This window comes from Doryrhamphus excisus, chromosome 5 (assembly GCF_030265055.1).
Source record: "Doryrhamphus excisus isolate RoL2022-K1 chromosome 5, RoL_Dexc_1.0, whole genome shotgun sequence".
NCBI lineage: Eukaryota > Metazoa > Chordata > Actinopteri > Syngnathiformes > Syngnathidae > Doryrhamphus > Doryrhamphus excisus.
In genome coordinates, this window is record NC_080470.1 from 7,518,273 (window position 1) to 7,662,451 (window position 144,179).

General features: G+C 38.6%; 1 protein-coding gene and 1 long non-coding RNA gene across 2 annotated transcripts; both read left to right on the forward strand.

Moving 5' to 3' along the window:
- Positions 1 to 1,607: 1,607 nt before the first annotated feature.
- LOC131129795 (BMP/retinoic acid-inducible neural-specific protein 3-like) lies at positions 1,608 to 47,617 on the forward strand. The gene is made up of 9 exons (XM_058073662.1): positions 1,608 to 2,221; positions 16,566 to 16,913; positions 25,288 to 25,478; positions 29,067 to 29,257; positions 38,386 to 38,491; positions 40,358 to 40,594; positions 41,653 to 41,875; positions 43,086 to 43,428; positions 44,849 to 47,617. Exons 2-9 carry the CDS (start codon positions 16,699 to 16,701, stop codon positions 45,617 to 45,619), a joined length of 2,277 nt encoding a protein of 758 aa, XP_057929645.1. The 5' UTR covers positions 1,608 to 2,221; positions 16,566 to 16,698; the 3' UTR covers positions 45,620 to 47,617.
- Positions 47,618 to 60,320: 12,703 nt separating this feature from the next.
- On the forward strand, positions 60,321 to 67,538 carry LOC131130107 (uncharacterized). Its single transcript, XR_009129955.1, has 3 exons — positions 60,321 to 60,389; positions 66,949 to 67,008; positions 67,244 to 67,538. It is a non-coding gene; the product is annotated as an uncharacterized LOC131130107 (long non-coding RNA).
- Positions 67,539 to 144,179: the final 76,641 nt, after the last annotated feature.

Below are 144,179 nucleotides of genomic sequence, written 5' to 3' on the forward strand. Positions count from 1 at the left end.
GTACTCATACCTACCTTTTGCCCACACTTGCAAGTACAGCGGGTTGGGACCAGGGCTTTATAGCCGATGCCTGACGTATGATCAAATCACAAGCCTCAAATTCACCGCACCCTGCCTAGTGCTTGCCCCCAAATTGCGCACCAATCTAAAGCTTTTTACAATGCTTCTATCACTCTCACAAAGACAGGAAGTCCCACACTCGGCAGACATGGTTGTTCTGAATGCAGCAGCGGGGGTGGAACTGATTAGCATTTTCAAGCAAGTATCGGCCGATATCAATACCCTATTTTTTCAGTGATCCACATGCCGATACTGATCAACCACTCCCAGGACCTAAAGGTATTGGGATGCCTTTGACAGTAGCAGCAGTACCTATAGAATGTGAGGAATTCTGGGCCCCATGAAAAGAAAATCACATTGGGGCCCCATTTTATATTTGTTTAATTATTACTGATAGTATTCTTCGGGCTCCTTCCTGTCAGTCAGGGTGTCCTAACGGCATCCTATCTGAGGGACAACTTCGACAAATGCGGCTCTGGCGCAGAACATGAATTTAGCTTAACTGCAGCACACAACTTTCCGTGGGAGTCTAGAGCAGAAGACAGCTGCTGATTTTGTGGCGGAGCTGTCAATATAACTGTGTCTTACATGAATCTCAAGCGTTAGGTACATTTTCCATAATTACGTTGTTTGGTTTCAGTCAGTTTTTCTCACTATGTCGACCTCTACTCAAATTCTGATTCAGCACATAAATATGTTAATATTGGAAGTTCTGTGTAGAAGCATGAGTGGTCATGTAAACCAAGGAGTCTAAAGTAAAAACAAGAGTGCTGATTGGCATTCACTTACGTTTTATACCCTGCACAGGTTTGGCCACCCTGTAATTGCTGTAATGGATGGTCCAAGACTCTTGGATGGGGTGACCTCTGGCCACCCCACTTGCCATCTAGACAATTCAGATATGAACTTATTGCCACCCCTAGGTGAGTAATGGTCTCACCCTATATGAAACATTTCTGTCTCTGTCACTGTGCAAGTATGCATAGCGTGTAGCTATAACTCAGGCCCTTTTTTTAATATGCCACAAAAAAAACACATCCGTCTTCCTGACAAATTCAAATGTAGCTCATGCAGCAACACATTTTGATCGGTGCATTCTGAAACAAAACAAGGTTCGCTGCACAGTTCTGAAGGGTTCATTCCTGTTTGTATAATTTGTGCTGTTGTAGTCATTATAAAATTGCCTCCATTCATTTACTTCCTGGTTTATGGTCTGCTGCCTGGACATTTGGGCAGTCCCCACCCCTAGTACAGTGCTAATATATGTGTATGTTTCACACCCTCCACTTAATATGCCTCATAAGGACATTAATGTTCACGTCCTTCTGGATGCTATATTAAAAAAAAAGAGATGTTCAATTATAAATAACGGCGGAATTATCGGGGCATACATTTTATGACAACAGTGTCACTTGACTTTTTGCGCGCCAGTGCGTTTCATTTGAAGGAAGGGTTGTGTTGACAAAAAGCTTGCTATCATTCTGCCCACGTCTCCTACGCCCGAATCTCCTCTGGCACCTCTTACAGAAGGCTACTTGTGTGTTAACATGTGACTCAAAGTGAGAGAGGGGCACAGGGGGAAGCTGTGATTTGCACCGGGGCGCGTTCCACTCTCTCGGCATCTGTCTGATTCCTTCCTCCACATTCGTATGGAGTAAGCGGACCAATTAGGCATAACGACATCGGGTTGGAATTAAGACCGGAGATTTCTACGTCATTTTTTTATTATTTTTTTTTGAGGGAGTGTGTCCGCGTTGTCGAATACTACAACATCTGTCCGACTCTGGCTGCTCTTACTAACCTCACCCCTCTTTTCGTGCTCCTTGGGTCGCTCCCTCCTCCTCATCCTCCACTTTGCTCTTCTCTTGACTACATCGCCGTCTGGATGATATCATTTTGTGAAGTCATTATAGAAATGTCAACGCCTGTGCTTCTAGGGACTGTGAATAAGTCGACTTTCTCCACCAGCGAATTCCGTCTGCTTTCTCAAAGTTTCTCATTGGTGTAGAGCAGCAGAACAACGAGACGGAACACCGGAGTGGTTACCGGTTTGGCGTCTTAAAACTGAGCCCTGGTACAGTGAAATGAGTTTCGACGGTTGAATGACCAACATCCAGCAGAATAATGGAAAATGTAAACTTACCTGCTACTCATAACGATGGTGAGTATACATGACCATGATGAAATGATTGTCTTTTATGACTATTGTCTTTTATGAATTAGTGCAAACCATAACAATGTATGGATAATGTTATATATACAGTTATATGTTTGACCTAATGTGAAGTAAATGCTTTTTGAGGTTTTCACATGGGGGGCAGATGCTCACCCACCCATTCAACTACACACACACAGCATTTTAGAACAAAGCAAAGTGTATACTTAACACATACAGTATGCACACAATTGCATGCTATTTCTTTTCTTTATATCATTTCAGTTTGTACTGTAGATCATCACAGTCCTGTTGTATATTTGACTTAGTTAGTATTGGCAGCTTTTTTTTCTATGTATAGGATCAAGTCTGTCCATTACAATGATTTTTAAGTCCCACTAATGTCATACTTATACATTTCACCCTCAGGCTTCACCTGAGAACAACATATGAGTCATAAAACAGTGAGGCATGACTGCTAATGAGGCAAAGACTCTCAAATCAGGCAATAATGTTTTAAATACAATCCTCCGGGGCAGACAGTAGTGGCTATAATGTGCAAAATTGAACTTTGAATTAAAGCATCACTCCAGGTGAAGAGAGAGTAGGATGGTTTTGGAGCAGTTTTCTAGTGAAAAACACTCAATCACAGCTGTAATTTTCACTGCCACTTGCCAGTGTTAGACTGAAGTGCCAAAGCATCAGACTGTTTATTGGGCCACAACAGTGCCACTGTTCAGCTGTGTCCTCATCTATCCTGGGAGACTGGTGAACCTGACCATATCCGAGCCTGCAAGGCACACTGCCTCCTCATATGAAAAGAGATATAGCTCACCTTCTATCAGCCCCTGCCCCCACCTACAAATTGCCATGTACCCATTTCTCAATAATATCCACACATCTTGTATCCATGGATGCATATGGCCTTGCACAGCCATTTCTTAGGGCAGCTGAACTGTAAAAAACAGTGTTATATAGCTATGGATGAAAAGCCATCCACTGTCTCACAGTGCCACTAGGAGAAATGCCATGCCTGAGAGGGCATCTTGTTCTTACAGTTTAATGCTTTGTGTTTGGCTGTGAGAGACTAAGTGAGGGTAAGGGAACAAACGAATCACTGCCACATCCCTCCCACAACTCCTTTAAAAACAGCACTGAGAAAATGGAGAGGGAAACATTGCAAGTCCACACACACACACGCAGTGTTAACATGACCATCACTAACACACAATCAATGTCGCTAGAATGACTGACGTCTGACAGCCCATTTATATTAAATGTTTATGTCTTTAAACAAGTGACCTCACACCAGATTTCAGAAAGATCCCTGGTGAACCACCAAAGACCAAAAGCTTATTACCACATATGCAGAGTTACTCCCCAAGATCTGTAAACAAACTTTGATGTGTAAAATTGAGCCCATGCTGTGTGAGATACCATTGCCGAATACTGTAATGTCATTTGCTGGGACGTGGGAGTCATAATAAGCCTGACATAAGAAGATAAAGAACGAGGAAAATAACATGAGAATAGGGATGAAAAGAGAAGAAAGACTGCAGGATTGGTGATATTTCACACATCTGCTCATTATTCACAGCTTATTATATTATGATCATGACAAAACTGAAAAGTTTGGCTCTAATCTATAAAACGTTGGGAAACAGGCTTTGTGTAAGCGGTGGGAAGCGGAAGAATGTGGTAGATGAGAGGTTGAGAATAAAGTAAAAATGATAAAAGTAAAATCGTCATTGAGGGATTTGGGATTGACTCGTGCAATAAAATAGTGTCTCTTTGATGAAGACAGAGTGGGGAATTAGACTGAAATACAGAATCTCGCTTAGGTAATTGAATGTTGGATCTGAACGTATTCTGTAAAAGCACACATTCACAAGTTGTTTGCCAACACTCACAAATATTCTGTTTTCATTCATTCATTAATTTTCTGCCGCTTATCCTCACGAGGGTCACGGGGGGTGCTGGAGCCTATCCCAGCTGTTTTCGGGCGAGAGGCAGGGTACAACCTGGACTGGTCGTCAGCCAATCACAGGGCACATATAGACAAACAACCATTCACACTCACATTCATAGCGATGGACAATTTGGAGTCTTGGAGTTTCTTAACTTAGCGTACATGTTTTTGGAATGTGTGAGGAATCCAGAGTCCCCGGAGAAAACCCACACATGCACAGGGAGAACGTGCAAACTCCACACAAAGGAATCAAACTCGGGTCTTCTAGCTGTGTGGCCTGTGCGCTAACCACTCGACCGCCGTGCAGCCGATCTCACAATTATATTTGTTCAAGTAGACAGGTGTCAGACATAAAGCAGGTCTTAAAAGGCGCTGTCCCTCTTTGGCTCCAAACTACACATTGCCGTTCATGGCTTTCACTCACCACTTTCTGGTATTCACCAGGGATTTAAATGTCTTTGTGTTAGACGATTCAAACGCATCTAGATACATGGATTAGGATATGATTTAAAAAAGACATATTTTAAAAACAGAACAATTTGATACTGTGTGCAGTATTTTCAAATGTCTAAAAGAGCACATAATCTCCCTAAGCATGCTGTCAGGTAAGGGTCCCCAACCACTGGGGAGCAGCAAATGCAATCATTTAAAGAAAAAAAAAAAAAAAACATATGTTTTGCTGATGTGTTGGCAATCTTTCCTGGTGACTAGCTAGTGCGCTGCTAATGCTATTTCGATCCATTCTCATCTTCAGCCATGGTAAGCTACGCAGCATGCGCGACAGTCCTTTTACTGGCAGCCCAGGCTCTTGCTTTGTTTAAGAGACTGACCCGGTACATGTCTCTCCCATCGATTAATCTCAGTATTTATGGCTGATTCTTATCGATCCAAGAGGCTTCTACCGATGCAGCCGTATTTCTTGCTTCTCATGTCATGTCCGTGGCGTGTGTACATACACAACAGCAGTGACTGGTGATTGGCTTCAATAACTTTAATAGCTTCAATAATAAGTTTTAGTAGGCTTCAAAACAGCTCCACGGTAGTAGTTAAACTTTGCCAAATCTTATTAGCTGACAACAAAAATACTTACTACGGTTAATGAGTGGTTAGAAGTTAAAGAAGCCAGTGCCATTGTTCTGGAGTTATCGACCAAATTATTTGTTATGATTCATATGCTCGGACATTAAACAGACGTGTTGTCATATAAAAGTACATGTGTGAAAACTGTGCAAGTGCCTTGAGACAAGCAGGGGTGTCAAATGATTACATTTTTAATCAGAATAATCACAGTTTTAAAGGCAATTAATCATGGTTAATCAGCATTTACCACTATGTCTGAAACATGCCAGTTTTTTTATGTATTTATTAATAACAAACAGGTACTTAATAAATAATAATAAATAAATGCTGATAAGAATATCCACTTATTGTTTCTATTTGTCTTTAGATCAGTTGTAGATCAGCAGATCATTTGTAAGAAGATGACACTTGTTAAAAATCACATCACACTGTAAACGTTTAAAAAATATCAAAACGTTGTATTGAAACCACACATATACACATAATAAAGACATTGTTGTGATGTTTGAGGCTAGGCATGAGGAAGTTATAGGTGGTCTACTGAAGTACTGTAGTAGGGCAGCAGTGGGGCAGGAGGTAGAACTGGTTGTCAGGAAAGGTTGGGGGTAGGCGGTACGGATGAGCGAGTACAGGTATCTGTATCAGTTCATCTATCTAAATCTTGATCGGTATCTATACTCAGAGTGGGCGGGGCATAAAACAGAAGATGCTGTGGTTTAAATGGAAATATGTGGGGCTTACATCAGTGCATTATTTTAAGTCTAAGATTGACATGGATTGATGAGATGTTGCTATATTTATTATTATTACACACTATATGTACTGTGTATATGTGCAAGTGATCTCTAACACTTATTATTTAATTATTTTTTTAATTATTTGAAGTTGGTAATTCATGTAAACATGCATTGATGGAAAATAAGGAAGTCATTTGTCAGCCTTGTTCAGGCTGACAAATTTTGGCTGTATTTTTCTAAAAAAATACAGCGTTCAGTACTTATAGCAAAGTTTTCCAAGTGACTTTATCCCACCAGCCAAAGAGAGCAGCCAGAAAAAAAAGCACCGGCAGTGACACAACGAGCCATATACAGCTTTCTTGTGGAATCCATCGCTTAAGAAACAAGCTTACGAATGCAACGTGCATACTACAACATATTGAGAAAGGTCTGATATTTGACCATAGTCATACAAGAGTATTTGATGTTACCTAATGTTTTGGCAATGAACGAAATTGTTATACTGTGGGATACTCGTATCTGGCAAAAATGCATTAGCCGTAACGGATACTCGTTTAAAACAAGTATGGGGCTCATCCCTAGTTGGCGGTCACTGTCATGTTTGGTGGTGAGAGGCTGTAGGCATGAATTGGCAGTCAGATTTAACTCATGACTACCCCAGCGCAGCTTTGGATACAGATTACCAACACCTGTGTGTGAGTGAGGAGTGAATGAATAATGGGTTGACTGTCTTGAAAAATGTAAAATGTAATCCATTATTATTAATATTCTGTTCTGAGAATTGCATTCGGGTCAGATACACAGATTGTGTGACTCTGTGGGGAAGCTACACTTGCCTCTTTGTGTTGTCATAACAGAAACGTGTGGTTTGCCATGATGCACATGTTTTAATTACACTAAATAATTAAACATAATTAATTAAATGAATTAGCAACAACCGTTAACGTGTTATTTTTGACAACCCTAATGATAAGCCAACAGTATTTCACATATAATGGGGAAACGTCAGTCTACAGAAGGAAAATAAGTTCTTTTATCAATGTAGGAGAAACATTTGTCATATTCAAGGCCACATGCACAAGAGGTTTTATTTTGATGAAACGATGCATGACACTATCTTCTCACTCACTCGTAGATATGCTGCTCCAAATCCATTTTCCACAGGAACCACCATTTTACATTTACTGCAATCCTTTTGAAGATTGTGAAACATAAACTGACACCCCACATGTGCAAATTAAACCACTCTTGGAGATCAGTAGAGCTGAATCTCCCTGAATGATGAATGCACAATTTTGGACACACAAACACACTACTGTATATTAATGAAACTGAGACGAAAAATACTTTTGGATGCTTGTAAGGTATTTTTTCCAAGTGTTAACTAACAAATATGAGTACTCATTTGGATGTTTTAAGGCTATGGTCTCCAAACGTTTGATCCGCTGATGCACAGCCCGTTTGAGTTCAAATGCAGATTTCAATAAATGAACCTTAACTTTTTTTTTTTTTTACAATTCGATTCCCTGCTTAAAATCTTAAAATTCCTGACTATGAACTGATCACACTTACCTAATATTGTGGATATATGAGTTGATAATAAATTAATAAAGTCTTTGGATAGCTAATTAAAATGTGTTTTCGGAGCTACTGGCTGTTGAGACCTGTTGAGGGTGGGCGAAGCACAGCTTGGCGGAGGGCAGAGCGTTTATACAGTATATAAGAAAGTCGGCCCCTTTGTGAAGCCAGTTTGCGCCAGTTTCAAGCACGGCGCAAACGCTCACTTGTCGCGAATCACACATCAGCCGTCATACGACGCAAACCCGCACACAACGAAAGTTCCTCCTGCACTGAAAGTGCTACATAGTGCCTGCATGCTCCCAAATCCATACAGAGGCGGTACTCATCCCTATATTTTGTCCACACTTGCAAGACCACACCGCTGCCTCACAAGCCTCAAACTCACCACACCCTGCCAAGTTTTCGCCCCCAAATGGCACACCAACCTATGCTTTTCAATGCGCTACCCTTTTGAGACATTTTTGAGGCACGCATGGCAGATGTGCTTGTTCTGCTTGATTAGTGGAGGGGATCTGCATTTTTTTCAGCCAATACTGATTATGGCCGATCAATTGTAGCACCACCCCTAATATTTATCGAAACCCAGATTCTATCTTGCATGTGTGAGAACTGCGAAAACATATTTACCAGATTTGTCCAAATTGTCATAGTCCACCCGTTCATGGTTCAGGGTCACAATGAGCTGGTGACCATCCCAGCAGACTTCAGGCATATGGCAAACTAGACTCTGGACTGGTCTTCAGTAAGTCACAAGGCACACAATTGTCATGAGGCACAATCAATATGTAAATATATAGTAAATATATTGGTAGACACATTTAATCTGGATTGGGACAGTTTTTGTCCATCTTCATGAATAATTATTTACCTGACAGTAGTCCCCAGGACAACACAGCAGTTAGCCTTGGAAAACCATTCCATAAACAAATTACTCTTTCCCCCCCTCAAAGATGGATTTTTTCAGATCTCTCCATGTTTATTCATGAATGTTCATGTGCCTACACAGTGACATTTTTGTCTTTGATGTCTTTCTCCCGGGACAATATGGGAGCTCCTTTTTGTTTGTGAGACAGCCGGATGAATGCAACTGGCAGCCACACTACAACTCAACAAAGGCTGTGTTTTACCCTGGGCACTGGTATGAGAGGTATTGTCAACAGTTGTAGGCGGAAATATAACTGGGTTAATTAGGGCCAAAAAACTCATTAGTCAGCACAGAGGGGAAGATGTAAAGTTTATCAGTTCCTGTTTTCCTACTTTGACAATGGATTGGGGGTTTGCTCGCAGTCAACTTACAAAGTGGATCCGGTTGAAGGAATTCTAAAGAAATGTTTTAATCATGTCTGCAATACCCCAAAGGGGAATGGGTTATACTACTCCTTCTATTATTGCCTGAACATAGAGTTATGGAGGTGATCTAATCTATTATAGCAATGCTCAACAGGAAAGAGCACACATTTTCCTTTATTACTTACAAACACTCATACTCTCCAGTCTGTTCGGAATTAGTTTGTTTTCTCTCTTTGTGCAATTTGTTTGATCAGGTGTGAACTGGAGGTTGACACAGGTGTGTATTTTCACTCCTGTCCTGTCCCACTCCCACAGAAAAAAAAGTCTTGTCTCACCCCAGTGTGCGGTCCCACTCCCAGTAAGATGACTCCAACGTGCTCCTGTACCGCTTCCATTTTTTTTCTCTTTGGGCATGTTGCATTTGATTTGGTCTTCTCCTCATTCTTTGTGTGCTGCTGTTGTTTTTCCTAAAGATATGGTAACAGGAACAGGTCATCTGTGGTAATATAAGGATGCATTGCATTGCCTTAATTCAAACCAAAAAAACCTTCACAAAAGGGCACAAAACATAAATAATGCATGGACTATTCTTTTTTTTTGGAGGTCAGTTACATTAAAAAAGAAACAAAAAAATCAGTACATGGGTCACGCCATCTCTACCCATGTCGAAAAAACCCAAATATAACATGAAATTGCATTTATTTATGAACTTATTTAACTTATTTTTCAACAAGAACAACATGGACAGAGAACATTGCAAAACTGTTAATTGAATGGCAAAGCTGCAGAGAGCACTGCCATATTTGCCACATTTCCACTTAGTGTGCTCATTTGTTATTAAATACATGTGTTTGAATAAGACACTTATAAAAATACTAAGATTGGAAGCAAATATTCTCTGGTGAACTACTCAAGATCAGCTGGTGTGCTACCTGTCGGAGCTTCACAGTCTACAGCTGTACATACTACAGTGCTTATGTTGCACAGCTTCGACAGACGACTAATGTTTTGAAGACAAGCCATAAGTATTATAATGATAAGAGAACGAGATTGTTAAGTGACACTTTAAAAACTAAGTTGTTATGATGATCGTAGCTTGCCTGTGACCCAAATGAAACGAGTTCGCTAAATGCCGCCAGCCAGGCATGTAAACAAAAAAGCCAGAAAGTGGAATGAGATTGAAACGTGAGCGATCACATGCACTGGCATGGATAGGCTTAGTATGTGACAAGCTGTCATCAATTTACTACACATTTTATGGGCTATTCATTCTCCCGATAATAAAAAGCAAAGTGAAAATAAACATCATACGTATTGCAAACCTTGTGTATCTGGTCACACATGAGGGAAGTGCCAGGAAGGCAGACAGGCGATTCTGGTGCCTGCTTATCAAAACGAAGCGCAGTGAAACATTTATTAGGACATTTTTAATCATTTTCAAACTAATTGTGGTCAATATTTGCATAAATAATAAGCTATATATGTATATCTGTATTTGGGATGTTCCGACCAGGATCCATACCAATCACATACTGTGTATGCAGTGTAAATATTTAAATGCACTACTGTCTATATTAGGGGTCACAAAGGTTTTTTCTTGTGAGAGCTACTTTTAGAAAACTGAAAATGGCCAAGGGCTACTCATTTTTTGACATTTATTTTCTTAGCTTATTTCAAGCCAAACAAAGCCAGTATGCTTGTTTTACCAGAACATTAACAACATTTTGGTATCCACAACTCACCTTTTGTATACATTTATTTCTAGTCTTCTCACATTATTAATTGAAAGCCTGAATGAAAAGCAGGTGTCCACTGTCTTCTGAAGCGCAGATGCAGCCGACTCTGTCTTCGGAGCCCGGACAAGAGGAAATATCAATGTGATATCAGTGTGCACAAGCGTGGCGCCAACGCTCACTCGTCACGTGTCACACTCATCGCGCATCACACATCTTCCGGAGTCCGACGCAGCCTTGCACACACAAGTTTCTCCTGCACTAAAAGTGCTACATATTGTCTACATGCTCCCAAATCTGTACTGAGGTGGCACTAATGCCCAAATTCTGTCTACACTTCCAAGTACACCGGGTTGGAACCGGGGCTTTATATCTGCTGCTTGACAGAGCAAGTATCGGCGGATGACGATACCGTCTTTTTTCTACTGATATCGGCCAAATACACGCCGCCACGATGAATTGCATGTAGCGGAAACCCTGCACATGACTGAAAATTTTACCTAACACTAACTTCTACAATAATTTATTCTACGGGCAATTTATATAATGGTTAGCACAACATTTGAATCACACTTAGCCTTGCTATTATGACCAATGATGGATTGCGTTCTAACACTGGCAAGCTGACCAAGACCTACCTATCAAGTAATCTAGGTCCACTAGGGGTTTGGATGAGAGTGTTCATACTTGACCAAACAAACCACAAATACACCAGCGTTCATTTGAAATGACCCAAATGTGAACACATCCTTACATAATGAGTGCATAATATGTACATTGTGTGCTGTTAGAAGGTCATCATTTATTTTGGAATTCTGAGGGTTTAAAACAAATCCCATATGGTTCTCCAAAATATTTAAGCTTGAGGTCTTAATTTCTTGCAGGTATATCCCTGATATGGGAGGAAAACACAAACACACGCTCACACACCATTTAGGAAGGCGACAGCTCTACCTTGGCATCCTACAAAAAGAGCAACAGCTGTTTAGAGACTGAATGTTTTGATTTGTCCTGGTCTCCAATGAACGGCTGTGCCAACTCTTAAGAAAGATTAGGCCTGGGAGTTCCCACATCTCATCAAGTGCACTGTGTCCTTTAAAAGGTGACAGTCAAACTCCAACAGTGCAGTAGGCCACCAAAATCTTTGGAGGCGACATGGAGATTGATTTCGGAAGTGCTGCATTTCATCCCCAAAACAATTAGACATTTTAAAACGGTAGATAAATCACTGGATTGGTTGGTATTTGTGATATAAATATTACCATATTTAAGCCTTAAATTTTCTCAAAAATCGACAAGGCGCCTATAATCCGTTGCGCCTTATGTGTGTACTGAGTTCAAAAATCTGTAAATATTTTGTTACGGTACTTCGGGAAGCGCTCCGCTCGATTTGAGTGTTAGACCATATCCCGCTGACACAGGGACATAATACGACGCTGGCAGCGTTAAACCAATCAAAGGACAGGAAGTACATCATGTACGCTTAACGTCTGACACACCTCCGGGGCTGCAAGACAACACTGCAAAACAACATTTAACAAAAATACTGCCATACTGTCGACATTACTCCTAGTCTGTGCTATTATTAACATGTTAGCATATGGTGATCACATGGGCTTTATCCGGGCACTGCTTGATAGAATTGCTGGGGAACAGTCTGGAATTGACTGTTTGTATTTGAGTGCCAATATCAGAGATTTTAGATGAATGCTGATATAATCCAGTACTGATATTGGCTTGGTACACCCCTAACCCCTTTGTTTGTAAACAAATACTGGTACAGTTTGGATCGTGGATCATTGCTAAAATCACCAAATGAAATAAGTTGGATTAAATATATTCACTACTTTATAAAATACAAAAACACCATATCTGCATGAATAAGCATGATCCGCTGATCAGTGTCATTTCCAAAATTACTTTTTTCACTGCTGGTATCCAAGTGACATATTAGTTTTCAGCACAAATGTGTTGAACAGATTATGGTTCCCTGCTTTACTGACTGCTTTACTGAAGAACGATTTTATGCCACGTGCCAAGGCTGAAGCCATCAAGTACACTGGCACAAACTGTCAAATTCATAATCCAGAACCATTACAGGAATATCCAAAAGGCACAAAAAGTTGAGCCCAGCTTTCAATTTATGGTATAACTGAAATGTGTTTGTCAAGAGGAGGATACAACTTATTACCATCCATTACTTCTGAATTGATGGATGTAGAATCTACAATGCCATACTTCTTCCACCATTATTGACTTTTTCTGTGTATGCATGTTCTCATTACATTCTTATGTAAGAAAATCTGCTTCTTTCCTCATTCGTACCCTACACACAATTTTATTTAGATGGTCTCACGGAAACAAAGAGAGAGTTAATTTCTGAAGACATTCCAAACAGCCCTGGGTTAGTTCTTTGCCACACTGCGAAAAATCCTACTTGAATGAATTCACTAGAGCTCGGTGCCTGCTTGTGACTTATTGAATTGAAAATGTCTTCCCATTGTATCACACGTTTTTTGATTTGTTGTTTTTGGACTATGTGAGCGCTTCTCAAGCGGGGATATTTCAGATATTATTTGATGAAAAGCATGCTGCATGTAATTTAAATTATGACACATTGTGTCCCTGTAAACTGGGAATGCTGTGTATCTTGTATCATTCAGGCATCTGACAACAAAGGCTCAGCGGATGGCTTTGTTGGACGATAATGTGATTATGAAGCTGGCATGGACCTGTCTGAGAATGATGAATGTTTGCAGACAGGACTGCCATAGCAAGTGTGTACAAAAAACATGCAGAATATGAGTCAAAAGGAGGATTTAGAGATATTCCAGAATCCAGAGGAGGAAGCAAGTGGGTGGTTTGACGAAGGATAAACAGAAGAAACAAAGTCAAAGGTGTTTGCAGGGAAGGAAAAGACAGCAAGTGAACAATACAGAGCAAAGAGCCGAATGTTTACCCTCCACAATCTTCTGCATCAGCTTTTTGGACAGTTGCCTGCTAGATTATAGGATCAGAGAGTCCTTTTATTATGACTGCTGTGTTCTGTTCATTAACATGCTACACCCAGGGCACTGAGCTGGGTTACTCTTGACACTACATGGACCCCTTTTCACCTGTAACATATAGGCGGCAGTCAGGATGCATGCCAATACTTGTTTACACATACATCTCCTTCCATAATTAACAGTTAATACCAAAGTGACACCCCCCCACTTGCTGTCCAGATCAGATAGAAAAGGGCCATGCTTGAGCTAAGAAAAAGTGTGGCTCATAAAATGCATAAGACTGAGATATATGTTTTGCCTTTTTATAAGTGAATTAACGACTGAATGCTGTCAAAATGAGAACGGGAATTGCTAAAGGATGTCTGCACAGATTAGCACCACTGGCACTAAGAAAGGGAGCGAAATATATATATATATATTTTCAATTCATGTTTTTCTTTCTATTCATTTTAATGCTAGTAGTGTTGCTGTGACAAATTGTATTACTTGGATGTAAGGACATTGCTTATTACACAAGTGTAAACAGCAGTGAACCCTTGAGGCGAAAGCAATGGAAAAAAAGATACAGTATATCAAATTTTACACTGAAGCAAAAACTAAATTAGTTCCAACTTTAATCATTCATCTGCATTGGCAAGCTCATCAAAATGCTATCATTCTCAGTTGTTTGCTGCCTGCTTTTGAAAGAACAAAATTAAAGATTTAATTTACATAAATTATGACTCCAGAACTGACATGAACATAGTTGCTCCAAAGACTTTACCGATGGAAGAGTTTATAGTAACCTCATGGTACTTAAAAAAAATGTTAATATGTTCGTGGTGATGCAGGGGCCATATGCTTACATTTTAAATTAATTATTGTTATTATTGTCTTGTTATGTTTAAGGAAGCTTCCAGTGGTCTTTCTGCCATTCTCCATAGTTGACACAGGACTTTAATAGATATGAAGAAAAAAAGACTGAAAATAATCCATAAAGTCAAAAAACAACATGCTCACTCTCTTGACAGTACATTCATGCACATAATAAAAACAAGTCAAAATAGTCAGTTAACTAATGAAATGAGTCATATAAAAATTTACATCACATGACGTCTATTGTTTTAAATCCTGTGTTTTTGTTATTTCACTGAAGTAAAGACCTCTTCAGATGTTTGAGGTGTCACTAATACAAAAAATATGGACACCAGTCACCATTCTGCTTGAAAAAGCAAATTTTCTCTGTTTTATGGTCAAAATCGCGTGTTACCGCTAAAACCACCCTATGTTCTACTGCTGATTTACACACCCCAAAGGGCTAGAAATCTCTTTTTTCTGATGAAATAAGAGGGTACAAAGTTTTTTTTTCATACTTTCAATGTTTATGTAGTCCTAAAAGTCAATATTATGTGGGTCATGAAAGTTCCGCAAAAATGCCCCAAAACTGGCAGTAAAAAACTCTTCTCTGAAAATGGCTGGCAGTGAATGAGTTAATAACGGTGCCAGATTCAGACCCAAGCCAACACAATTTAACTGTACACAACAAAAAAATCGCTGTACAAAATAACCCCTTAAAGAAGCATAAGACAGTCAAAAGTGATCATTTTAACTACAGCAAAGCATGCCCGGAAATGCGTTATGTTCCTATTGCACAGCTTCGCATCTGTCAAAGTATGATGTGTTTGTGTTGATATAAAATACTATATTTTTCTGGACGTTGAGGGACTGATGATCTTTCTCTTGGATTTGGATTTTCGGAAAGTACAAATGTCAAACAGGAATGAATGGACGCAAAAAATATATATAAACATAAAAACACATTGAACATGTGCATTGTGTCCCAACCTGAAAACGCGACCACAAAGGTGCATTATTTTGTATGTTGCAATCCCGGCCGGCACTGCATGTGTGGGAAACCGTGACAGGTGTGTGAAGGTGTGCAGGCTGCTTACTTATCTATTCGTAAGTGCAAATGAGACATTTTCTCAAAATCTGACCATATTAACTATTCTTTCTTTATCCTAGATTACTGGGGTATGTCTTGTCATGTTGGGAAATTCAAACGAGCATCGCTGTGTGTGTGTGTATGTGCGCAATGATAATGTACATGAGTGTGCTGCATTCACCAATTATGTTGGTTAAAAGGACAAGGAGGTTGTAATGTTTGTCATACTTTCAATAGGCACAAATAAATAGTGTTAAAATATCAGGATAAATAATATGAAATATATAAAGCTGTCAGTTGGATTTAATTTGACACCCCTGTTCTACATTAATGCAAAAAATCCTAGTACTTGATTGTTCCCTAATTTTACACAAGATGCCAAAGGTACATATAAAGTTTAAGCTGTCTTTGCTTAAGTAAACAGTAAACCGAGCCCAAAAGGTCAAACTTTTAAATGTTTTTCCTCACAGCTAATCGATGGATACCACACAGGACAGTACTGGCTAAACCATTACTTAACTCAGTTTTATCTTCTCTCCGAACCTCCGCTGTTCTGTGGTATTTCCTTGATGCCTTTGGTGTTATTTTTGAAGGGTAATGACATTTGGAGTGCATGTGTAACGGTCAAATGCCTGAGTTAGCTTGACAGATTTTCATCTGAATACTTCAGTATAATGGGGCTCAGCCCCTCCTTCAGTACAACTTGCAATTTACGGTGCGATGTGTCAGGGAAGGAAAAATAGCTAAAAGGTTGGAGTAGCTGGTGGAAACAAATGAGAGACACGAGTCCGACTGGCAGGCGGTCTGAAACAATGTACAAATTTAACTTCACACTTGACCATGTCTTTTTCACCTTCGGATAATCTTTGACAACATTGAATAAGTCTGCCATACTCTAAACCATTTATGGAATATTCTATACAATTCAGTAGATACATCCTGTTGACTTGAGGCTATGAAAGTTAGATATAATCATAATATTTCTTTCTGAATGCTTTTAACTTTACCTCTATATGCTTTTCTTTCAGGTGCCTGGGGGGCTTTAAAGTGATGCAGGTCTTTCTGCAATCCAAGTGGAGGAGACATCTTGCAACAAGTGGTTTTGGTCTTTGAATACCCCCCCCGCCAGCAGCCCCATCTAGTACTTGCTCCTAATCTCTGATGGCTCTATGGCCCATCTTCACCCTCAGCCTTCTTTGCTGGGAGTGTTTAAGGCCTATGGAAGCAGTTGCTGGCGCAACTCTGCCAAATGACAAACCCAGGGGCCCCTTGGACTGGCTCCTGTCTGACAAGGGGCCCTTCCACCACTCACCAGAGTACATTGACTTTGCAGACAAAAACAGACAAGGCTTCTCTACCAGATACAAGATATACAGGCGAGTCACACTAACACTAATAATTTGCAACTGCAGTCAAACCTCGATTCCTCAGATCAAAAGGAACATATTGTCATTTCGGAACTACATTAGTTGCCTTTCTTGACAAGCGAGAGGAAATGATCAATACTTCTTTCATGTCATCAACATCGAAGACACTGCCAGCAGTCAATTAGCTTTGATTGGCATCGAGGCTGGATGTAGGAAATAGTTCTCCTGAATAAGAAGCAAGAAACATCTCTGCAGCTCATCAGTTTTGGATTTAGCATTTGTTTGTGATAAAAAAACAATGGTATAAATTAATCAATACATTTTGGGTGGAAAGTCTTCTCTACCTATATTGCATTGCAGTTTATATAGTTAAAGATGATAATGACATTATTATAAGTCATTAACCATGCCAAGGTTCTTGTAGGCCATATTGAAATGAGATTCTAGTGAATTGTTGTTGAAAGAAGTGCTGTTAAGTGTCAAAGAAGAGGAGGAAAAAAAATGAAACTATATGAAGTTACTTTCAACACATGCAGTGATCCAGACAACTACCTCGCATGGTGCCCAAAAAACACAAGTCAACAAAAATGTGAAAAACAATTCAACCTAAGTACTGCACTTTCTGGGAAGTAATAAAGGAGGGACGTTCACATAGTCTTCAATAGACAATATTGTATTATTGTATAGTTCATAGTTCATATTGAATATCACACATCCTTTATTCATGTACATTCCAGGTGTCTTATTCTGTTAAAAAAAAGCCCTGTAAAATTATATTTCGTTTTGATGGTCTGATCTTTAAAGTGCTCCTGAAAAAAGGGACACAAGGCACATATTGACAGAGATAAAATAAGACAAATAACTCCAGGTGGAATGCGTAAAAAAAATCGTAAACTTGTTAACTGATTAATTTGGTTAACTCAATGCAGCCCGCGAGTCAATAAGTTTGCCCTTGAGTTGTGGAATCCTTTAGAGCAGTGATTTTCAACCTTGTTTGAGCCACGGCACGTTTTTTACATTGGAAAAATCTTGTGGCACACCACTAACCAAAAATGTTACAAAATGTCACCACGACCTCACACGTGCACGACACTCGACAGCAGCCAGGTTTTTACATGACCAGTTTTTCTCTTTCCGAATGACCTTTCGGGAAACAATGGTATCCATAGAAAGGAATATTCTGATCTCTTGTCTACATGCACCATAAAAATCAAATAGAATAGTCAATAGGGCATGCCCAGTAAAACGTAAACATCAACATCACGTGATACCGGCTTCCCCAAGTTTTTCTTTCACTTGTTGGAATAACTCTGTATTACCAGTTTTTCGTCTGTCCAGTCTTGAAATTTAGTTTGAATCAAAAACAAACTTTGCTTAGTCCAGTGCCGATTGCTGGCCTCCATTTTTAAAAGTGAAGAACGTCTGGATCTGCGTGTTACGTCATATCTGAGCATGCGCTGAAAGAACGCACCCGGGATCAATTTAAACAGAAAAGATAAAATTCAATCTTGCTAATATTTTATAATTAAACTCAGGACATGTTTTATATAGATATATATTTTCTTTTTTAATAAAACTGCACTTGTGAATGGCGTATAGAAGGGTTTAGATTCTGTTTCACAGATGGCGGTAATGCACACCAAAGCTGCTTGCCAACCGCCAATAAACAACAGAAGAAGAAAAACACCACGAAGAAGAACGCACCGTGACAACTTTCCGTTTGAGCGGGTACAAGATACCTCAATCGGATTGGGGAAAGGAATATTCCATCCCTGAAAATCACTGCTTTAGAGCATCTACACCCACACAGAAACCTTTCTAGAATCTTCCAGAATCTGCACATATTCCAGCTGTATTTCCTTGGATTTCCAAAACGGTCTGTTTTAATTTATTTCACCCATTGACCGCCTCTAGGCACACCCACTCCGTTATGATTGGTCCCACTCCTAGGTGCTAGGTGCCTATAGCTTGTACCATCACCGATGGTGATAACCATCACTGGATTGAAAACTTGTGGAGGCAAGCTATGACTAGAAGTGTGTCCTGTAGCTTTACATAGTTTTGCGAGATATTGCTCTTGCAAAAATTCATCATCACCTTTGGGGACTATGTACAAAGTGACAGTTGAAGCACAAGTTTATCACAGACTTTGCAGGCCCATTAAATCTAGCAACCAAAGTGATACTATTGTTCAGGGAAAAAGGTAAAACTGCCACTTCATTAAAATAAGAAATTCTGATTGTTACGATTAGTTATGCGCTGTCAAAGACATAGTGAACCATGTTAAAACTGTCAGGGTATTGTTATAATAGCCATATACTTATTTTCTGTGCCAACAACATGAAGTACATATGAAACCGCAACACACTATATACTTTTTTTTTTTAATACAGCATACAGTGGGGAATGTATGCCACGTTATTATTAGCTCTTGTCAAACTGAAAAGCTTTACCACCGTCACAATATGATTACTTCTAGTAAGAGGCATGATAGATTACTTCTAGTAAGACATCAGCTGACTCTGTTTTCCGAAGCCTGAGAGAATCACCTTATGAAATGGCCAACTCAAATGTGTGTTTTGTATGGGGGGAAAATAGGGTGATATGTCAAATTAGTGACAACTGTACCAAGAATCATATCCGTCACTATATGGAAAGATGGCACCCAGGATTCTGGAAATAGAAATACATGGTCCCACATAACTACAGTGTGTCTCAGCTGACAGATGTTTTATGGCCTTGTTGATGGGGTGCCACATTAGGGCTGTTTAATATTTCCTTCCCTGGCAAAAGGTAGTTGTCCACTGAAGCTGAGCAGCATGGGCGGCAAGATTAATAGTCTTATCATGTGGGCATGTGATTAGAGAGCTCTTAGTACTTATTACTCCACATTATCACAGAATCCCTTGAGAGGATTCTGTCAGCTGCACGGTTGTGTTTGAGGCCCTCAAGATTACCACAATGTGGCATTGATTAATAGTGATGATATTACAAGGAAAAATGAACCTAAAACGTAAATAGCCTGTGAATCTTTCTTAATTAAATTCACTAGCATTCTGTCCCACTCAATTTCAGAGACCATTCTGGCAAAAATGAGGGGATGGGGCTGTGAAAACATTGTGTTATTCTGTTTTAGCAAATGTGAGTGGTGAGAAGAAACGTGTGGGTGATTTTGGGAGCTCTCACCCAGAGATGGTTCATAAAAAATTCAACAAGTTATTTTATCAAAAGAGAGTGGGACACACTGTGGTGTAATATCCTGGCGCTCAGTCTTCAAACCATGCTCGTGTTGTATAATAGAGGACCTTATGCTTCTAAATGGAGCGTTTTGACTTCACTTAAAGATTTGAATGAATTTGTTGTAACCTGTGATTGAATAACACTCGAACACAGTTTTTTACATTTGCAATTTAATTTTAATAACAGTACCAGGAGGACGTTATCGTGCATTTTCACCCTTTTCCTTATTAAATTAAGGAAAAATTTTGCCCATCACCCACAATCCCTATGTGAGACAAGAACGCAGATCTTTCCCTTGTCTGTGTGTTCTAGATGGCCGCCCCATGCTGGCAGAAGGAGCATAATTAGGATACACCTATTCCACTTATAAACCTCCCTAAAAGTCAGAAAGCCCTTGTCAGGTGGCTTTTGCAAAAGCTTGGACAGCAGTTAAAGCAGATATCCTAGCCCAAGCATCCACAACCCATTCACATAAGGTGGTGTAACTCGTCCGGCGCTGCCTCCGTGTTGACTGTCTTTTATCCATCACTCTTCACTTTGAACGCCCTGTTTACACCTATGTCCAGCCGTGAGGATTCTTTTGTTAATCCTCCTGGAATGATGGCAAGCTCCGAATTAATTTGCTTCACTTGGTTTTTACACAGTAAAAGAGTACCGTTAGTACACCTACCGGAGGCGTGACGGACGTTAAACGTACGTGCTGTACATATTACGTAATCTTCTCTGATTGACTTATCGCTCCGAGTGTACGTATTATATACCTGTGTCAGTGGAGTATGGTCCGACAGTCAATCAAGCGGAGCGCTGACCAAAAGCACAACATTTTTACAGATTTTGGAACTCAGTGCACACATAAGGCGCGCCGGATTATAGGGTACTGTCCATTTTTGAGAAATTGACAGGCTTATAGTGTAAAAACACAAAAACACAAAACGTTCAATTAATAATTAAAACAAAAAAACATTATCAGAACTACACACGCACACATACGCTTGGTTTATTTTGTGTGTAATGTGCTGATTTGACCCATCCTTCCTCAAGGATCTTGGAACAGAGACAATTATGATATAATGTAAAATATAAAGATAATTAACCAACACATCAACACATATAAGTTCCAATGATGCAAACATTTTTCATTCATTTAAGCAAATTGACACACACCTGCAAATGGGCAGTATGTAATTTTATGTAACTCGTGTATGTAACAGTATGTAACTCTTGGTTAATTGTACCATAAATATTCATGCACTTAGATAAATAAATGGTGTGTATAATAAATAAATATGTGAAAGTGGCCACACAATACATATCACATTTTTATTTTGCATCTTGCTTTGTACTTCATATGAAGGGCAGTCAAGAAGTAGAGCAGAACAGGTAAAGGTTGCAGAGAACAAATTACTGGATGGTGGACAGAACAAATGTGTCAGACTGTTCAGTTGAACGGTGACATAAATTCTAGTATTAGTTTTTTTCTTAAGTACAGCCCATGAGACATTCCTACTAATTAAGTTGTTACTCTATCAAAATAGCAGCTCACTGCTAGATATAATAGCTCTTCAAGTACAATGAGCATTAGCACATTAGTTAAACCACAGGGGAGCATGCAGGTGCTCTGAAACGGGGTTAGGTGAGTATATTACAGCTGACTCCTCCGGTGCTGCTTCTCAAGTCTATGAATATTTTTATTGATGTTCTCGGTCGTTTGTACTCTGAATTTTTCCTCAGAGGTTTGAGCAAACACTATTGAGCTAATTCTTAAACATGTCTCCTCCTTACTTCAAGTAACCATGTACAGATATGGTATTTTATTTAAGAGCAGAAAATGATTTCCATGATTGAAGTTTAAAGATTTAAGATTAAGATAATACATACATACAGCTTTCAATCAGTAATTATTTCTGCATTTTGTCTTACTGAAGGCAACTTGTCTGATGCTGTATCTCCCATCTGTGATAAAACAATTAAAAGGTAGTAGGCATCTTCAGAATCACGGAGAAAGTAATTGGATGGATACTCTGCAAGTACAGTATAGGCCAGTCAGAAAATCATATCATTATATGTAGGAATATGGATGCAATAATAGTCCACATGTCCAGGATAGAGGTGGCAGATAAGCAGACCATTCAGAAGAGGGAACCAGACAGACAGGGAACAAGCAAGGGGCAGGCACAAAATGATGTCAGAAGCAGAAGGTTTTTGCATTTCATAGGGCAAGGAGGAGGGAGATCAGTCAGTTATTGTTATTACATCATCATCACATAACACAAAAACGGTATGCATGACATCTCTGTCTCAAAAATGTCCCCAGTGTTTCAATTGTTTGGAATTATTTGCCAACTTTGCCAACGATTCCCTTCTCTATTCCAATGGGCATAAATGATCTCAACACATGTGCAATGCAATGTGTGTGGTGACGTCATTCACCATTGCAGCCAGCAGGACATATGGTGCACAGATGTTTGAATGTTTGGTAACATTTAAGGAGAAAGGGTGAAAACATGATAAATTGCAATACTTTTGAAGTGGATGTTCCATCAAATGGAGGAAATGTTACCAATGTGCAGAAACATTTGCACACACAGCATGCAATAACTGAATGAATGTCATGTTTTCGATCCGTGTGTGCAGGTGTCCTCCACCTCGCCTGAGAGAGTGTTCTCCACAGCTGGAGACACCATAGGTTGAGAAAGCAGATATGCTTATTTTTCAGGAAATAATTGACAATTCTTCATAGTTGATAGTTGCAGAATTGCACAGTGCACAGTTCCATTGGAGTTGATTTGATTTTATTTGTCACCTGTTTTTTTAGTGCCCAGCTCATGTAGAATTAGAGAATTTATATTTTAAATGTTGAACATGTTACTGGACATTCTTGTGTAATTGCCATAAAATAATTGTGTTTTGTTGAAACATAATATATATATATATTTTTTCAAAATCTCCTGGCAACCCATCAGTGAGCCTTCGGCTGTGGGCCTCTTATATCCTCACTATTGGTTTTGTAAGGTCATGTTACTTCTTTTCCACACAAAAATCAATAAGAGAATTGCTCAGAATAAATAGCAAATGGTTAAGCAGAATCAAAAATTGAATAGTCTTTGTTTTAATATTCTCAATTCCGTTCCTGCATTGGTTTAATTGTTCTCAAGTTCTTAATCGGTAATAGAAAAGGAAACCCATGACCTTGGATTAAATGTATCAAATTGAACAAGTTGTACTGAACAACTTTGCTGGTGACACCAAACGTAGAAAAGGATCAAAGTGATGTTGGTGCAATGAAAATGATAATAATGACTTAGCTGTTTGTAAATCAGCTTTGGTAAAACCCATTTAATTTCCCTTTCTACCTGCAGGACAAACCATTTGGCCTATTGGTGCTATGAGATAAGACAGTGCTAGCTTATCAAAGTCAATGATAACTGAAGAAAACGGACGACAGTGGGGATTTGGGGATTTGTGAATTCTCTTTCTATACCTGTTCTCTCTTCTCTCACACTCTTCTGTTCACGCCCTCTCGGCGTATTCGTCTTGTTGCACAGGACGTGCTGTGGCTTTGAATAGTGCTTTCACGCTGCAGTGTGTAACTCAAGAGACACAGTGTCCCTTTTGAAGAGGTCATTTTACGTTGTACGGCATGAAACCTGGGGAAGATCAATCACGTCACTAGACATATGTGAGCAAGATATTACTCTAAGACTGATTACACTATTAGAAAAAAGGTCAACATGTAACATATATTTATTTACTATTACTACTGTATGTACGTATATGTACAGCTACAAATATGTTTATCATTGCTTAGAGATTACTCGGTATCATCTTCTGCAAAATTATATTTCTGAAAATTTAAGTGACAGATTGGTAGATTTCCCCTATTACCCTTGCACTTTAATTTCTGTGCACTGTTTTATACCCTATTGGATTTACAATTTCTTTCATTTTAACATATGGGTGGTTGAGTTTTCTTCATCACTCCTGGTTTAATGTGAGCTACACCCTTTCAAAAGGCCACACTTGTACCATCGATCATCACTAGCCAAGGCACAGCATCCTGTTACTGATTACAATTGAGTAACAGGATTAGAGTAGAGACGAAGTATCAGTTTACAGAACTACATTTTACACTTTTGATTGCGTTATTTCCCACCAAAAAATGAAGTAAAAAATAATATAATAATATCAAATATTACCCTGGAATTATAACAGAAGTGTGTAGTACAGTGCATTGTTCAGAATTGTGTACATAAGGCATTTTAAAGTGATCATAACCATCTACTGTGACTGCATATGTATTGTTTCTACTGAAGACAAACTAACACATATTCAATGATTCCAGAGTATGCAAAATTACATAATGCAGTCCAATACTGTCCAATGTCATAAGAACATTGCATTTTACAGTTTAAGGCCATGAATCAAGTGTCATGAATTTGTAATGTATGTCCAAACCATTGTTACGGATTCCCTCAACATAACAGAAATCCCAACCGATACACAATTCTGCATTTGAAGTTTGTAAATCACTAATAGAGTATGTTGGCCAGATGTGGCACCACAGTAAAATTTACTCTCCAAGCCTGGAAATACAAAAATAAACATATTTATTTGTCATAGGCGGAAAACAGTGTTTCCTGTCACTGCAAAATACACTCTCAATCTAACCAGTGTGTAATGTATTGTGCATACAGTAGGTCTGCCAATACGGGGCTATAGGGAAACATCTGTCAGCTTTGTATTAGGACAATACATTTGTCTCGTGGCATATGACATTTCATATAATTCAGATAATTCAGATATAATTCATGTTGTAATCCCCCCTTTTTAGCTGTAAATGCAGTGTCACAATAGATTATGCTCTTTTTGTCACACTTTTCTCATCATTAATGTCACTTACTGAGCAAATAATTTAGTGATAAAGTACCATTGTATAGAAGGGATGCAAATGCAAATTTGCTTTGTTATACTACTTTAATGACACCAACTCTTACATTTCAGGACACTGGCCTTTTCTGCATTCATTCACTATAAAACCTTGGCTAGTACTTCAATGAAGTGAGAAGTCAAGCTAATGTTTGCTTCTAGAAAATCTGTTCGATCAATACTGTGAAATTTGATGTCGATTTGTGTTTATGTTCAGGGAGTTTGGGAGATGGAAGGTAAACAATTTGGCTGCGGAAAGAAGAGATTTCTCAGAGTCTCCATTACCTTTAACATCCGAGTTCATCAGGAATATTCGACTCCTCGGCCGCAGGCCCACCACCCAGATGATCACTGACAACCTGATTAGGAAGTATGGTACTCACTTCCTGTTATCAGCTACACTTGGAGGTAAACATATGTTGAAAAATGTTTATCTTTTGCAGTAATTAAATTTCTTCCGTGGTATACAGTATAGGTGGTTGTTGAGTTACAAACTAATTCTGTTCCTATGATGCATTGTAAGTCGAAATTTAGTAGGTCGTAAATCACACCTAAATTAACACAAAGCGCTCATGACACCAAAAATGTTTGAAAACAGCAATACAAATTAAATGTATTCACTAAATAAAACATTTTTTTTGATACAACTGTGAACCATAGTTATAAAAGAGTGCCAGACTTTGTGAATGTGTGAGGATGCTCCACGATGCTTCCGTCTGCTGTCATGACAGAGAGGCGTGTTTGCTCTGGTACGCATGCATTAATCACACTAAAAAGATTAATTTAATGATTCATTCATTTTCTATTGCTTATCCTCACAAGGGTTGTGTGGGGTGCTGGAGCCTATCCCAACTGTCTTCGGGCAAGAGGCGGGGTACACCCTGGACTGATCACCAGCCAATCACAGGGCACATATAGACAAACAACCATTCACACTCACATTCATACCTATGGACAATTGGAGTCACCAATTAACCTAGCATGTTTTTGGAATGTGGGTGGAAACCGGAGTCCCCAGAGAAAACCCATGCATGTACGGGGAGAACATGCAAACTCCACACAGAGATGACCAAGGTTTTCCCGATCTACTGACATCATGCAAACCACTCGGCCACATCACCATACTAATGCTGTGTTCCCACATACATGTATACATTAGTTTGTCAACATTTAGAGAATGGCTGGCACTACATCAGTTTAAAAAGCCAGAGCTGCCTCTGCTTGTTGACAAAACAGTTCATTGAGAATATGATATAACACACATAAAAAATCAACCACAACTGGTTTGTTTTTTGACTGGCAGCGATTGACACTGAAACATCTCTGCAAAGACTACAAGATACAAGACAAGTGATAGCGGCCCCTGTTCAGCTGAGCTTTAAATTTGTTGTGAAAACACATATTAATCCGTAAAATATATCCGATTTACTCAGTGCCACCTCGGCGCAATTCGCCACAAACTTCATATATTGTGCTTTCACTCGCAGATCCCAGTCTGAGTCGAGGAAAGATAGTCCAGACAGCTGATGGTAGAAGCATCCTCCCGTAATACACATTCAGTCCCAAACTTTCCTTTATATGAGGCACATGATGTGCCGGATATATACAGAAGATGCACCATTCATGCAGTAGAATGAAATGTAAACAAGCTAACTTTATCTGCTCAAGTGCTCCAGCATAGCCTGCCATACAATGAAAGAATACAGACAATCAACAAGATGAAAGCAATGTATGCCATACGTACAGTTAAGGTCAAAAGTTTACATACACTTGTAAAGAACATAATGTCATGCAACATATTGCTGGGCAGTAGCATGATTTTTTTTTCCCTCCAGAAGGTCTTTTCTTTGTCCATGTGATCAGCAGCAAACTTTTGTCAAGCCTTAAGGTGCCGCTTTGGGGGCAAGGGCTTCCTTCTTGCACAGCAGCCTCTTAGTCCATGGCGATGCAAAACACGCTTGACTGTGGACACTGACACTTGTGTTCCAGCAGCTTCTCATTCTTGGCAGATCTGCTTTTTAGTAATACTTGGTTGACTCTTCACCTTTCGGATCAATTTGATCTCAGCAGCAAATGATGGCTTGCATTTTCTTCCTGATCGTGGCAGTGACAAATATATATACTTATAAATATACTTACAAACAACTGTTTGCACTGTTGCTCTTGGGACCTGCAGCTGCTTTGAAAGGGCTCCAAGTGACTTTCCTGACTTGTTCAAGTCAATGATTCGCTTTTTCAGGTCCGTAATCACTCACAAGAAGTTAAGAGACCATGCTATGAAAGTTATTTTTGTACACAACTTTCTAAGACATCAACATTGCTACTTCATGTTGCTGTATGTATATTTCTGACCCAGCAGATTTGGTCACTTTTTCTGTTAACCTATGATAAAGTCATAAAAGAACCAAATTTCATGAATGCTGTTTGTGCCAAAGAAGTATCTGTTCCAACTTTATCAGAGAAAAATGAGAGTTGTAGAAATAACTGGAAACTCAAGAGAGCCTTGACATTATGTTCTTTATAAGTGTATGTAAACTTTTGACCACGGCTGTAGTTCCGAGAGGGAGGGTTCCTAAAGTCATATCACTTCCTCCTTCTTCTCCAGTCTTTGACAGGGTTGTTTTTCAGTGGCAAAAATGTTTTAAAAAGGGTCAACACAGGAAATATGCCTACTGTTATTTTTGCTGTGCAAAATAACAAGATGTGTTTTGGTGTCATGACCACTTTAAGTCACTCATGCTGTACACAGAACACACGAATGACATCAACTGTAGTAATAAAAACACTAAATAAAAAAATTGATTGAAACAGTAACACTGCTTTTTGAACCTTAAGGTTATGCAAATTAGCAAACACCTTCGGCCAATATTGTTGGGAGTTTCTCCTCTTTCTTAGCTTTTTATGATGTTCATTTTCACTTTCATGGTTATGACTTTTCTTTGGCACATTGCCACCAGAAGAGCCTGCTTTATGCTTGTAAGATATTATCAAGTGCAAAAACTTAACAAATAAGCTTATAATAATAATAATAATATAATAAGTTATTTTTGCTCAGCTGCGTGTGAGGCACATACTGTATTCTTCCGTCATGTGCTAGTTCGAGAGTGACTCTGGACTATTTCTGGGCTATATTTACATTTTTCATTAATTTATGGGCATGCGTTCGTAACAACAAAACTTTAGAGCACAAAACCTCATAAAACAAGGGATACCTTTTTGCTGAATGTCTATGTGGTGCTTACCAAACCCCAAATCTTTGCCATGTCACATTGTTTTTGCTCATTTTTTTTCTGGACTTGCAGTTGAAAATGCAAAAGAGGCTCAGGAAGCTTTTGCAAAGTAGAAACACTTGTCAATTATTTTAGACCTCACTCTTGGCTTGAACATGGTTACCATTGTTTGTCACTGCATATGTAATGCAACTGCTAGCCGCCTGAGCTCTTTGGCCCTCAGCCAATACATAGTGGTATGATAGGAAAGTGAGGAGTTTGTATTGGATTGCTGCCAGATATACAGTATGTCTGCATGCTGCTCAGTGGATAGTATCTGCATTCCAAAAACAGATGGACACATTAAATTAATAAATGAATTGTGATATTAAGTAGGTGCCCTTCAACGATAGAGTCAGAATTGTGGGGGGGTAACCGAAGCATTAACACAGCATTATGATGTGGACACTGCATTATAATGTGCAGGGGCTTGAGGGCACACAAAGTAAAGAGAATACTGCAGGTACTGCATTCTGAGATCAATGGCTATCCAAGTCCGTGACATAGGGAGAAATATGCTGTACTTATCCAGGCTTTTTTAAATTTTTTGTCATTACTGGCTACTCTTCTGCTTTTATCTAGTATTTATGTTCATGTATCTGCCTTCACTGGAATTCAGTAGATGGTGGTTGTTAAAGTTATATTGAATGTTAAAATGAAGGAGTTTAAAGAAAACAACAGCGACTAAAGTGTTTACCAATTTACATTTGTTTTTCTTTTTGTCCAGGAGAAGAAGCCTTGACAATATTTGTTGACAAGCGAAAACTCAGCAAAAAAGGAGAGGTGAGCGATTACTCAAGTAATTCATCCACTGTCACTCTTGAGGCTCTACACCAGCTGGCTGCCTCGTACTTCATCGACAGGGAGAGCACCCTGCGAAAACTGCATCATGTCCAGATCGCCTCAACTGCCATCAAGGTAAGACTATTTTACTCCAGACACAAGCAATAATTATGGGGCTGTGATTTATTAAGAAAGTCAGCATACGCTCATCACACAAACACATTTGGCCAAGCTCTGACCTTGTGGAGCTGCGTCTTTAGAGTTTTCATTTCATGTTTCATGGCGATTGATCAATATTTGACACAATGCCACTCCCATAAAACCTCAAAAAGGTCAACAATTCAGATTTGTCCAGTATAACAACGTTCAAATTTGATAATAATAGAGTGAATTCCAAGGAAGAGCTCATTCAGGTACAAGTCCTGGGAATTTTAAAATGTCGAAAAATTTCTACTTCAAACTAATATCACCCTCATTCTGTGCACATTCGGCATGGGTTCTTGAGATGTTTTGTAGGTCTTCTCATGCGAGACATGCCTAACACACATATTGTTTTTTGAACAATTTTTTGAACCATTTTTTAATAGTTTTGAGAAACCCACCGTATTATTCAGGTTTGGAATCTAACTTGCTGTAAAAGGTTTGGGGGAGATCTGATCATGATCTTATGACCTTCTTTGCCACAATACTCCATAGCTTTGCCTTTACAGTTTGTTTTACATTAATAGAGCCATTGCAGATGCCCTCTTGAAATTGCTTCTTTTCTTTTTATATTTCTTTTTTTTTAGTCTTAGTCCAAATGAATGGCCAAATGCTTGACTAAATACCTTGTGGGTGAGGATGAAGACACTCGTTGATATGTCAGTTTTGTTTAGTCACAACCCCACAGTGGTGACAGGAAATGAAAAACAAAAAATTACAGATGGCATACAAAAACCGTGTTCTCCTGGGGGGGAATTACTGGATTTGTGCAAAATCCATACTAGATAATACACTCAACAAAAATATAAATGCAACAAACACTTTTTTTTGCTCACATTTTTCAAGAGCTGAACTCAACGATTTGTACACAACAGGCTTATCTCTCTCAAATATTGTTCAGAAGTATGTGTTAGTGAACATTCATAATTCATCCAGGGAACAGGTGTGCCTTAGGTTGGCCACAATAAAAGGCTACTCGGAAATTTGGAGCTCAACTGTACAGAGGGATATCCACTATGATCACCATTTGCATCAAAAGTGGATGAATAGCACAACAATGGGCACAACATGCCTCGTCATGATATACGTATGTGTGCATTCAACATGCAATCAATAAAATACACCTTTGTGAGGCCCATGTGGGGGTGAGGCTAATTATGGGCAGCCATATGTTATGGGCAACAAACACAGGTGTATTTTCTTGATGGTATTTTCAATGCACACAGATACTGTGATGAGATCCTGTGGCTGATTGTTCTGACATTCCTTTACGACCATCAGCTTACTGTGCAGCGTGGTAATGCACGACCCCATGTTCTGCAATACATGGCCCCAAGGATCTGTACACAATTCCTCAAAGTTGAAAACATCCCAGTTTTTGGCATACTCAACAGACATGTCACCCATTTAGTCTTTAAAAATATAAATGAAAAACAAAAATAAAAGGGCCTCAGGATTCCCTTCACATATGCACTCATCTCATTTTGCATAGCATTTCTGACACTTTAGGATGCTTTTTTCAAAACACTTTAAGCATTTAGCAAACATTTATAAATGTTTTGTCGTCATTCAAGTTTGGTGTGAAAGCCAACTATATAAATATAATGTTGACAGTTTTTTGAAAACAAAATATGTACTCTTTTTTTTATTGTCGGTTTAATTACCACGTGCCTAAATCACATAATGCTATTAAGTCCATGAGCCCAGGATTTTGAAAATATTTAAACATGATTACAGCGTGTCATTACACCCCTTGGAAGTGTTGTTTTAAAATCGCACTCTTCTTTAAAAAAATAGCATATTGAACATATTACTGAAGTAGAAAAAATTTGGTTGTATTGTCATATTAGCCAATCTTCACCAATGTGAAAGAACAAGAATAGCAATGGCATAGGCTTGGTGCATCTCTATTCAATGAACGATAAGGACTGTCTTGAATTGAAAGCATTTACAGAATACATAATTCTGGTAATTTAAGATCACAGAAGCATCCTACTGTCATCTGGAGTTACATGGAAACTACTCACAGAAATGTCTCACGTAAACACACGTTGCTAGGTTGACAAATGACATAATGTGTCTTGCTATATCCTATCCTCATGCTACTGATGTTGACATCATCTGTTAACAAGGGAATCGATGTTCAGTGGTTGTCCGTGATTGACTCTGGGATTTGAGAGAGACAAAGATGAGCAGTGAAAGAAGCATGCTGGTTTTTGGAATGATGTTTCTGAACAGTTACTTTAATGGCAACTTTAAGAATGACAGGATGAAGATGGTGCTTTTTATCAGTGTGCTCATGATAAGATTTAATCTCCAGCAGCCCACTGAGTCAGCAGGAAGCACTGATGAGCACATATGGTGAAGGGAAGATAAATGCATTTTGTGAAACAGTGCCGGTGACAGGTTACTGCCACCGGTTGTCACCTTCAGGTAGCACAGCGCAATTAGGGTGACAGAGGAGAGGGTGACCCTCCTTTCTGCCTGTTTCATTCCTCAGAACACAGCCACATTCAGCGTGTGATGTGTTGGCTGCTGTAGTGGAACCTGATTCAGCCTTCTTGTAGAATGTATATCAGTGCTGTGTCTGTACTTTGTTAGAGAAGGTCGGATCTCACACACTGCTTGCTTGGTGGGCACATCTGAGGAGCAGAAAATGATGCATGGTCTAGAATGTATTCATTTTTGTAGCTACAAACAGGAATGGATAGAGAAATGGAGAAATAATTTGTCTTCACGCTTTTCAAGCAGGGATGTCAAACTCGTGCTCTGGAGGGCCATGACTGTGCAAGTTTTCTTTATAGCCAGTCACTAAAGCAGATTAGTTTAATGATCAACACCTCCTTCTATTTGAGGGAATGAGCTCATCAATTAAATCACCTGCTGCAGAAACTGGTCAAAGAGAAAACCTCCATTGTGTCGGCCCTCCATTGACACATGTGCTTTAAAGGCAGTCATCTGCCGTAACTGACAGCCGTGGAGTGCAAAGAGCATATGAGACAGCGATTCACCTCCATCGCTTTTAGAAACGAGTGAAAAGGGAATAATTCCCTCACTCTTGTGTGTCATTTCCACGGGGCAATGACCCACACAGTAGCAGAACATATCCCTCTAAGCGTTCTCTGCATACATTTAAAATCAAAGAGGAGGAAGGATGGAGAGTGGCAATGCACAGCAAAGGTGAAATTGAAGCTCATTTTGCAAGGAATGCCCATTACTGATACGGCGCACTGAAAGATGACTGTGGAAATCTGGGATCTTGAAAAGAAGACACGTGGCTGAATAGAGACCTTTTTCCAGTAGAAAAACAACTTCAGATGTTTATTATTGATGTCTAGTATTGAGTCTCAGTTGTACCATCTGCTGATGGCAAAGAAATACACATTACAAGACATCACTTCTGCGATTTAGAGATTGCTGTCTAGACTATAACAGCAGGTAGACAATTTTGATACAAACTTTATTTTCCTGTGCATGAGTGGAAACACAACTGTCTTATGGGGAGAATATATTTCAGACAAAACAAACATTCATGAAGATAGTATTTTGTCCCAGCATTGTTTGACTATGATACTAAAATGTGTCTAACAATAGGAATTTGCTTTCTCTGGCCATCGCCTAAATCTGTTAACCATTAACCCAAAAACTGAAGAGTAAAACTGAACAGTCTGTAAAACTGAACAGTCTGTCATCCAAATCAGATCCTACAGACTAGATGAAACTAACAACAATGATACAGGAAAAAATGTAGTCCAAAAGCAAAAAAATGGCAACAGACTACAAGCAATAGAGCTCAACCATATAATGACAGGCAAAGCTACACGGCAGGTAGCCAGACAGCAATAATTACATAGAGCATCGTGGTGTGAAGAAGGGCTCCAGGGAACATCAGAACCAGCAGAGACATGAGGAAACACTCGACAAGCAAGACCGATCCAACATCTTCCTGTCGCAGTCTCCCAAACTGAATAGGGTGCTGATTAATGATGGGCAGCAGGTGCGACTCGTGGCATTGCGTGACACCAGAAACAGGGGTTACTAAAAGGAAACAAAAAAACTGGTAGAAAGGGAAAACAGAAAATAAAAGACATCATAGAAACGCTGAACCTTGGACCCTGAGGAAAAACAGTCACACAAAAATGAATACAGTCATCCCTTGTTTATTGTGGTTGAAGACCTGATCCGCAAAGTAGGATTACTTATTTATAATTCAAATATTTTTATAGTTAAAGCATAGAATACCAGTTTACGACACGGGCAGTTTTTATTATTATTGGAGACCTCTCAACATACAATAACACCCCTTCAATCATCTTTAAAGTGAGTGTTCAGAGCAATCTCAAACTCCTTTCACAGCTCACTTCCAAATGCGCAAATCTCATTATCATAAACAACATCTATAGGTCAGAAAAGTGGAAAAAGGATAATGGGTCCCCTTTAATGTAAGGAACGTGTTTATTTTTGAACACAGCTCATCTTAACTGTAAACAGTCATTCCCCACACACACTGAACACACTGTGACCGTCCAGCAGAATATAAGTGCCGTTTACCCCACGTTTGTGTAAACAAAAGAAGTGTGTCATAAAAAAATTGTTCATATGCAGTTGGAATTGCATCTGTGACTAATGTTGCTTAATCAAACCACGGGTATGTTGTGTGCAGAGGCTGACATGCCATTGGAAAAGTTAGCAGGCAGGCTACATCTATTGGCTACATCTATTTCTCAATTACCAGGCAACAATGTTCATTAATGTATTACATAAATAAATATAAGGATTTTTTTTTTCATTTTTCATTTAATTCAATTTTATTCACTAACCCCAAAACGGATTTCATCGGGCCCCAGTGTGACTAGTGACAATTCCCACCATCATAGACTACAGTTCATCAACATCCTTTATTCATTCATTCATTTTTTATACTGCTTATCCTCACAAGGTTCGCGGGCGTGCTGGGCCCTATCCCTGCTGTCCTCAGGTGATTGGCCTGGTCGACAGCCAATCACAGGGCACATATAGACAAACAACCATTGACACCACACTGACGTTCATACCTATGGACAATTTGGAGTCCCCAATTAACCTAACATGCATGTTTTTGGAATGCGGGAGGAAACTGGAGTATCCAGAGAAAACAAACACATGCCCGGGGAGAACATGCAAACTCCACACAGAGATGCCTAAGGGTGGAATCGAACTCAGGTCTTGTAGCTGTGTGGCCTGCGCGTTAACCACTTGTTTAAAGTGTAGGCCAAGATCCTTTAATTCATTCAAATGCAATTTATTTAAATTCATTTAGGCATGCCTATGCTTGAAAATGCTTAATTCAGGTCAGCATTTTTATTTTATTCAAATTAAGCAAATTTGCTTAATATGCATATTTTATTAATTAATAACAGGCTGGTCAACAGGGGCCATCTATTAATTAACTTTTGAAAAAACACAAAGGCATGAGGGCGTAATGTTCAAACCACAAAGTGTAGAGGAACGACTCTACAGCTTAAATTAAAGGTGATAGTGCTCTGGCTGTCTACAAAAATACAAAATAATAACAAAATATATGAAACATCAGTATGTCACATAATCCACATAGATGGGCTCAAGGAAATATGAATGAATTGCTTAAATTAACATCATACAGTTAATTGAGCGTCAAACCATAGAGTGATCAAAACAGGATATATTGTGTTTTCTTTACTAATGTTTTGCCGTTTTTGTAGTCCATTAAAAAGTGCCTTAACAGTATGTTGAGCACTGTTAAAATGAATGTGATTTCATGGTTGTTTCTGCATGGTGATACACGATACAAGAGTACATGTGATGAAACCGACTCCCTATTTATCTGAGATCTTGGCTCGTAATCATCAGTCAATTGTTTGACCTTTTCTCCAGTAAACATAACTGGAGTGCTCTTCGAGTTAGATCCATACCTCTTGAACAAATGTGAAGTGTTGAGAGGCAAATTTAATATTCAATTCAGTGGAGTACAAAGAGCTCATATAAACAGATCATAATCAAAATCAGAATTTGTAATAACTGAATACAATATATTTTTAAATGTTTTAACATTGAGTAAATCACATATCCATAATCTAGCTATTTGGCTTGTGCATATAATTTGCCAGTTATAGATATAGTGACTAGTTACTTTCTCAAAAATGTAATTGCTAATTCCTACCTATATATAATTTTTGTAATTATTATGTTACCAGTTTGAAGAACATTTGAATATCTGAGTTGTGTTATGTGTTGATTTTTTAAGTCCCAATGTCCATGCATATGATTGGTGGAGAATGAGGAAGTGATGTGCGGGTGTGGAGAGGATAAAGAGACAATGTGGAAGTTGTGGCTATATTGAAGAACACACCGCGCAATTGGTAACTGTGTTGTAGCTTTTGGAATAGGAGTTAATTAGATTACCCATTACTGGAATTTTGGAATAATATTTTTTTTGATGATTACATTTGTCTTACTGCACAGTTCTTCTTCTTTGCAAATGTTCAGACTGCTTTAAAGGTGAAATTGCCCATCATCTACAATCTTTATGTGAACGTTGTAAAGAGCAAATAACAGCACTCATGAGGCAGCTAAAAAGCTAAAAATTTGGGGAGTCACCTATTTTGCCTATAAAGCCTTCTAAAAAAACTCCAGTGTATCACTTACATAAAGTGTTCTGCATATTTACTATAGCTGTATCTGCCTAGCACACAGCAGCGTTATTCTTTTCCTGGGGGAGTAAAAGTAATGAAGTTGGTTGGCGGTGGCTCTCACAAAGTCTGCCATGATTCGTGGTCACAAACACACTGTTGCGCTTGACAGAAGTAGCGCTCTGTGAGCCCTGGAAAGAAGTTATGTTATGCTTAAAATGGTAATGCTTAAAATGATGAAATACAGAAAAGTACTGTAAGTGTTTTCATGAATTTGCCTGTTACTACATAGTCACAGCATGTACATATATAAATAGCATGTTGTGGGAGGTTGTTTTAATAGATGGCTTTATAGTTGGAATAGGTGAATCCCCTGTACATGTATTATTGGCTGCCTTATGCAAGCAACTTATTAATATTTAGGATGCACAGAAAAGAGAAAGACGTGTCCATGTCTCACATCAGGATTGTTAATGATGGGAAAAATTCCCCAAAAGTTTTCCTTTAAGCAAGGTATCATTTTGATGATCAAATTTAGCCATGTGCTGATCAACATTTGGCTTGTCCATTTCATTATTCAAATTTTCACTGCCTTTTGGAAATTACACAACCTCGGTACCTCAGTTTTCGTCATTAATTCCTTTCGAATACCACATGTTCAAAAACCAAGACAATTTTCCCATAGTAAATAATGTAAATCCAATTAATTTGTTTATCAACAACATTTATAGTTTTACTTGCAGAAAACAATGCAAAATAATTATAAATGCTGACTGTATGGTATATATTGTTGTTGCAGGCTTTGAGATCAGATTCAATAGTGTTTTTTACCTTCTTTATTAAATTGCTGGTACTCAAAAGTTTGGCACCATTTTGGGTTATTTATCAGAAACGTGTATAATGATTCATTTGGGTGTTCATTTCACGGACCATTTCACGGTTTGTTTAGTGCATTATTTTAGGAAAACCAGGAAAGCATACAAAAAGCAACACAAAACTGAAAAACTCGACTGAAAACTGAATCATATAAAAATTGTAGCATACAAAAACTCAGGGATAATTGTACGTTATAGTCAGTATGTTATTTGTTCCCTTTTTGAATTACTACAATATTTTCATTCCAGCGCTTTAAATAAATATTCACACTACTTTAAGCACGGTAGAACTTTAATGATCTAATTCAACCATTTGCTGGGCGACATTTGCCCAATAATGTCACAGCATGCATTATTAATCCCTTATTTGTATTATAAAAGAGGCTGCTTTGCAAACCGGAAATTGAACGCTCCAGTCATTAGTCAGTGTTTTGCCATACGGTGTAGCGTATAGTTTACTTTTTCTATTTCCAATATCCACATGTTGTCAGTGCCTTTGTTGTATCTCATTTCCTGACATTCATGACAGCATTCATGACGGGCGCATGAAGGGCGCAGGGGATTTATGATTTGATTGAAATATTATTGGAAAAGAATTACAATCAAATGACAGTTTTCTCACACATCCTATCCCTGATCTTGTGTATTTGTTTTTAACAATTTTAGACCATTCCTTGATGATTAGGAGATCCTATTCAGTGCTATTTTTTCTCTGCAACTAATTTGAGTTCTAAAGCCCTTCCACAATTTATGATTGTTACAGATCGGCTGACCGTCATTGTTTTACCTCATCCATCTGTCATTTTACACCAACTGGGCCCCGACAAGCATGATCAGGACAAGTGGCTGAACATAGTGTGCTGTCTCGCAACCACAAAGAAAGAAAAATGAGAATCAGTTAAAGGTGCTGCACACCATGTCACAAGCAAGACAAAAAAAACAAAGCTCTCCTGTTGTAAATGAAGTCAAAGAGGCTGCTGGGCTGAAGTGGCACTGCGCCAAAGTTCAACTGAAACATCCTCAATGAGAGATTAAGACAAAAACGATGTGCATTATTATTACCATATGCATTAACTTTAAAAAAATAACAGCAGCACACCACGCATTCGTACATTTTGCAGAGTAAACCATCTTGTCCACATTTATACTTTACATAAATCATATTATAACGGAAACTCAACACACAATGGGGAGATACTGTATTTGTGTCACACAGAATTATTCCTCACCGTGAGATTCCCTAAAGTCACATTTTATAAATGATACATCTGCATTGATGTGTAGTTTGTCTGTTAACAAGATGAATGTCTTGATGCAAGACTCCAACCTCTAATTCCAGGCGTTTATGTTTGGCAGAGAAGCCTTCCTCAGGCAAAGAAACTCATTGTAGGAAACACACATTTTTACATAATTGCTCATATATTCTGTTGCCAATGTTTCTTCCTTGTAGAAAAGATTGAAATCAGTGTGTAACTTGTTTGTTAATAGAATAGAAAGCTGGGTAAACTTAGTGTTGACGTTTTTGTTTTTTGTTTCCCAGGTGACAGAAACCCGCACAGGTCCCCTTGGATGCAGTAACTATGACAACCTTGACTCTGTTAGCTCTGTACTGGTTCAGAGCCCTGAAAACAAGGTCCAGCTGCAAGGTTAATTTTTTCAATTTTTTTATGAAATGTGTATTTATATGTATATATACTGTATATTAGGGGTGCAACAATACATGTTCTCGTATTGAACGGTATATGGATTGATACAGGGGTCACGGATTGGTACACGTGTATCAAACAAACCGTAACACAGTGGCACACTTCCAGTTGCCACCTTGGCGTGGCCGCATGATTGTGTAGGTAGGTGTGGGTGAATGATATCTATATGAAGAAAGATGCTCACAATTGAAGAGTCAAGACAAATGCTTTTTTTGTGATGCCACTTCCTTTGTGGCTGGACTGAAAGAAGTTCCACACCAATCTCCAATGTTTTGAACTATTTTAGTCAAATTTAGGGGGACTAGGATTAAATATAAGCTCTGCCGCTTAAGACTCCTGCATATGTGACCGTGAGATGTTCCTTCATGTAGCTTCTTATGCATGTCTGAACCAAATACACATACCATACCTGGGGATTCCTCAGGAAAATGGTATAAAGCGGCAGCTCATAGGTCAGTTACAGCCAACTAATACCTACAGAGGGGGTTGCAGATACTGAAGAGTCAGCTGAACAGCAAGAATAAGATCTAGGCCATTAACACCTATGTCATACCAGTAATCAGATAATTGAAGAGTTGGCTGACATTGGAAAAAAAAAATACCGTGGCTGGAAAAGGCTGCTCTGAAAGATAACAGGGACGCACTAATCATGGCAGCACAAGAACAGGCTCAAAACACAAGATCAATAAAAGCCGGCCTCTACCACACCAGACATGACCCGAGTTGCAGGCTGTGGTTTGAAGCCCCAGAGACAGGGTGAAAGATGCTGGCAGGAAAGGCATGCATGGAGTTGTATAACCAGGTAGCAGGCTCATTGTACTGGAACATCTGTAATGAATAGCTATGGAGTCAAGATGACAGACGTGGAAGGTTGTTGAGAACCATCAGGCCAACATCCTATGAGACTTCCTGGTTGTCAAAGTGGTGGTGGATAAACATCAGCAGATGAAATAACAAGAAATAACACCCCTATAGTTGCTTTCACACTTGTATTACCCAATATGGTAAAATAAGCCATTTTAGACATATGTAAATAAGATAAGTGGACGTTAGTAGAGCACTGTACTTGATGGCTACTGTCTCATCAATGTTACACCTACAGACTAGTGTAAAATACTACACTAGCGCCACCGATTATGGTGAAGAGACTCCCAATTCACTTCAGTCGCTTTATTAACAAGTAATAAACACATGCAGTGAACATTCACACAGGAGCTGCTGTCGGCCACTCTACACTGCGAACCTGCTGCTAGCACTCAGCTAACAGTCAACTCTATCCAGCTGACGCAAACAAGTCACAGAAATTGCATTACACTTCATATTGCATGTTTTGAATGCCTTATACTTGTGTTTTTGTTTATTTAGCCATTTTCTTGCTTGGAAATGCTTAATTTAGGCCTGGAATAAGTGGTCAAAGTGTGGTCTGTAGATGTGTTTTTTTCATACAGTATAATTTGGACAGCAGTAATTTGATGGCCAATGGGAGACAAGAGGTCACTTTTGAGGTCACTTTTGAGTTTTTCTTTTTTTTCATACCAAAAATGCAGGTTTAATTAATTGGTTGAATTGTACGACTTTAGATCTTCCACTGTAATTGTATGGTAACTACGGATGATTGAACCATTTTACAGATCCTTCAGTCTCAGTCAAAACTATACTGCCCCCAGCCCTCAGTGTCCATTCATCCATTTTCAATAACGCTGTGGACTGTGAAAGAAAGCCGTGGTATACAGAGAGAACTCACAGAAGTATTGAGTGACTTTCAATGTCATTGAGCACTGCACTAAACCAAGGTTGGTTTCACAGGTTTGCAAGTAATCCTTCCAGGCTACTTGAGAGAAGGTTTTGTGCAAGCTGCTCTGAGCTACATAGCCTGTAATGGTGAAGGGGAATTTGTCTGCAAGGATAATGACTGCTGGTGTAGCTGTGACGCCAAGTTCCCAGAATGCAACTGCCCATATATGGACATTCAAGCCATGGAAGAGAGTTTGGAGAGAATCACAGACACATGGGGGCAGCTTTACAAAGATTTTGAGGAATCAGGTAAGAATATCCCCATGAGGATAATCAATTCTTACTTCCTCATGCAATTTAGCCTTCATATTCATGCCTTGCCGTGAACACTTGCAGGGAAATCAAACTTTCACCGTATAAATTATTCATATGAAAGGGACTGAATATGAATTGATAAGTGTTTTACCCTCAGTGTCATATTTTTCATCTTATGTTCGTCCCTGTTTTGCAACAAAGGTGAACTAGAAGTGGTTGTGAATCTTTCTTCCTGTTGAAAATTTATGCATAACCAAATTCTAAACACGACAGAAGCAGACTAAAAACAAAACAAAATCCACAGCTTTCGCCTCAAGTAGTTTACAGTATGTTAGGAGGAGATTAATCATCCATAAAACCCATTTATTGCTTGTCTGAATGTTAATATTGCTGTGGAAACATTGTTTGAATGGAGGCTCTTAGAATAATGTTTGGTTATTATTGCTGTGCTCGGTCATCCAGCCAAGGTGATTATTACTCAGGCAAAATCAAATGGATGTCATTTTTGTCACCCCTCATCTGAAATATCGCTAAGTGCAATTACTTTCAAAGTTTATGTTGTAATAGTTGGGAGTAAAGAGAGGTCAGGCGCATGCCCAGAAGATACACATCCAAGGTGTCATTATATGTCATGCTGCAAGGATCTCAGTGATTTCCATATTGCCATCTAATCACTTGAAAAACCTCAGGCAGTGTTCTTGTCATTGACAATGGTTGAGAATGGAAACAATGCCTGCATCCCTACACCTAAATTGATTTAAAAATTCACTTTGATGGAAGGCTTTGTAATCATGTATTACAAGTAACCATTAAACATAGAGGTATGGTTGAATTTTTGCATTGTTAATGATCATCAAAAGATTTTAAAAGATAAATACATAGAATTTGCTTGACGAGTATCCAGTTTGTCGTTTTCAGGGTCAGTCCTAAGAGACATTGCTTTGTATGCTGTACCAAATTTACAGGAGACTCCCTTTGGCAACAGAAAATGCACATTTTTCATTCAAAGTGAAATGTCCTTAGATCCGCACTGTGCTGTTTTGTTCTTGCAGATGAATTCAAGGCATTTCATGCAAGGCTGCCCCAAACCCATTTCCTGAACATGTCCATGATCCAACACTTGTGGTCACTTGACAACTTGTTCCACGGGAGATACGAGCAGCTGGAGAACAGCATGCGGGTCCTTGCCAAGCACGCGGAGAGAGTCATCTTCAAGCTTTTTAGTTTAAGTAAACGATGCCACCAACAGCCACAAGTGCGCCTACCGAGACAAAAGTGAGAAAACTCTTTGAGGACATACTTTATTTTCCCCATGATTCTCGCTTCAATATGTTTTCTTAAGCAGCCTTAAGTCGTTTTATGAAGGCAAATATGTTGTTATTGTTTTGGTTTGTACTTTTTTCTATTTATTACTGAAAAACAGTTGTAATGTGCAAGTATTTATAGCCACAGCTACAGTATCGAGTCGCAACTGACATGTCTTCATGAATCATTTGACTCGGTAAGGTGTGAGTGTTCAAACCCCGTATTAATACTTAATCATATTTGATATCGTAAACATTTGGTTACTTACTTAATTATTTGTGTGGACACATGTCAAAATGTGTTTTGTGTGAGTTAGAATTTATGCTCGCCGACTGATTTCATTACTCTACTAAGGCCCAAAACGCCTACAAAAATGCAGTGGAACATCGGTTAGCGTCATTAGTCCATTCCAGAAGGGCCTACTCAAACCAAAACATACTCTAACCAAATATTTTTTTCCCCATAAGAAGTAGTGCATATACAATTAATCCATTACGAAGATCCGAAAAATGTTAACACAAAACACTATTATAAAAGCATATATTACATAACACAATATACTCTCATCTCACCATCAAAGAAAAAACGCTTTTATTGAGTTGCTAAACATCCTGTCTTTAGTAAACAGGGAGGATACGAGGCATGAAGGAAGCAGAGTAAAGAAAGTGTGACAAACAGAAATCAAGATGCAGAGTCACCCTATAGTTACCCAATATTCATGTCACAAACTGCTCAAACAAACAACTATTGTTACCCTGTTATCATCTATGATAATCTTATAAAATTGATCATTTGGGGGGAATGCTGATACTTTTGTCATCATAGGTGTTGATGAATAATTGGAAAATTATGATTCATATGCAGGTAAATGAAAATGGTACATATAAATGTTATATTTTATGTTATTATTAAGAGCACCTTCAAACATCTTTTTGACGCATTTAATGCATGGTAATTATGAGCCGGAATATTTAAAACATTCTTTGGTAGTCTGCCTTGCCAGCTCATTATATCAGCTTTAGAGCTGAGTGGCTGTTATTCTGAGCATTCATCCAAAGCTTGTGAATATGTTAATGTTGTTTCGATCACGTGACAGCTAGGGAACTGGAATGATAAAGTAACCATTCTTGCAATGTCTTCCTCATGTTCTTTGTCTCTTCCCCTTCCTTCCCTCTTGCAGGTCTCAGTCCTACTGGCTGAGACATTTCCAGTCCATCTTGTATTGTTCAGAGAACAATCAGCTTGGTGCATTCTCTGAGGAACTCCACAGCTGCAGCTGTCGATATGAACACATCCCCTGTCAGCTCCCTCCACCCTGCTCTGTTGGCGAAGGCTCTGCTTGTGCAGAGTGTGCGGCAGACAACCACACCCGATGTGGGAGCTGTAACCAAGGCTTCGCTCTGCTACAAGGAGCCTGTAAACCAATGGTGGCAGACTCCACAGAAAACTACCTAGGATTTGAAACAGACCTCCAAGATTTGGAACTAGGCTACCTTCTTCAGAGAGCTGATCGTAGACTTGAGGTATTTTTCTTTTTGGAACGTGAAAAACCTGCATTCATATACTTTGAAGTCAAAAGGACAAAAACCAAACATAAATGGACATAAAATACGATATTTGAAGGTAAACAATAAAATCAAATTGAATTGCAGTTTTGACCACTTTAATTGTATTCAATCCTAATCTCCTTGCAGGTTAATTACATTCATGAGAACAAGTAATCTTTAACAATTATTTTGCAGAATCTTGGACTATTATATAATACATGTGGGTGGCTGAACCAGTCAGGGTCTTTTCATGAGAATAGGTGAAGCTGAATACAGGTTAAGCAGACACAATTACAGGCGGGAAGTCAAAGCAGTTCATTCACCAAAATAATAATAAGAACTTTAAAAAGCAGGGGCTGGAAAAAAGAAAGACAAAGAACAAAAGCTAACATTAACAAATGAGAAAAGTAAGACCTTACTAGTGAGACACTGACTTTTTTAAAATCGTTTTGTTTCATGTTAATACAGGTTGCACAAGAGGATAATATGGAAATTAAGAGAATAATTCACTTCTGTTAGAAATGTTTCTTTCCTTAACTGAAACTTAGCCCCGTGCGGTAGCCTCGTTGTATGTATCATACTAAATTATCTAGTTTTAGCATTTTGAAAATGTTCAATATTTGGAATCAGTGAAAATACATTTCGAATACTGTTGGTTAGGACCCGGACAAGAGTCAACAGAAGCAGATAATTAAACTATTGAGGAGCCAAGCGAAGGCTGGGGTAGACACAGTGGTCTTTTACTAAATCGTGATGCCCAATGTTCTGCCTTTCACAGGTGCACTATTGGTAAATATGGTATACTATTGAATTATGTTTGTTTTCAAAATGTAAAAACTACAAATAGATGATCAATTTAAAACAATATTTTGACTGTTTTTCTAATTTAAAAAAATATAATGTACAATGAGGTTTGTCTCCAAATCTTGCGCATCAGTGTTGTAGAAAGTAAAGTGTAAACATAGAGTAATGGGGGTGGAAAGGCGACTATAAGGATGTTATTTCATGTCTAAAGGGCTCTAACAATGGTAAGAATCATATTTAAAAGGTCGTAAACAGGTTTTCTATGCTGTCATTATAAAGATATACCTTTTATTATACCGAATAGGACTTCGTGGAAATTCGATTCCGCGGTCGGGTCTGAATCCAATTAACTGCGATAAGCAAGACACAATAACTATAACTCATGGAAGCATTATATAGCATCATGAAATCTAGCTCTTCTGACTCGTGAGGAACTTTCAGATATTTATTTTTAACATTGTAAGATTTAGGCACTGTGCACTTGATGGTTATTGGTTCATTTGGATTTTGTAAATACTGCAGTAGTACTGTTGATGCAAGTCAAAGTCCTCACTGAATGGATGTCTGTGCTGTTTGTCCTATTTCCTGTCAGGTCCATGCAATTTTCATCAGCAATGACATGCGTCTCAATAGCTGGTTTGACCCCTCATGGAGAAAGAGGATGCTACTGACACTGAAAAGTAACAAATACAAGTCCAACATGGTCCACATGCTGCTAGGGATATCACTTCAGATTTGCCTTACAAAGAACAGCACACTGGAGCCCGCCCTTACACTTTACATCAACCCCTTTGGTGGGAGCCATTCAGAAAGCTGGTACATCCCAGTCAATGAGAATAATTTTCCTGACTGGCAAGCCACCAAATTGGACCTACCCTTTGAGTGTTATAACTGGACCCTGACACTCGGTAACAAGTGGAAGACATTCTTCGAAACAATCCATATATACCTTCGGAGTAGGATAAAGACACCAAATGGAGTGAATGACAGTGTATATTATGAACCTTTAGAGATGACAGATCCTGGGCGTAACCTTGGCTACATGAAAATTAACAGCATCCAAGTCTTTGGCTATAGTATGCACTTTGACCCAGAGGCTATTCGTGACTTGATTCTCCAACTGGACTACCCGTATACACAAGGTTCCCAGGACACAGCAATGCTGCAGCTATTGGAACTACGTGACCAGGTTAACCGGATATCGCCTCAAGGTCAACCGAGATTGGACTTGTTTGCCTGTCTTCTCCGACACCGACTTAAACTGACTGCCAGTGATGTGGCTCGCATTCATGCCTCCTTAGAGGCCTTCAGCTCCCGCCTGCCAAGTTCAATGGATTATGAAACCACCAAGCTTTGCAGTTAACAGCTGCTGGGAGGGAGATCTGACTTGTGAACTGTCACAAAATAATTACCTTAAGTAAAACGCACCATTCGTGGTGCATTTGTTTACAGTTGTTCCCTCTTTCAATAGATTACCAAACAAGGCTAATTTAGAATTGAGGGCTGCTGCAGAATGTACTCCAGTTGTTTGTTTTGTCAAGACCACCTGTAGTGGTATAACAAAGGACGGAGTGGATTTGAAAAAAATGCACAATATATTTGAAAATAAAACTTATAGTGCAGTACAAATTCAGATACCACTTGACTAACCATATCTGAAGACTGCTCATTTTTACTGGCAAGACCAACTCAATGAATGGACAAATTAATGCTAAAATATTGCAGTCTTTTTGTTTGTAATTTTTATATGTCTATTTGCTTTCGTAGGTGTGCGCTTTCCATGAAGCCCAGAATACAGTGGTGTCCAAATTTTGTAGATAAATTGATATTAAAATGTGCAAGTAAAATAACAGATACCAGATGTTGGATTATTTTTCATATATTTTTTGTTTTATGTTTTATCTAAATTTACTCCGAAGTAACGGCTGATTTATTGTTTGTAGGATGATGCTCCCACACAGCACATTGTTTGCTCTTCATATTTTCCCATCTTGACTTTTAAGAAACACATTTTTTCAAAAGAACTGTAGCTTAGCAGTTTTTGTTTCACACAATATTTTATACTACTTGACAGGAGTAGTTTTGACATGAATTTTACCCGGCGGACAACACAAACGATGGTTGACAAAAAAAAAAAACTAAACAAAAAAAAACATAAATGGATGTAGCGTCCAGGTCAATCCTGTCATGCTTTTATATGTGTGCATATTTTAATACTGCTTGGCGATAACGGGGAAGTTCATGATAATTAAATTTAAGAAAAGTGGTCAATCATGTACTGTATACTGATGTCAACTTAAGCTGGCACGTTTTCATAATGATAAGAAACACACAGTGGCCCTCACAATGCACGTTTGTCAGACAGGCAAAACATTTTAGCACATTTTAAACCTTCTCAAAGTTCAAATTTCGTCATAATTTTTATGATGAACATAATTGATTGGACAGATTAAGTTATTAAACGACACACAATATTCACTGCTGTGACCGTGCTTTGTCCTGCTGTTCGACTGTAGCGTTTTTGTATCATTGTTGAAGCATATACCTCCTGCCATCGTCCTCATCATAGATCACTCTTAATACACCACAAGGGTGCAGAAAACAATGGATGTCCATATGTTGTTAAAAAAAGAATCTGAATTGCTCTTACAAAAACCTGCGGATCAGCAAGAGGTGATCCGCTATGTAGCAGGGGAACACTGTACTTTAAATACTATTTTAAGAACATGTTGTACCTTTTAATCAATTTACAGGAATATTTTCTTGGCAATAGGGAAACCAGTACGGTTTGGTTTCAGTCACTCTGCAATGAGTGTTTTAATTTTTAGAAAGTGATTCTATTAGTCCACAGCAACATAAAAAATGGATGGTTGGATGAATGTTAAACACATGCATCCCTGTAGGGATTTTTTTTTGGGTCAGTCACAATGACCCAACACTGTTTGCCTCTGTACCATCGGTCGGCATTTTTTTTATTGATCTCAGACTATCACCACTAATCCGCTATTATTCACCTGCTCTGAAACACTGCAGGACAGAGAAAAAAGTTAAGCGCCTTAATAAAACCAAATGTCAGCACCTCAACCCGCCTGCCTCATATCAAAGAAAGCTGTTGGATGAGGGCTGTAATGGATGGTATAGTAATCCCTCGTTTATCGAAATGATTTGCTAGTAGGATTCCTTATATATTAAAGGAACATTTTCAGAGATGATCACAAAAAAACATTTTTACAACATTCTAAATACAGTTTTTAACACTATTAGAGCCCTCTAGACATTCAATAACATGCCTATGGTCACCTTTACATTCATATGACCCAATAAAGTAAGACATAATATAGACTTACACCTGTTAGCATTAGGAGACTTTCTTTTTTATTTGTATACTTACTTTTACTGTTTACTTTTGTCCAACAATGTACCATAATGTTACATGCACTGACACCTAGTGACCAGTGTAGAATATGACATAGCACAATATGCTTTTAGTGCTTTTCTAAATGCCTTACATTTGTATTTTGGTTTATTTAGTCATTTAAGCTTAATTTAGACCACAAATACATATTGTATATGTTGCTTAAACATGCATATTTTTGGCTAATAATAGTCATAGTCAAAATAGTCACCCACAAAACAGCAACGATGTATTTCACTATTGAAAACAACTGTGATAGAGTGAAGTCACGAAATTTAAAGCATGATGTGGGGAGGGATGATGTAGCATGTTTGAGGAAATATATATATATATATACATATACATATATAAAAACACACTGAGCTCATTCTCATCAAACTGATTACAAGTAAGGATCAGGTTTTTGTAAGCACTGAAAAATAAATTGGTATTTGTTCTTTTCAGCAAAGAAAAACGGTTGTAGCCCATAATGATGTTTAACCACGCACTGCTCTCTGTGCAATTAACAGACTGCTTCCTGCAGGGGAAACAAGCCATGATTCATTGCTTTTTGAGCCTTTTAATAGCTGCATTTTTGATGCCACCAGTGAATCTACAGAGTGCCAATTATGTCAGTGTTCTGTAAGTGGGAGGCAAAAGACGAGCTTTGATGAGAGACGTTCTGACCTTTGAAAGTCTGCCAATAAATGGTATTGAGACTGGAAATACTGCCCTATTTGCTGTAAAGCTACTTGATTAATGTGATTTAAGATTTATCAGGGATGGCTTCTGTCATTGAATTTATGCTTTCAGGGATTATATTGGCCGACAGTACGATAATGACACCTTGAACTGAAAAATGTAAAACATTGCGTAATTTACAGACAAACTGACAAAAACAAAGACATAAAGGAGCATACACTGAGATAATTAAATCAACGTCTTACATTGCTGATGAGTAATACATCAAATTATATTTCTTTTCATTCACTGACCTTGCAAAGCAAAAACTACAGCTTAACTCATAACCAAAAGGAGCCAAATGCAGGGAAATGTTTGCACACAGGAAATCTTAATGGTATATTTACCAAGATTACTAGATATATCAACCTAGGGGCGCTGCCAGGAGTTCTGGGCCCCATGAAATGATTAAAAATACAGTCGTCCCTCACCACTTTGCAGTTCAACTTTGGCAGCTTCACTCTACCGTGGTGTAACAGAGCACGTCAAAAGTATATCATATAAATTATGCTGTTTGGTGGTTGAATAAAGCCTATTACTAATTAATACACATATATTTTAGATAATTAGGGAGGTTCCGACCAGGATTTTATGCTGCAGGTACTGATATCGATAATCCATGAGTGAAATACTGATACCGATGTACATATGTCATCAGTATGCAGTGTAAATTTTTAAATGTACTACTGGCTATATTAGGGGTCACCAAGGTTTTTTCTTGAGAAATTAAACTGTCAAGAGCTACTCATTTTCATAACATTTATTTTCATAGCTTATTTCAAGCGAAACAAAGCCTCTGATAAGCCTCTTGTTGAGCCGTTATTGTGGAGACAATGAGCCTGGTGACGCAATACTATCCATCCATTTTCTATACCGCTTATTCTCACTCGGGTCACAGGCATGCTGGAGCCTATCCCAGCTGTCTTCGACAGGGCACATATAGACAAACAACCATTCACACTCACATTCATACCTATGGACAATTTGGAGTCGCCAATTAACCTAGCATGTTTTTGGAATGTGGGAGGAAGCCGGAGTACCCGGAGAAAACCCACACATGCACGGGGAGAACACGCAAACTCCACACAGAGATGCCAGCATGGGGAATCGAACACGGGTATCCTAGCTGTGTGGCCTGTGCGCTAAGCACTCACTCACAGTGCAGCCCGACGTAATACTAGATGAGTACATTTACATCACAAACATCGGTACATACTGATGATTTTGCCTTTATCTCGAACCATTTTCAAGCTACAACGTCTTGAAATGGCAAAACTGCTAAATCTTGATTTAAAAAAAAACTTATTTTGAATAGTCTCTATCCTCTAACTCGGAATATTCCATTTATACATAAGTGATCCTACTTAACAGAAATCCACTTATCATGGCCTAGTGTGGAACCAATTAATTACAATAAATAAGGGATTACTGTTGTGTATAATACACACACGCCTATATATACATACTGTAGATACACACACACACATACACATCCACCTAGGCCTTAGGAATTTTTTAATTGTTTTCACATTTCACCCATATAGGACTCCCCTGTACCTAGCTACAGTATATGAACAGCAATTCACATGTACAGTCCTCAATTAACATAACGTGAATGTTTTTAGGCTTTGAGATGAAAACTGGTTACCCAAACAGAGACGTCCAAACTGAGATTCAAACAGAAATCCACCTAACTGTGAAACAGACAAGCTAATTACATGCACCGCCGTACAAACGAGTGCAGCTTTGGATTCCGTTTCCATCATTTTGAATGGGTAAAAAATTCTTTCCAACCACCTGTTGTGCATGCATTCTGTGTCCCTTCCCATTACAGTATGATAAATTTATGCAGTGGGTGACAGTGTGCACCTACAAGCTTTGTCAGATTGCATTTTGTCTTACATCTGTCATTACATTACATTATTTGATGCTCATATTAACAATATAATTAATGTGCACACCTTTTAATAGCAGCTCTAGATGATAATTTGTCCCGAGTCAGGGATGAGAAATGATGGGCTTCATAATTGAAAAGTCAGAAAATCAACAAGCATATTTATGCACAATGATCGCTGCTTTCCCCTCCTGCTGCAGGTGAACACGTTCATGAGAAATGTAGTCAACCAGATCAATACTTCTGCAGGAAGCTCCAATATTAATGACTGTGTGAATGTGCATTAGGAAGTGGCACTGTGGAAGGCTTACATAAAGCCAAAACATTTGCCAGGTCCTAAAGACCTTAATAGTGGAACAAATGTAGACCAGGAAGGTAGGAAAAAGGTAAGTGTCACCCACCAATAAATCAATGGACTACTTTATTACTGCAGAGAACAAAAGGCTCTGCACTGAGATCAATACCACCACTGAGGAGCCTCCAAAAGAAGAAAACTGTATATCAATACATAATAGGATTCTCCTGGCATTAGGCCATTCAGCTGCCATGATCAGATCAGCATGAATTTATTTTTATTAGCTCATAAAATTGCATTACTCAGTGTGCCAGCTGAATGCCATTCATTAATAAGCAATGTCGTGTTGGCTAGTCGATGTGTAGACTGACAGATATATTGAGCTGTTTGGGTGCCAGCTTAACATTCATTTGTCATGTTGTTTTCACATTGTAGCCCAGCTACTCAATTTAGTTGTGATGCACACTGTGATACCTGATGGACAATATTACATGGAAGGTGAATTGGTGAGCACTACTAAAATATAACACTGGGATGCACATGAACTCATCATGACAGGCATGTGTCTGACTAGGTTGCAGAAAGACCAGGCCATATCGATAAATAGTAAAAATCTTCAATGCATGCGTTTATAAACAAATCTTATTGCCTGATTTGTTCACGTGTCCAAACAAAATCACACAAAACTGTTTAAGACAACTCATTATACAATTTTTACATTTATTAGACACTCTCAGCTGTGTGGAGTTTGCATGTTCTCCCCGTGCATGAGTGGGTTTTCTCAGAGTACTCCGGTTTCCTCCCACATTTCAAAAACATGCTAGGTTAATTGGCGACTCCAAATTGTCCATAGATATGAATGTGAGTGTGAATGGTTGTTTGTCTATATGTGCTCTGTGATTGGCTGGCGACCAGTCCCGGGTGTACCCCTTCTCTCTCCTGAAGACAGGCTCCAAAGATCACAACCCTTGTGAGGATAAGCAGTATAGAAAATGGATGGATCTGGAACTGGTCTCTCCACGCAATTGACAAAATCTTCTCTGTATGGTTTAAGTATAGACATAGACCCCATAATTGAGACTACGCTTTATAATCCGGTGTGCCTTATGGTGCCGAAAATACTCCATAATGTAACAGAGTCAGGGTGATGTGGGTCTCTCTCATCCCTCACAGGAGACACGATGGATTACTTTCTCCTCAAAATGCACAAGGCTTTTTGAAATACAGAAACGGCTTGAAAGCATTCATTATTTCTGTTTCTGTGAAGTTGAGAAGTATACAACCGGTTAAACCTGGTGGATTTAGGTGGAACATCACTGCAGTGGCATTCAGTTGGCATTGTCACATGGGAGAGATTCAGGGAACAACAGAAAAGATGAGGGTAAAGAAATATAATTACAATGAGGGTATAGAAATAATTACTACTCAATATGTGTAGCCCATTAATTATAGATAACATTCAGTATTTTTGAAGGAAAACTGACAGATTGTCTTGTGTTTAAATTCACACAGTGCATAAAAAAAACAAGAAGTAGTCAATCAGACAAATTAAAATTTGAGTTAAATGAGAACTCCTCGAATGCACATGCATTTAGAGTTGACGAGCACATGGCAGGACACAATAATGCAATCAGGCATAATCAGATAATTGAATGTGAAACTGCTATTCCGTCCAGTGCCTCGTGAAGGTGAGGCCTTTCACCAACAGCAACAACAAAAGTCAACCTAATCAATCTGGCCGTGGAGAGTTATTTTCATTTAGCAATATCAATTACAAAAGAATTGCTTTCGTGGAAGAAGTGCCTGTATAAATCAGGTGTTAAAAGACTTTGATATGCCATGTACTGTAGCCTTAATGAATTCCCAAATTTGCATTCATAAACCATAGTGAAAGACAGCTCACTGTTTTGCATTCAACGGTGTGACATCTATAAAAGAATAATCTCATGTATGAGTTAGAGTACCGGCAGTGGAAGTGTTTCTTTTCAGTCCATGTGAATTACAAACCATAACATATATTTTATTAATCAGCTCAGGTGGGAGGGAACGTCAGCAATTATAATATCTGTGATGCTCCATCTCTGAACTTTAGTGGGGGTTTTTTTGTTACTTTTAATCCCTAGGCACATAAATGTCAGCCTGTCCCAGATGACTGGCTACATAGTGGGTATGCTGGATTACTAGTCAATCCCCTGTTTGTCACACCTAAATGTTTCATATCATCAAACTAATTTTTATCTTAGTCAATGACAACAACTGAACACAAAAAGGGTATTTTTTAAATTAAACTTTTTATTATTAAGTGACAAAACAAAATCCAAACCGACATGGGATTGTGTGAAAAAAGTGATTGCCCCCTAAATCAAATAACTGGTTGGGTCACCCTTAGTGGCAACAACTGCAATCAAGCACTTGCGATAACCTGCGCTGACTCTCGTGCAGCACTGTGGAGGAACTCTGACCCACTCATCTTTGTAGAATTGTAGTCATTCAGCCACATTGGAGGGTTTTCCAGCATGAAGCACCTTTTTAAGGTGATGCCACGGCTTCTCTGTGGGATTCAGGTTAGGACTTTGACTCAGCTACTCCAAAGTCTTCATTTTGTTTTTCTTCTGCCATTTAGAGGTGGACTTGCTGGTGTGTTTTGGATCATTGTCCTGCTGGAGAACCCAAGTTGGTTTCAGCTTGAGGTCACAAACAGATGGTTGGACATTCTCTTTGAGGATTTTTTGGAATACAGCAGAATTCATGGTTCCATTTATCACAGCAAGTCTTCCAGGTCCTGAAGAGCAAAACAGCCCCAGACCATCACACTACCACCACCATATTTCACTGTTGGTATTATGTTCTTTTTCTGAAACGCAGCATTCCTTTTATGCCAGATGTAATGGGACACACACCTTTCAAAAAGTTAAACTTTTGTTTTGTCAGACCACATAGTATTTTCCCAAAGTTCTTGGGGATCATCAAGATCTTTACTGGCTATATTGAGACAAGCCTTATAATGTTTTTTTTTTTCCAGCAGTGTTTTTTGGCTTGGAATTCTGTCATGCAGGCCATTTTTTTCATGCAGTGTCTGTTATGGTGGGGTCATGAACACTGACCTTTACTGAGGCAAGTGAGGCCTGCACTTCTTTAGAAATTGTTGTGGGGTCTTTTGTCTTCCCTGCGCTATTGGGGTAAGGTTCACCACTGTTTGCTGTTTTCGGCATTTGTGGATAATGGTCCCAAACATTTAGAAATGGTTTTATAACCTTTTAGATTTCAATTATTCACAGTTATGTTTGAGGGGTGGGTGTTGTCATACTGTTGTTCTTGTTGTTGATAAAGTCAGAGAAGCCAGACTGAAATGGTTTGGACATGTCCAGAGGAGAGATAGTGAATATATTGGGAGAAGGATTCTGCCAGGTAGGAGGCGTAGAGGAAGACCAAAGGGAGGTTTATGGGTGTAGTGAAGGAGGACATGAGGGTAGTTTGTGTGAGAGAGACAGATGCAGAAGACAGGATTGGTAGAGGCGATTACTAAATTGTGTGTCCGAGCAGAGGTCAGCTAATTTTCATATAGTCTTCAACTATTCAATTTTAGTTACATTTTGTGTCATAAATTACAGGAGCTGAAACCTAAGTGTCACCATTTTGTATTACTTATTTTATCATATTTGCGACCCACTTTTGCATGTCACGATGTGCAAACAAGATGAAATTGACATCACATGGTGCTTTACACACAACAGACTTGAAGAAAATATTCTTCACTGTTTCCCCCGTTCCATTCAGTGTGTTGGCAGTATATTTTTATTTTGTTGGAGTTGCAAATCACTGTAGTCTGTGCTTCATACCCCTTGAAGAGACGGCACCCTCCACCCATATGTATGTATGTGTGTATGCGTGTGTTTAAGTAAATATTCGACAAACATCTGACATCTGATCTCTTGTGAAAGGCTGCTATTTTACCTCTGACTCCCATTCTGCTACCAAATCTGTCTTCACAATTCATGAATAGAATGTGTGCCAGATCTTCACACAACAAAAGATGAAGAAAGGTCATGGCCCAGAGCGTCTCATCTTTAATCGGTCTCTAGATCTATGTGAAGTTCCATCCTGCTCTACCATCATCCTAGTCCTCAATGAACCTGCAAATACAGGACTGAATGACAACAGGCATGTCATTCTGACATATGTGGTCATAAAGTCATTTGAACATCTCTTGTTGGAGAAGATCGTCACAGGACCCCTGCTGGATCCCCTTCAGTTTGCCTACAGAGTGAACACAATGACACAGTCAATATAAGTCTCACTTCATGCTGGAACATTTTGACAATCAAGAGACCTGTGCAAAAATCCCGTTTGTTGACTTTCACTCTGCGTTTCAGACCATCAACCCTGTCCCTGAACTCCTCCAAGCTCAAAGAGGGAGGTGCATGTCACGCAATGTGCAGAGACTGAACTCAAAAGTGAAAATGGCAAATGCAACAAATGCATACCTGGAGAGCAGCAAAGTGTTCTTAAGGGTCAAAATGTGTGTCATGTTTGTAAAATGCCTACATTTGGCAGGGCTGACGACTAGATACCAATTGAACAACCTGAATCTTGTAACCGTCTTATAGCTATTGGATGCAGTCAGCATCAGTGAGGTCCTTAATTTGGGTTGAGGATCAGCCTGTATTTTCACGGACAAGCCTGTCGAATCCTCAAGCTTAGTGCAGGTGAATTTTATTGAGGTTTCTCTGATTAGGTTGCTGCCCCTGCGACCCGACCTTGGATAAGCGGAAGAAGATGGATGGATGAACATGCCAAAACAGCGCTGATGTGTAGTCTGACATTTGCATTATTTTGTTGACTTTGTTTTGGAGACAATCCTTGTGGACACAGGCTTCACGCCACTGACATTCGAAAATGAAATGTGTGAGACCACATGCATGGCTTTGTATGTCAGCATGAGCATTCATACACAGGTGTTATCACACACATGCACGGGAACAAACTCTAAAGGGACCTCATACAGTTCATTGGTATTGTGGCCAAAAACTTCATGTAGTGTTTGGGAATATTTTTGTGTATGGGAATTTGCCCATAACACATTTGCTACCAAAGACGTATTTATACTTTCTTTTTCAAATTGACCGCTCGATCTCAAAGATGTTTACTTTTACGTATAATTACAAGAGCGGCACAAACACATGATACAACTAAAAAAAAACAAAAAAAACAGCCACACTGTGGCAGAAGTGCAAGAGTTTGGGCTGCCTCCCTCCCATTCAAATACATACTGCACAGCAACCAAGAAGGAGGTGATGCAATGAAGGATATTTTCAAAACACATGCGCACACGCACACACGTAGTTCAATTGCAAATGTGAAAATTGTAAATAGTTTGCGGTGTTATAGTTGTAAAAAATATATATTATATGAAGGTAACATCACCATTTTTCTGTTGTTTATATTGTGGTATCATTGTTTAGACAGTTTGGCTAAATATACTGAAAATGGCAAAATTTATGTCAAATTGAAATTTATGCTTAAAATGTATCTTTCCCACAAAACAACTTGTTTCTCCCTTTCTTTGTTGAGAACTGATCTTTTGCTGACACTTACTACTGTTGATTACTAAAGAATGGAAAAAGCTAGAAACAAACCTTTTTTCTGATGAAAGATGATTCTTTTGGTGTATGCCATGTTTTTATATAGCCAGAGAATACAATATTATGTGTGCCTTGAAAAATCGTGAAAAAATCAATCAAAATTGTCCAGTACCGAGAGGGGCAGCTTTTGAAAAAGGGCTCTGATTGAAGGAATTCAAGGTTTATCATATTGAAAGCTAATAATCAAATGGTCTTACCTTTGCAATTTGTCTGCAATATTACTGTAATTGTTTTCACAGCCCAATAAAAATTAATGAGAAAATGAGAAACAAAAGAAATTCATTCATACATTTTCTACCGCTTTGTTCTTGGTAATTCAAAATTGCTTATGAATTCAAAATTGCTTGATGGAAAAACAGTATGTTTGTTGAAAAAGCTTAATTTAGTTTATGTATATACCCAACTAAAATCCCAAACAAGCAAGTGCAAGTGCAGGAACATTCATTAGAGGCATCAGTGGCTCTTCGCTGTTGTCATGTACAGCGTGCTGCTCTTTTCAACCTCATGTTGACATGCATCAGCAATCAGAGATGCATACCAAACAGCTCCATAATTAAGGTTGAACCAACAAACAGTGGCCAATCAACCCATATTGTACATAAGAAGATGACTTCAGTGATGGTAAGAACACTCTGCAGTCAATAAAATGGCAATAAACCTCAGTAGAAGTCATTAGTATTTGGTTTTAATACGTTTGGTATACAATTTTTTTTTTTGTCCTGTGTTTATAAAGGTCATGTCCACATAAACGCCCCCCCCCCCAAAAAAAAATAAAAATAAAATAAAAATAAAAAATATCCATCAACACAAGTGGAGCCACATAGAAACAGATTCACCGGCTGACAAAAGCTACAATCATTATAATGCTTCTGTTTCATTATTTGTTTTCATTGACTATGTGTGTTGTAAGACAGACACACAAATGAAGTCATAACTTTATGTTGTGGTCTTAAAAACATTTTGTTTCTATAAATTCATATTATTAATTTTTATGATTAATGGTCATGTTTTGGGATAGCACCTCTGTAATCATTGTCATTTGAAAATAAAACTAATAGCCAATGCTCTAGGCACATGGATTGAAGGCCCTGATTAGAAATTAATGACCCATGTGTCCCAGATTGAATAATCAATTTCAATTAATATCAATTTCACAGTGCAGCTGCTTTGTAAGAGTGCCTCTGATCCGCTTTTGTGCTTTTCATTTTTCAAGCTATCGAGGCCATCACTCCCATTGAGGTAGTGCAGTGACCATGCAGAGTACACGCAGGAACTCCAAAGTGCAGAGGGTTCGCTGATATTTATGTTTCTGCCTCTCTCCCACATTTGTCTACAGTTCGATAATGTGAACTTCTTCTGTCCATCATTTCAACTCTGACACAAAATTACGCTTTTTTTTTTAAAAGATGAAGCCGGATGAGAGAGCTGAGTTTTCCATTTTGGCCTTGAATACATTGCAAAGCCATCCATCATTCAATTCTTATTTGGGTTGACAATCATGAGGTGTGCGCATCTGTGCATGCACATGCATACTGTAGCAAGGTAACAATCTCCCATGAGGCACAAATGATATTTTGAATTCAAATTGAACGGATGGGGAGTTTGCTTCACAAGAAAAGAATAGTGACATCTCAATATGCGTGCCCTCACTGGGGAATATACTAAGGCTATTTTTATGACTACAATTATTGCGTTTTGAATGATGAGAATGTTTGAATCCACTGAACCAAAGAAGATGCTTATTAGAGAATTTCAATTTGCATATACAGCAATTCATATTTTGGCAAAGGTGTCAGAGCCCCAAATCAAAAAGGGACCTCAAGTGTATCTTCTGAAATTGCTCCTGGAACACTCAATGAATTTGACAGAACAGTGACATTCTGGGTATCTGATGAAAATAAATCATCGCAAAAGACATTCAGACCGAGCAGTTCATCTTGCAGAACTGAAATGGAAAAAAATGTCAAATAAAAAAAGCTTGATACTATATATGAAATTAAAGTTACTACACTACGTACCGATACATACAGCTGTTCTAATCACATGGTGCAAAATGTTGTTCACATGGAATGACACATTCAAACATGACCGGCACTGGGTAAATTGTTAAATAGGCCAAATCCCATCATGGTAAGTACTCAGTGACTAATGAGCTCTTTCCAGTGGAGCCCATACTCTGGATTCCCCTTGACAGCTGAGGGTTGTTCTCAGCTCAAGTTTCCCTAAAGTAATGTTACTATTGAATTTTTATAGCGCATGAAGAAGAGATGTTTGATGGATCAGTATCTGTAGTAAATGACACGGGATATCCTGACAGATTCCCTGTCACCTGCTCTCTGAAAAGCAAGCCAGGAAGTCTTTCATGGAAAATACCTCTGACAAAACAAATCATTATCAAAACAAATCATACAACTGTTGTGCACCAAGAGGAGGCTATGTGGAGAGTGAATCATTCATTCATTCATTCATTCATTTTCTACCGCTTATCCTCACTAGGGTCGTGTGGGGTGCTGGAGCTTATCCCAGCTGACTTCAAGCAAGAGGCGGGGTACACCCTGGACTGGTCGCCAGCCAATCACAGGTCACATATAGACAAACAACCATTCACACTCACATTCATACCTATGGACAATTTGGAGTCACCAATTAACCTAGCATGTTTTTGGAATGAATAGAAAATAGAAAAATAGAAACAAAACATTTTTGTTTTTGCTTCCAAATTTGGTTTATGTATACAAATGGTCTATTTCTCACAAATATTGCTCACAAATCTATCTAAAGCTGTGTTTGTGAGCACTTCTTCTTTGTCGTGATAATCCATCCCCCTTACAGATATCATAGCAGCAAGATGCTGGGACCGTTATAATGTTGCAACATGAGGTGATGGTTGTGGATGAATGGCATAACAATCGGTCTCAGGATCTCGTCACGGTACCTCTGGGCATTCAAAATGCCATCAATAAAATGCACCTGTTTTTTTTTTTGTGCATATAGCACACACCTGCCCATACCATAATCCAATGTTTTGTCAGGACCAGCAAGGCCTTCTCTGTTGGCCTAAACTCTACCAAAAGCACTGACCTACATTTCAAATTTTAATTCTAATATTTACTAACATTAATATATACTGATTAATTACCTTACAGAATACTACAATAAGTAGCCATCACATGTAGGGAATAAATGTGACCTTTGTTTTGTTTTTTTATTCAAGTAAATAGTCTGTTCTATACACTGTAGTACTTGGGACAATAAAAAATGTATTTGATTGTTTCAGTCTAATCAAGGCAAATAATTAGCTGCATATTACAGTGCAATCAGCAACAACAAAAAAATCATGACAATTCTAGATATTATCAGTCAGTCACAATGAGGTAACTCAAATACTAATGGAACATTCTCTTCGTTCCCTTCAGTGCCTTTGTTGCTCCTTGTTATAGCTTTGGGCCACTGTGGTCTTCTTGTGAGCAGGGGGACTGTGAACTACACATAACCTTGAAGTGTCCCACAAGCATTGAGACAGAATCACTATGCAAAGCTCCCGGGAGTCTGCTCTGTTGATGACCCTGAGCTGTGAATAGGTTGACTTTCCCTGCAAGGAGCATTTCCCTTTTTCCCCATTTCCTCACAAACTCCTTAGAGTGAGAATGATTTTGCCTGCTAAATTGATTCACCAAATTGTCAGGCAACTGAAGACAAAGTTTCAGTCTTTCAGAGTTTGGTTCATTGTTTGTTTCTCTTCGGGGGTGCTTGCCTCCTCCAGCAAACAAATAAGTTGCAAGTTGGTATGTTGAACGCAAGTTTAGATGGGTTTTATGACACAATCGAAAAAGTTGTTAAATGTGTCTTATAATTATGTCTAATACTGATGTTAGCTAGAATTAACATGCTAACTAGTTTGTGTGGTGCAGCGTACAACAATACATGTATCTGTATCGAACCTTTTGATACAGTGGATACCGTTATGAATCAAACAATACTGAAGACCAATTCACAAATGTCACACAACATCAATCAGCTGGCATCAAAGCTGACATCATGAAATCCCCCTCAGGTGAAAGCAATCAACAACTGCTGTTGTGGCTGGCAACAGATGGCGTCTCAAGCGGCATGCAATACTGCATTTTTCATCTTGATTATCCAAATTCCGGATCAAATAACTCAGCGGTAAGATACATTTACATACAATTTAAAGCCCTCATTCCATTTTCAGTGGCTGGTTCTGTGCCGGGCACACTTCATTAAGGAAATGCGGTTTTGTACATTTTACTTGTTAATGTTTTGATTATTTATGATAAATTGAAATACATATTTTATGGCTTAAAGTTTTGAGTTTTGCCTTGACACTAGCTGTATTGTAATTTTAATAACTGTTTTTGTTGATTTTTTAATTGTAATGTTTAATAGCAAACTAGTGTACTGTGGAAATGAACTATGGGAATAATGAATGCAACATAATTTGATGCTATTGAATCTATGAACAGAATTATTAACAAATTATGTGTCATTATCTGTATTGTTTAACTGAATTGTGATGTATGTTTTATTCATTTTCTTATTTTAACATGTTTTTTTATGTGTCGAATTTCAAAATGTACACAGCAGAAAATGAGGCAGACATAGCTACACCAGATACCAGTAACATCGATGCAATCACCCAATGTACTCCCAACACTGTGTAAGTTAAATATACAGAGTATAGCCACAACAAACAGTAATGTATTGTATGCCGGTCCAGGACCATGGACAGCACCCAAGACACAGATTCAAAATACTATTTAAGATTAAGGAGAGGAGCACAAACTGAGTACAACATGAAATGATCTCAACATGCACTCAAATATGACAGAGAAAATTTGAGCAAAATGGCACCTACATGTGCTGTTCTTCCATGTGGAAATACTTCATTTCAGAAAAAGTTATTACAGACGCAAGCACAGAGGAAGGTGGCTGCTGAACCCGTCGCTCTCATCAGCAGAGCCGAGTCTAAACACATGTATACTTAAACAAGGTAGTGTTAGAAGTTTAAATAGTTAGGACTCTAAAATGCTTATGAAAGTGGGAAATGCACAAAGAATAGCCTCAAAAAGTGTTTGTATGACAGCAAAAAAAATGCTTGTGAACAACAAGACTTATGAATCAACTGATCTTAAAAGAGAAATGGCGGCAAAATATTTGATTGACATCTATAACACTTTTGCAGAACATTGTTGGGCAACAAAGAAACAACTAAAAACATTGAAACAATGAGGCAAAACATTACCCAGATCGCAAGGTGACATTGAAACTTGAAAATGGAGAATCTATGTTTAATTTTCAACATTAAATTGTTGAGTCAACAGCAGAGTTCAATGTTAATTTATCATCAGTTTACACCCACTGCCAAAAATTAAACAACACTGATTTCAAAACCATAGATCAACATAATTTAAAATGTATTTCAACTAATCAGATCACGGAAATGTGGAAATTTCAACAACATGAATAAAAATCAATGTGGTGTCAATGATATTTCAATGATAAGAACTAGGGTTCATTTAATGGTGTTTGATAACAGCATTTCATTAAAATCCTGCTTTATCTACAGTGAAGATGTCATAGGCTTAAAAGATACAGTATATTCATTGCCACACCTAACCCCTCCTGCCCGGTCTGGCACCGAGCCACTTCTGTACTGCTTGAGCAAAAGCATAAACATTAATAGCAGTGCCAAGTTGTTGTATCTGAAACAAATACACAAAATGTAAATAAACATAAAAATGTTGTATACTTTCAACTTCCTGATAGTGAAATTACATTAAACTGGAAATGAAAAATCCAAAGCTAAACTTGTAGGATGACTTGCGGATCAAACCAGATGTCTGGAAACAATGTGTCTCCATATTTTGTAGATGGAGGAAGTCTGAAGTCTTCAGTGGCTCAATGCAGAAATAATATAAAGTTCACAGCGTGTGTCAACGCAGACATCTGCTTATTTGCACATAGTCTTCCTTCACTCACTTTTGGATACTTTGTTGCAATTGCAATGTTTAAATTTAACAAGATGCAATGTTTCGGTCAAAGTATATGTTTTGGATGCAGCAAAATATGTTTTGCAAAAATGAACAATGAAGAAACTTTGCTATGCACGTCAAAAAAATGTTGATATGCAAACCACTTTAGTCTGTGCCTCATGCCCCACGAAGTGACATCACCCTTGCTGGTACGCCTTTCAGAATCACCCATATACGGTATATTCAGATTTAACATTTTCTAAAGACAAGACTATGCTGGAACCATGCCAATGTTTTATGCACTTCAAGTAAACACAAACTGTTGCTGCTGGTTTTTGCTCTCCCTCTGTGAGCAGGGACAGGAGCGATAGGAATAATTTGGGGTTTTTTTGTGCTTCGATGATGGTGGCACATTCTACGGCCAGACGTTTCATTGCAGTCTGACTGCAGAAGGCCATAACGTAGCCTTAAATCTTGGACGGGTCATTATATTCATGGTCTCAAGGAGACAAAAACCCTCACTAAGCATCCTTGTAAGGTTGATACACAGCTGGAGGGATATCTCGTCCTGAACTGGGGGTTGTTTTCTACTGACTGTGTACCACAGCATGCAGATGAGCGGAAGGGTTTTGGACCCTGACAATCTCTGCTCTTTAGAAAGTTCAGTGGTGACCATGTATAATGGAGAAAACGCCCCAAAACATTTTTTCAAAACTGGCTCTCTGTCCTCATAGGCTGCATGGTGTACGTGCTGTTCCACCTGGTGCCCACCGCCTGCAGGAGCTTTAGATGTGTCTACCCATCTGCTGATGCATTTAACACGGGGTGCTCGTTTGCTGGACCTGAAATAGCTTAATAAAAGGGTGCATACAAAAAAAATCAATCCGAACAAAACATGTGCATCTGAACAAAACATGTGCATCATAGCTTTGTATGTGCATATTCAACATCTTTCTACATGAAATCATGTTTTTCCGCAGCATCAGTGATGAGGCCATCAGGGCCCTCTTCATCTCAGAGATATTTTCTTCTGAGCATTGATTTAAATTTATGTCCACATATCACTCATGAGATGAACTCATGCGGCCTTCTCCATTTCTTTTTGCTTTCCCCTTTTCTTTCTTAAATTTTTCATCCTCCCCGGGTCCAACAAACTTACAAACTGCCTGAAGCCAAAATCATCCATGAAGGAAAAAGGCTGTGAGTCCTTGATGATCACGTTTACAAAAGCGGCTTCGACCAGTTGCTGTATGGTCTGAGGAGGATCTCTTTGTGGTCCCTTCAACACATTTTATTGTATGTACGTGTATATATATTATATAAACGGAATTGACATTATTTTGCAAGTAGACTTCAATGTATGAATGAGCCTCCCATTTCGCCATTAGTTTGCTAGAAGACAAAACACCAACCAGCAAAATTGTAATATCCTACTCACAAAAAGTTAGGGATATGCACAACTGTTGCATGGTGTTACACCATATTCAACATGGTGGACATGTGTGTTAAAAAATAGTTCGATTAAATTCACCTGTAAAGGTTATACAGTAGTTTAGGTTCATCCTGAAATGCATCTGAAATAACCCTACGTTCTTGTAACACGGATAATATATAAAACATGCACAAAACTGAAATAGGCTGTGAATCAGCTGATCAAAAGTTTAAGACCACAGCCTTTAAAAGCCAAAATCTTGGCAAAAATGTGGATTCAATGGCATTTCTGTCATTCACACTGTCATGACCTTTTTGATGGCAAATGCAAAAAATACTTTCTCTCTTTGAACACAGTTGGCTTGTTGAGCTGCGTAAGCAAGGCCTCTCGTGGAGCATTTCTGCTGAGGTTGGATGCAGTAAGAGATTTATTTTAAACTCTCTTATTTTAAACTTAAAGGACCAGCTAAAAGGACAAGGTTTTATTATGTGTTTTAATGCTTTCAATATGCTTTCAATATGTATATATAAGTATGCATTCATTCATTAATTTTCTACCTCTTATCCTCACGAGGGTTGCGGGGGTGCTGGAGCCTATCCCAGCTGTCTTCACACGAAAGGCGGGGTACACCCTGGACTGGTGGCCAGCCAATCACAGGGCACATATAGACAAACAACCATTCACACTCACATTCATACCTATGGACAATTTGGAGTCACCAATTAACCTAGCATGTTTTTGAATGTAGGAGGAAACCGGAGTACCCGGAGAAAACCCACGCATGCACGGGGAGAACATGCAAACTCCACACAGAGATGCTAGCGTGGGGAATCGAACACGGGTCTCCTAGCTGTGTGGCCTGTGCGCTAAACACTCACTCACAGTGCAGCCTGACGTAATACTAGAACACTCTTGATCTATATCATCCATATTTCTGTTTTATATGTCTTATTTTCTCTTATGTCTACTATATTGTGTAAAAGTGTAAACATGACTATAAGGGCATTATTTTGTGACTAGAGGGCTTTTCTAATGTTAAAAAACATATTTAGAAACAGGGATTTGATGTTCTAATATGAAAACATTTGATTCATAAATAAGGCATCTTACTTCACGAAATTCACTTATCACTTGGGATTAGTGGGCATACATAAAACACGCACACACAGACATACATGTATATAATGTATGCATATGTGTGTATGTATTTAGCATATAATGCACAGTATACTTATGGAACCACTTGCAAAATGTTAGGACCACAGGAATAACAAAAACGGTCAAACATTACTTTTCCTCTGAAAAGTAAACAAATAACAATATTAACGTGTTACATAAACATTGCATGTATGAAAAATAAGTTATTAAACCGGAGGTCAACCAACAGAATTTTAATCGGGCTATACACTTCAAAAAGATAGATGGACCATTTTGTTTGTATATGAATGCCTCCCAGTTTTCCATTTGTCAATATGTTATATCGGAGAGAGTTAAAGAAGACAAAGTTAGGGGATGACAACTGCTGTGTGAAAAGTCAATTGTGTTGCAAAAGTTTTGTCTGTGCAAAATGTAATTCCCACATTCCCATTTGCTGTGAAGTACCAGTTCTACTAGCATGACATGTGACCCACTTAAAAGCTTTAACATGAATGATGACTAAAAGAGGTTTCATGTTTTCACTCAGCATCACCAGCTTGATGCAATGAATTCTTGACATAGCATCCTTTTGGGCCCTGGCGGGTTGTGTTCTGTGCTCTGAGATATTACGCTGACCTCTGTAGCTTGCATCCCAATATTACCTTGACATCTGCTGGCCGGGTTTCAAAAAGCTAATTAATCCCAGATGACCTAAAGTTTGTCTGTCTGTTCTAAAAGCAGCACTGGTCTGGGGGTAAAGGTGCACTATAGGTCAAATCACAACTCCCATATGAGTTTTTCTTGGTAACTGGTATAAGGGGCCATTCTTGGCCATCTCTCTGGGAAGTCAAACAAAATTGTGTCAAATATTTAAGTGGGCAGATGACTCTTTTTCTTTTAACCTATTTTCCACAAATGTCAAATATAATTAGCATCCTTGCGGAGAATCATCCACTGCAGCAAGAGCCTGCAACATATATACGGTGCATCCAGAAATTATTCACAGCACTTCATATCCCTATTGTTTTTATTTCAATACATGAAGACAATGTGGAATTTTTGCAAGATATTTTTTCAAAAAACAAATTTCCACAAAACCATAAAATCACATGCACAGGTATTCACAGTAGTTGTTTGCTATTAGTAGTGGAGCTATTATGCTCATTTTCAAACCTTTGTATTTGGTTGGACACCTACAGAGCAGCTACACACAATAACCTGCACAGAAAACTTTCTAGTTCTTCCAGAATCTGCACCTATTCCCGCTGTATATCCTTAGATTTGTGCTTCCTGCCAAAACAGTCAAATTTATTCCACCCACAGCACGCCTTCGGGCAAACCCTCTCCGCTGTGATTGGTCACATTCCCAAACTACTTCCTGACTACTCTGAACAACACTTTATAATTTAGTGGTTATGTAAGTGTATAATAAATGAATCTTTGAAGAGCTAATTGAAAAGTGTGTAGGAGTTACTGGCTGGATGTGGTAGACCTTGTAATTGTTGCATTTACATAGCTATGTTTTGTAAGAGTGGGAATTTAAGTTTGCTAAATTCTTCTTTATTTTGAAGTTGAAAGATGCTTTTATTTTGTTGCTATGTATTTTTTTTTTTTTGCAATTCACTCAGAGAAGAAAAGATGGGCTTTCAAGCTACGTGTGGTGCTGCCTATTTCATTTCATTTAGCATGCAGCTAACGAGTTTTCATGGTGGATTTGGAGAACAAGCTTTGAATAAACCCGTTGCAAGAAAGCCACTTGTCTCTGTAAATGTTTGGAAGGAGTTAGAGTTAGACACCGTCCTCGATTGATCTTGTGTTGATTGATGATTAGCGCCTCTGCGCTGTATATCAGTGTAGCCTTTTCCAGCCACTGGTATGTTTTCCCTATGGCAGCCACGTCTTCAATTTGTAGGTGGTACATTCCATGCAGGGGCTTGTCTATTCATGACAATCCATCAGGCTCCTCCTCTTACTGGGCTTTTGTTGCCTAAGGTATTGGCAGGTCATTTTTTGGGGACATCTTCTTGGACGCCTTTTGTTTATTCTTTGACAAATGAACCTTTATGTGATCAATTGCAGAGGTACAATCTTACTAGCAGCAATATACTTGCCTGTGAAGCCCTTTTTGTGCCAAGCAATGATGAGTGCACATGTTTCCTTGCAGATAACCATCGTTAACAGAAGAAGGACAAAGGCAGAGTCATCTTCAACCAATCATGAACATGTCAGTACCTTTTGTGGCAGGGCTGAAATGCACTGATTTTATTAATTAAATTTTATTTCATCACAAAGAGGGACTTTGCAATGAATTGCTATTCATCTTATCGCTATTCATAATATTCTGGTGAATATGACTACTTGAAAAGGCAGAGGCGTCAGGTTGACATTTTTAAATGCATGCACAAAGCTGCTACAGATGTTCTACCAGAGTATGGTAGCTAGTGCCCTCCTGTCTGCAGTACTGTGCTGGTGGAGAAGCCTGAAGGAGGAAGACACCACACGCCTGGCTCTGTCATTGGCACTGAGCTGGACAGCCTGATATCTGTGGCAGAGCAAAGGACACGGAGGAGGCTCCTTTCCATCATGGACAACCAGCATCATCCAATTCACAACATCATCTCGCAACAGAAGAGCAGTTTCAATGGCAGATTACCATCACTGCCTTGCTCCACCGAAGCATTGAGCAGATCATTCCTCCTCCACGCCATTCAGCTTTTCAACACAGCAGAGGGGGAGCGATAAAAAGATACACAAGACTGGACTTATTATATTTATGAATTATTATTATTGTTATTATGTGAGCAATATTGAATTGCAAATTTGACTTGATTCTGTATTTATTTATTATTTATAATCGGTGGTTTTATATTATATATTATATATATATTATATTATATTGTGTGAAGTGATTAAGTTCATTATGATATTTTGCAGAGATGCTGGAATAAAGTATCGGTCTATCCATGTAAATTGTATCTATGTAAATATCTATGTAAATTGTAATCATAAAACCTTTTGCAGGTGGCACGGCGGTCGAGTGGTTAGTGCGCAGACCTCACAGCTAGGAGACCAGGGTTCAATTCCACCCTTTGCATGTTCTCCCCGTGCATGCGTGGGTTTTCTCCGGGTACTCCGGTTTCTTCCCACATTCCAAAAACATGCTAGGTTAATTGGCGACTGGCATTGAAAATGGATGGATGAATATTATGAAGTGATTTTACCCTTCTTTTCTGTAAAGCACTTTGAATTACCTTTTGTACGAATGGTGCTCGATAAATACATTTGCCTTGCCTTATTCAAAAGGGGTTGGTAAACCCTATCAGGACCTTATGTCCCCATTTAGTCCTGAAATCTTCATAAGGGAATCTTTAGCTAGGAGCCTTCAACTGGAACAAGACAGTGACAGTGTCATTAGTCTTATGAGGCTACATAAATCAGTTGGACGTGGTCTTTCACTGAGCTTGGAATAGCTATTTGGAAAAAAATAGCAGGTGATTGAGAGCCTGTGACTTGTTGAGTCGCATACACTATGGACACTTCCAAATCAAAAATGTAATAATCTATTGTGTTTTGTCATCTTCAGCAATTCATTGTAAGAGATGTTTATGTTGGAGAAAAAGTTTTTATTGGGGGAGTGCACTTTTATGTACAGTACACAGAAACAATGAATACAAATATTCAGTATTTTCAATCTTATATATTATATTTATTATTTGCATAACATAATCCGTTTTGCATGTATGTATGTCTTCCAATATCTAAGTCAGTAATAAATAGTGGAATGTTTTTCTCAAGCTTGCAAACACGTTCTCCGTTCTAGCAATTTGTGTTAGCTTGGACAATTAAACATTTGACTAGTTTCTGAAAATTAAGTCAAATTAAGCTGAAATGTTTAATGTTGCATCAATGGGTTTTCTAATGAAGGCATCAATTTCCATGGTTTATTACATAATGTACTAAATTGTAAATGGTATTTCACTTGTACAATGCTTTTTCCACCACCAGGGCACTCAAAGCATTTTGACACCGTTAATACATTTACCTACTGATGAGGCAGCATCAGGGGCAACTGGGGGTTCACCATCTTGTTCAGTATCTCTAAAGATACTTTGACATGATCATAGAGAATCGAACCTGCAAAATTTAAATTGTGAGACTCTACCACCTGAGCCATGCCACCTCATCCAGAATTATTACATTTGCAATAACTTTTGCAATAAAGTCATTCCAAAATTAAATCCAAAAAGTATACATGCTCACTAAAAATTTAAAAAAAGTTTAATTTGACAAATATCTGAAATTGTCACGAGCGGGCTTAACCCCCTCGTGACAGCTCTCTTAGTTTCCTTCTTTGCCTCTGTTCTGGTTTTCATGCCCTTATTTTGGTACTACTTCCTTTCTTGTTCCCTTCTGCTTTCTCTGACTCATTTCACACACCTGTCTCTAATTTCCACTCTCCCTATTTAGTTCAGGTGTGTGCTCTTTTGTTTGTGGCTTCATTGTCTTTGTTAGGTTTGCCTGTAGTTGCTGTCTTTGTTTTTGGTTTGCCTGTGGTTGCTGTCCACATTGCTTAAATGCCATTAAATCCATTGTTCCTACACTTTTGGTCCTGCTCTCTGCATCCTGGGGTCGAACTTTAAAGCTCGCAAGCCGGCTCGTGACAGAAATAGGCCTGACGTAGAAAAAGTAGAAGACTTTTTACTTCAGCTCATGAAAACAAACTTTGTATTTTTGTTGAGATATATATATATATATATATATATATATATATACATACATACACACACACACACATATATATGTATGTATATACGTATATATGTGTGTGTGTGTGTGTATATATATATATATATATATATATATATATATATATATATATATATATATATATATATATATATATATATATATATATATATATATATATATATATATATATATATATATATATATAGTAATACTGGTCAGACAGTATTGATCAAGTTTTAAGTCAGCTTAAATAAAAGTATGTTTCAAAATAAAATAATGCATTTGACTTGTTGTTAAAATTCTGAATGCATATCCAATGGTCTACTATTTGTTCACAAATTGCATCAGATATTCATATTGCCATTTTCATCCACCAAACATGTTTTCCTGATATTGCGTAAACCTAATTTAAACAATGGTAGCCTAAATTCTCACGGGAAAGTGCTATGCTGCAACGGATGTTAAGATACTACTTGTTTGGAGAAGTGGGAATTCCTCAAGACATTTGAAAATGTATTGCTATACTTTTCAAGCAGAGTGCTTCGGGCAAAATTAGGTTTTTCTGAGTGATGTTTGCAAGGAATTCTGTGGGGACCAGAAACCCTTTCAGTTTGTCATTGCACATAAGAGTGTGCTCAGCTGCAACACTTAGGGAAATTGCAATGTTGCTGTCTGTATACAAAATCCACCTCTGATAAAAGGACAATCATTGGGTAAAAACAGGAAAAGTTTCATTATCAGACAAGGATAAACGGGCTGTAAAAATATTTTCTGGCAATAATTCTGTCAGTGGCCACAAATGTTCTTTAAAAAGCAAACATTACTTAACAGTAACAGCACTACAGCATTTAGTTAAGTGTGATAATCACATGTGAGATCATTAATACAAAATCAACATTCATTTGAATGGATAATGAATGAATAATGTTCTCATAAATGACAAATTTCACCATCATGCCACCAGAAAATGAGGTACCATGCATTTTAAAGATGATAAACATAACTTTTTCAATTTTCCATGTTTTGACTTAGCCTGTGACAAAGGACAGACCTCATTTTCTTTCCTGTCAAACTTACATTTACACTCCTTGTTGTATGTGAGGGTAAACGCGCATACAAATCAGTGACATACAGTGAGGTACAGACTCTTTTGGATTTTTTTTTTTGTTAACACAGATTGCTCATTAAGATTAAACAAAAAAATAAAAAAAAAATACTTTTGTTGAATTTATATATTTTTTTCAAATTGTAAGCCCAGTTTATGCGATTAAGCCAAGAGGAGAGACTCAATGTAGCCTCATCCCAGATCTTCCTGAGAAAATACATAACATAAGACAGTTCATGTGGGTGGACAATGTAAATGGTGGTTGCATGGCCAGACGTTAACATTGTGATTTCTAAAACACAAATTGACGAGAGAATGCACACATCTGCATGCATATTGAAGAGCTTGTGAGCTTGTGAAACTATGCATTCATATAGTCATTTCCGGTGTAAAGAAAAGGTGTCCAGTTAAAAAGCTCTGCTCTAGCTAAGTGATTTTGGGTTATTTGAGACATTTTAAGTCTACAGTTCTTTATCATGAGAGCAGGATGATGTATTGACAAATGTCAGTCGTGAGGCACGGATTCGCTGAAATAAGTTAACTGCCGCTACCGGCAAATCGGTTGCTTAGCAACGTGCCATGCAAATACCCCCCCACCCAAATCTCAACCTCTCAGATAAGTCCATCCTCCTCAGTGGAAAAACCTGGGGAGGACCGAGATGATGCACCAGAAACAGAGCTATATAATAGTGGCAGAAAGGAAATCAGCATCAGGGAGTCCAAAGAGCTGACAGCTATTATTACACTATTATGCTGAACAAGATAACAGTAACACATGCAGAAAAAAAACACAGTCTCTCGGTGCGCTGATGGAGGAAAACAGCTAAACCAAGAAATTGGGTTTCTTAAGAAAGACAAAAGAAAGCATTGAGAGAGACAACAATGCACTATGACGAGCTTTTAAAGGTTAAAACTGAAACAAAAGATCAAGTCACGGGGCAACAGAAGAAGCTAGAAGACATGGGAACAAAGTATGCGCATGAATGATGTGGCTGTATCTGGGCTTCCAGGACACAAATGTTTTTCTAACTGACTTTACTGTATGGGGGAACAGTATAACAGCAACATTGCAGTGCTCATGATGCCAAAAAAGTTTGAAAACAAATAACTAAATTAAAGTGCTTTGGGCAAAATTAGTTTTTTTCTGAGTGATGTTTGCAAGGAATTCTGTGGGGACAAGAAACCCTTTCAGTTTGTCATTGCATATAAGAATGTGCTCAGCTGCAACACTTAGGGAAATTGCAATGTTGCTGTCTGTATACAAAATCCACCTCTGGTAAAAAGGACAATCATTGGGTAAAAACAGTAAAAGTTTCATAATTTTCTGTCAATAATTCTGTCATTGGCCGCAACTGTCATTAATGTGATAATCACATGTGAGATCATGAATACAAAATCAACATTAATTTGAATGGATAATAAATGTATAATATTCTCATAAATGACAAATGTGATCATGCCGCGAGAAGATGAGGTGCCATACATTTTAAAAATGATAAACAGAACTTTTTCCATTTTCCATTTGTGAATTTAGCCTGTGACAGAGGACAGACCTCTTTCTTTACACTCCTTACTGTAAAAAAAAAATAAAATATTTTCAAATGCCCGCCTCCATCTTGACTGCGATGTCACATTGAGGGAAGTATGAGAGAGTATGGTTTAACCCCAAAAATGCCCTCAAGTATGTTTTCTGACTGGCGGTGATTGACACTAACAGCTCTATGCACACTGCGAAGTACAACACCAGTGATTAGCTATCCCCTGGCCAACTTCACACAGCTTTAAAGAATAAAGTGTCAAGAATCACTGACATAGCTCCACCCATTTCTGGTTTATGCCCCTCCCACTCAGAGTACCAATACAGATACAGTAATTTATGTGTGTGAACAGATAGTACTGCTAACCACTGGAAAGACAAAGAGTCAGTAGGACAAATTGAGGACGATGCTCCTCCATGGTGATAATCTCAATTGAGATTGATAGACTTTTAAAACAGTGTTTAATTTGAATAATAAAAAGTTATTTTTATATTTATCGTCAGTTCTATTCTTAAATGAAATATGATTGTTTTCCTTGCTGCTGTCCTTTCATCTGTGTTAAACTCATGAGGCATCTAAAAAGAAAACTAACTTCAAATAACATTTTTTTATTGAATGACAATTTTGATTATGCATTTCACGTTCTGGTGCACAAGGACGTTTTTCTGTATAGCAGATGTCCCTGCTTAATTTTGAAAGAACTCTTTAATAGGACTTTTTTGTGTTGCCAGATTAGCATTGAAATAAAGCATGGAGAAAAAAGAAACGGCTGCACGGTGATCTAGTGGTTAGTGCGCAGGCCACACAACTAGGAGACCCAAGTTCGATTGCACCCTTGGCCATCTCTGTGTGGAGTTTACATGTTCTCCCTGTGTGCATGCGTGGGTTTCCAAAAACATGCTAGGTTAATTGGCGACTCCAAACTGTCCATAGGTATGAATGAGAGTGTGAATGGTTGTTTGGCTATATATGCCTTGTGATTGGCTGGCGACCAGTCCAGGATGTACCCCGAAGACAGCTGGGATAGGCTCCAGCACCACCTGTGACCCTCATGAGGATAAGCGGTAGAAAATGAATGAATGAAAAAAGCAACTATTTCCAAATCTGTCCTCCCCCCTACAACTTTGAGTGAAGAAGAAAATAGTCAACTTCTAAACATACTGCAACTTTTATTGCGATCCTTCTCAGAAGATACTGCAAACTGGGCATTTTGGAATGAAACAATCCAGGGAACAGCCTGGGTTTCTATGTAATCCTGGAGAGACCATCTTGGATGTTATTAAATAGGTTATTTACTGTACCTCATGGGGTGTCATGGAAGAAAAGTATGATGTACATATACAAAAAAATTACAATATAATGCAATCTACTAATATAATCTCTATACGTTACACTCCTCTGCACTCTGTATGCTTTCTGCGCCGCCTCCACCCATTGAGACTATATGACTGACAAAAGGGCTCACTCCGTTCATACTGTTGCTCTCGGTATCAAATGTGTCAATGTGTAGTAAGAATTACAAATTGAGATCAGTTGAGGCTAGCAGTGCCTCCCAGCACTGGAAGGGAAAGAAACTCAAACAGGAAACTATGAACAAATAAAAAACGGAAATACCAAAATAAAATAAAACTGTCACGCGATTCCAGGTGACATGCAGTACCTCAAACCTCAATGGACAAATTCACGTCAGCTTTGTCCAAGAAAACTCCATAAACCTTGGGAATTGTGCTCACACAAAGCTGCTATGAATGCTTCACTAAGTGTCATTTTATCTTGGTATGCAGGATGTAATTCCTCACAGAAAAGCACACTGACTGCAAGCTTACTCATCTAGGTTTTCCTTTCTTCAGCCAGTCACCAAAAAACGGTCCCAATGTTATCAGAAAATTATTCAATACATAATGTAAGCCCTGAATAGTACCATATGTAAAGCCACTTTTCTTCAGAATGTCTGAACCATTTGCCTGATTCCTCTTGTCCAATTAGACATTGGACAAAAAGAAAAGACAAATGTTAAATGGACTGATTAGTCCACAGTAATTACAGGATTTAAAAAAAAAAAAGAACATCACACATTCAGCAAAGTAGAAGATAAAAGGAATGGTAACTTAGACACGGCCGCTTCTGAGTGTACCTTCTGATATTCTTATAATATATAGCATTAAAAGATACAGCTTTTCTCAACTTCATTAAAATTTAAAAGGAAGATTATAATTCCTGCAAAAAGTTAAATTAAACACTCATTTGGATCTTTTAATGTAAATATGAGTGATTGCAATTGATTTAAAATCTCAGTGTTAAAAGTGTGTGAGTGAAGGCTCATTGTTTTAAGGCTCAGATACCAGATTACACACAGAATCAAGGGATCAGCATTATATGTTATTATCATGTTCTGTAAAGCGTCATCAATTAGAAACCCATTATAGTATAGCCTTTTACGCAAGCAACCTGAAGGCAGATTTTCTTTTCATTATACACATTTGTTTCACCATTTTAAAGGATAAGCTTGACACCTGAAACTCTGGATACACTCATTTTCAATGTCACATTTGATGTCCTCTCATTCAGAGTGAATATCTATAGAGGGTAATGTGTGCAGAGGGGACCATCTGGCTTAGCTGACTAGGATCTGTCAGCTCAGGCCAAGTGACCTTGGCAGAGACTAGACCTGGAACTGCCGCAATGGTACTAATTTAACACTCGGACCCTGGAGATGGGAAACACAGGCAGACATACATTTTAAACAGGAAGAGAAAACTGTGAAATAATGGGTCTCTCTTCAGAGCTGTGAGATCTGGAAGACGGTTCTTGATAACCATAGCTTACCAAGCCAATGGTCATAGCTTACAAGACCAAAATTCACATTGGATCAAAATCCAAAACTATTATTACGACTATTATCACCAAATGGAAAGGAAGAGGTGGATTCTTAAAAACCATATATTGCATGTATATGATAAGGGTGTCCTGATACAACTTTTTCATTTATGTTGCTAGCGTACACCGATTGCAACCTTGAATATTGGCTGATACCGATATGGATCCAAAATCAACCAAAAACATACATACATGGGCATGTGCCCGATCACAGTGGGGTGGGCGTGCCTGGAGGCGGGCCGTAGGTGGAAAAATAAAGACTGTTTTGGCATGAAGTTCAAAACCAAGGAAATACAGCTGGAATAGGAGCAGATTCTGGAAGACCTAAAACGTTTTCTGTGTGGGTTATTGTGTGTAACTGCTCTATGAGTCCACAAATCACTATAAATGCTCCAAAAATGAGTGTAATGGCAGGTACTTCACCCGCTCAACCCTTCATTGTATTGTTTCTCATGTTCAGCTTTCTGGTCTTCTGCATTGCCTGTGCTGTGACTATTTAACCTTGCTTGTGCCGTGCTACTTTGATAGCATGATAGCAAACAGTCGCAGTCGCTGCTGGCTATATTATTTGCACTATGAGGTCTTGGACTTTGCTGCCTGGTATTATAATTACCCATAAATACTTAATTTATCACAACTGCTGCCATGTTTCTACATCATGGGGTAACGCTGAGTCAGATCATAAAACTTTTTTTGTTAGGATTTCAAGTTATGATTTCCACAGGGTTCAGCATTTGCTGTGTGATCAAACCCTTGGAAAGCTTTTTCTTTTCCTTTAAATCAGTGCTTGTCAAATGGTGGAGTGGACACACTGGGGGATCGTGGTGAACTGTCACAGGGGGTGTGAGAGAGAGGCAGAGAGTACTTTCAATTTTTGTGCAGAACTGCCAACGTATGAATTTGTCATAGTCAACATGCAATTTGACTCTTGAATACACTTGCATGCTTCATTGCTTTTCATTATGTAGCATTTCACTGATTTCAGTTTTGAGTTCAGTCTATACAGTACAGATAAATTAATAGATATTTTTTCAATTGTATTTCAAATCAAGGGGCCGCAAAAATGTTTGTCCCCAAGTGGTGGCATGATAGAAAATAATTGAGGACCAGTGCCTTAACTTCACCAAAGGAATGAAGTGACTGCACATTTTGTTTAGATTTTTTGACTCTTCTCATTTTGGAGTCACTGTCACAACAATGACTGTCGTCTGCTTTGATCTTTCAAAAAGATTGTGAGGAGGCCCAATGCCATATTCAGTCAATACCCAAGTGACCTAGTTTTCCAAACTCTGGTGACAACATTTTACAACATAAACTGCTCTGACTAAAATCATTTCTTCACTGAAAGAGTCATCAACAGTGAAGCTTCCTGTTGCAACAACTTATCGATGTCAGGTAACCTACTTGGCATATTTGAGATAACAAAGCACATAAACATCATCCAGAATGACTTTTTCCTCATTTGTAGAAACAATATACAAATAAATATACAATAAATTACATAATGTAATTTAGCTTATTTTATTTTAAGTCTTTGGATCGTTAACATGGCTTGTTTTGTTATGCCATGCATTTAATCTTTTCAGAGATTAGGTAGAAAATGCAGGAAGGAATGTATCATAGTTTAGTGATAAATGTGGCACGGTGCTGAGTGGTTAGCATGCAGGCCACATATTCGGGAGATCGGGAAGACCTGGGTTCGATTCTCCGCTTGCGCATCTCTGTGTTTGCATGTTCTCCCCGTTTTCCCTGGGTACTCAGGTTTCCTCCCACATTCCAAAAAAAACATGCATGTTAGATTAATTGCCGACTACAAATTGTCCATAGGTATGAATGTGAGTGGTTGTTTGTCTATATGTGCCCTGTGATTGGCTGGCGACCAGTCCAGGGTGTACCCCGCCTCTCTCCTGAGGAAAGCTGGGATAGGCTCCAGCATACTTCAAACCTCTACTCTACAGTACCATAAAAAGCATTGATCATCTAAAATCATGACAAAAACCTAAAAAACGTTTAAGTAATAAACAATATTCACCAGTTTCAATTCCAAATGTCATACTGTTTGAGTATGATCAACCAATCAGAGGACAGAAAACTGCTGACATCACAGTGGCCCATGTTACACATTATACAATCTAATAGCTCAGTGCATTATCAGTCTAAAAATATAGGGTCAACTATGATCAGGACACACACACTTAGATGTGTGTACCACTTAGATATGAGTCATGGAAAATTACTGGGACACATACAAGCATGTCATTCACACCATCCAAACTATGCAAAGTTTCTCCAATGGGTGTTGAATACAGAAAAATAGTTGTGCAGTAGCCGTTGCTGCAAGTTACAAGCAATTTTGTTTAATATCTGGTAATATTTCTCATTAATCCTGATTTATTTGCATGTTTAGAATATCCAGAACACAGATTAAAAAAAATGTAAAAATACTCCTGATTTTGACTCACATTCAAACAGACTTCGCTTTCATTTTCCAGGGACTTTTTAGGAGTTTGCAGAAACTGCTATAAATGTTCTGTGTACTTTCATTCATCTTGCTCATTGATGTTAACAGTCCACAACTGAAATATTGCTCTTATTTTTAATAATGCTACTCCGATAGCAGCACGGACCAAACCAGGCTAATGACAAATGATAATGACAAATGGCCCCATGAGGTGAAATTGAAATCTGATTGGTTAGAAAACAGCCCTGTTGTCAATCATTTGTGACATGGATCAGCTACTCTGATTCTGAAGGCCCTGGGCAAGTTACATTGATATGGCAACACAGAGAAGCTGAAGTCTGACAAAAAAATCGTACGTACACATGCAGTACTGGAACTATAGCCATTAGACATACAGTGTGTCACAGCCTTGCTCATTGGTTGTGACAAGGAATGTCGACAATTGAATGAGCGTTTTTGGTAGTTTATTTTAACATAAAGATACATAAAAGAAGGAACTAAGCAAAACAATCAGTCAAACAAAAAACAACATGGTGCTGCCTGAAGTCAAGGAGAGAGAGAATGAGCTCCTGGAGGTGGAGCCCTTTTGTTTCCTGGAAGTGTCTTCCCAGGTGCTGCATATCAGCAATCAAGTGGGCTTGGGTATCATGGAAACCTCAAGGAGACAGCATGTTGATATGACAGATCCCATGGAACCCTAACAGGGCCATATACCCCTCCATGTCGGTACCCTGGAGGGAACACCGACCAGCAAGCACCCAAACACCAATAAACAAGTAAATGTAAAATTTATCTCTTTAAAAGAAAAGCTGCAACAGTACATTATCTAAAGTTTCAGATTTTCTTGTTAATTTTGTAGTTGAGGCTGCACGGTAGTTGGGTGGTTAGCATTTAAGCCATACTCTCAGTAGGTCGAGAAGACCTGGGTGAGACCTCCCACATCCGCAAAACATGCATGTTTAGCTAATTGGCGATGTGAATGGTTGTTTGACTATATGTCCGCTGCGATTGACTAGCGACCAGTCCACGGTGTACCCCGCCTCTTGCCCAAAGTCAGCTGGGATAGACTCCAGCATACACCCGCGATCCTAGTGAGGATAAGTGGCATAGAAAATGGACGGCATTAAATCTGAAATAAGACAGATTTCAAATCCTGTCAGCCAATATATGAAAGGCTGACTTTAAAAAGAAGCATTGTTTTAAATTTCTTTGAAAAGCATCCCCCCATCTGAGAAAACACTATTTTTGACACTTGCAAGAATATTTATATTGTTATTTTTCCTGGAGAAGACTTCTGAATGGGCTGTGTTTTGACACTTAACATTTGTTTGCGTTATATTAATATGCTATTTTAACACAGCAAGTTAGCCAAGGAAGATTGGTCATGACATTAATTTCCTCAACAAATAAGCTCATTAAGTAGTTTAAATGTTTTGAAACGCTATTATCAGCCTCATTTCACATTAATTATGTTACTGTCTTCTAGGATGGTATGCACAGCTCATGCAACATTTACCAGGTAAAAAAGCAAGGGGATTTGTCATCCTGCAGGCTGTCAAATACCATTATTGTGTGCAAAACAGGTGCAAACAGAACCTTCTCAATAGCCGCAAAGTAAAATGTTGTTGAATAATACAATACCAAAATCCTCACAATGAAAACTCACTAATGTCAATGAAAATCAAAACAGGTGGAATCCATAAAGTTTCCATCCTTTGAAGACAAATAATGTCACAAGTCAGTGGTGTAGTTTTCCAAATTCCGAGGCTCCTTTAAATGCGTCTTTTTTGGCCATGCGTCAAATGATGCACCAGAACCACCCTTTACAGCTTTCCAAATATTTTTTTGTTCAACAAGGTTAATAAAATATGGCAAAGTGTTAAGAAGGTGGGCAAAGGTTTGTGTGGTATTTACTATTTTAAACATCGAACGCCCCGCATCTAATCTTTCGTGACTTGAGGTTAGTAAAAGGGCGAGGTTGTGATATGTTCACATTTAAAGCCTTACTGCCAATACTCCAATTTATACGTCCCAATATCTTTGAAATGTAAATGTCATCCCTTCCTTTTAGAAGGGTACCCTCATTGTGGGCCCTTTGTATTGAGTTGTGGACTCCTATTAAGCAGTTACAAATGATAACCCACACAGAAAGCTTTCGAGATCTTCCAGAATTTGCACCTATTCCAGCTGTATTTCCTTAGCTTTCCAAAATTGTAATTTATTCCACCCAGAGCGTGCCTCCAGGCACTCTGCTGGGATTGGTCACACTCACCTTGTACAGCGAACAGCTTGAACCCGGGCATGACCATATAAGGAAGTCTGTTACATCACAGTGTGCCAGTGTCTCTCAAACTGAGCGTTCACAACCATCACAAGCTTCTTTCAGGGCTCACTTCCAAGTACGGAAACCTCATTTTCCTAATTTTTGGCATTGTTCAATAACATTTATATCGTTTTGAAAAGTGGAAACAGGAAAAGTGCTTTATTTAGAAAATCGTAAAACAGCTTCTCCATGGAAAAGTAGATCCCCCAAAAAACTATATTTAAAAAACAAAACAAAAAAACCCAATATGTGCAGCTTTGGCTAATGATTAAAAACAAAACTGTTTTTCCATCTCAAAGTAAATAAATACCTTAATATATACTTACTTGCTTACAATTACTTATTTGACATGATTTATTTCCTGTCCTTAGGGATTGCAAAGAACCAGGGGGGACCAGTGGGAAGGCTACTGGTGCAACATGGCCTGCACATCCACATGAATGAAGTGTTTGGACAGTGACCTTCTATTGTGTCCCCTTTCCTAATTGCCTCCCTTGCTGAGGACATGCTGGGGTCAAACTCCCAAGTAGCAGAAGAACAGGAAGGAGAATTAGGACAATGAGAGAGTAGGGCCAGTGAAAGGAAAAACTGGGGGGTACAATGATGAAGAAAGAAGACAAGAGGCAAATGAAATAAGTAACTTTGTGACAGAATTGCTGTCTGACCATTAATTGTTTTTGTGGAATATTGTTTTGACATATATTCATAAAAGTTATGTTTTTTATTATACTTATCTACTCATATTATTGTTTAGTTTGAAATCACAATATATACTTCAAAAACTCCTTACTTTGTAGAGCAATTACAGTCATGATTTACAAGCTACACATCAACCAATATTCAGCGATCATAATCACTAGTTCTAAGGCTGTCTAAACATTTAAACCTAATTTCAAAAATGTGTACAAATTACAAATATCAGAAAATCCAAATATTTTGCAGTTCTCAGCTTGGGGGATTCCATGGCATGACTGGATAGGATTCAGTTTAATTTGCACATAAACACCTTGTTTGACTCTGTTAAATCTGAGTTAACACACAGAGACAATTCAATTGGAAACCAAATTCCTCTTGCACGTCTATACTTTGATCGATCAAGGCGTGATTGTTCCTGACGGAGCCCTTAATGCTCTTAACAACATAAATTCACAAGAGAAGACGACAAAAGCAGAAGGATGCTCTGTTCAAGAGTTTGCAGATGTTTACCTGTTGTGTCACACAGTGCAGCACAATTTAACATGTCAAGGTTGGCACTTTTACAAATGCCATTCTCAGAACAACACCTTTGGATGAAATCCATTTATTTTATATTTACTTGTGAGCAGATTTCATTTCCCCTCCATGCATCCATGTGTGTAACTCATTAAAATGTTGAAATGTACCTGCCAGATGTACCAGTCTTGCACACCACTCATCACTTGAAAGCAACCCAAAGTCACCCTTGGTTAAGGTCTGACTGAAGGCTTTTCTGCCTATGCAAAACAACAGGGGAGACAGAACATCTTATTGGAATATGCCACATTTGGCTCAACCGTGTAACAGCCTTTAAAGTTGGCCTTGGAGTGGTTTTCCACATTAGCACCTGACATTTCTTCCAGTAATTCTGGGAGTCAACTTTACTATGAACTCATTCACTACCAAAGATTAATTCATTCATTCATTCATTTTCTACCGCTTATCCTCACGAGGGTTGTGGGGGTTGCTGGAGCCTATCCCAACTGTCTTTGGGCAAGAGCCGGGGTACCAGCCAATCACAGGGCACATATAGTAGACAAACAACCATTAACACTCACATTCATACCTATGGACAATTTGGAGTTGCCAATTAACCTAGCATGTTTTTGGAATGTGGGAGGAAACCGGAGTACCCGGAGAAAACCCACGCATGCACAGGGAGAACTCCACACAGAGATGGCCGAGGGATTGAACTCAGGTTTCCTAGCTGTGAGGTCTGCGCGCTAACCACTAAACCTCCGTGCAGCCTACCAAAGATTCATTCATTCATTTTCTATCCTCACGAGGGTCGTGGGGGTGCTGGAGCCTATCCCAGCTATCTTCGGCCCGAGGTGGGGTACACCCTGGACTGGTCGCCAGCCAATCACAGGGCACATATAGACAAACAACCATTCACACTCACATTCATACCTGGACAATTTGGAGTCGCCAATTAACCTAGCATGTTTTTGGAATGTGGGAGGAAACCAGAGTCCCGGGAGAAAACCCACGCATGCACGGGGAGAACATGCAAACTCCACACAGAGATGGCCGAGGGTGGAATTGAACTCCGGTCTCCTAGCAGTGTGGCATGTGCGCTAACCACTCATCTGCCGTGCAGCCACTACCAAAGATGTATTTCTATAGAAAAGTTGTAAGTTTATGAGAATAAATTTGTAATATTATGTGTCATGTGTGTCAAAGGGAAAATAGACCATCGTGCTTCAGGAAGAATTAGCATTTCTAGCTCTTGTCACTTCCGCCCTTCTTACCCCTTCCCCTCCACTTGCCCAAAGCCACAAGTCACACAAGTCTGCCTGTAACATAAATTTATGAGGTTTTGTCATAGATGTCCGACTTTATTCTCATAATATTATTTTTTTTCTCAAACTCTCAGATAATTTTAATACTCCGTTGTATCAGGCATTGCCTGAGACAGCTGTGAAAAGGGGGACATATGTGATCTTTGGCCTTGACAAAGATAACATTTTGACTATTTTTCTCCTGTTTTCTCCTAAATTTACAAAAAATGTTTATCATAATATTTTTTATTTTAGCCTCATGAATGTGCATGAATGTAAATGTACATTCTTAAAAGACAATCCCTGGTCCCATTGTACCATGAATATTATGAAGTCCATAGCGAATAATAATGCTGTAATTTTCAGCAATTCCCCAGGTGACCCGATGTAAACATTACACAATGTACGGAACATTACAGGTGTGCACGTCATATCCGCTCACATATAAATACAACAAACCATATAAACTAAACACAAATGTTATCTTTGAGATGACTAAAGTTGTTATCTATCCATCTGACACTGACTGCCGAAAAAGTGGCGACCGGATGTTGAGATGTTCTTGTTTTTTGTTTTTTTTATGGTAGGTTGCAAACAACGTGTAGGTGCATACTGCCACCTAATGCACTGGAATTTAGATGTGTTTTGCACATGCGCAGTGACAGCCGGGTACTCACAATCTTCCATCATAGAAAACACACAAATAAATTGATATGATGCCACTTTCAAGTCAAAGGTGATGAATTTGGCTGTCACAGAAAGAACTGTGCAACTCTTGCACAAGTCTGTCAGTGGATCCTTGCAGCTTCAAGCAGAAAAAATGCTATCTTCAACGGGTTTCAAAGGGCTGGGACTACCGCCAGATGAAGAGGTGGACACAGAGAACACATGAAAGAAGGACAGAGGGAGACTGATGATGTGTGTGACGAAGAAATTATGACGCTGTTCAGTGACAGTGAAGAGTTCAGTGACAAGGAAGAGGAAGACTTTTGTGATTTAAGTTGCGAAATTTGGTCTTTTGGACCGTCTATTAAAGCAGTTAATGTGTGCTGATGTCACCATCATAGCGGTCAAACCTGCACAGGATATACAATGGATGTCGAGTCTGCAGTTTTTTTTAAGTCTAGTTTCCTTGGTTTACCTACGTGGGTCAAAATTGCATTTTTTTCAATTTATATTAAGTCATTACTTTTTTTTCTCCTCTTAATTCTCACGTCATTACAAAAATTATATGTGCATTTCAGTATGTTTTTTCCACTTATAAGAGAGCACATTTACACTATATTCAATGTTTGGCTTTGTGTGTGAATCATCAGGGAATATTATATCTGTATGATTGTTTTATGTTATTTGAGATTTTTTATTTAGTGTTACAATTACACAGACCAACAGAAGATTCCAGAATCTTAAAAAATGTGTTATTCTTTTGTATCAGTTAATACATTAAAACAATAACCATTTGTTTAATGCATGAGTAATTAGCTGACCCTGGAGTGTTATAAAGTGAAAAATATAAATTTAATAACAACTAGAACATAAAACACACAACTAATTGCAAGTTCCTCTAGGAAATCTTTTGATTAATTGTGATAACATTTATGATTGACGGCACTAATTTTGCAATTTCTAATGATGCAATCCCCTGAATCAGTTAATCAAACTCAGTTGACGCTCAGCAGTTATTGTTTTTTTTTGTCTGTAAAATGTCCTGATGTATTTATTTTACTTTTAATGCATTGTATTGTATTTTGTACATAGTGTGATTCAAGATGATGGAGTTAATATAATGAAGCCATTTAATTATATACAGCCAACGGGAGGAAGTGATTAAAAATGGTTACCAGGGAGAAAAGACAGGGGAATTAACTAAAGCCTTTAATTACACTTTGTAGTGATTAATCAGAGTGAGAGATGAGGTTCATTTCCCCCTCATCTCAATCTTCATCATGGAAGGTGACAAAGAATCCTGCTACGCAGATTCATATGGCATGGCACGTTGATGCACAGGCATTGTGTGTTGCATTTGCCAGGTCAGGTCAAGAAGTGGATGACATCAGGATGGCCTTGAGGACGAAGCAGAGAGGAATCCCAGAAGAATCCTTCCTGGAGTGCATGAAGACAGAGCAGAGAAGGCTAGGAACGTGCATTAGGGGATTACTTTGAAGAGGTTATAAACAGGTTTTCTAAGCTCCAACTACAAAAAATATTTAGTTTATGAAGAAATCCTACTACTGCAGAAATTCACTTTCCGCTGATGTTATTTTAAATATAATTTATAAATATAATCAGATTTTAAGTAAATGTCATTATATTTAAGTACAAGTCAGTAAGTTGAAGTATTGACATAATTTTGGACGAATTTCACCAACTATTATACTGATATATATACTATTATCAGCCCCAACGTTGAGGACAGCAGCTGAACCCAGAAAGCAGTCTAGAAACATCCCCGTGTGGTGTGGGGAAAATATTAAAAGCAACGCACAAACTGAAGCCTTGTTGGACATACCATCTCACTTAATTGACTCATTTAATGACAAAATTTTGATAACTGCTGTTTTCTCTTTGAGTGATCAATTCTGACAATTTAAAACCTGTATACACATAAAATTATTGTGTGTGTGTGTGTGCCCATGTTTGCCGTAAGTAAGTAGCATTCAGTCATTCTTGATGTTGTTATTTTTTCTGGCTCACAAAATCCAGACTTTGTCACTTAGGCGTAGAATTTGTTCCTGTCATTCATTCATTCATTCATTTTCTACCGCTTATCCTCACGAGGGTTGCGGGGGATGCTGGAGCCTATCCCAGCTGTCTTCGAGCGAGAGGCGGGGTACACCCTGGACTGGTGGCCAGCCAATCACAGGGCACATATAGACAAACAACCATTCACACTCACATTCATACCTATGGACAATTAACCTAGCATGTTTTTGGAATGTGGGAGGAAGCTGGAGTACCCAGAGAAAACCTGCGCATGCACGGGAGAACATGCAAACTCCACACAGAGATGGCTGAGAGTGGGATTGAACTCGGGTCTCCTAGCTGTGAGGTCTGCGCGCTAACCACTCGACCGCTGTGCAGCCCTGTTCCTGTCATCATAGTATAAAAAAACCTGCATCCTGTTGACTTTTAGCAATGATTAGAATTACATCCTATAGCATGATCTCGGTAAACTTTGCATTTCATACAATTACATTTTGTCTGCCCAGTACTACCACAGTGTGACTGATGAAGAAATTGCATTGTGGAGAAAAGAAACAGCATGCCAACTGTTTTAGGAGTAGAGCAACACACTTTAGTTGAGATTGTTCTTTTTTTGTCCACCACAGAATGTCACTTTAACTTTGTGCCGTTTTGCCTTAAGTCTAATTGAGACTCAAAATAGAGGGAAGAGATTGAATTGCAGATTGAATTGCATCCCAAGGTCATTTGAGCTGTGAAGAGATACTTTGAATGAAAGAGCCACCTCTGGCCAAACTCGGTTGATATTCTTATCATCCCAAAGGCACATGATACTATCTTGTTTAGATTTTGTTTATTATATTGACTGTTCAAAGTAGTTCACCCACTGTAAGTAGGTTTACTTATGTTTGAAGATAGTATCACATAACACAGTACTAATTACTCTGCCACTACACTTAGGGATGCTTCTTCTGTGTGTGTTATGTGTAAATAATGTGATCATATGTGTTAACATATAACATACAGTATGTCACAGGAGGTACATCTAAGATCCAGAGTCTGCCAATACATAGAATCACTAAGTCATTGGTTGTCCTAAATATAAGCTCGACATCACTAACTTATGGCATTAATAATACATAATCTACACATGGTTCTTATGGATGGTAGGCAGGATTAATGCTGTGGGAGAGACAAAATGTAATTCAGTAATTCAGTTTATTCACTGTCAAGCTAAAATAAATAATTTCCTTTGCTTGTTTGTGGTTCTAAACAGTTAAATTTGCATCTGCCGTTTAAGCCAGGATGGCTGGGGCCAGATTTACAGATGCACAACTAATTTGCAGTCAAGCCTCTGATGAGTGAGGATCTTGTGTCACTTAGGATACAAGCGGAAGCTATTCAGCCACCTTTGAAAGGAGCATAAAAACAAGAGGTCCAAATGGATGACTAATATTGAAGATATTTATTTGCCCAAAGGGGCACAGAAGCAGACATAGGACAAACGCTGCTTGAAAGAGGAGGCCAAACAATTCCTCAGGTTGTACCTTTACATTATTACAGCGTCAAACTTGTCAACAGGCCCAGACAGGGTAGACGTCATTCAATCCAATTCCAAATATATGAGCGCAAAGGCTCGTCAGGATAGGTATCTGAAACTCTGAATAGAAGCATCAACATTGCGCTTCTGCAGTGAGACCAACAACAGTTACTTATGCAACCCATACAAGCCTAAAAAAGCAAATTTCCACAACACAACATTGTAGATGCAGACAATTTGTATACCATCTCAAGGCTACATCAGGAGACACAATTAGAGCTGCTATTTTCAGGAGGCCAAACACATCTGCCAAGCTGCGGGCTGAGGATCAGGAACCAAGCACTGAAGCATGAGCACTTTGCACCATCATCCACATAATATTCCTCAAAAGTCCATGAGTGAAGACACATCGTATCATCCTCCAGGCATCACACGGAGTTGTCGTCAAGAGGATGTCAAATCTACCTGTACAACATTTCTAGAGTGAAGTAGAGCCTGTCTTTGGGCAGAAGTTCAGTTCACCGTTCACTCTGTCTCCCCAAAGTACGTTCCACCTCAGACAAACTTGCAGCCCTGGCTGCCAGGATTATGTAAAAAGGGCCATACAGGCTGCACATCCAGTGAAATTAAATGCAATGAAAATCCATGAAGACTTAAATGGCAATACAGCAAATTTTAAAACTAACGAAAAGCAAAAAAAAAAAAAGCTGCTTCTGGAAATTACAGAACGACCAGTGGTACACAGAATGTTGACCTACAAAATGCTGAACAGTCTGGAAAACATCACTTATTGCACAAATATCACCAAGACGCAGTATTTCACTCTGTATTAAGTTTCAAATAAGATAAGAAATCAGGAAGGGGGGGCAAAACTTGTTCACCCCACTGTGTGTTTTACTTTAGACACATATTTTGTGCTACCATGTACAATGCAGTGAAATGTAGGTTTTGGAACATTGAACACACGCTACCACCCTGTACAACCATCCGTGTGCCAGCCACTATGTGTAGATCAGCGGCTCCATTTCATTCCCACAGCCATGGTCCTGCTCTCTGCATAACAGCCTATGTAAGCCGTTCATTGCTATCCTGGTCAAGCAAAAGTCTTGCTTGAGCTCCAGCTCGACATTGTTCCATAAGCGGATTATGCTGGGCACATTTGCATTTAAAATACTGTATGCCGCTGGGCGATCCACCTGGAAATATAAAACATGTTGGCAGCATTAATTAGTGTGTTGTAATGCTGTTTATGTATAACTTCCCCAATGCATAGCACATATGGTATACTGCTTATATGTGATGTAACAAGCTTGGGCCAGGTTAGCATTGGCTTTGTTTTTTACTATAACTAAATAAAATTAAATACATTTTACTTATCATAAGCTGCTGCACTTTGGCTCTCGGTTTTAACGGGCAAGACAAATGGGAAGGGCAAAGGTGTAGTTGAAGTTAAACACCTTAAGGTGTCCTCAATTGTACACCTTAAGGTGTTTAACTTCAACTGTAGGGTTGAACGGTAGGGTTGAAGTTAAAGTTAGTAGTTGAAGTTAATTGGGCTTTGGTAAATGTGTTTGTTTACTGCAAACATTTGGTTATTTGTTATTTACGCCAGGCCTTCTGACATACAAATGCCATACAGAGCCAATGACAGCTATGTTTGTGGTCCCATACGGCGTTCTCTGAGGATCATAGAACTGAATTTATTGCAGTTTGACCAGCTCGTTAATCTTATTAAGCTTATCCTCATGCAGGGTATGCTGATTCCAAACCCATTTGACTTGTGAGGTGACAGGCGAGGTACAGCCTGGACTTGTCGTTAGCCAATCACAGGGCACATACAGACAAAGAACCATTTACGCTTACATTCATACCTATGGACAATTTGCAGTCGGCAATTAATCTAAAGTGCATGTTTTTGGAATATGGGAGGAAACCGGAGCATGCACGCATGGGGAACATGCAAATTTGAATCCAGATCTTCCCGATATGATGACTATGTGGCCAACATGCTTACCACTAGTCCACCATGCGGCCTGTTAATTTCATTGTTAATTACAATTAAATCTGAAAATTTGACACTGGCCATAGAGTACAATTTACTCTAATTTCGAGTGAGAATGTTATCCAGAACTGAGTTAAGATTATCTCTTTGCGAGGCAAAGTATAAACCATCTGTTTTATACTTTCTTTGGACACTTGTGCACACACATTTCATTGAGATTTCATTTTGCATTGAACATTTCAATGCCAAAATTCTCAACAAGTTTTTAGAGTCATCTCGTGCTAGAAAGGTGAGCCACGGCAACACTCACTCAAGCCATTGCTGTTTTGGAAGATGTCTTTGTGTACCTCTCTGACGAGAGTCTCTTCAACACAGCCGCCATTATTATTCATGAAGAGAGGAGCAGATAGACAGCTGAGAAGTCAGAAATGTTAATCTTTCTGAAAAAGAATCTGGCCCTCGTGTTGAAGTGACTATATTTTTTGTTAAAGTTACGAGTGCCTCCAAATCTAATACTGTAACAACAAGGTAAAAAAGAAGGTTGGTATCTGTATGAGTGGCAACCTTGCAGTGTTGTATGGGACATGAAAATGTGGAATCCCAAATAATGATAGGACTTTTAGACTGCACACTAACACGGGAGCGTAAACTGCTGACCAGGAGACATAAACAGTTTCTCAGGTTAATTAATGTGTGAAGTCTTTCCAGCTGCCACTTGGATATTGTAAACACTTTCCCTGTATACTATGAAAGATGATCTTATTTATGTGGAGACGGCATCTTTTCCTGCAATTTGCATTCCAGTAGGCTCATGTTTATGTTGCACTGCACTATATGCATTCAGATTACACTATCTCACACCCCTCACAATTAAGCAACCATTGCATTGTATACTATGGAATAGTCAGTGTACAGCTTACTAAGCAGTTAAAATTACTCAACACACAGCCTTTATTTATAAATAGCTAGCAACATAAGAGTACAACTCACAGTGAGAGTGTTCAGATTGTGTCGATATCTTGGGTGAGCACCAATGTTATCTTGCACTGTCTGAGAAGCACTCAGAAGCAACAACACGGAGCTGATGAATGCTAAACACCTTCCACTTGACAATGTCATACAGGTGCTCAATTGGGTTCAGTGTTGGCAGCACTCAGTCCAGATAATGAAGCTACCACCACCATGCTTAACTGTTAGTAAGACACAAGCGCGTTGGTACTGATTTGTGCTCTCAGCCATTTAGGCCTTAGGAATAAGGCCTGTGTGTTGTTGACTTGTTCACTGCATTTTTGTCAAAAGACACAGTGTTCATTTCTTGAAGCAAAGTGACTTTATCTCACCAGCCAAATTAGATGCAAAGCAAAAAACAAAAAAACAAAACACAGGCAGCGACATGTGAAATGACCAACGCAACACGAGCCATTTTTTACTTGCCACGTACATGAATGAGGCATGGCTGAGCTGCCACCGTCTCTGGAGAGGCGGTTGCTGTGTGTGACTGGCCAATCACAGAGCAGGAAGAGTGAATACATAATGAGAATGGTCTTGAAACACAAATACAGAAAATTACATGTACTTGTTTCATACTTGTATCTGGCAAAAATTCATTTTCCGTATCTTGTATATAATAATTATCCTGCTCATCCAGTTATGCAAGCTGTACACTGGCTACTCAAATGTATATCCAAGTATAATTTTTATAGCAATGTCACTTGCAAAGATTTGTAACAAAATAATGGCTAAAATGTGAGGCACTTGCTTAATTTTGTGAGGTACTGTAGTATCTGAGATTTTATTTATTTATCTGTCCTTGTATACATACGTGATTTGACCATCTCGTACAGTAAAACCTTGTATAGTATATCTAACAATGTAGTTTTGCCACTAAATAACCAACAAGCTCAGCTATTGCAGTTGTCTTTGTGCAGCCAAAAGTGAGATTCTCTGCCATTTTTGAGTTTTGGAAAATGTCCTCAATTTTCCACTAAATGGTCTGAAGCTCAAATTGCAATGTTGTTTTCTGCTAAAAAAGCTTGCAAGCTTTCACTCAGCTGTTCTCATGGCTGTGTCCAGCTGGGCATTTACCGATGTGTTCTGTAAACGTTGTGTAATTGACTTCTGTGCAGGGACCAGACATTTCTTTTCCTCCTGGTGTTTTTTAGCCTTAGTGTGATTTTTCAGAACGGTGATTATCTCTGTCACCATTTGCATGCTGCAACACTGACAGAAAGGTTTGCTGGTAATGCCGTTAACTAGGCGTGTTCCAATCAATTGGCATATCCCAATATTTGGGTTTCAGCACAGATCCACTTCGCTGATCAGCTCCGCCCCAATGCAGCAGCCTGCCAATAGTAACCATCTCCCACCCACTCCCTTCACAAAGCCAAAACAAGCATGTCTTCCATTTGGGACTTCTTGTTGTTATAAGTGATAAATTATGTTATGTGATGTTTTGCATCCTGCAGAACACGCCTTAAAACGCTTTAGTGTGGTGCAGCATTTGGGGGGCGGGCAATTGGCAGGGTGACGTGAGCTTTTGTGGCTCGCAATGTGACCGTCAGTCAGGCGGTGGCTAATTAGCATGGGACACATGCCCGACATAGCCCGAACAGTGGTTGGATTCGTTGGACTCGATACCCAGCAATAAATAATGTGAGAATACAGGAGAGTAATGCATTCTAAAATACAAAATGTGAGTTGTGGATACCAGCATTTTGTTTATGTTCTGGTAAAACAAACATCTGCCTTGTTTGGGTTGAAGTAAGCAATGAAAAGATTTTATTTTTATTTTGTTTCATTTAAAAATGTACCATTAATCTATGTTATCGGTGTCGGGACGATTTCCTTCATGGATGATTGGTATCAGCGGCATAAAAACCTGATCGGAGCATCCCTACCAATGACAGATTGTAGCTACCCAGTAAAATCACTGTCTTTTTTCCCAATCACGTTGGGAACACTCTGGACTGGTCGGGTGAGGCTCAACGGCGGGGAACAAACTGGCAACTGCAGGCTGCAGTTTTAATTGACCCATTTCCATAATTGTTGGCCATGGCTATGCACTCACCATTGGAGCTATTTCAGCTACATTTCAGGATAGACCTAAATTAGACTACTGTATAATGTCTGCAGGTGAATGCATGTGTATGTCCAACGTGTTCAATGCTTAACATAACACACAACTTGATGTTCACTCACCTAACTGTTGTAGATATCCCCAACTTTCTGCAAGAGCTGTAAGTGCAAACACAGTACATTGTAAGCCCAGCAGGATAAAATCCAATAAACCCCCACTGGACTGAACAAGGAAGTTCTCAGCGAGCACAGTTAATTTTTCCTCTTCCACTATTTCAGGTCACTGAATTGACGGTACAAACCGTCCAAGTGTCATGATTTATGGCAAAGGACCAGCCTTGTTAAAGTAACTCCAATAACCACTCCTCATTCCTTGGTCAGGCTTATGGGTTCAAACCTACAATGTCCCTAGAAACTCATTTGTGTCTGACAAGTCTCTTAATAATCAGTGAAAGGAATGCTGGCTAGAGAATGACAGCACCCTTAACAAGGCGTCTGCTTTTGCATGGTACACTTTTTAGCATGTCTTATCCAAATAAAGAGTCCCTCAAAAAGATGTTTTTGGTATGGTGATTTAATGACACACGTTCTGACCTTCAGTGAGAGAAATATAGTTAATGTAGTTAATAATATGTTAATTTCCTTCCCATTATAAAAAGTAATTGTTGGCACTTTCAGTGGTGTGTCGTTAAAATGAAAACTGATGGAATATTGACTGATTTGCTGAAAGTTCACCTTGCGTATAGCAATAAACTTTCCATACTGTTCATGGAAAGTCATGTCAATGTCAACTCATTAATTGCTGGTTTGAGTATGTGTGTCTTATTTGAGGTCGGATTATGTAGTATTCATGTAATAATACAAATGTAAAAATGACCACTTTGACAGTTTTTCATGCTTACTACTAGAAATCTACTTTAAATACAACAAAAAACATATATCAATGCAAAATAATTGAGTGACTTCAAAGAGATACAACATAGGACATAAATAATAACTGTATAATATGAAACTAACATAACAAACATGCACATGAGTATGAACCCACAGTTCTGTGACTTCACTCAATAATTCACAATAACTTAATTAATGCATTATTGCTATTTCATGGTTCAATACAGCATATTACTCGGTAAAAATATTTCAAACATAACAATGGCTAAATGAACGGAAATACTTTCAGAAGACGCATTTAAAGACATAACGTAGTATTCTACACTGGTCACTTGGGGTCAGTAATGTCATTGTAGCAACATTTATATTGTGTAGTTCTGAGTTTCGGGCTATAGAGGATAGGGATGTTCTGCATTCTGAAAGAAGTCTAACTCTCATATCATATCATCATCATATAATAGTTACGTAATAGTTATAATTATAATAGTTACAGTGGTGATTTGGACGATATCTATCAACATTGTACCATCAAAGAACAAATAATATGAACTAATGAAACATTATGTAATAAACATGAAAAAAGACACAATCTTTGTACACTGTTTGGCATCAAACGGGACCAAAAAAAAAAAATCTACAACACCGTGGCTGTGTAGACAAATGGCTATTGTTTACAAGAACGACAAGTATACGAGGCTGGTTATCATGTGAACATCTGCTCTCGCGAGCATGGTTGCGGGTGCTCGCCGCAGTGCCTACCGGATTCGGTGCGGGCCCGGGGCAAGAGTCTGCCACTAATATTGGACTAGTGAGTCATCTCAGTGCCGCAAGGGAGATTGAACAACATCTATTTGATGCTTCAAAACTTGGATCTGTTGCCCATGACAGCCAAACCAACCTATAACTAACCTAACAATGATTGTACTTTCTGTACTTACTGTACTTGTAAGTACAAAGTAGAAATCAGTAAATCATTTGTTTGACGGAATATCCTCCCTATCCCTCAACCTTTGAATTTAGTACAGCAGATGAAAGCCACAAGAGTAACTTCAGCACAATATTGATTTTTTATTGTTTGATTACTGTATGTGTTGTGAGCTAATGCATGCATTTCCTTCAAGACTGCTCTAAAGACTAGCAAAAGAAATGTAAACATGAGATCACATGAACACGAGTACAAACATTCATAAATGTTAACATGCAGAATTTCCCAATAAACATTTACATGATGTACACAAACACAAAATGACTTAATCTTGTTCAATTTATGTGCATTATATGAAGTGTTATGTATTTACATAATCATGGTAGTAAGATCAAAGCGAAACTTTCCCATAGTAGAAAGATTTAAGACTTGACATCCAAAGGCTCTGCACATCAAATTGCCTGCTTGCACAAATATTTACAACTTACAAACCAATATTTATTTTTTAAAACAATACTTACACTTCTCCCAGATTGTTGGTATTTTTAAAAGGACTGGATGGAAGCACTGGATGGGCCAAGAAGGAATGTTTGAATGTAGACTTATTTTCAATTTAGAAAGAGGGCACATTTGTTGACTGCATTGCAGAGGTATTCTCAACTTCCAAATTGCACCTTTTGAAACCATCTCGGGAGAGGCGGTCACTGTGTGTGACTGGCCAATCACAGAGTGTGAAGAGTGAATACATAATGAGTATTTTCTTTAAATACGAATAATGATGAAATGTATTTGTATCATACTCATATCTGGCAAAAATGCATTATCGTAACGGATACTGGTTAATAACGAGTATCCAGCTCATCCCTCGGTGTGCGTGTGTGTACACAAAAACTATTCTACATGACATGAGCTCTTGTTCCTTAGCTCCAATCTCCTTCACAATGTTCTTGAGCTGTGCATTTTTTTTTCCTTGTAGCTCCTCCTCAGAGCATTTGACTTTATGAGCTGGCCCATCTCACTTCCAATTTCAGCAACTTCTGCAAACCTATTTGAATCTCTGGCCAGATTTTCGGAAACTTCTTGGAAAGTTTTCCGGGTTCATTTTTTTTAGTTCCTCCATGTAATCTTCTAAAGCCTTTCTCTTATTTCCCTTTGCATCAGACTCCTTCTTCATTCTTCCTTGATCGATGTACTATAGTAGCTGTAACTCAAAAGAGACTCCAAGTGACTTAAGCGGGGATCACAACACACTGCACTTGTAAGTTTGTTCTGTCTACGTGCAAAAAACTTTGGCAAACTTTTGGGATCCGTACATGGGGAGTACCGCCACAATGCAGATTTGGGCGCATGCTGACCCAACGTAGCACTTTTAATACGAGAGGAACCTTCGCTGCATCCGGACTGCATCAAGTCTACAGGTTTGTGTGATGTGCGTGCCCTCTGCTGCCAACAAGCGGACAACACATTGACCCCCTCCCCCCAAATAACAGCACACAGAGAGCACAGACTCCTCTAAGCGCCATAGTCCCCCCCCCCCCATTGTGATTCACACAGTTCTCAGTGCACTTACAAAATTCTGTGGAGTTATTTGGACAAATGAAGAAAATTTATAAATTTCCTATTTTAGAAATAAAATAACATGTTTGAGACTCTGTCGGGTTCAAACTCCTGTGACACATGTAAAAACATTGAAATACAGAAGAGACAGACAACAAAATGCAAAGTTACTCGCAGCGAGGAGAGTGAAACAACATACCCAGTGACATGCAGCTCCACTCTGAATATGCAGTTCACGTTCCTCTCTTTTTATTGTTTTTCGGGGGTCCCTACTACATGGTCGTGCAACTCTAAGGGGGAGGGGGGGAAGGCAGTTGCAGGAGCTGTATTTATGTGGACTAAAATCACGGATGGCGGATTGTGACCCCTGTTTTACTTTGACATGTTTCAAGTCTTGGACTGTTGCATGCCCCAAACTTGAGACCCCAAGGAACATTAACTGGACTGACTCACCTTCCCAAAGATGTACATGCAGATCCAACAGTTGGAATTTGTTTGATTCAGACTTTCAGTAAACAACAGCACGAATGGGTCCTTAACTTTGTCGTTGAGGTCTCTGTTGATGAAATAATGCAATATACGGCATCTTGTTTTTTCCACACTTAAAAGTTGGAGACCATGTTCCCGGATTCTGATACCAATGATACTCATTATTCTCATGACTCGTGCTTAGCTATTGTGGCCAGAGCAGCTCTGGTCGACTGTAGTTGCAGCAAACTGGGTCACGGTGGACCTTGATGCTCCAGATCCTGAAGTGGAATAAAACTGGCTGGTTGCATGAGCTTGCTGCTGGCATTTTATGACCATTTTTTTTCTGATTTGCCACGGGATTCAATGCCTTGATGGTCTGTGTTTTCATTCAAGTTTTATTGCAGATGGTGCAGTATATATTTCCATCCACCCTTTTCAACCATGCATTAAATTGTTTGTTCTGGAACCACAAATGGTTGAACTTGCCCTTACCCATGTTATTCAATTAATTTGGCTTTCCTGTGGACTTCTGTCAATGTAACCCCCGGGTTATTTTAATGTCCACACAGATAACTCTTTTTAATACAGAACCTTACACTTTGGTCTAAATACAATGCATTGTAGCTATACCAGTAATTTCAACCATGTGGCCCAGAGACAGTTCATGTCACATCCCGTGAGCAGATGGGGGCAATCTGCTGGGTTTGTTCCACCTCCCGGACCACAAAAGTGTTGTTTCAGCAACTTAAAAAGTGCAGTTTCGCAACAGTTATGTTATATTGAGGAAATTATACCACACAAAGGTTGTGATAAAGCACACCTTTAAAGCCGATAATTCTTGTGTTGATAGTTCATTTAAGTTATTACAGGTTGTTGATGAGGACATACATAACACCTGTAAAGCTGAACAGGTTGGCTCCTGATATTCCAGGCACCTGCATTAAATGTGTAAAAGGACAATCTACTCGCTTTCAGTGTGTTTGGAAAAAGTCCTAATCTACAAAGATACTGGAGAGAAGGGAGAAATTGTTGGATCCACCCCCAAAGGCTTTGTAGTTGCTCAAGTAAATCAAACTTGATTGACTTTGGAAGGACATTTACAAGCTATGTCACACTTGGAAAGCAGCTGTATGTTGTCAGAGGGCGAGCAGAGGACTTTGAAGAAAAGTTCTATGTCAAGTGTGCGTTGTGAACTATGTTGTCCTGTTGAAAAACCCAATCAGTACCACACAGACGGAGGCCTTGAGTCATGAGGGTTGCCCCTGCAATATCTCCATATACCCATTTACCGTTTGATGCCCCTGCACAACCTGAATCATTGTTCCACAGAAGGAAAACTCACCACAAATTATAATGGTGCCTCTGACGCTGTAGCGTAAGCAAAACATCTCAGTTGGTCTCTTCTTGGAGGGCTTCACCTTGGAAGCCATCAGGATCATCAGGGTTACTTTTTTATCATCAGAGTATAAAACTTCCTTCTATTAATGTCCCGTGTTTGGTTCTCTTTTTTGTGGCATCAAAGGAGATGATGACGCCTTTGAATACGTTAAAACCCTTCTGTCACAGATGCCATGTGATGGTTATTGGTCTGCACTTGGCAGCAGTAACAACCTTCATTTGAGCTAAGTATCATCCCGTGTCTTGACGGACAGTCAATCGTATCCTCCAGCTCAGGGCAGATGTCATTTTTTTGGTCTACCATTTGACATTTTTGTTCCATAACCCTCAGGATATTTTAAGAAGTTTTAAAATACTGTCCTTCTGCCTCAGTAGCGATGGCGCGCTGTGAGAGGCTTGCTTTCTCTCATGTAGGAAAAGTGAGAAAACTTTATTACCTTTGCTACCAAGAGATCATGACTGAATGAAGAGTCAATACCTGACAGACGGTAAATCTACATTTTTGCAAATATTTTGGCTTTTAAAGGTCTTAAACCTTTGATCAGTCTAATTCAGTTGGCAATGACTTGCTTACTCAAAAACGACCCACTCTCTCTAAGATCCAACATTGCAAAATTCTTTCAATTTTTCAACTGGTCAAATTTTGATCAGGGGTGAATATTCTCAAATGATTGCATTTGAATGTAATCCACTAGAGCTCATGATCTTAAGAAAAAGTGCGCTGAATAACATATGCTGGGAAATACCATATTTCCCTGATATAGTATTGACCAGAGATGAAATGCTATTTCTCAGTCTCATAGCTGGAGGGTAAGTAAGACATATGTAGGCCAAAGATGTGTTTCACAAGTTCTTTTTATATCCATACTTTTGAATGGGACACAACAAAGTCTAACTATTCCTTCATATTCCATCGAGAATTGTTTGTCAATGCAGTGCAATATTGTACTTAATCACATTTTTTGAAGAGCAAAATATGGGTCTTGAGACAACTTCAAACAAATAGGCATTTAATTAAATTGGTGTTTGGCCTTCCCAGCACATTCATTAGAGATTGGTCACAACTAGAAACCTTATTAACATTTACAAACCAACACAGAGGCATCTCATGTCAAAGCCCAACTCAAATGTCTGCCTGAGCGTTTGGATGTGACTGAAGTCTTACTGAAGGTTTAATAATTAATTATATGCTCTTTTATTTAGCAAACACGACAGCCACATGTCTGGTTGCTCAATTAACTGATCTCAATGATGAAATGTAATGCTACTAAAATTATATTATTTCTCCCGATAACAATACAAGCTTATTCTTGTATTCTTGTATTCTTTTTTTCTTAACAAATGACTTTATTTTTATAAAATTACAACTGTTTTGTTTTTAATTTTCCAACTACATATCACGTACTATGTATGACATGATTGCCATAATATTTTGGCTTTATACAGTATATGATTTTGACTACAATTTGACTATTTATTTATTTTTTTCCCAACTTAATGTTCTACAAATTACGACTTCATTCTTTTTTGTGTTTGTTTCTCAAAATATTAGATTGAGACATTTTGTCTTGTATATATTTTATTATATTACAGTCTATTTTCTTTAATATGTCAACTTTGTGAATTAGATTGTTGCTCATGGATGTTTTGACTTGGGTGTCATCTCGGAATGAAGTCATTTTCAATGAATCGTGAACAAAGTAAAAAATGTAATGCATGTTTCTGAAGTGAAGGCTTTTAAATGATTAATTGAAGTATCTATCGTCTATGGACTGAGACAATATGTAATTAACATATCAACCTTTTGCTACTCACCCTTTCAGTGTACCAACTAATTATTGCAAGCTAACCTCATTAACCTTTACCTTTGTGATGTATGTGTACGTGACAGTTCCAACTATTTTTTTTATTACTTTTGAATTATTATTAACTTCGATGGATAAAGGATGTCAAGCGAGGCTCTCATTGTTGGTTGCTGAAAGCCAAACCGTTCAAGGACGATCTTATACACTATAAAAAACACATTACAATTATCACAAGATGTCTTAGCATCGTGTATATAAGGGATGTTCCGATTGAACGGCCACTGATCAGCCGATATCAGTGAAAGTGGAGGGTATGGATATCCGCCGATACTTGCTTTAAAACGGCGATCCCCCCTCGCCAATCAGCTCCGCCCCTGCTGCAGCATCCAGAACAAGCATGTCTGCCGTTTGTGGGACTTCCTGTAATTGTAAGAGTGATATAAGTTTTGCAATCTGATGTTGTATCTCCTCTCTGGGCACAAAAGAGGGAGTCAATTGCATCTGCGCTTCAAAAGGCAGCGGATACAGCTGGGGGCCCCAGCAGAGGTGGATAAAGCTACTTTTCATGTGAGAAGATTAGACATAAATGCATTGTGAAATACAAAAGGTGAGTTGTCGATACCAGCATTTTGTTAATGTCCTGGTAAAAGAAGCATTTTAGCTTTTTGTTTGATTTTTGGTTGGTCTGGTCATGGTTTGGTCATACCCAGTGCCCGAAGACGTTGATCACATGATAGACGTGGCATGATGCTGTTCACTGGACAGAGACCAACCCATGTACAATGAACTGTGACACCACAACTCATCATTATTTCAACTACCCAAGCACTAAGTCAACAAATAATCCACAAGGTATGATTACAACCCTCCTACAAGCAGAAATATACATACATTTCTACCTCAAAATTTCTATTGACTGTCAGTGTATTTATTCTCGAGACATACGCAACACCTTAGGCTATGTTCACACTGCAGGCAAATCTGATTTGTTGATCAAATCAGATTTTGGCGCTCAACTGTCATTTGCAAATGATCAAATCGGATTTGTTGTCAGCACTAGGCACTGACCGATGTGCACGGATTTCTATGGTAACAAGATAGGTGTCACATTGACACGGAATACAAACCAGGAAGTATGTGCTGTGTAAAAACAAAAAGGCAAAACATCCAACCATGGCCTTGGATTTTCTATGATTATATCTAGCATATTGGGTAATATGAATATAAAGGCAACTATATGGTTGTTATTTTCTGTCGAGAGGGCTTTGATAATCTTAAAAAAAACATATTTAGAAAACTGTATACAAGTTTTCTTGTGCCATAACTATGAAAATACTGAATTTATCCCAAATATTCAATTTTTTCTTTGTGGAAATTCACTTATTGCAGTCTGGTGTGGAACCATCCATCCATCCAATTTTTATGCTGCTTATCCTCACAAGGGTCGTGGGGGTATGCTTGAGCCTATCCCAGCTGCCTATGGATTCATTGGCAAAGAAAATGAATAAATTAATGTTGGCCTCAAAGTCAAGAGATCTGGGTTCGTATCTCTGGATGGAGTTTGCATGTTATCTGCGTGCATGCATGGATTTTCTCAGCGTACTGTGGCAAAATTGTCATTTGGTTCCAACTTGTGAATGGTTCCAGGCTCCAGCATACCCATGACCCTCGTGAGGACAAGCGGTATAGAAAATGGATGGATAGAAATCATGCAATTCCAAGTAATCCAGTCTCACCACCTAAAAATGTTAACACAAAACAGTTTGTCTTACATTTACAGCTACACATGCAGAAAATAATTCAAAATGCATACATTAAAATGTAATGTCACTTTGTCCCTGATTGAGGACTTGACTGTTGACAAACACGGCGACACCAACTTTGTAGCTTGCTATGATTTATTTCTTGAATTTTTCTCACCTTCTTCATGAAAGTGAACACATTTATTTGGCCCCATTGTGGGTTATTGCGGAGCCATGATCAATAAGAAAAGCAGTACTGTGATAGTTATCAAAGAACAACAAGACTTATGAAATCCACTTATGAAGTCATAGACGGACAATAACTGTCAGTTCCTGTTGCCAGTTCAGAGCATGCTAAAATTTTGCTAATAATACATTTTATTTTTAATAATACATTTTATTAGTATAGTGCTTTTCAAAATACTCAGACACGTTACAGAAGAATGGAGTTGAATAAAAGCAAGTAAACAGAGTAGAAGACACACCAAAATACAACATTCATTCGTTAATACACAGTTAAAACATGAGAAAAAGCGGGGCGGGGCACAGCAGTCAGATATAAAAAGTTAGATATTAAAAACAGATTTAAAGAGGTGGGTTGTAACAGGGATGTTTTGTGATAATAATACATTATAAACACAGTTGGACTCATGCAGTGTATTAATAACATGACAACACATGCATGATTATATACAGAAATTTTGACGTAAAGTAAAACATACGCTACTCTGGGCTCATCAAGAATTTGACATGAGTGTGAAAAAGAATAAAATAATTACATTAAAGAAGAAGAAAAAGTGATATTTGATGCAGTTCAAAGCGAGGGTGAGGGTTGTGCCATTAAAAGATGACACCTTCACAGCTGCTGCCAGAGCAAACTGACTAACCAGCTCTGACGGATGGAGGCAATCGTCTGTTAATTAATGAACTCATAAATGGACTTACAGAGGTTAGCCTTCATTGTCCAAACAGCCATCAGCCTTGTCAGGGATACCTGCTAATGAGAAAGAGTAGTGAGAGAATGAAGTGAGGGGAAAGAAATATGGTGCGCTAGAGTGCTTTCTCGTAGGATTGATCTTGCGTCTGACACTCACATAATGTTTGAATTGAAAATAACACATCTGCAGAATTGCTGAACATTATGAGTACACAAGACTACATATTGCCGTTAATATGATTAATTGTATACAAAATAAAAAGACTAAATTATGTATGGCACATAAGTCTGCCCTTTACAGTTCATCTGCTAACCCTTCAGCAGTATAGCGAGGTAGCTCCACCATAAGAAAACGGCTTGACAAATTGAGACAATGTTCAACATTTAATTAACAAGGAACAAACAGGTGTTTGTTGACAGAAAATAGATGACACACGGTCACACCTACACCTACTACTCACAAGCTGTACACACAGCACATTAATTCCAGTCTGTGTGTAGAAAAACACACAAATACACATTATTGATGGGTTCAGACACACACCATCTATTAAGCATGCAGCAAAGACAACATACTGTTGTCACCATGAAGAGCTCCTGCTTAGAAGCCTTGTGGTCATATAACGGACTGGCATGGTGCCGTGTCTCTTAAAGCAGCGTTTAATTAGCCAACTGGCAGATAAGATTCATTTTTTGATTTTGCTGATTATTATCATTACTGATTTCAATGTTGTCTTAAAAAATATAAACATTCAATTATGAGAACATCTGGAGTCCAATAAATGTAAGACCAGATCTGACAGAGTAACTTGCAAAAAAAGAAAGACTGAAATAATAAAAAATAAATAAATACTCAAGCATGCTCTTGGCAGTTCACCATCCATCTTCACATAATGTTGGACTGCCCTTGAACTAGTCAATGCTGTGCAATGAGTCCAAGCTGCCTGTGTGTTTATTATTATCATTGATGGAGAACATAATTAAGGGGAACATGCATTCCAACTTGAATGGGGTTCATAGTGCGCAAGGTTAAATCTTGTACTAGATCATTATGCCTGCAGTGCTAACAGGACACAATGCAAACATTGAATTGTATGACTTCAATAAACACTGACTGCTGCTCTAGTATATTTAAACCCTTGTTTATGAATAGAGATTCATCATATAGTACTTTGAAGAGGAGTATGGAACATGAAATACAGTGTGTACATTCTTTATACATAAAATGGTGACCACCAATGTTCAGCTATTTCGAATAATTTAAAAATTCCACACAATCTTTGTATTAATATCAATAGAGGATGTACTGCTTCATTTGAATGACATATTATGTTTCTCTACGGAACAGCGTTCCTTTACGCACTCCCCAGCCAACCTCCATATGGTAATGGTAAGAGATGTTGTCAGGAGCTGTGCTTTGTGAACAGTCGGATATTGAGTAACAGTCATCCCTCGCCGCTTTCACTCTATCACTGTTTTTCATAAATATATTAATTAATAAATCATGCTGTTCCTTGGCTGACAACAGCCTATTATTAGTCATAGCATATGCATATTTCAGCTGTCACATATTTTTTGCTGAAAATTATTTTCAATTATAAAATGGCTGAATGAACTATTTACGAATGAACAACCAAATTACAAAAATATAAAAGACATTCCAACGATACATTCAAAGACGTTCACATAGTAATCTACTCTAGTCACTAGGTGTCAGTGATGTTTTGTTGTTGAATATGGCCTATCATTAGTCAAAACATACATACATATTTAAGCACATATTATGTATTTTTTGTATTTTAGTATTTTTAAGCATTTTCAAGCAACAAACTGCGGAAAAAAAGGATTACTGGAGAAATAATTATCTGTCGTAATGTTTTTAATTAGAGATTTTCTCTATTATTCTCTATTATATTATATTTTGGGTGTATATGATCAGCTGAACCAGTGACTTTGAATATGATAAGGTTGGGGGGAGTAAAAGCTTGTAATTAAATTCACACTGTTCGAGTACATTTTTATCTGTATCAGTACAGTGCATAATAATAAACACGTCTGGCAACATGTAAGAATTAGTCAAAGGGCTATTTCTCATCTGTAGTCCCTAGTCCTAATCCCCTTTTTGGCGACCAATCCAGGGTGTACCCTGCCCCTCGCCCAAAGACAGCTGGGATAGGCTCCAGCATACCCGTGACCCTTGTGAGGATAAGCGGCATAGAAAACAGATGGATGGAAGGATGTTCTGTTGTGCTGCGTTGCTGCCGCCTGTCTGTTTGTGGTTGCAGTGCATCTCTGAGTTTCATGGGAGGAGCTCCCAGCCAATTACCCTGTGACTACTTAAGCTGTGCAGTGTGAACTGCTCATTGCCAGATTGTCAGTTGTACCTTGCTTGTCTCCCTTGCCTCCCTGCCTTGTGTTTCCTTTCTGGTCACCTTGTATCCTGTTGTAAGTACCTCGTATCCCTGCATGACTTCTTCGGCAGCGATCAGTTTCTTATCGCCTGCTTGGTTTTCAGCAGCGGCTTTTGTTTGTTACTTCTTTTTCCCTGTGGTTAAACCCAGTGTGTTTTCCGTTGTACTTTGTTTTGTTTCAGTTTTTTCCTCGTCTTTGAGTGATCTTTTGTTACAATAAACTTTATTAAACGCAACACCTGCATCTGGATCGTGGGATCCTGCTAACTTGCCTTGACCACCCATGATAAATGTAAAAAAAAAAAAATAATAATCGTAACACAATGAACCAGCAATCACACAACATCCCAAGAAACAAACACATACATGGATAGACAGGACTACTAGATGGACAGGATACCAGCAATGTCAGTACTGGTCAGTTTATATTAATATTTATTTGACTTTTGATTTCTAATGGGTATGTAAAATATATAATGCTTGATAGTTAATCGCAAAAATAGACCAAGCAAAAGCAACATTTTCAGGAGAGAATCACACCAACTGACCAACCAAATGATTTAGCAGTGGGTGTCATTGTCTGCATCTAAAAACAGTCCAACCTTCTGTTAATATATGTGGACAATAAGTCAAATTGTATGTGTGGATGTTATCGCCATATGTGTTAGTGTGTGAGGAAAAACAAAGAGATGCATTGACGGGTGAGAGACATTGAAAGATGACGGGCGGGAGAGAGAACAAATAATAAAAACTGTCAAACCTGCCGAGGCTGGCATGTAAACACTGTGCAATGATGGAAACACTTAATGTGATGCAATGAGTCAATTCAGCTCTCACAATTTATAGACCTTGTGTTCAGAATGGCTTCTGTCATCCTCCCTGTGTTTTTCTTCCAATAGTGTCTGAAAAATAATCCATGTGTAAAGTTGTTTTGTAAAAAAAAGGTTTGTCTGGGTTGTGGGACATAATGGTTAGATTATAGACAGTACTTAGACTGTATATATATGAGTGTAAATCTCTTCTCGGGCTTGACAGGGCCATTGTATTATTCCCATTTGGCCTAAGGAGGGCAGTGTTGTTTCACCATTTCAGCTTTTTACTGCTGTGGCCTGCAGTCACCAACACCAATTTAGCAATGATTTCAGGGCAAAATGCATCACGTTCTATGGAACACAGTATATATTCTTATATAGTGGCTTGTGTTGTGAAATTTATTAATTAAGTGTTCAGAAGCATACATTAATTTACAGATGATAGTGTCTGGTCAGAATTCCTCTTCCAAAAACATAAACGTATTTAATAAACGTATAAATTAATAACTAATAACTTTGCCATTCATTTAATTAAAATCAAACTGACTAATGTAAGAACCCAGTGCCAAATTTCACAAAATTTTGTGAAATTTTGTGAGATTTTCTCAAAATGATGCTTCTTAAAGTGTTACAATTTCCAAATGAAAATGACGCCATTCTGTTATTTATTGTGTGAAAAATAAAAATATACTTATATTATAAATGTATTTTCTTTTACAGTGAATTACATTTTAGAGAATGGTTACTTACTCCTACAATAGGACGGTACCACAAGTAAAGCTACCACAGTTAGGCCGAGAAGTATTTGGGCAGTGACGAGGTTTTTAATGAATTAGAAGAGTTTCAGCTAAAATGAAAGGAAAGGTATGGCAAAATGTGGTGAGACCAGTCATGTTTCTTGGTCTAGAGACAGTGGCCACTGAGGAAAAGACAGCAAGCAGAACTGGAGGTAGCAGAGATGAGGATGCTGAGGTTCTCATTGGGAATGACCAGGATGGATAGGATCAGAAAGGAGTACATCAGGGGGACATTACATGTTAGAGGCCTTGGAGATAACGTCAGAGAGGCCAGACTGAGATGGTTCGGACATGTCCAGAGGAGAGATAGTGAATATATTGGTAGAAGGATGCTGTGTTTAAAGCTGCCAGGTAGGAGGCATAGCGGAAAACCAAAGAGGAGGTTTATGGATGTAGTGAAGGAGGACATGAGGGTAGTTGGTGTGAGAGAGACAGATGCACAAGACAGGGTTGGATGGAGATTGATTTGCTGTGGCGACCCCTGAAAGGAAAAGCCAAAAGAAAAAGCAGAAGATTGAAAAACCTGTTCTATTGCAGGTGTCCAACTATTTCCACTGAGGGCCGCATAAAGGAATACATACATTTTGTGCATTAAAGATGCTAAAACCAACTCATTGTGGGTTAATATGTGCATAATATGCAAAAATCATGCCAAGACGAGGCATCACTCCCGTCGCTGGGAGTGCTTCCAGTTTCCCAGCATGCTTTGTGGACCATGTTTTGTAAAAGGTTAAGTTACGTGTGCAGAGTTAACATAGTTGTTATGTTGAGTATTAACCACCACATTTGTTTTTTGCCTTTTCATTTTTCTATTACAGTAAAGGACTATTTTAGAGTATTTTTATTCTTGCATGCCTCTTTCATCTCTGTATTTGGTGGTCCAGGCAATTACAGTTGTACAAAAAACATAATAATCCATATATGGACAACAAAGAAACTGAAAACAGAGCACAATGCAAGACTATTTGAAGGTTATGAAAGTGATTATAAAGTACTTAATGGCAAGTCAGTCACCTCATCCAACCCCCCAGGGGGATGCACAGTGAATTAGGGGGGTGGTGAGAGACAGGCATTACTTTCACTGTTAGTGCAGACCTGCCAACATGTCCAAATGTATCGTACTCCACATGTAATTTGACTCTTGAATACACTTGTATACTTCACAGCTCTACATGTTGTTGCATTTTGCTGGTTTTTGTTTCGAGGTCAGTCTGTACAGATAAATACATCGATATCAGTTTCTCAATAGTATTTCAAATCGGTGACATCATAAAAGTTCCCTTAGAGCAATGATGTGGCAGATACGCAAGGTTACACGAAGTGAAGAAGTCAGAGTGCTCTGTGACGATGACTTTGTGGAAGTAAAATGACCAAGCTAACTTTGACTTGACAGACACAAATAGACGGGACATGAATATTGCAAGTGTGACAATAAAAGCTGCACAGCCCATCTGCTCGGATGATATATGGAGAACCATGGGACGAAGTAAGCTCTTTCATTGTTTCGGTGTGTCACTTCTGTCCTAATTTTGCCTTTTGTAATGTTAATCAAAGACTCACTCTGTCGGGACACTGACATCTTTCAGCATACGTTTGAAAAGTTACATTTCAAAGCATTTGGTCAGAGCAACTCTGACGATTGCAATGAGTGCAAGAGAAACTGTCTTTTGTCTGTCTTCCCTTTTACCCTCCATGTCATAGCACCCTTCCTAATCACCCTTCAACCCAGCAGACATGCCATCCCCCCTGCACACCTTCAGGCTGCCAGCTCTCATGGCCCCTACCTGTCCTTATTCACACTTTGATGTATGCTCCAGAAACTGGCGTTCATTGCATGCAAGGGAGCAATATGACAAGGGCTCCCATTCCCCTTTCACTGTCTTGTCTTTGATTAATTTGCAGGTCCAAAGTAGTAACTTCCTCTGACACTAATTTCCTATGTTACATGACATCTCTGTAGTTGGAGGGCCAGAAAAGGTCCAAGGATGCTTGAATGCTGAATTCTTTCCTGTAATAAATCATTAGGCAGTTTGGTCCTGTGTGTCCTAAGTGACTAATACAAATGAACTTGTCTGCTTTAATAAGACCTTTCATTACCTGAACATGTTCGGTTTAAAAGGCAAAGTATTACGTATAATAACCCCTGTACCATCGCAAGAACTTTTTAGGAAACTTTTCTAATTCCATAAGATTTTGAAAATCCCCAATGTGGTTCCATCAAAATTACCCATGTACAAAACTTCCCACAAGGCCGGAAAAATGCAATCTCTTTTTCCAAAGCTCAGTGTAAAGCTACTGCTTTTCTTGAGTCTTTCTTCCTGGTTCTTTGGACTGCTTTACTAAACGGAGACATAGTCATTGATCACACAGTTTATAAGGTTTTCAAATTGTATTAAAATATAAAAGCAATATAATTGTTTATAGTGAAGGAGTCTAAGGTGGACAAAAAGAGCCTGGAATGAAAATACACAGAGTCTATGTAGCAGTTGCTGCTCCCCTCTAGAAAGTGAATGTCAAATTTGTGTACAAGTGAGAGTGAAGGATGTGACAGTAAGAACAATCGTGTCTTCCTCCTCCAATAGTCATATGTTACCGTTTGGAAGCTCTGATTGTGTTATGTGAGTGTCCTTGTGTCGAAAAGGCCTTCTATGATAAGCCATTTGGCTGAAAATGCACTAAGCTTATAAGCTGAATCTAAAAGGTGCAATATTAATATGTAACACCGGGAACTTTTGTTGTGCAATCTGTGCTGATGAATGTTTGTAGATGGGACTCACTGTTTGTGAGTAGTAGTGTTTAAGCTACCATTGCTACAAGCTTCATTTAGATGAAGTTTTGAAAATTGCTGGACAACTGTTGTGTCTTTGTGGAGGAACATATTCAGGACTCTGAGTTGGTGACACGAAACCAACCAACTCTGCAAAAGAATACTGTCAAGCTGGTGGATCTAAGGCTATGGTCACACTACAGGGTATGATGACAAATTCTGATTTTTTGTTAAAATCCGATCGTTCCAAAAAAATGCAACTTCTGAATGACAACACAATGCATCTGGAAAGCAATGCTCATGCACAAAACATAGCGTCACACTCATTGCTGTGTGTTAACAACAGTCAATTAATTGTGTTCTCCTTGACACATTTGTGGCAATGTCAAAAATGTTATGCAATTGGATGTGTTCATGTTGTCATGTTATCTCAAAGCAGACATTTATTCTTTATGTATTCCTATATACAGCTGATATGGATCATTCTGACACATAACATGTCCTCATGTGGGGATTAATCTGTGTTAGTAGCAGCAAACACTATTGGCTATTCTCATTCAGACATTGGACTTAATCCAGAATATGTCCTTGACATTTGGAAGATGGGCATTTAAAAAAAAAAAAAAAACTGAAGTGGCGCCTGTTGAAAATTACACCATGACAGATTATCCCAGATGAATTCAAAAAACAGTTCCCGGTCCCTACATTATTATATTATTAAAACAAAACATTGAATGACTCCTCTATGCCATGGTGAAATTACTGTCATGTAAAAATACAGACTCTCTCTTGACTGGTTGGATCATTCGTTGGGGACAATGTATCACTTGGGCCTTCTGGTTTGCTCAAAGGCAATGATTTACCCGTATGTGGCATTCAAAAGAGATTTGTATTTTCTGACAAATTAGTTTAAATTTCCAATAGTGTCTGTAAAATTGTGTGTGTTCAATTTCTTATTTACTCCCATTATGTCTACTATGTTGGGTAATCACAGTGTAAAGGTGACTATAGGGGTGTTAGTTCTTGTCGAAGGGTCTCCAATAAACTTAAAAATAGATTTTTTTTATTATTTATATTGTATTTTAAATTAAAAGAAAAACACAAACAGTGATCTTGTCTATTGACATCCTATTTTCTTTTACAATGCTTTTTCCTCATCCATCTTTTTTCAGACTGTTGACTACAATGAATGACGTCACATGCAATTCACTGAAACTCCGAAGGAGTCAGTGCCTCACCAGCCATGAGCCTCACCGCACTGAATCAGAACTGAAATTCCTGAAATTAACTTTTGTACGATATTGTAATATATTCAAATGCCTGTGTTGTATGTATGTATTCCCATAACAGAGGTCCTACAATGAGTACAACAAGCACCGTAATTTCTGGTGTATAATACGCACCGGTGTTTAAGCCACACAGGACTATATGCCAGAAGTGTCCACGTCATAAAATGGCCTATTGTGGCACTGATGAGTCCATGAGGACCAGGTAGGTATTTAGTTGGCATGAGCCAGTCATGAGTTATGAGAAAACTAATGACAAGTTGTCAATGGCAGGTCATTTCTCAATTTAACAGTCCAACTCACAGTGTCATCTGACAAAGAACACTAAACTCATCACACAGCACCTTAACACTTATTATACAAGTAAGAGTTTAAATAAAAAATATATATATTTTAACTTCTTCCCATAATGCATTTCAAAATAGTAGTAATAATAAGTCACCTTCTTTACCAGATACTGTAATCTAGGAATTTTCAACTGGTGGCTCACAACCCAAGAGGTTCACTGACCATTTTCTCTTGGTCACACCTCTTATTCTTGAGCTTTTCTTCTGAAGGACGCTTGTCTACTTATACTGTGTGTTTTACATCATTAAATGATTTGAATATAACTCACCAATTCTTGGGTGGAATTCTGTGCGATATAACCTGAATTGTGATTACATAAGTATGATTTGTGGTAAAATATTGAACGAGCTGCCTACTGATACCTAGAATAGATTTTAAAGCATTAAAAGTGTAATTCCAAAATCTTGTTACAAACGCTGCTTAAGACATTGAAGTGAAAAATACAAAAAAAAAAAAAACATAGCAGGATTTGATTTGATTGATAATACAAGTTCTTGAAAAGTTGTCCTTATAAACTCAAATAACTTAATGTCCCAGGTGTCTTTTGGAAAAAAGCTCTTCATATATAAAATGGAAGGATGCATCTAGGTTAAAGAGTCCCAGTTTTACAAAATTATAAAATGAATACAACTGCCAACAAATCCGATCTCAAGTGATTCACAGTGTGATTGACAGGTTTGAAGTAACTTTGTAGGCCATTCCGGTCAGATGGTCGGCTTCAATTAGGAGACTGTGCCAAATGAAAAAATATGTAATTTCCCAGCTAAATATAATAGAAACAGCAGTTGGCAATAACATGTTGGGATGTCAAAAGGTTAGCACACTCTAACCAACTGCCCAAATCACCATCTAACCAATCTCTGACAGGGGACAATAAATGATGAACAGAGACAGAGTATCTGCCGATAATTTCCATGAACGGGTAATTGTAAAGTTCTGATTGATGTGAAATTAAAATGAACTCACATATTGCGGATGTGCATCATTGGATTCAAATATGATGATTGGCTTTAGGACCCGAACAATAGACCAAAGGCCCTCAAATGACCTTGACTCACCTTTGTTCCTTTCCAATTCCACACTAATACATCTGACCAGGGATTGGTAGACAAGTGACTTTTCCTCGGAGAATGAGTACTGCGACCCTGGGAGAAGGGTGATTGCTCAGTCTCAATTCACCCATGGTCGGTTTAAGGCTTATTACACAGTAATCTCTAGAAATTTCATCCTGCTGGGAACAGCCTTGCCAGCAGAAACTCATAAAATAGGAGTCGAAGTTAGAAGTACATTTACCTGCAATTTATTCCATTCGTTCACAGCAGGTAAAACCTGAAATCATGTCGAGTAGCTTTCAGTTTATTAAGCAGAATCTTGACAGAGGAATTGGATCCTGCTGCGATTATATGTGCACATGGTTATTTTGTGTCTCTGGGTGAGTGTACTTGTGCCTTTGTGCAGAAACAAGAGACAAAAAATTGAGAGACATCACAGACTTTATTTCCTACAATGATGGTTTCCAAACACACTGAGCTCAGCAGGACAGTTGTTTTCTGTCAAAGGGACAAATACTAATGTGCTTTGTGCAGTGACAAGCGGTGAGGTTCAAGGCTGGTGAGGGACTAATTATTTGCAGTTTTTTAATGTTAATAAAAGTCGCTCATTAAGAGGATAAAAAAGAAGAGAGTAATGCAATTTTGTTAAAAAATAAAAATAAAAAAAACGCAAAAGTCTGATCACCTCCTGATGTGTTTGGGTCTATAATCCTCCATCTTGACAGTCAAATTAATTCATTCAGCAAAGCATAAAACATATTGAATGCAATCGACTTTCTGCTAACTGGGACTGCTGTTGTTGATAAAAAAAAATAAATAAAAAATGAAATAAACACTAGCTTGTCCTCTATGGTAATGCGGCAGTGACAAGCATCTTCCAGCTCACGCATGACTGACCCCTTCAGGATGCAACGGTACTGCAAATGACTTCCAGGTAACATTTTGATGTATTTTATTGTTCAATTAGCAAGAATAATGATGTCACATTTTCATAAATACTAAGAATTAGTGAGTACAGCACTATATGTCTGTGTTCACCCAGCTAAATTATCTGTATCCCCATATATAGTCAGAGTGGGTGGGGCATAAACCAGATTTGGATGTGATTAATCCGGAAATGGGTCTGAAATTGACATGGATTGATCAGAAGATATTGTGTATGTGTGTAAGTGATTTATTTATTTATTTTTTTAAACATATTGATGGCAAACAGGAAAATAATCTGTCAGCCTTGTATTTTTCTCAAAAAGCACCATATTCAGTATGACAGGCAATGTTTTCCAGCGGACTTTATATCACCAGCAAAAGCAAGGAGATGGGGGAAAAATAAAATAAAAACACCGGCAGTGTCATAACGAGCTGAGTATACCTAGCTCTGCCATGTGAAATGCACAATTACAAATGTACATTACGAAACAAGATAGATAGATACTCTAATGTATACGCGTATGCAGTGATTAAATAATTCACTACTCGGCCAAAAGCACATAAAAGGAATGATGAGGAATAATTTAAATAAATTGAAGTAAAAGCAAACAATATCATGGATCTCTCAAGGAATCCAAGACAACTGTAAAACAGTGCAATCAATACAACACAGTACAATAAAAAGGCAGGCGGCATTAGGATGTCGTTAATTATGTTTAGTCAGCTAATGAGTCATAGCAATGCTGCATGTCAAGTCTAATTACAACGACTTAAGAATAAAATGTTTTAATCAAGTGTACGGCAGGCAACATCCATCAGCAACAAGTTGTCTAACGTGTGGTTGTTTAGAGAACGTCTATTAATCTAATTAAAAGCATTGAGATTTATCAGGTATTTTGTGGGGAGCTCACTCCCTTTCCCTTTCCCTGATGTGTTGCCATTTTCTTTCCTAACGATGTCACTTAAATTCGTTAGGACATAATGAAAAAAATTCCACTATGCATGCTATTATCGCTCCTTACTGACAATACCTTGTCATATGTATGCAATCCACGGAGGTCACTTTCAAGGCCTCTTTGCAGTTATTGCCAGGGGTCATATGGCATGCATGGCTGCCTGGAAACACGTCAACCTCGAGGGCAAATTATTAAATTTATGTGGTGGGGTTAGAAAAATCACTTTAAAAACATGGTTTTGCTTTTAGTGTAATGCCTCAGGTGAAGAACTTTGCTGCCTCAGACTACTCTCAACAAATCAGAGGAAATGTCCATCAAGAGGAAGACATAAAAATATAAGAGGTCTATTATTTTAGTCCTGCCTTCCTCCTACCCATTTCTTTACCTATTTTACACATGGCAAATTCTCCTGTCATGAAGCTCTTGGGGAATGGTATTGTGTCATTTCATTTTCACTAATACAGCAAGGCTTTCCGATGTCATCCTGCTTGATTGTCTTAAAAAGAGCAATGAAAATGAGGACATGAACTGTGAAACAGCTACATTTTTATTGCACATGACAATGTATTTTTTGTAATGATAATGACCAAACATACTTGGGTACAGTTTAAAATAGTGGCACCAAATAATGTCTTCATTCATGCAGTAATTTATCTGCTCTTCAGAAGGAAACAGTGCGGTGTAAACATCACAATGAAGCAGCAGCAGCAGAAGAAGAAAGCATGCATTTCAACAAAAATGCCACTATCAACTATCCATTAATTATTGCGGTTATGCTGGAGCCTATCCCAGCTGCCTTCGGGTGAGAGGCGGGGTACACCCTGGACTGGTCGCCAGCCAATCACAGGGCACATATACACAAACAACCATTCACACTCACATTCATACCTATGGACAATTTGGAGTCAACCACCAACTATAAAAGAGAAATAAAAGTAAAGTAAAATTGGACTTTTAACAGTGACTGGACTACAAAATATGCATATTCTGAACATACGGTAGATAAACACGCAGAATAAATCTATTAAAGTCCATGTTGTACCTTCATTTTGGGGGGAAACTGACCTTTCAGAAACAAGAACAACAAGAAAAAAAAATTGCATGAGAAGTAACCAACATATTCTTTAATCATTGACTATTTGGTTACAAATCATGTAATCACGCTGGAGCGAATATAACGTATGTTGTAATTGTAATGATCTAGTCATTTGCATGCACACACGCACACCAACACACGGCGCTGTTACTGGATAATTATTTCACATTCATTAGCAAAGGCACCATTGAGGGACTTTTGGGTTCTCTCAATTAGACCAAAACCGTGTTGAAATGGAAATATTGCCGGCCAAAGATAAAGTGGTAGCATGCCTCAGGGCATTTTAAATTGTAATGAGTCACGTTTTATGTTATCATAGTCAAGGAATAGAGGAATGTCAGCTTAATTCCAAATCCTGCTCAGTTTCTTCCCATCTTAATCTTTATTATTTTTGTATGACTTGAAACATATTTACTAGTGATTAAAAAGCCACAGACTTGAGAAAAGGCTCAAAATAATTGATTGCTATTAAATGGACTGTGTGACAGTTATTTTTCATTGTAGCTATACATTAATAAATTAACTGTGAGGGTTGGCACATGTTTACTGTATATGCATCAGGATTACATGTCAAAGATTCATTTGAATTATGTATGAGTCTCCATTTAGCAAAGCGGCAGTGTATCCAGCGTCATGATGATGAGAAGTGCTATGCAGGACGAAAGAGCAGATGACATCAAACATCAGTTACACTCCATTGTCATTCTTTTATGCTGTTATGGGCGTAAAAGGAGTTTTCGGTTTCCTCTCACATTCCAAAAACATGCATGTTAGTTTATGAGTGATTGTTTGTCCATATGTGCCCCCGCAATTGACTGGCGACCAGTCCACGGATTAAAACAGTTTAAAACAATTCAAAAATAGTTTAGATACATTAAAATATTTTGGGCGATAACTCAAGGGTACCCAGAGAAAACGAGAACATGCAAACTATGTGGGGAATTATTGTTTTATATGGTATTTCCGCTGAAGTCCGAACTCACAATGCTTTGAAGACCACTGTGTTGATATGTTGTTGTTATGAGCAAGAAATGTCACCATTATGTCACATCCTGTTCAGCTCAACACTGAAAATGGTAAGCTGTGAAAAAACACAGAAAGCCTCACCATTATAAAATTGTAATGAAGTGGACAATGTCATTTCTCCATTGCTGTATGCACAGAAAAAATAAATAAACCGTGAGTCACTTGTTCATTACATTTTTTCAAATCCTTATTTGCGTAGCAAAATACATTTTTGTAGATACATTATTGACTGCAATTATATACGTATATACTGCTTTAAATTGGTCAGAATCAATTAAAATGTGTGTGCTAGGTTTGTGCAGCATAGCTGATTCTACATATAAACTTGTTTATTGTTTCACGTGACACTCACCTGTGATTTCCAAACATTGATATTGCATCCACTGTGATCTCTTTAGAACTTTGTTGATCCATGCTCTCAAGGATCTTTTACTCACTGATAACACATTATAATCTTTGAGGCTTCGAAGGGGACTCTAACTTCTGGTCAGAGTTAATCTGCCTGGATTTTGTTAGATGCAAGAGCAGCCTGTATCCTAAGATAAGAGCTCGTTGGGGCAGCAACTGACTTGCAGTCTGCTTTCAGAGGATTTAGAGTTTGATCCACTGTGATACAGGACAGAGTTTCACATATAACAGTGGGCGGAAAATAATTCTCTGGAATCAACACTACATCCATTTCCTCGGAATACAAATCCAGAAACAGACATGAAGTTGGACAAAAACGGATAGTTTCATTGTGGCTGTGTGTTCTCAGAGAATCCCAGACTTCCATTCTGCTGTAATTGCACATTCGGATTTTAACTTGTGTCTTTTACAGAGAAAACTCGTGTTCTGGCGTTATCAGAAAATTAGAAGCCAAGAACTGCATGGGAGTCACAGATAATCCACAAAGCGCTTGGTGCTTTTCACCAGCATGATGTCAATGGCAGATGATTATAAAACCGCCGTGCATCAATAGATTAGGCTTAGCAAAGCTGATGTACGGGTCGACACTCCAAACATTCCTCAAAAAAAGGGGGGATTCTATCTACATTTTGGATGTTATTGTAGATGTAAACTTTCAAATTCAATTCTAGATGACCAATAAACGTTAATGAGAATTTGGTTTCTAAAGAAACTTCATCATCTGTTACACAATCTTGCATAACAGGGTCAGTTTAGCTCTTGTAAATAAATTGTATTCTTTGTCATTTTTGCCCTGAAATTGCCTGGCAATTGTGTATGCTGCCTGCAGTCTTGCAAGAACAGGGCAGCCAGATGCCTAATCAGACTGTGAATGAAGGCACCGATAGCGTTAATGATAATTTATACTTGTTTCAGATGGGTATCCGTTACGGATAATACACTTTGCAGAGTATGGACACGAAACGAGTACTCATTTTTAGCCGTATTTGTGATGAAGAAAAATCCTGGTTGGGTAACTGTTTATGTATTCACTCTTCACACCAGTCACACAAGGCTGAAGATTGTATTGTAACTTTGTAACTATTGTAATTCATATTTTATAGTACTGTCAATAGGTCCCAAGATAATTGTGACAATATTACTTGAACAGATGCAGCCCAAGACATTCACATTCCACCGTATTTGAGACTAGTCCAAAGTGCTGCCTGCAATATTACTGCATTCTTTCGTCAGTCTCCAAATAATTTTAAAATCTAAATTAAATTAAATATCGGGTTCATACAAACCACTAAAGTTAACACATTAAAAAACAGAATACTTTTCTGAGCAATACAAATATTGAACACTGAGCCAGCTGAGGTGAGGTGATCTCTGGTTAGGTCAGAATGGGAGAATTTTCCACCAAAATCTTATGTTTGCTTTTTTTTTTTGTTTCCGCCGATGTGCATCTTGCTAATTTTGGTCATCACTAAAGCCCTCCACGGTCGCTTGTACATAGGATGAGTCAGTGAAAACAGTTTACAACACCTCTGTTAACCCCTCAGCTTGTTAAGCAGTTACACAGCTTTCATCATGTTTACCAGCCTGCAGTTCATCGCCATAACTGGATCCAGAGGTTTTGAATTGTACAAATAGAGCACGTTCCAACTGGAGTTAATTCGCAGCAATCTTCTCTTCTCCAGCAAACACAGCGAAAAACAATGACAAGGCAATTAAGACAATTATAAGCATTTCACAGCATAAAATACAGAAATGGAAATCTATTCAAACAGTCTATCAAAAATGCAAGTAAAATGACGCACTGAGGGGCCCTACTGACTATAAATGTAGGATCTGCATCTTTTAAATGTGTCTTTATATTTGCTTTCTTGTAGCTAATATAGCTTGTTGCATCACCCCCCGTCATGTGATACGCCATGTCTCCAAATGCCCAGTTTGAACAGCACTCATCAACCCCTCTGCAACAGCTAAAATCGCTATCCACTTGGCAAGAACATGTCAGTTAAATTGGAGATTTGTGATTGTGATTAAATTAATTAATCACAATTAATATTTAATTTGTTGTAATGAGGATGTGGCCAAACCATCAGTAAATTCAACGGTCCTCTCTGCACACATGCACGCTATATGACTTGTTTCCTGTTTACTTTGTGAGCTGCTGTAATAAAGAAGAGCAGTACCAACGTAACCCCGGTATGCATCATTAAACCAGTTTTATACAACACAGAGGAAAACAGCACCGGTTATCAGAGTTGTGCGTCATAAACGTGGGAAGATAAATCTATTGAGATGAAGGCAACGATGCAATTATGCCATCCATCCATCCATTTTTGATGCCGCTGACCCTCACTATAGGGTCGCGGGTATGCTGGAAGATACATTGATGTCATCAGATTAATGACTGAGATGCTGTCCTTGAAAAAGAGAGATCAAAAGGTCTCATTAAGGAACTTGTTGATAAAATTACTTGATTTGCCATCACTCCGCCTTTGACACTCTGTTTGTAGTAATCTTTGGAACTGGAAATCATCATCATTGTTACCTTCATCATCATACTAACTGATGTTATACCAATTGATTACTCATCTTTCACCCAATTGCTCAACCCTTATATGCATATCCTATATAATGTTTACTTTTTGTGTATAAGATGCTTGCTATGATGGACATGCATGATGGGAATGTATATCCACAGCAGGGTGTCACATTCAGTCACTTATTTTTTTTCCTCCAAATTCCAAGATATAGCAGAATACAAGGAAAAAAATGTTAAACCCCTACAAAATATATTTATATCGGGCTAGCAAGGACTCATCAACTTAGAATGTTTTTTTTTTGCCATGAATATTTGTGATTTTCTTTATGTTTTTTATCTTTACCATCGCTAAAGATGAAGCATGCTCTTCCTTTGTATTTCTCAGCTTCAAATATTGCAAAGTCCATCTGGAGATGGTGCAAGGGTGGTGTGCTAATTCCCAGGTGACAAAGCTTCTCTTCAAACTCATCACTTGGAAAAAGGCAAAAGAAGTACACTCCATCTCGTTTTCAATTCCCTGTGTAATGAAAAAAATGTGCACCTGGAAATTGAGGCTTTCTGTATAACCAGAATGAACGGAAGCTAATGTGAATGAGGTGAAAAGGTTTTGTGTGCCAAGTTGCACATTCACAAACGCAAGATGTCCTTGCATTTAAAAAGAGTTTTAAAGGGGTAAAAAAAAAACAGAATCTGATGACACTTCAAATACATGTTAAAAAAATAATTTAGAGTAGTAGTAGTGTAGATTTAAATGTGTATAATGTACATGAAGTAAGAATCTATGTAACTTACGCTGTCAAACAACCATTCACACTCCCACCTAACATGCATGTTTTTCTTCCTTCCAACCTGAGTCTGAAGCTGGAAAGGATACTGGTACTATAGAAAACATCCTGCCAGTGCCCAACATGGCTCATGTGGCCTCAATGACTTCAGACCGGTTGCCGTGATGTCACACAGGTCCTTGAGAGATCTATGGTGGCTCAGTTGAGGTCCCTGGTGCCCCCTTCCCTGGGCCCTCTACTGCAGGGTTGTCAAACTCAGTTCCACAGGAGCCCAAAACTGAAAGCATGACAGATGGTGAATAATGTGTCTTTATGTGGACATACAGTATATATTTTTTTTAAACTTCACTCGTGGATTTTTTTCTTTTACACTGCAGTGGGGGAAATGTGCATTTTTTCATGTACATTCATTCCTGCTTGAAATTTCTACTTCCCGATTGTGTGTGGGTATACGATGATGGTTGTTTTGGCGTGGACTGTTTTCTGTCTCTCTCAATGTCCATGCAAAGGCTACAGTATTTTAGAAAAACAATCAGAAAGATTTCCCACGTTTCCCAGGATGCTTTGCTGTAGTTAGTGATTTTGTACAGACGGGTGGTGTAGTTAGTGCTGCAATTTTTAGCTGTGTACAATTCAATTATTTTGACTTTTGTTCTGAATATGGCACCCTTATTAAGAATGGTTGTGAATTCTGTGCTATAAACAACATTGTTTCAACTTTTTAAATTATAATGCCAGGAGTAGTTTATAGGAGGAAGACCTTAATTACGTAGATCGCTGTCAGCACTTTGTCTGATAGGATTCGTGATGAGGGCCAACTCAATGCTATTTTCCAAACAGTTCCGTAGGATGAATTAAATTGTGAGTGGACAGCATACATGTTAGACAGCGGACAGTGTTCCTTCCTCCCACACCAGTTTGGTCTCCTCAAAAGGCCCCTATATGTGTGTTTTTTCTCTTTAAATTTAGTGGGTGGGTGTGGCTAATATAGCCTTATAGTCCAGAAATAAAGTCATTCCACCATTATCTTAGCAGTCTGTAGTAGAAATTTGTAGTTTTCCGGACATCACAGGGGTCAGTGCCTAATCTTAAGCCGTCCAAGAGTCAAGTGCTTGAGATGTGGTCTCCTGCCCACCTCCCTGGCATCCCACTAATATGCCAGCAATAAGCTTGAGCATCTCAGATGGCCCAATGAGTCTCCAAATTGCCCGAGGGTGTCTCAGAATCAGCTTGTTCCCAGCACTGAGCTGCTTTTTGCAGCACTGTCACCTTTTTGTCCAACAAAGAGCCCCACTTTCAGCCAGATATTCTAGTCACTCTATTCTAGTCACAAGTATCCTGCTCAGCCTGCTTGATGTTTTCCCAGTCGACCAGTATGTGGTAAGTAACTGACCACAGCCTAACCCACAGCTAATTTAAGACAACATGGAAATTGGATGGCAAAAGGTCAAATCAGAGAGCTGTGTTTTATAATTCTCTCCTGCAGGTGAAACTCCTAGTAAGTGCTACAGTGTGTGGAGCTCACTTCAATTCAGTCAATGCCTCAAAACCAACAGGAATTACCATCACCTCTGCTGTCGCCTCTTCATGTGCATCAATACAAGCGTCATTTAAAAGACGAAATTAAGATGTTGACTTCACCTTAGGGCTTTGTTAGCCACTCGTCACATTCATCCAATTGATGTGTGTGTTGCAAAGTCCTGGTAGTTACGCCGATACTGACGCTCTTTATTAATGCCAACACAGTATGCAGCTCTGCTCCTCACTCACTGCAAAAATACTTTTTCCTTTTCTACCAATAACATTCACAGCAAGGTGTATTTACATCAGAATATCAATGTTATAACACCAACAACAGTTTGTTAGTAGGCTAATCATGTTTGTTCTGAATCCATTACAGAAAAAGAAATTACGTGCTACATGCCATGGCAAGAGATGGTGTTGCTTTGTTATTTCTAGACTGCCTAATTAGGCATGCTGCACCGTGCACGGCAGGCAACTGTATTTTGTTGGTCAGGTAAGCGCTGAACATAAAACCCTTGTCATAAACATATAAAGAAGGGTTAACCACTGTATAATTTACACAATATTTATCTATACTATTATATAATGTTTCGATTTATTATGACGCATTTGTTTTTTTCAACCCGAATCCCCGATCCCAAAGATGAATTTATATGTTATTTGGTTGAATATATATTGCAAAATTTGTGTCAAAGTCATGCTTTTTTGCAATTAAAATTTAGCAATGGTCTACTGCTGATTACTAAAGAACGAAAAAATGTAGAAACAAACCCTTCTGATGAAAGGTCTAATATTGTTGGTATGTACCATGTTTACATAAAGATACTGTAGCCCTATAACACAATATTCTGTGTGCCTTGAAACATCTGTCAAAAATGGCCATTACTGAGAGGGATGTCTTAAAAAATGGCTGCGATTGAATGAGTTAAGACAAATAGTGAAAGCTGTTGGAGTTGGAGCTAGTCGATGTCCCTTTTATTGCAAATGTTGATCCGAATTTTGAGGTGAAAGCATCTGGAAAGGAAATCCAGAAATAACATACAGGGCAACAAATCATAGATATTTGTTTCTGCATTGTGACAAGGTAATAATTTTTTGAGGCACGGAAGCTTTGGGTGTGTGTGCGGGGGCATAAACTAAAATCAAGTTCAGTTTCTAGTTCTTTAGGCATATTTTCCAGAAACTTTGTTGAACTCATAAGTTGTGCAACTTTTGGCACATTTCATTGGCTTTTTGTCATCAACGGAATGAACAACAGTATAGTACAATTATTGATGGGTTTAGTTTTGATCCCTATATTATAAGGTTGAGAGGATTACTGTATACCTGCAAAGGCTGTACTTGCATCCCCTTCCCCACGGGTAGGAGTGAGCCACATTGATTCAGACAGATAAGGAGCTTGACAAAATGGGAGAAAGACATAATTCCGTTGTCTTGGTGGAGCCCATCTCATGTTCGCGGGTTAGTGTAGCTGCTGTCAGCTCTACTCGACACCTGTTTGGAGGAGATAAAATCACATTGCTGACAGTTGCCCTTTAATCACAGCTAGTGTGAGACAGAGTTGTGTGGATGGTAGACAATAGCTTCTTTTTCCACCACAGGAACTTTTCTAATTTACCTGGGATATTGAACAACCTTGTTGAATTTTCATTGACATTACTCAAAAATGTTCCCATGGTCCCAAGGTTTCTCTGAAAATTATCCCAAGAGGGAAGAGAGATGTTTTATGGGCAGGGTGGGTGCTGAAAAATCCTGATTGTTGGAACACACCATGTTGATGCTTGTGTACGGATGCCACCCTCACTTAAATTATGAGGAAAGTTGTGATCTTTTTTTATGTTGTTAACGATGCATCAAAGTATTTTTTACAGTGTTTTCAGTGTTTTAAGTGTTCTTTGTAACTTGAACCCCAAAACGCACAGGCTTTCAACAAATCTAACAAAATAGGAATTACTTTCATATAAAACTCAAGTGTAAAACAGTTTTGTTTTGTTTTTTTTTAATTCTAGCAGTAATATACCAGCCACACTCAAACTTAATTGGCCGTTTTTGAAATGCTGTTAATTTTTTTTTTTCTCAAAAATTGAGATGGAAGCCACAGGTTTATTTAGGTGCTTGAAATTGAAGGTTGCAATACATTATCTCTTTGTAATAATATGTTATATATAATATGTTCATTAAATAATACAAATGTATAAAAAAGGAAATAGGGAGAAATGCATTTTACCAACATGGCATTCAAAAATGTGTTTTGAGATACTGTATTTACCCATCAGAATGAGCTTTATTGTCCAAGTATGCTTACACATGCCATCATTCATTCATTTAGAACCCCAAGTACTTCAGTGAACCCATTATTCATTCTCTTCTCAGTCCACACACTCTGGTAGGAATGTAGATCGATTGATCCAGACAGTTTTTCCTTTGGGCTGAGCTCTCTCTTCACCACAACAGTGTGCTACAGGTACTGCATTACTGCAGACATTGTGCCAGTCAATTTGCCAGTCTCACAATACAGCTGTCCTTCACTCAAGACATCAACTTCACCCGAAGCACAACTTCAAACCCAACCTGGAGAAGACAATCCATACTTTTCTGACTGAGGGCCATGGCCTTAGATTTGATTTACGCATCTGCAAACCTCCATTGGACACCACCACAAGGGACAAAGTTGAAACACATGGACTAATTCAATACACTTCTGTGCACACTGGACTGCAATTTAGTTGGGTGACTACATTTGGGTACAGAAAAATAGGACACCTCACACAAATACTCAGAGACGGATTCCAAAGAAAGAATTGTCAGGTAAATTATTCTAAAAACAGAACGTCAGAGGAACCTGGGGTTAAATGCTTTGGAATGTAACTAACATTTTCAGGAAAATATGCCCTCTAAAGTCAAAAACATGGAAATTTGTGTGCCGTTTTGCTGAAACCATGGATGGTTTCATTTTTCTGTGACTTTTTGGCAACACGGAAATAAAAAGCTGCCCCAAATGGCATGCTCTCAGGGATAACATCACACACATAGCACTGTATCCCAATGCCGGTCAGTTTAATGGCTTAATGAAAAACAATATTGAATGAAAAACAACATTTTCATCACTTCCAAAAAAAAAAACAAAAAAAAAAAATGTCCAGGACAGGATGTGAAAACAGGACTTGCCCTGGGTGGGTGTTTGGTAACCCTAAATTTAGCTCATAAGCTAGCTAAATGGCACTTTGTACAAGATCCATCAGCCCACTTTAACGAGCTATAGATGCAAATTTAATGAGGGAGATGTACAATACACCAAACTAATGACATGGTTGCAGTGCTTCACATAAATAATTATGTTAGTATATATTGACATTACTAAAGTGTCAGTGTCAATAAATAACACAGACGTGAGTGCAAGTCTGTTCTGTGCTACAAGAAAACAATACTAGTATTATTCAATAGTGACACAACAACGCCACCCTACTACATAGGCTACTTGCAAAATTATTTCAAAATAAATTAGACCACATTCACTGCCTCTGATTTGTTTGACCTCTTCATTTGAGTCTTTTGACAAGCACGGATGATGTCCCATAGATCTTTATCACTGTCCTTTTGAAAGGCATGACGCTGTGTGCTTGTCAATAAATCTCACATTGGATCATTTTCAGTCACGGGGGGGCGGTTAGTATTTTATGCTGCTATTGTGCAGGTGTACCTAACGTTGTGGCCAGTCAATACGGCGATCAATCAGTTACTGTTACCACTGTATGTGTACTGCCAACCGAATATTAACAAAATTCTTTAGTGGAATTCTTCATGGAATAAGACAAAAATACATTTTCAAGGAAAAATGGCTATACTAACAACTACAACTAAAAGCCCTGCTGAACAATCAAAAACTCACTGCCGAAAACCAGGCAGGACCAAAAATAGACAAAGGCAACGCCATTGGAAGACAGGCCAAACATAAGACAAAGACAAATAAAACTCACAGCAGCAGAAAATGACCAAAAAGTAGCTACACGCAAAGCCATAGGCTGTGCCATGTTGGCTGTAGGTACAAGGCAATACAATCTGGCACAAGTGTGTGGCAGTGAGGAGCTTAAATACCAATCGGTGATTGGCAACAGGTGTGTTAAGCAGGTTCCTCCAGCGGCTCAGTGTGTTTCGCAATGAGGGATAGATGGGTGGCAGCAAAGCAGCATACACAGGACATGACACAAATCTTGTAATGACTGATTCCAAATTGTCTTTTGACTCTGACAATGTTGTACATCTATTTTCTATTATGCTTGTCCTCTTTAGGGTCATGGGTGAGCTGAAGCCTAGCCCGACTGACATTACCCAAGAGGCGGGGTACACCATAGGCTGGTCGGCAGTCAATCACTGGGAACATATAGAAACACCTATTCACACCTTGGAGTCTAACGTGCATATTTTTGGAATGTTGGAGGAAGCCGAAGTACCTTGGTGAAAACCCATTCACACAGGGAAAAATGCAAATGCCATACATAGATTTTCAAACAGAGATTCAAACTTGGATCTCCAGATTGTGAGACTTTTACGATAGCATGGACAGAGAGGGTATCCAACAGGAAAGAAGCCCTGCTCTGAAATTGACATCATAAAGCTTGGCTGAAATTTGCAGCTGCCCACATGTCAAATGCCAGATGCCTTCTGGACAAATGTTTTAGTTGTATTTTTCTACGAATTCTAGACTAATAATATGGGATTTTCATGTCATGGCTAGATAATCAACGATCACTGCTTATTTTGCGCGTGTATAGAGTTGTCAGTCAAAAAACATATTGGTGGTCTATTTTTTTTTTTTTTATGTGTTATATTCATCAGCGAATATTATTGTGAATATGTCACTTTCTTGGCTTTACTGTGAAGCCAAGATGCCGACTGTTCAGTAAACCCGCTGGGGGGGTGTCAAAATCATGCCAAAATCACAACTTCATTCCATTTGTATGTTATAGTTGTTTTTTTCTCCATGACAGCAGTATAACAGTATTGTTATGGCTTACTTCTTTTTTTGGGTGTCATTAGCACTTTAAGGAGGTTTTAACCTCATATGGAAATAGAAGAACTGGGAGTGAAACAAAGAAGTATCTATTGCAAACAACCATTGAAGTGAAATCGGCTGTTCATCAGCTGATGTTTAAGACCAAAACAAAATCTTCACAAAAGTGTGGATTCAATGAAATTTTCTCTCTAGTATTCATATTGTCATGATCTCTTGATGGTAAAGTCAAAAAAGCTTTTGCAGGCTTGAAAATGTTTAATTTAGGCATTTTTCTCTTTGAAAGCAGTTGGATTGTCGAGTTGCATAACAAGGCTTCGAGCAGTGCGCCATTGCTGCTGATGTTGGGCACAGTCAGACAGTCATTTTAAACTTCTTAAAAGATACCCTCAGGAGCTTTTGGAACAAAAAAAAAAAAAAATCAAATGGCAGACCCAAAAAAATTTCACTAGCCATGACCCGGAGGGTCTGATTGGCTGTCCGTCAAGACACAGAATGGTCTTTGGCCCAAATGAAGGTTGTTACTGGTTTTGAGTCCAGTCCAATAATCATCACACGGCATCTGCAAGAGAAGGGAATTGGGAATATGCACGATAGCGCCAAACAAGGGACACTAAAAAGTAGGAGAAAATTTTATTCTCTTGAGAAAAAAATTGAACCTTGGCAGTCGAGATGAATTTCAACATTATTGGCAGTAGAAGGAGATCCCAACTGAGGCATCTGGAGGCACTGTGGAGGGGGCGTCATCATCATTTGGAGTGCTTTTACCTTCAATGAAACAATGGAGCTTCAGGTTGTCCAGGGGCGTCAAACAACAGTTGGCTATGTGGAGATGTAGCAGAGGGCATCCCTCATGATTCAAGACTCTCATCTTTGTGGTAATGACTGGGTTTGTCAAAAGGACAACACTGCAGTTCAAAGGACTTCTTCCAGCGAAATAAAATTACTCCTCCTGGGGATGGTATACGTAAGCATATGGCTTTGTCTCACTATCACATCGCACAGCTGTCAAGAACACACAAAACGGCATCTTCTAGTGATACGATACTCTTGTACTATATACATCTTTTGGTGTATACTATGTATACTATATGGTATACTATGTCTGTATAGCCTATGTCTGCTTGCTTCAGGTGGTTTGACCGCGGCAGTGCTGGAGCCTATCCCAGCTGTCTTCGGACGGGGTCGAATGGCTGGTGGCCAGCCAATCACAGGGCACATATAGACAAACAACCATTCACACTCACATTCTTACCTATGGAAAATTTGGAATAGCCAATTAACCTAGCATGTTTTTGGAATGTGGGAGGAAACTGGAGTCCCCAGAGAAAAACCACGCATGCATCTCCACACAGAGATGGCCGAGGGTGGAATTGAACGCGGTTCTCCTAGCTGTGAGGCCTGCGTGCTAACCACTCGACTGCTGTGCAGCTGATACAAAGTTAGATGGAGAAATCCTTGTAGTAAAGATTGCAGTGCTTTTGAGAAAAATATAATCAACAAGGCAGACAGATTATTTCCGTTTGCCATGTTTCCATGAATCACCAACTTCACACAGCTCATTAAAAATCATTTAAAAATGAAGTCTCAAGGATCACTTATACACATACACAGTACACATATAGCTGTACAAACAAAACCTATAGCAACTTCTAATCAGTCCAATTCAAGTCAAATTTCAGACTTGATTTACAGATTTAAACCCCGCCATTTTTGGTTAAACCAGGCCCACTTCATGTGCATGCCCCGCCCACTCAAAGTACGCATACAGATCATTTAGATGGATGAGTAGATACAGATAGTGGTGTACTATCCTACTATGGTCATGATTTTTTAATTACCTTTGTGGAAACAAAATATTTGATACTTTTTCTAAAACGTACATTACATGTTGTAAAAACAGTGCTTATTTGTGAATTGCACCCAGTGGCATCACAGTAAAACAAGCATAATGTGTTAATAATAATAATAATTCATTACACAAGATGTAACCTGACATTAGTTTGAGAGAAGAGCTGCTGTATCTATAATGAAGCAATAAAGTGCCGGACAATATCGGTATATCGGTAAAAAGCTGATATCGAGCATCTCCAAAAAAAAGCTCGGAACAACCCAGACAGTGACCTTAATAGCAAAGATAGATTCATGATGAATTGAATTCCTTTCATAATTTATATATAATTATACTGGTCCATGCCTATCCATCATAGCTGAGAAAAGATAGATGAGATTTCTGTGTTTTATTGATGAGGGGGTAGTACTTTTTGATTGCTCTCATTTGTGTATCAAATACAGTGGCTGCTGCAATCACCCTTTTTATTACCTCCTAAATGAATGAAAGCATGAAGGTGAAAGGAACCGTTTTCAAACTGTAGTTGGTGGGAACATGTGAGTTATATTGAGTTAGAAAATGAATTTATTTCTCTTGTTGCTTTTTGCTCCATGGAAACCCTCAGACATGACCTGCTACTATGTCATCTTTGAGGTACGGCCCTGGTTACTTGCTTATTTTTTTTCCATTGACCACAACTGGCTATGTGCTAACTAATCATTTATATAGACTTGGCATGGAAAGCCTCACAGTCAGTTTGTCAGAGCATTTGGATTTTTTACACTTATGGTAACTACTACTTGCTAGGCATCACCATCATTGTTTCCCTATTGGGTCATAGTCAAGTCAAGTGTCACTTGACGAATGAGTGGCATACAGCCGTCACGTCACCTGCCGTTAATGCAAGGGTTTGCCTCAAACACCAATAAGACTCCCATGAAACACTCTCTCACTCTCAAAAACATGTCCTCCAACCAACCAGCTTCCTTTTCCACTATGAACCACTATGTTAATCAACTGTTATTGTAAGCTTGACCAATAAGGACAAAGATTTCTGCATAGATAATGGTACAGACTAGCCATTGGAGTAAAGGGAGTTTGCACTGTGGGCCGATCTATAAAGGACCAATTAACGGCCATGTATTTTTATATATACAGTGTGTATATATAAGTGTGTATATACTGTGTGTCAAGACAGTCTCTGTAATCAATTCGAGAATAAAATCGTATAATTCACTCACTCTGCTGCAGATCTCTGATGGTGTAATGGTACATGCTGCAAGGCAGGTTCGATTTCAACACCCATGCATGTTCAAGAACACAAATGCACAGGCATGGGTGCCGTTAGGGACTTAAGGATATGATGCATTGCTCATGCTATGATTTTTTTTTTCTTTTGCACATTATCCTGTGAATGAATGCATCACTAGCCATATGTTGTATGCTGGTATATCCTATATTCTTTGATACAGTGCATGATGGAAAGTAGACAGGAGCCCTTTGGATAACACCGTTGTTGTGATTGTTGTGATATATGACACTGTAATGTTTTCAGAAGGTCTGATTAGCCTATCCTTTCATGCATTTTGTTTGGTCACACCTAAAACCTGACATGTAAAAATTACAATTTGAACTTTAAACCTGGGCAACACGGTGGCTGTGTGGTAACCGCATTGCTTCCAGGAGGCTAAAGAGTCCAACAAGGGCTGGTTGAGGCTAAAATTCATACACAACAATGCAGTCCAGAGTAGCAAACAAACAGACAAGGGCTCGGAGAGAGACAAAGTCAAGATGAACAAAAAGGTCAAAAACGCTAGGATACTCACAAGGGAAAAATGCTGGACTGATAGAGGGCAAAGAACATAAGAGAAACCAGGCTATATAAAGGAAGAGGAAGAGAAGCTAATAGGCCACAAGTGAGATATATTAGGGAGGAGTGTAGATGACAACTCAAAGGGAAGACAGAAAGAACCAGAAACAGGAGATAAACTGCCTTCATAATAAGATACAAATATATAGGATAACTAAATTTATGTGACTGAGCTGACCTTAATAAAATGAATGACTGAATGAATAATAATTAAAACTGTCCCCATTTTCAACAATATGACCAGTAAACCACAGCAGTGGTTTATTGCATGTTTGATTGATGGCTATATGGATTCTTCATCTCCACCCTGGACTGCTCTCAAAGCTAGTAGGGTGATGGATCTGTCCAGTGTGAACTTCACCCCCATTCAAAGTTAGCTGCTCGAGCCTTGATACAGATAATGGATAGGTGGATACATAATTTCCATCCATTTCTGCACCACTTAAACTTTGCAGTGTCACGTGGAGGTCGGTCACCACTAAAGGTGAGCGGCTGTGTCCACCCTGCATTGATCAACTGTCAATCAAAGCACTGACACTTCGAGACGATCTACCATGCAAATTTTCTTACGGTTGTCAATTGACTTAAAATGGTTTTGGAATATGGACAAGAAAACCTACACAAGCAATGGAAACAAAGAGTTGGCAGTGTAAAGTGATGGACTCACTTTTATATTCATCCGTCTCACCGACTTGTGTATTGACACGAACGGCCAAATCATTTCATGGTGCCAGTGACTGACTTCTTAGGTCATTGCACTTTGTCACAAAAGCTCAGTCCTGTTTCTTCTCTAAAGTGCAAGCATCTGTAGAATTTCCCCGCCAGTCTTCGGTTGAGACTGCTTGTTGATTTTTTATAACCATTTCCTTCCTTGTACCATCCTATCCTTGGCGCCAATTTACGATACTGCAGGAGAAGAACGTTAATGACATTTGCCTCAACATCCATGGCACTAATTGAAATAACTGAAGAAATCATCAATGCAATAGATCAGTGGTTCCCAAACTTTTTACAGTCATGTACCCCTTCAGACATTTGATTGAAGCGATGCATCCCCCACTACTGCACATTTAAAAAACATGAATCTTTATTTAATCATCATACACATTAAATATTGAACATAAATTTTATAGTTGGTGACTCTGGTTAAAAAAATATTTTGCATGGTCAAATTTTGTTTTTTTTTTTTCCATCTGGTAGGCTATGTAACAGCTGCTTTTATGCAAGGGCTTTCTATTCCTCTCATGTATGTTTTTCCTTTTTCAGCTCTTATCAAATGCACCTCCCCCACCTCGTGGCATATAGTAAATATGTTGCTGGGATTGGACGTTCGGATTTATAAAGATGTATAACTACGTTTTTGGTATTGAATGAGTTATGGACCTCACCAATGCTGTCTGCAGCCCACTAACAAGAAATGCCATCTGCATGGGCTTGAAGACAGAGCTTCAGGGTGTGCAACACTTTACATCCATACTTACTGTACAGGAGCAGAATGAGTAGCAATGCTACTTGAAGTCATATATGTGTGTCCAAGTTATAGTATACTGTATAGTTGTATATAGTACAATTGATCTCCCAGCAGAGCTGTAAAAGACTTTAATGGAACAAAATTGTTTTCGATTGTTCAATGAATGAGAGAGACAAGAGCTTTCATATAAACCCAGAATTCCAAAACGCCACCCTCCTCAGGGCCATAAGCAGTACTTCAGTGACTTCTCGCATATAGGCAAAAGAAGTTGCAGTGACAGCACAAAAAGATGAGAATACAATATCAGCAGCTAGTGTGAATGACACACAACATTAAGCAAATACGAAACCATATTCACAAGGTGACATCCCATATACTGTAACTGCCCGGCTATGTCTGTTTTTAAGACAGTGGCACATGCAAAGATGCAACAAGAGCAAAAAAAGGTCATCCCTGATCATTTTTGGCTAATATTAAAACCGTTTTCAGTTGGAACCAGTGATTTACAGGACATACTGTATTTGTACATTTCCCCTCACAGAAAATTGCCTTAGTTGTAATTAGGGATGAGCGAGTACACCGCTCTCTGTTCACCCATCCAAATTATCCGTAGCTGTACTTGAAGTGGGCAGGACGTAAACCGTAAGTGATTGTGGCTTCACCGAAAATGGACAGGGCTTCAACCTGTGCATTATTTAAAGTCTGACATAGAAATGGATTGAGCAGAAGTTGCTATATGTATGGTTTATAATTCAGCTATAGTATGTGCACTGTGCATGTGTGTAACTGATCCTTGAGACTTTAATTATTTGAGCTGTGTGAAATTGGTGATTGATGCAAACGTGGCAAACAGCGAAAAAATCTGTCAGCCATGTTGACTGAATTTTTCTCACAAGCACTGCGTTCAGTAGTACTTAATATCACCAGTCAAACCAGCCCAAGTGAGCAGACCAAAAAAAAAAAAAAACACCATCAGTGACTGATGCATGATTGTGCCCGATGTGAAATGCACCATGTAAGTTATGAAACAAGTTTAAGATTGCAAGGTGCATACTGCAACATGTGCAGAAAACTTGATGCTCTTGTACTAGTGTTCATGTGTACCTAAGGTTGTGGCCAGTCAATGCAGGTTAGCGTTACCACTGTCAGTGTACTGCTAATTCAAAATTAACAAGTAGCACGCCTGTTTTCTGATGACTTGATGAAATAAAACAAAAACACATTTCAAAGAAAAAATGTGGTCATGCTACCCCGATTGAGTTGTTGAGTGTCTGCACAGCGCTGTGCACCATGCCTGTTACGGAACACCTTTAATAATAATAATATTACATTTGATTTGTATAGCGCTTTTCAGAGTACTCAAAGACGCTTTACAGTGGAGAAAAAGAAATAAAAATAGAGTTGAGTAAAAACAGAGTAAAAGATGCATTAAAATACAATATCCAAACATTCATTCAGAGCTAAAACAAAGCTAAAAGTGGGGCGGGGCGCAGCAGTCAAAAAAGTTAGACATTAAAAACGTATTTAAAGAGGTGGGTAGGAAGGTCGGGGCAAGCACAAAGGAATGGGGCAAAGAGTTCCAGAGGGTGGGGTCAGCAATGGAGAAGGCTCTGTCTTTACCAAGTAACTTTAGATACAAACTAAGTTAGACGAGAGCTGAATAAAACCTAATAAAGTGGAGGCATTGTGACAAATTCTGAGCCGCTCTCAATTTCTCATTTGCACCGTGTATGCGAATGAGGCACTTCTGAGCTCCTCTGTAGCTGCCGCTTGCAGAGTCGGTCTAGAAAGAGGCGGTCACTGTGTATGACTGGCAAATCACAGAGCTTGAAGAGTAAATACATAATGAGCAATTTCTTGCGAGATGTGCTCATTTCATATCATTTCATATTTCAATCCCAGTCATTTTCCAAAGCGATCTTGGTCCTCTTGGTCCCAGCCATTTTTGGTGAGGCACACAGAATATTGTCAGGGGAGCTTTCATATTTGTGCAGCCCTGCCAATATGTAGAAATATATAGTACTCAACATGCAGTTCGACTCTTGAATACACTTTTGAACACACTTTTTTTTGTTGCATTTTCCTGGTTTCAGTTTCAAGTTCAGTCTGTACAGTACAGATAAATGAATAGATATCAGTTTCCTTAGCGTGAAAATATTTAAATGTTTCACATTTTAATTTCCTACACAAAGATAATAGGCAGGTAGTGTGTCCACACTGTACAGGTCTTGTAAAAGGACACTTTCTGATGACGCAATAAAATTGACCAGTTTGTGTGCTTCATACAAACAAAACCATTAAAGCCTCTGGCTATCCAGCAATGCAGCACAGTAGTGTCAGATATGTTTAGGCAGCACTTGGCAAACCAATTATGTTGGCTTTTGAAAACAGGGGTTCACATCAGTGATCATCTAAGAACTGGGAGTTTGCTGAGGACATTTTCAAATGGGAAAACTGCCATCGTAATACTTCATAGCATGCCCATTTAAATACAAAAAAAAAAAAGTTAAAGCCATCTGTGGTGTCAACATTGCTGGCACCAGGGAAGGAGGCTAACCAAACCTGATTTGCAATTCCAATGAGAGCTGCCTTTGGCTACAAATATTTTCATTTCTCCAAACTGGAGTAAGTCTACATATATTGCAGACATCCAACATTTATTGAAGAATCTGAAATACAGACAGCACTGCAGAAATTGATATGACTACTACTACTACTGTAATGTTAAACTTTTCTCTTGTGTTGATGACACAACTGATCTCGCATCTTTTATCCTTATCACTGCATGCTCATATTGTTATATATATATATATATATATTTATATTTATATATATATATGATATAGATTAAAACACTGTAAATGTAGTTGGAAAACTGTTCAAAAGAAGCCATATGAAACAAACTGAAAGCCTCCTTTTTGATCCCACGTTGGCTGGTAGCCTGAATTCCCTGTACAATGTTTAAAAACCTTGATGTATGCTATAATGATCAGACGCTGTTTTCAGAAGTTATGTGATAACACTGGGTGACTTTTGATTAGTGTGATTAAAGTTAGCATATCGGCTTATTTCGAAAGCTAAAGCTCCTGAAATGCAAATTTGCCACTTTCAATTTGTAACTATCACAGTGTCTTAGAGAACTGCTTCCCACTGCTTGAACACAAATTAATTATCTGAAGGCTTTCAGAAAGATCTGAGTCCAAGCACCTTATACTGTAGTAAATATATCAGTAAAGTTGGCAAAGTCCTGAAAAAAACAATATTCTCCCAAATTTTTCAAGTGCATATACACAAACAACTACTGAGAATGTTTATAAATGACCACAATTAAACAGTAAATCACATATAAGCTGTGCTTATTCTATGGCTCACGTTAATATGACTCAGTGCTGTTCATGAGAAGCACACTCTTCTGGAATATGTAACTGAGCTTAGCAACTGAGCGTCACAATATTGACACTGCAGTAGGTTTATCAATTAGTCATATTTACCTGAAGAATTGTAAATAATCCACTTCATTTTACGAATAGAGTAACAATTAAACACAACATGCACACCAGGCTGACCAAGTTTGGTTCCCAAAGGGAATGTTGTGCAAGGTGCAAATGCTGTCACTTAGGTCTCACCTGTATAGCACTCTCACCTGTATAGCACTCTGCAGTTCTATTAATCTAAATCTAAGGCTCAATTGAGAAGTGCGAGCTTTTAGGGGTCAAGTTGTTGTTTACTTTGAGGATCTGGCTTCCTTTGTGCATAATGAGTGAGTTACAATGACAGTGGAATGTACAGTCCTTGTACATGCATGCTTTGCATGGCCAGAAAAGTACTCATCTGCCTTTTGCAGATAGGTGAGTTTTTTTTTCTTCATGAGTGTGTCATTAATCTTGAGCTTGGTTTCAAACTGAAGGATCTCATTTTGGATTCATGTAAAATTTGAATAATTAATTTTGCTGTGTCCTGTAATATTAGAGAATACAAGGGAAGCACAACCTCATCTTATTCTGAAAATTACAAATGGGCTAATGAACACCTGTAGGTAATTTCAAGGGGAAAATGGGTTGGCATTAATGAGACTTCCTAGCAATAGATATTTGTAACAATCATGCTGGAGGCACCCACAACAAACTCTTCAGCAGTTGCCTAGTTAGTCTGTCACAAAGTGTTACCAAATTGTTCCACCACCCCCACTTTGTCCTGTACCTGTTTTTTTGGAACCTGGTTTTCATTATTAATTAATTAAGGGTCAGTCTAAAACCTTCGGAAAATTCTTCACAATCTTTCCTATAAGAAACTAAGGGTTTAACCACAAGTTGTTTTTTTTAATGGAGTACAGATGAATAATAACCCATAATTAGGTCAGGACTTCGATAAGGAAGGTGACAAACACTATTGAATTAAAGAAGGAAGACTTGGCAAAACACAAACGTGGCATCTGTGTGGCTTCCCATCCTCCCTTGCAGCTTGACATTGTCGTTTTTGCCAACAAGTCTTCAATAAAATAAAATAAAATAAAAAGTGATGTTAAATGTTAACATTAACATTAATTTCACAGAGTTTTCTGCATGTCAAACTATAATTCTCTGTAAACTTTTCTATAAAATTGTTTTGTGAGATTTATGTGTCTGGAACAGATTCATTGGAGAGCCACACAGATTTGTGTTTTACTAAGTCTTCCTTCTTTATATTCAATAGTGTTTGTCACCCTCCTTATCGAAGGCTGGCCCAATTGTGGGTTATTATGCAGCTGTACTCAATTAAAAAAAAAGCAGAGACTTGTCGTTAAACCCTTAGTTAGCCAAGAATCAGAGAATCAACCATTGATGACGTCATAGAAAGGCGACAGAGCTGGATGGCAATGACTTCTGGGTGGGAGTTGAGAAATGTTTATTAAAGACATGTTAGGAACACAGTTGGACTCATTTAGTGTATGAACTTTTTCGCTACTAAAGACATATTTATAATTTTTTCAACCCCACCGCTCACGCCTAAAGACTTATAAGTTATATAGTATTTATAAGTCTTTTATGTTTTTTTTTCTTCCGACTCATTTTGGGCATATGGAATTGTCAAGTTTATTATGTGATACATACCAGGGAAAAACATACAGTGTATATGTCCAAATAATATTGAACCATTAAATATTAACAGCTTTTCATGCTTTCCTGAGACCAAACAGTGGCATGTAACAGTGAAATATTATAATAAATAATAATAATAATATATAATAAATATATGATTATAATCTGTGAATAAATATACAATACAAGTAAATGCCTTAGATACAGATTTCTCTGAAGACATACTGTATTTGTCCTTTCTTCAACATCAGCCTGTCCTTGGTGAGGATGGAAGTGTTACTGGTAGATTTATGTTGTCTTTCAATCCATTAATGTCTCCATTTTATAAACCCATTTGGCATCATGGCCACTTAGCTCACCTCACGTAGCCCGGATGATGCTACGAGTCTTCCATCCAGTACTTTTATTGTGCTGCCTCACACTTGTTTTTTCACATTCTTGTTTAAAATTTAAAACACAATTTTAGATACTTGGATGCTTGAGCAATTTTATGTTAATCCAACATTATAGAATGATTTTGCATTTAGTTTGTTGGTCTTGATTGTCAGCACAAGAAAAACACAGAACAAATATTTTAGGCACACTTATGGTGATTGCAGTGCGGGCCCAAGAAGGCATAGGCGGATGGCAGGATTGACAGTCTGTATTATTCTAATGCAGTCAAAAAACGGTTGGAAGGTTAACTAAGGGAGATGAAGACAGTAGCTGACTGCATACCATGAAAAGAAGGCGAGTAAAGACAAAACATAAACACTTGGAAAGGAGGCCAGGGACACCAGGGCAACGAGGAGACGCCAGCTCAGGTGATGTAGACTTCAGTAATCGAGGAGAGAAAAAGTTGCTCAGCGGAAAAAAATTTAGTCTAGAGAGCGTGATATAGATCAGAAACATGATTGACAAGCAACGTAGTAACAGGCAGCACTGATTACCAACAGGTGTGCCCAGTTATATAGAGTCACCAATTAACAATTACCCTAACATGCATATTTTTGGAATGTGTGAGGAAACCGGAGTGAATCAACAAAAAGGTATTTGTGAACAATTTAACAATATGTGAATACAACAATATAAGACAATAGTACATAGTATTAGTAATAATATGAATAGTTATAACATTCATAAAATGTTTCCCCTGATCACTTTCATTGCATACAATTGTTCGAGCAAAATAAAGCCAATAGTGCAAAAAACTAAACAGTAAAACTAAATCTACAATTGGCTGTAATTTAAATCCTATGGCTTGCTCCCAACAACCTCCTGTGTTCAGTGACTTATTCCCGGAGGCAACAGTTTTTTCAAAAAAAAGTTGTAACAAAATTAATTACATTAAAATTTTTAATGTAATTAACGTATGACAGCAGATGGAGTCACAGTGTAGTGTCCTCACAGAGACTCACAGTCTGATGCTCTTGTATAACGTCATTCTGACCTGAAAACATCGGCAGCAGTGCAGTTCCAACACCATATAAGTAGCTCTAACTCAAACATGTCTCTCCATTCATTGTCAGAAGCACTTCTTCATTCTCTACCACAGTCATGTACACTCCAAACATCTTTGAACTCCAAACATCACAACATCTTTATTATGTCTGTTAGTGAACATAAATGCAAAGAAAAACAAGAAGTTGATATTATCATAACTCACCCTGGAGTATGAGAAAAACTAATTCCATTTTCTTCTGCCAATCTGGGTCAGGGTCACAGGGGCGGCAGTCTCAGTAGTGATGTCCAGACTTCCTCGCCCCCATCCACCTCTTCCAGTTCTTGGCATTCCCAGGCCAGCTGTGAGACATAAACCCTCCAGCATGTCTTAGGTCTTCCCTGGAGCCTTTCCAAACCTGGGGATGCTCAGTCAATGAAAAACAATCAAAAGGCACGCACACGATTAGCACCTCTATAATTGTCTTTGTGTCAGAGCACAATGCTCTTAATGTGGATATGGACGCTGGACCACCTCATCCACAACAGCACTCCGGTCAGAGAGTGAATCCGGACACAATAACAGAACTAAACAGACTTTATCTACAGTCCAATTTCGATCCAAAAGGTTAATTTTTGATGAGTGTAATGTCTCAAAGAGTCTGATTTTTTTGTCACTAATGCAGACAGACATATACAAGGAAAAGCTTTCTAACGTACCTGGATATGTCACCGCTTAGTTTCCCTGCAAGTTGTCTGGTGCAAAACGCAAATGAAGTATGACCTGAAAAGTGCCTGTACTAACAAATTACAACAAGGGAATTTACAACAGTGAAAGTACAATTGATATGCAATGGGCAAATGTTGCACACTGCCTGGTTCCACACATACATACACAATTGTTCTATCCTAACAGTAGTGCAAGGAGAACACTGCAGCCAGACGCAATGTGTGATGGATATCTTGTAGGTAAGTTAAACGCATCATTTTATACATCGTCACATCCAAATTGCAGCCAATGACTAATGTCTCCTGTGTGCTTCTCGCTGCCTTGCTGGCTCCCCACACCTTTCCTAAACCCACACAGCCCAGAGGAATAGCGCTTAAGCAGGTACATGGCTGCGCCCGCTCTGTGGTGAAGTGCAGTATTGGCATCTTGGCAGTGACACACTTTGAATGCGTCTTAGGACAAACATGTCTTACCCAGTAAAGGTCTGGAAAATAATTGGGTCATGTACCGTCTTGCACAATATGGCCATGTGGCGTCACATGCCTCTGCCACCTGACTTCATTCCTCATGTGCCTTTGGACCTGGACACAGAGACCCCACCTGGCATGAAAGCCATTCATAAGGCATAAGGGTTCGCAAGGATACAGAGGTTGCTTCTGACACAATGCCGCACGTGCGCACCTCCTCGGTTATGCAGACTATTTTCCATCAGTGGGTGTGAGGCAAGGCGCACTGAGTCCCCCTCCTGTTGCAATTTTGGATTTAAAACGTGTTTTAATATGCTTATTTTAATCTAAAATGTGGCATTGAATAGATGATCGCAAAAATATGCTTGCTAAAAATGAAAATGTGTAGTCCACTGATTTTTTTCGGGCCTCCAACTAATGTCAATTCTGTCTTCTTAAAGTTGAGTCACTTTGCATTGACTTTCTGTGACGAAGTTGAAGTGTGGAAAAGTCATGACGTAAGGTGGAGTTCGGTACACACGCTTCTACAGTAAATTATTATTTTTTTTATTTTGAAGTGATAAAACACCCGGCGGCTGTGCACTGGGGTCAAACTCAATATGGCAGTCTATGTTTTTGTCATCAGTCAACTATTAACTGATTTTCATCACTGCTAATTTCAGTTTCCTAGGATGCTTTCACTGTTAATATCATCAAAATATTTAATTGCATAATTGTTTTTTGTCTTTACTACGCATACTCATTAAGGTCTTTTTATGATAACAGTAATAAGAATTGTGACGGCTGGTTAGGTTTTTGGACCACAAAACAGACACAAAAGTTGTGGATGGTGAACAAAACAGATAAGCAAAAACCTATCATACAATAATAATGGCAGGAACAATGTGGAAAGGAATAAAACACACTTATGGAAAAGATGAAAATATAATGAACAAATAACTAATTGTTCAAAAGATAAAAGCCTGCTATTTACGACCAGGAAGAGGAGCTGAAAGTAAATATGAATAAATGGGGAAAAAAGGGTCAATTGGCGACTCCAAATTGTCCATAGGTATGAATGTGAGTATGAATGGTTGTTTGTCTATATGTGCCCTGTGATTGACTGGCGACCAGTCGAGGTTGTACCCCACCTATGGCCCGAAGACAGCTGGGATAGGATCCAGCATGCCCGCAAGCCTTGTGAGGATAAGCGGTATAGAAAATGGATGGATGGATGGGTTACAAAAGTACTAAGCTTACAACAATAACAAGCAAGCAGAAAGGAGACGTGGAAGTTTTGGCATAGAATACATATCTAAGAGGAATGGTGAGGAAAAATCTGGTCTTCCTGGTGTGGATGCAGAGTTTATGAACAAAATGATGTTAATTCCCAATTGCATCCATCTGGTCCACCTCCAGTCATCACACCAAGCTGCCAGTAAAACAGAACAGAAGACAGGAAACACCAGACAAACAGGAACTGACCACAATAAAAGCAGGAGGAGGATGCAAACCATGACAAATAGTAATAATTAATTTAACACAACACAATTTACAGCAGCATCAGTTGTCTGTAGTCACTTTATGCCACTTTATGAATTTTTTGACAGCAACAACGATATACTTAGCTGACTTGTTTTTGTGTTTTTTGTCTCTTAGCCTCTCATTAGAAATACTGTATTGGAATGAAAACTTATACATTTGGGAAAAAGGAAATTATTTTTCTGTGGGTAGTGATCCAGTTTTATGACTGATGTGGAATTTTAATCTAGGTCTCCTGAATGAAAAACATTTTAGATCAGAATGTTCAGTGAATCCCTTACATAATTAGCTACATTTCTGACAAAATAATTGTGCCACTGCATTTACTCAGGTGAGGAAGTGGAAAATAAGACCACCAACAGATGTTGAAACCTCAAGCTGTAATGGTGAGGCGAAAACAAGGGGATGCTGCTGGTGCGGAGATGAGAACTGGCAGATGAGTAAAATAGGCCTATAATCCAGCTTGTTGGGGGTGGGGGGGTGGAGGGATGGGTAGAACGTAGGAATGTTGAATGTTTTTTAAATAGGCTGTCGAAAATTGGGGTAGCAGCTGGGGTTGGGCAAGCATTTTCCATGGTTGGCAGCAACCATCAAAGTAAAGCCACCCTACAGTCATTTTATGATGTTACGTTGTGATATGATCTTGCAGAGCTATGTCTCCCAACCCCCACTGTCATATCAAACGCTCTTGTCAAAGCAACACGCCTCCTTCCACACCTCCACAGTATGTCACAGAATATGGAGAACTGAATTGAAGGTGTGTGTTTGCTGATTTTTTCCCCCAATTTTCTTCTTTATTTCTTTTTCTATTCCACAATGTTGGTATCGTTATTTAATTTAACACATAAAGGTGATGCATCTTCGATCATGCAGGAAGGTGTGGGAAACATCATTCAGTGTAAGTCAAATCCTACAGCAGCAAGCATCAGCAGGCAACAACAAATGAGAACTGTCCACTTATGTATAATATAACAAATACAAGGAAAAATTGAAATGAAATAATATAATATATAATGACTATATAATATATATCATGAAAATATCATTTGCTCAGCAAATGCTAGCAACACAGTCTTAGACAGTTTCATAAGGAAAGAATGATAGGCATCCATATCATAATTGCTTTTCAGAAGGGCATTTGGCAGTACTCAGCAGGAAGGAAGGAAGAAGCAGAATAATGATGAAATATCAATGAGATTATGAAAAAGTAATCATTGTGACATAGAAGCAAAGAGCTCAAAAGATTTAAGTGGCAACATTCAAAAATCAATATGTCTGATCCAATGTGGGCAATTTGCACATGAATCATCACATTTCACTCTATATCCCATTTCCTACAACTATATATGCATCTGGTAGAGGTTATTTTTGCCAGATCAAAACAGCCCAGCAGCTAAATTCAATACACAAAAGATTAAATACATACAACCAGTTTACAATAGGGGTGTCGTCCAATAATCCACGATTGGCCAATGAGATTCGGAGGAGTGTAATTTGACTATCAAGCTCGAACCATATGAAAATGTCATGTGATCAAGATTGTACCACATGAGGGTACCCACAGCTGTGGCTAGGCTCACATTTTTCCATAGAATGTCTTTGCTATATCCTATTTTGATACATATTCAGCTTAATTTAACCAGTGTTATTAAAAAAAAAAATCATTTTCTATACCGCTTATCCTCACGAGGGTTGCGGGCATGCTGGAGCCTATCCCAGCTGTCTTCGTGCGAGAGGTGTGGTACACCCTGGACTGATCGCCAGCCAATCACAGTGCACATATAGACAAACAACCATTCACACTCACATTCATACCTATGGACAATTTGGAGTCGCCAATTAATCTAGCATGTTTTTGGAATGTGGGAGGAAACCGGAGTCCCCGGAGAAAAAACACGCATGCACAGGGAGAACATGCAAACTCCACACAGAGATGCCAGAGAGCGGAATCAAACTCCGGTCTCCTAGCTGTGTATACTAATTACACCTCTTTTCCCTTTGCATTGTGGTATTTGCTGGCCATTCTGAAGGTACTTCCATGTGCAAGTTAAGAATGGGCGAAGGGATTAAAAAACGTAGTGCAATATTAAATACTGTGCATTAAACAATAAGCAGCATTATGAAGAAGTTAACTGCTTAACTGTATACATGTTAAAACATTTGTGGAGATGTTGAAATGTTAAATGCAACATGCATTGTGTACATGCAATGCACAGATACACACAACACAACACATACTCTCCTTCTGCTGGCCTCCAAAATAAACAGAGTGCCTGAACTAAACAGCAAAACCAGTAACAAGGCTTGACAGGTATTCCTTTGTGGCCAGTTCAGAGAGTGGGCATGGAGCCCGAAGCACCTGCTAGCAGGGAGTTGCGTCACATCAGCTGTCACCGACAATTCCATCCCCAATAATAAACTGAATCTACGTGGGAAGGTACATCACTGTGTTTTTCCTTTCAGCAAACCTCATCTAAATGAGATCGCTCGTTCATGGTACATTACTATATAAACTCAACACCAATATTGTTAATTAAATTCGAACACGTTTTGAGGCTATTGCACCTCATTTCAAATATAGTACATTTTCTAAGAGTCTTTTTTAAATGTCCAACTGAGTTTGAAAGTAATTCTCTGCTATAACACTGCATCTTAGCTATATATTTAATGTCTATTTACTTCCTGTCTAATTACCTAGAAGTAGACTTTACTCCTCTGAGAATTGGCAGATTTGCAGTCAAGGTTTGCAAGACAACATGGACAATCATACAACTAATATGGCCGCTGCTAGGAAACCTGCCATTACTGGCCTTCACCCTCCGGCCAGTTTGTGCTGGTGTCAGCAACACCTTCACTGGCACTTTCAAGTTTTGCCTGTCAGAAGCCTTCTCCGTGTCTTACTGTCTTCATTAATGTCATTCTCAATGTAAAGCAAAACCGAACTGAAAAAACAGGGGGAAACCAGAAAAAAGATGACAGTGCACGTTGACAAAAAGCACTGTTTCAGAGACTACCTTTATAAACAATGGAAAAAAATATAGACAATCCTGATCACAAATGATCACTGATTATGGGATCGCAGAGAATGTGCTCTTCGTCACCAGGCCGGTGACCAGCACTTAGAGGTAGAGATTCAGGGGACATCCCTCATGGTTGAAGGCCCTCATCTTTGTGGTCATGACTGGCTTTTTCAACAGGACGACGCTGCAGTTCACAATGCCTGTCTGACTTCTTCCAGAGGAACAACAACCTCTTTTGGATCATCCTGCGAGTTCCTCTGATCTAAATGCAATAGAGAACATTTGGGGATTGATGACAAGGGAGCTTTACAAAAATGACATCAGTTCCAGACAATGGATGCCCTTCATGAAGCTACCTTCACCACCTGGAGCAACATTCCCACTAGCCTCCTGGAAACACAATTTTTGGGGTGATTAAGTACATATAATGCCACAGCTGCTCATTACTATGTCTTTTTTTTCTATTTTCGGTAAGTTTTGTTTTTTTTAAGCCATTGTGATGAACTTGTTTCAACTTGTGTTAAAATTTTGATTGAGAGAGTATGTTCTTTAGAAAATGTCCATTGATGGATGTCATGGTTGTCTTTAAAAGCGTGTAAGCAGTACAAACAAAGATCACAGTTACCACATGTTTACAACAGATAAATAACTAAACACATATTTCTCAACTATTTGTTTTACAATAACAACATTTTGTGTTTGTAGGTTTTATACAATACGATTGGCTATTTGGTGGCTTGTTTCTGCTGTTGTGTGTCCTTTTTTGGTTTGATCAGGTGTGATCACACTTAGTGTGTACCAAGCAGTGAAGTGAGACGGTCGTGATGAAAAACAAACAAAAAAAACTTTATTGATCCACAAGGGAAATTGCTTGGTTGAAGTAGCTTTTTGCAGAAGAAAAAAACAAGTTGCAACATGTTGCAAAGCAACATGAATAAAATATAATATAATAAAATCTAGGAAATTTGAATTATTCTCTCTCTTGGGAGGGGCATTTTATTAATGAGAAACTTGTATTCACATTAAAAAAAAAACTCAGAAGTAGTCAGTGCATATCCAGCCACGACCCTCACCACATGCCACTGTTACCAAGTCTTTCCAGACATTTTTGTGTTTCTGTGACCACACAAAACCATCAGGACAATTTCAACCCGACGGTTATTTGTAACAATTTGACAGCTTATTGCAATTGACTTAGGGCAAGAGGCTGAATATACCCTGGACAGATCAGCAGTCAATGACAGAGCTGTCACATAGTCAGAGAGTGATTTATATTCACATTCACATCCACAGGCAAGTTAGAGTATTCAATTAACCTGAGCCATGATTTTGGACTGTGGGAGAAAGGCTGCTTTCACACTAGCACCCTTTGGTCACATTTAATCTAACTCTCATTCAGTCCACCTCTTGGTGCAGCTCATTTGGTCAGGTGCGAAAGTAATTGACTGAATTTGGGTCCAAATTCCACAAAGATGACACAAAATTAGCCCCAGAAATATTCTTGCTGAATAGCAATCAACACAACATTTCTACAAAAAGCATCATTATTTTCAATAGTATCGTAAGTTGATGCTCAGCAAAAATATCACAATACATTGCCCCAAGAATGTTGGCTTTTTCTTTTTGCATTCCCTACAGTGTGCAAACAC

Excerpts from the sequence above, each read along its gene's own strand:
- LOC131129795 (XM_058073662.1), top strand. The coding sequence starts at position 16,699 with ATGGCTCTATGGCCCATCTTCACCCTCAGCCTTCTTTGCTGGGAGTGT. Across the intron at positions 38,492-40,357 it reads AAACAAGGTCCAGCTGCAAG|GTTTGCAAGTAATCCTTCCA; the intron begins GTTAATTTTTTC and ends TTGGTTTCACAG. Across the intron at positions 43,429-44,848 it reads GAGCTGATCGTAGACTTGAG|GTCCATGCAATTTTCATCAG; the intron begins GTATTTTTCTTT and ends ATTTCCTGTCAG.